Source organism: Lates calcarifer, linkage group LG21 (assembly GCF_001640805.2).
Source record: "Lates calcarifer isolate ASB-BC8 linkage group LG21, TLL_Latcal_v3, whole genome shotgun sequence".
Lineage (NCBI taxonomy): Eukaryota > Metazoa > Chordata > Actinopteri > Centropomidae > Lates > Lates calcarifer.
This window is the reverse complement of record NC_066853.1, coordinates 12103447-12227429: the sequence shown is the minus strand read 5'-3', so window position 1 is coordinate 12227429 and position 123983 is coordinate 12103447. Positions and strand designations below refer to the sequence as shown.

The 123983-nt window shown below is 41.1% G+C and overlaps 7 protein-coding genes and 1 long non-coding RNA gene across 13 annotated transcripts in view; 5 read left to right on the top strand and 3 right to left on the bottom strand.

Moving 5' to 3' along the window:
• The first annotated feature begins 2769 nt into the window (after window positions 1-2769).
• Window positions 2770-14532, top strand: slc1a5 (solute carrier family 1 member 5). The gene is given in 9 exon segments (XM_018702065.2): window positions 2770-5201; window positions 5203-5552; window positions 9857-9899; window positions 10037-10105; window positions 10232-10398; window positions 10557-10790; window positions 10974-11168; window positions 11343-11477; window positions 11607-14532. Coding segments are annotated over 9 exon segments (1614 nt in total). The 5' UTR covers window positions 2770-5012; the 3' UTR covers window positions 11839-14532.
• Window positions 13900-18543, bottom strand: fkrp (fukutin related protein). The gene is given in 4 exon segments (XM_018702066.2): window positions 13900-16402; window positions 16404-17099; window positions 17101-17856; window positions 18151-18543. Coding segments are annotated over 3 exon segments (1599 nt in total). The 5' UTR covers window positions 17734-17856; window positions 18151-18543; the 3' UTR covers window positions 13900-16132.
• Window positions 18544-19274: 731 nt separating this feature from the next.
• Window positions 19275-36224, top strand: strn4 (striatin, calmodulin binding protein 4). The gene is made up of 18 exons (XM_018702079.2): window positions 19275-19767; window positions 26811-26914; window positions 27094-27170; window positions 27290-27368; window positions 27525-27710; window positions 28603-28780; window positions 28874-29030; window positions 29617-29712; window positions 30081-30199; window positions 30302-30477; window positions 30643-30690; window positions 30779-30900; window positions 30993-31160; window positions 31253-31393; window positions 31504-31602; window positions 31718-31804; window positions 32167-32355; window positions 32940-36224. The coding sequence occupies exons 1-17, from the start codon at window positions 19450-19452 to the stop codon at window positions 32334-32336; spliced, it is 2325 nt and encodes a 774-aa protein (XP_018557595.1). The 5' UTR covers window positions 19275-19449; the 3' UTR covers window positions 32337-32355; window positions 32940-36224.
• A 2029-nt stretch (window positions 36225-38253) lies between these two features.
• Window positions 38254-71587, top strand: prkd2 (protein kinase D2). Of its 2 annotated transcripts, XM_018702077.2 has the most exons (19): window positions 38254-39325; window positions 60827-60965; window positions 61360-61491; window positions 61668-61867; window positions 62978-63161; window positions 63259-63330; window positions 63520-63537; window positions 63699-63858; window positions 63966-64077; window positions 64850-64927; window positions 65030-65348; window positions 65712-65764; window positions 65855-65927; window positions 66407-66513; window positions 67539-67700; window positions 67999-68097; window positions 68329-68596; window positions 69050-69135; window positions 69884-71587. In XM_018702077.2, the coding sequence occupies exons 1-19, from the start codon at window positions 39002-39004 to the stop codon at window positions 70106-70108; spliced, it is 2811 nt and encodes a 936-aa protein (XP_018557593.1). In that variant the 5' UTR covers window positions 38254-39001; the 3' UTR covers window positions 70109-71587. The 2 variants fall into 2 exon arrangements, with proteins under 2 accessions (XP_018557593.1, XP_018557594.1); XM_018702078.2 differs by lacking the exon at window positions 63520-63537.
• A 5911-nt stretch (window positions 71588-77498) lies between these two features.
• On the top strand, window positions 77499-82554 carry gpr184 (G protein-coupled receptor 184). Of its 2 annotated transcripts, XM_018702085.2 has the most exons (3): window positions 77499-77833; window positions 80904-81756; window positions 82233-82554. In XM_018702085.2, the coding sequence occupies exons 2-3, from the start codon at window positions 80946-80948 to the stop codon at window positions 82235-82237; spliced, it is 816 nt and encodes a 271-aa protein (XP_018557601.1). In that variant the 5' UTR covers window positions 77499-77833; window positions 80904-80945; the 3' UTR covers window positions 82238-82554. The 2 variants fall into 2 exon arrangements, with proteins under 2 accessions (XP_018557601.1, XP_018557600.1); XM_018702084.2 differs by having other exon boundaries at window positions 80904-82554.
• A 4053-nt stretch (window positions 82555-86607) lies between these two features.
• On the bottom strand, window positions 86608-90408 carry si:dkey-202l22.3 (7 transmembrane receptor domain-containing protein). The gene is made up of 3 exons (XM_018702081.2): window positions 89800-90408; window positions 89059-89456; window positions 86608-88357 (listed from the first exon to the last, which is right to left on the bottom strand). Exons 1-3 carry the CDS (start codon window positions 90296-90298, stop codon window positions 88130-88132), a joined length of 1125 nt encoding a protein of 374 aa, XP_018557597.2. The 5' UTR covers window positions 90299-90408; the 3' UTR covers window positions 86608-88129.
• A 15387-nt stretch (window positions 90409-105795) lies between these two features.
• si:dkey-202l22.6 (interferon-induced very large GTPase 1) lies at window positions 105796-113973 on the bottom strand. The gene is given in 5 exon segments (XM_051078952.1): window positions 105796-106375; window positions 106497-107104; window positions 107106-111406; window positions 112294-112427; window positions 113884-113973. Coding segments are annotated over 4 exon segments (5094 nt in total). The 5' UTR covers window positions 112337-112427; window positions 113884-113973; the 3' UTR covers window positions 105796-106233.
• Window positions 113974-120256: 6283 nt separating this feature from the next.
• LOC127143753 (uncharacterized) overlaps window positions 120257-123983 on the top strand; it is a 21387-nt gene continuing 17660 nt past the window's right edge. For 2 of the 4 annotated variants that reach the window (XR_007815368.1, XR_007815367.1), the window contains exons 1-3: window positions 120257-120499; window positions 121800-121863; window positions 122464-122542. This is a non-coding gene — a long non-coding RNA (uncharacterized LOC127143753). The remainder of the gene's footprint in view (window positions 120500-121799; window positions 121864-122463; window positions 122543-123983) is intronic. The other 2 variants (XR_007815365.1, XR_007815369.1) reach the window with 2 other exon arrangements.

The window sequence follows — 123983 nt, the reverse complement described above, 5'->3', positions numbered from 1 at the left end:
TACAAGAGGTGAACAGATGCTCTAAAAATTTATTTGCAATATTGCTGCAGGCATTCAACTTCAGCTATTAAATAAGTAAATCATTAAAATCTGAAGTGGTGCATCAGGACATAATCTGGTCCCAAATTACACATTTAGGCATTTGTGCTCTGTAGAAGGAAGGTATAACTGTAATAATAACAATTTGTCCCCTTGCTGTAAGGGTTAAAGAGAAGAGTTTGATCAGACCCTTAACTAAAGGTTATTTGAGTTCCAGCCTTAGACAGGATGCTCCTGTTCAGCACTAAAGCTTTGGGACCATATTAGCGAACATGCTAATGGGTTGTAAACTTAAAAGCTTGGCTGCTGACAGTTAGAAGCCTGAAACAGTTCAAATAAGGTGAGGGGATAAGACATAGCAGGACAGGAGTTGTTTAGGATTCCCCACACATACTGTGGGTCACTAAGACATTGTAGATATGCAGGATCTTTATGTTTTTATGGTAAAATTGATAAAATGAATCTTTTTGTTCATACCATAGAAATGTGTCTTCTTCTGACAACCACTGACAGCAACCAACCAGGGCATGAAAATATTATTTACACTACAATATAACAGCATAATTATCTAGAATAACGCATAATATGAGCAAAATGAAAACATACTCTTAAAAACAAAATTTGAAGAAAAATGTGTTAATCTCATTGCTGATCACTCTGCATGTCTAGAGAAATGCACTTTACATAGTTCTTGTTGGCAAAAAAAATCCTAAATGGTGAGTAGCACATGAATGTTGAAAGAAAAAGGAGAACAAGTAATTGAGATGATGAAATTATTTACATTCAGATTAGAAGTCCATCTACACATAAAGTCGGTTTTGTAATCAAAGGCAGGCTGTAACAGACACAGGAGGATGGTCGTAGGCATGCCATGTGAGTCTGATTACACAGTGTAAATCTGTAAATAATTTCAGGAGGCTCCTCCTGGTCATATTAAGCTCTACAAGCTCAGACAGGGTTTAGGGGCCTTCCTGTCACTGCTAGGCTACAGGAACAACAGTGGTGTTGAATCTAGACGTGCTGTGGGAAATTCAAGACATTAAAAGTGAAAAATTAGGAATATACATTTTGGTCATTGCGCTTTTAAAATACAATACATTGTTTTAGGGCAGGGTTATAACAAGAGTTAAGTCTGTAGCCATGTTAGAAGCTCTGTGAGGCTGTAGTTAGCATAATGCTATGCTAACAGGCTTGCTACGACAATGCTAACATGATGTTTGATAGGAATAATATTTACCATGTCAACCATCAGTTATAAACACAGCACTGAGTACAGTTTAGGATCTCAGTTTATTTCATGTAGTAATTGTGGCAATATTTTACTCAAAGTCACAATTGTCATTATGTAAATTGTCAAATGCTTTGGTGGTAGAAAAAGAATCTGAGGATCATCCCCTTGGGATCATGAATGCATGTGCAAAATTTCAAGGCAATCCATACAATAGTTGCTGAGATATTTCAGGACCAAAGGGCAATCCCTAGAGCCATGCCTGACTAGTATGGCTAGAAATGAACTCCAACATGAGATGAGAGAGCTCTGTGATTCTACACAGCTGAATGTGTGTGTATAGCTGTGTGTTTGCACAGCAGCACCTCAACTTATCTAAATGCAACAAACAAAGAGTTGCTTAAATTGGTGTAATAGACAAGTTTCACATACATTTAGTACTTGCCAAATAGTTTCAAATTTCTGTCTGCATCTTTATTTATACTTGATTTAGTGATCTTGTCATTCCTAAACCTTCAAAAAAAAATCTCTTGAAACATGTGATTCTTGGAATTTGCCCCCTCTGGATTTCAAAAAAAGAGATACTGATAGATTCAGCCTCTTTTTAAACCTCTTCCCTACATTCCTTTTAGATTAACCGTAGGTCATGTTTTTTCATTATGACTCAGCATCTTTCTTGCATACCATGATTATGAAATGCCTCGCCCCCTATAGGCAAAAAAAGAAAAAAGAAAATAGCCTGCCAGTGAAAGCCTTTTTGTACTGCAGTTTGATACTGCTGCACAACAACAGTAGAAACAAAATAGAGTTAATGGATTGAGTTACTGGATTGGTGCATTAAGATGGGGTATTAAGTTTCTCCTCTGTCTCCACCTTTCTAATTTCTTTATAGTCAGTCTCCCTGCGTCTTATCTGTTGTTCTCACGATACCTGAGACCACAAAGTTTTGTTGTCTGACATGTTCTTTTTTTTTCCATGTCCCAATTTGAGAGGTCACGTGATGGACCTATCTCCTTCCCTGCTTGTGCTTCATGCCTTTTTTCAGGTATATCGCCAAGCAGTAACCTCACCATTCACTGCAGATCAAAACTGAGCACCTTTGGCTTTGCAATCAACATTACAACAGCAAAAAAAATTGGGGGAAATGTGATATTTGAACCAGTCTTACCTTTGCATAGTCATTAGCTTGCTTGATATACATTTATGCCTGTTTTGCTTCTCATAACAACCCTTATTTTTATTTCATGACCTGAACTGTTTTATGTTATTATGTTTGCTGTACTGAACCAGCATTTGCCTGATATGAGTTATGTCATAACACGAGTCTACAGCCACACCAGCAGCTCTTGGAGGCTGTACCGAGATATTTTCTTTGAGCTAAATGCTTACGGCAAATGGTGATGTTTACAACATAACAGGTTTGATGTTTACCATGTTCAGCACCTTGGTTTAGTATATTAGCATGTTAACATTTGCTAAGTACGGCTACTGGACAAACTGAAATTTTGACCAGATGGTGGTGCTAGATGAAACCAAATGTACCAAATGACAGTGTCAGTGACCAGTGATGAGGTCATGACAGACCATTCAATAGTTGTTGAGACATTTCACTTGAAGCAAAAAATATGAATTTAATGCTGTGTTTGTCAGTGTTTCACCAAAGTCTGTATGATTCATCATCTGGGAACCATGAATACTTATAAGTACCTCTTACCTATATTGGTGTTTCTGTTACTGTGTTCATAAGCTGTGGACAAAATTGACAATTAGACATGGTAAAACTAGAGAATATCCAAACCAAAAACCTCTTACTTTGGCAATGTATGCATTTAGAATACCAGTCAAATTTTGATGTATTCAATAACAGCGGAAAATCTAATCTCCACAACATGTGCATTGTATGTGTGCAGTGTGTGTTTTTATAGATGGGGCCTGCTCTAGAAAAACTCTCTCTGCTCTCCTGCGCCGGCGGGTTTAGCTATTGAAGTTGTCCTTTCTCACAGAGTAATGCACTATTTCACAGAATCACAGTGATTCCTCCAATCATTCACACAGTCAGAGGGAACAAAGAATGAGCTTGAGATAACAAACAAAGCACTGAGAGGACAGCTTCCTACCAGCCTGAGTTCTGGTCCTGTGGGCATTCATTGGTGTTAAAGGTGCCTTTCCCACAAATTTCTACCAGTGGGACCCTGCTTTAAAAGGACTTGGATTGTTGTTTGAGTGTAAGCTAACCCCGGGCTTTCCTGGACCCCTACACACAAATTCTAAGCTATCTAACTGTAGGCCTCAGTATCTCAGACAATAAGAGTCTGTCTCTTTTTACAGTTTGATTCACATTTTGCCAAAAACCGCAGGGTTGTGGCCAGGAAAAGGACATATCAAGAACATTTAAAATGATCTATGCGACTGTTTTCATCTCAAACTTTCATTCTTACTTGTCACTTTCTTTCCTATGCTTGTTTTTCACCACCACTCCCTCCTGAAATGTTTCAAAATGGAATGTCACTCTCTCTGAAAATAGTAAGACACAGCACAGTTGAAAGAAGGCCTGCTCCTCCTCAGCAATTATTTTATGTCGTTCAAATATACCAGATGTTAGATTAATGTTATTGCTGTGCTTGCGGCTCCACGTGCATTACCCTTTGATGTTACAACTGCAACAGTGATGGTTTTCTTTGTTGAGTTGGTACTTCAGAGGAGAGCAAATAAACAGAGGAGGGAGGTTGCATCAAAGTCTGGTGGTAGTCTTCACAGCTGTATAGGCAAACCCTCGACCTCTGCTCCTCAGCTAATGCAGCTCAGTTTAACCGCTGCGCTGATATAAGGTAGTGATCTGGGGCAATACTGGTGTCAGCATCCTAGTAGAGCTGTATCATTTTGAATACACCATGCCTTTGTTAGTTTAAAACTGTAGATTTGTTACTCAAATTGAATTTCTTATGATGACAGTCAGTAATTTTCAAGTCATTTCCTTCAGTTCATCAGTTTTCTAAATTCGTGTTCCTGATTTGCATATTACCGCTTTACATGCAGTTGTGGTTTTCACCACATGATGCAACACTTGTCATTAATTTCAAGAGACTATAAAAATGGACTGTAAGACACCAAAAATACCACTGTGGTGGTAAACCAACATTTGTCAGATAAGAACACCACTTTTTACACGGAAAATGAGATGTGTTGTTGTTACATGTAATGTTGTACATTTTCTTTGCAAAGAAAAGGATTTCCTTCCTAAGGCACAAGTTTTGTACACCCAACCGGTACAAGTCAACACGGACCAACCCAGTGAAAAGGAATAGCCTGAAAATCTTAATATAATGAACAACATAGGACATAACATAGGCCAAATCTTTTATTTTTGGTTATATTCCTCTTCATATAAGGTTCAACACAGACAATAATAATAATTCAGGTTTGTACCAAACATCATCAGACAATCTCTTTATAAATTAATCCAACTTAAATACAACTTAAGAAACTCCGTTAACAGTATCTTGTGTTTTACTGGTGGTTTTAATGAATGTAATGGAACATGCTTTACAACGCTTCCTACGTCACACATAGGGCGGGGCGTGTTTTCCGTAGATAACTAGACTGAAGCATCTCACGCTACAGAGAAGGAAGCCGGCAGTTTTTCCTTTACAATCGGGAGGTTTGAGCCACTACGGTGACAGGAACTTTTAGAGCAAGTTATTTACACTCTTCGGAGAAGTTTCAGGGTAGGTTTGAACGTCGAACAATGGCTGAGAAGATAGACATGAGGGAAGGGAAGCCGTCCAACGGCGAGACGCACCTCGACGAGCAGCTGGCCAACGGGCTGAACAGCCCGGCGAAGAGCGGTCAGGAGCCGCTGGCTCAGCGGGTCAAGAGGATAGTGTTGGCCAACTTGCTGGTGATTCTCACCGTGGCCGGGGTTATCGTTGGTGTTTTTCATCGGACTTGGTGTGCGCAACGTGGCGCTGACCCGGACCCAGGTCATCTACATAGGTTTCCCCGGTGAAATTCTCATCAGACTCCTGAAGATGATCATCATCCCGCTGGTGGTCTGCAGTCTGGTGTCCGGTGCGGCCAGCATCGACCCTAAAGCCCTGGGCAAACTCGGAGGCTGGGCTATGCTCTTCTTCCTCGTCACCACCTTGATCGCCTCGTCCATCGGGGTCATCATGGCCTTCATCGTAACCCCTGGTGCGGTGACAATCGGGAAACCCAAGGTGTCGGGCTTGGACGACGACGTGCCTGCCCCTAAAGAAGTGATAGACTCCTTCCTAGATTTGATCAGGTGAGTAAAACCCACCAGACTCACCTGCTGAGCCTACATAGTCTTCATGAGTATAATGTGTAAACACGTATGACTAGTTGTTTAGTAGTGGCCTCTCGTGGGCACAAGATAAGCGAGGTGCCAGACTTTGAGCTAATCACACAGTAGCTGTTTAAACGTTACATTTGAAGACACGAGGCTCTCTTTATCCTATACCTGAACAATTAACTTGGTTTCAAGAGCTAAAAAAAGGGAAATACACATCAGTGTTAACTACAGGAGCGACACGTGGAGTTTAAATCTCCCGGAGGGCTATATTGCTGTAACGACAACATGTCGTTGCATCAGCCCACAGGTTTAGTTAGTTCCCTGCGTCAGAGTTGTCGCGGACTTTTCACTGAGGCGACCACCACTGTGCTTTTTATAGTGACCCTTTCAGAATCACCAAATGCTAATATCACTTAGTTTTAATTCACATTTTGTCTTTAAAATATAGTCACATGGTCTCACACACGTGCGTGAAACTGTCTTGCAGGGGCAGCCCCGTTTGTAAAAATAAGAACGGCGCCTCTCTTCTAATTTTACTCCGGAGGAAACGATGTGTGGTAGTTTTTTCGTGGTATTTCATTTGCAGGAAACTGATGATTAATCTTGTGAGGCAGTCTAACGTTTTTTGTTAAGACCATTATTTTAACTAAGTTAATGTAAAATGAAATGTGGTCGAACATATGCGTGATGCCAGGGGCTGACTCAGATCCCAGATCCCTTTGCCTTGCAGCCTTAAACTTGCTGACCTTTCGTGCACTTGGAAGTCACAGGGTATCCATTCTTCACCACGCTGCTCTAAACTTGTCCCTCTTCTTTTTTTTTTTTTTTTTTTGGTCAACGTGTCACATTCATGGGGCATTCATGCCACCTCATCTGCTCAGGAAGACAGGGAAGTTTGAACCATGTTCAAACAGTTGAGTCAGAGACTGAAATATGTTAAAATCCTCTGACACACTGTCCAGTTTGTTTTAAGAAACATGTTACACAACAGGTTGTGTGAGGTACATGTATTCCTTTTTTACACCTGAACTGTTCCACAAGTGACTGTTAGAGAGGATGCTGATTGCAACACTGCTTATCTGAGCCAACACTAATTCAATAGATTAGTGGAATAAAAAGTGTATTGAGCCTCACGCTTTTGTCCACACTGTTACACACTGCGACCTGCACGGTTCAGGGATGTTTCCCTCCACAGAAACTAAAAACTGGACTGTATTTAGTATAAACAAGTAGCCTTTGAGCTTACTAATAATATCTAATGTAATCTGTACCACAGTCCATGCTCATCTTATATGGTCTGCTTGAAAAAGTACACTTACTTCTTGCCTTGAGAACACATATTGTGCAATATCTGTTTTTAACACGTTTTTGACCAGAGTGCACAGACCAACACGGAGAGATATGATTTCAAACTTGCCTTCATGTCTCACAGTAACATGTATTTGAGCACATCCTGTCTTCAAAACCAAACTAACCAGACAGAATTGCGCAATATTCTTTTGAACTGCTCTCCATGAATTATAGAGTTGTGTACTGTGTATAAAAGCCAGAATTTTCCGCCCCTCTTGTCTTTCCTCCTCCTTGGGCAGTGGGATCTCACCCAGGAAACAGCTCCTAAAAACATTTCATGCTGCCCAGAACCAGATTAGACTCACAAGGGTAACAGGGCAAAACATCTCCAATCACACATTAACATTGTTAGCCTGATATCTATCAGAGGCCCTTACTACGGCCACAAGCACACAATGGTCTGGTTTACAAAACTCATGAGGTGTTTAACATTCTGTCAGACTCTCATCATGTTTAATGGCTGGGGTGAAAGAAAGGATCTCATAATAAACACCTTTTATCAAAGAGCGAGATTACCTCTAGAATCAATGCAACAGTCCAGTTTACTGTTAACTGATGACCCTGAATGCAGCATCTCACTCACCAGATATATCTAGCTGCCTGCTGCTTGAAGGAAAAAAAAAGTAATGTTTATCCCGTGCAGGACACATGCCGCCACTACAGGATCCCACACCATACGCATTATCTTAACAGGACAGCAGGAAAAACCTGTGCTGCTCATTAGAGTGAGCCCTCTCTGCTGGTGTCCTGGTCAGCTCTGACAACAAAAGACACTGTGGGAGTTTGACTGAAGAGCTGTTCATCAAAGCGTAAAAAAATGGCCTGGTCATTGTTCACAGACACACGCTGTGGGTCTGTTTAACACTCATGTGTCATAGTATTTATACACACACACACACTCATAGAAAAAGACCATGTCAGCTCATGGATACATGTGGATAGGTTTATGTCTGACTGGGGCCACTCGTACACATCCACGCTGACATGTCCTATCTCATGTCTTTTGTTTGTTTTCCCACTTAAAACCAAACAGTCCGTGTTCGCAGGTCACAGCTATCAGTTGGTTCTAGCGTCACCTGTGGATTTATTGACTGCCGGTATGTACAGTATTTGCTATTACCTACAGCAAATACTAATTCTCTTAGAAGAGGTTTACATATTGCCACATACTTGTGGTACTGGACAGCTAGGAAGACAAGCATTTTGTCCTTTTTATTTATTTTTTTCATTTTGATCTATTTTTGTCCACCATTTGTCCATTCATCTGCCCCATCAAGCATGTAGAATCATTGTTTGCTTGTTAGGAAACTAAACATTTACTATTCCATGTTGGCCTGCAAGAGGCGTTCCCCCTCTTGTTGCCAGATCCGGGAGGTATACCAAGACGCTGGGCAGACGTCAGAGCAGTTAGCCTTCAACAATAAGCAGTCCCGTTATAAAAGAAACACACCCACCTAATGGTGTGTATCTGTACTGTGTGTACCAGTTGTTGTCATACCATAGTTAATTGGCTAAAAAAAAAATCTCATTAGTCAGTCTGTACAGAATACGACACCCTCTGTCTAGGGAAAGGAAAAACATAATATAATCACATACTGGAGCACTGAAAGTACCTTATTTCTTTCAAAGGTACATGGTGTTAGTGTTAACTAACGTGGTGTGTTTTTGGGAACGCTTCCTGTGAAAAATAAAAATAGGACCGGAGGAAGTAAAACTTTCTACTACCTAAATGCCAGGAATGAAGCTGTCACAACAAAAAACCACAGGAAGTGTTAGTGGATGTATTCAGGTTGCACTGCACCTCTGTATTATCAATTCTATGTAAATTTAAAGAGGGCGGAAATGCACAGTGCAGGGTTTTGGTAAGCTGGCCCTGTTAAACATCGAGGCTTCAGACACCTAAATATATTTAGGTAATGGCTTAGGACTCGACAGATATCAGAGGCCTGTGTCATGTGGCATCACAGAGCTGTCAGAGGAGGAGTGGTAGTATGTAAATTACATTATGTACAAACACATTTGAATATTTAAAGTATTGGCTTGAAAGCCCGACAGCCTTTTTGTCTTTTTGTTTCGGCTCTTTGCAGTGTAACCAGAAGTCAGACTGCATTCCAGTTTCATGCTGGTGCACGCTGCTCTGTCACACAGTCACATGATGTCTAATCCTGATGCACTATGGTTCCAATGAATGGAAATGAATGGTTAGAAAGAGCTTGTTAAGTTAATGCTCCATTAATCTAAATCCATTACAGACAGCTGAGTACAGGGTTATCAGGGACAAATGTTTCATGAGTTCTTAGGAGATTTAATATGAAGTTAGACCTACAGTATGTACCAACTTGCATGTACTTGTTAGCAGAGAATAAGGCCACAGTAATTAGAAATGGCTGCACAGTGGAAAAAGGGGATTAATAGTTAAATTCTCTCAGCTATTTCCACATGATCAGCCTTGTGATTCTGAACCATCAACTGATGTCCAAGCGTCATAGCTGCTGTCTCTGCAGGCACACTGGAGATAGAGCTCTGTAAAATAGAAGTAACTGATGTTTTTAAAAAATGAGTCATAATATGATGCATATTTATTTTTTAGTTTATTTAAACTCCACTGTGTGGGGCGTTAACAGCTAAGAGTTCATCAGAAACCATTATGAGCTCAAAGGAGGCCAGTTTATGGTGTCTTTGCCTTGTAGTAGATGTGTCCTTGCTCTGTGTACCCATTCATATTAGATGTCAGGGTTGTTTTTACGCAGTTGGAGGAAAGAAAACAAACAAAGCACAAGAGCTTGTATTATGTTCTGCTACTCAGCTCCTACACATGTAATTTCTCTCCTTCCAATTACAACAATGTCTTTCGTTGAATTTTGCCAAGGCATCTGGTAAGCATTGAGCAAAGGAATTGAAAGTATTGTTTATTTTTCTCTTCACAGAAACATCTTTCCTTCCAACCTGGTGTCGGCTGCTTTTCAATCAGTGAGTATTGGATCTTGATTTTATATATCTATATATATTTGAAACATAATTATGGTTTAAAATTGTTTAAAGGAAATATTTATCTAAGTTGACTCTGTTTAATAAACTAACTCTGCATAACTTTCTTTCCCATCCAGTATGCAACCAGCTACAAACTGGTTACAAAGAATGGCTCAGATGGAAACTCCAGCATCACAGTGGAGAAGGTGAGCAAAGTGAATGGACACCCATCACAAATACACCACATAAGGCTCTATCTTCTGTCCCTGTAATGAAGACAACTGTAGATCTATGTGTCCTCCTTTTTCATACGCATGTTTGTGTGTCTATAGGTTCCGTTTGGAACAGACCAGGATGGCATGAATATTCTTGGCCTGGTGGTGTTTGCTATTGTTTTTGGCGTGGCTTTAAGAAAGCTGGGGGATGAAGGAGAGATCCTCATCAAGTTCTTCAACTCCTTCAACGAGGCCACCATGGTGCTGGTCTCCTGGATCATGTGGTAAGGAAGACCTACATGTTTCGGGATTAGGAGAGATCAGAATAAAATCAGTCTGAAGCCTTTTGTTAGATATGTTTGATCTTTGACTATGCCATGTTCCAGACCCATTATCTTAAGTATTGTACTCTCTCTTGTCTACACTTCTTGTTTCTCCTCAGGTATGCCCCTCTTGGTATCATGTTCCTTGTAGCTGGCAAGATCGTTGAGATGGAGGACGTTGGCACACTGTTTGCCAGTCTGGGAAAATACATAGCCTGCTGTTTAATTGGCCATGCCATCCATGGCATTCTTGTGCTGCCTGCCATCTACTTCGTCATCACAAGGAAGAACCCATACAAGTTCCTATGGGGTATATTTACAGCTCTGGCGACGGCCTTTGGAACAAGCTCCAGGTAACAAACTCATGTTTAGTTCTGTGCCTGTCTAGCACACATACACACACCTGTTTGCTGTCTCTGGTTGTTAAGTATCAAGTACTGAGGTCCTCCTGTTCTAACGCACACACACACTTTCCCCTCCCTATAAACACACTTTTCACCTCATACACTCACACAATTCTTGTTGTTGTTTTTTAGCTCTGCCACTCTGCCCCTGATGATGAAGTGTGTGGAGGAAAATAATGGCGTATCCAAGCACATCAGCCGTTTTATCCTGCCCATCGGAGCAACGGTTAACATGGATGGAGCTGCTCTCTTCCAGTGTGTGGCTGCAGTTTTCATCGCTCAGCTGAATAACACTCCTCTTAACTTCATCCAAGTGATTACCATCCTGTAAGTTTTACATCCACAGTTACACAACTGGACCAAACAATATGTCAATTTGCATAGTTACTTCACATATTAGGCAACTGATTACAAATAAAGTCGGTGTACATTGGTAATACAATTTATTTGTTCTGCTCTATTGGAGTCTTACTTTGTCATCCTCTCTCCGATTTGTGTTAGTGTGACAGCCACAGCATCCAGTGTTGGAGCAGCAGGTATACCTGCCGGTGGTGTGTTGACCTTAGCTATCATCCTGGAGGCAATAGGACTGCCCACCAATGACATCTCTCTCATCCTGGCTGTTGACTGGCTTGTGTGAGTACACAACGTTTTGTATTAGAACAGGACAGTTGTAAGTCACTATGCACATAATGCCTAAATTACTAAATTCTGAGGCAGTTTGTTAAATATCATAATAATAAACTCCACTCTGTCTTCCCTTAGTGACCGTACCTGCACAGTGCTGAACGTAGAGGGTGATGCCTTCGGAGCCGGGCTCTTGCAGCACTTCGTGGACCGCTCATCCAAACAAGACGAAGGAGCTGAGCTGAGCGAGGTCAGGCTGGGGGGCAGCTCATCAGCCGCCGAGCCCGAGCACTCGCCGCTCATCGAGAAGCGAGGCGGGAGGGACAGTGGGAAGGCGGCTTTGTCGGGAGAAAAGGAGTCTGTTATGTAAAGCAGTTTCTGACATTATCAAAAGTCCCCTGACCTATTTGACACTCCTGCAAGCTGAAGCCTGAGGTTCAAACCTCCTTTTCCGTTTCCTTTTTTCTGCCCTGAAGAAAAGAGGAGAGAGGATGGTCCTGCACACGACAGTGCAAAGAAAAGCTCTCTGTCCTCAATACATTTCTAAGCAAAAAAAAGTCTTAGGGGGTAATATGGGTATATTATCTTAGGTGCATATTATGCACAGTGACATGTTTTTTTTTTCTTTGAGGGACAGTATTTTAAGCTAGTATTTTAAATTAGGCCAGCAGCTGTGTTGCATTTGGTCCACCTCGTATTTTAAAGTCAGAATTTTATCATGTGTATCTACTAATCAACCAGGTGTTTGCCAGTCATGAGTAAATGTATCATGTGACCAGTATGCATTGCCACTGTGATGAGACTGGACCAGTGACCCCCTGCAAGCTGTATAACGTAACATCAAACCTAATGTTACGAATAGAAGAAATGTTACATCCATTTATGAAGTTGAAATGGAATTCACATGGATGCATTTACCTGTTGGTCTCATGGTACTGCCTTGTCACATCTCATTTACTCATGCATCACTAAACATGCATTTAGCAGACTACTAGTATTCATTACTGTGTTCACTACTAGTAACTTCCTGGTGGAAAACATGGAGATTTCTAACTTTAAAAGTTGATGAGGAACACTGCTCAGCTTGCTGCAGCCAGTCTAAATTAGCAGGACAGTCACATATTTACTATCTGGAATCTATAACATGTCGCCTCCTTTTTTGTGTATCATTATATGCTTGAAATATAACATACACTGTTTGTGTATTTTGTTATACATGATTATGGCCACTTTCATGGATATCTAATGTATTTAAAGTATGTTTTATATAGGATCTATAAATGAAGTGTAGAACACTAGTTTAACTATATTCCCAGTAGCCTGCAAGAATATGGCTGTGATAATGTATTACAAAATGCACAAACATTGGTTTTTTAGTAGTTTTTAGTGGGGGTCAAAGGCATCTTAGCATCTTATTGTGTCTTTGGTTACTTCAGGCCAGTGGCTCTCTTGCATACAATGCCTATTTCATGGTGAGAAAAAGCAATACACATGTAAAACCTCTTCTCAAGACTATATTTATACTCCAAAGCACACCAAATGAAATAATGCTCAATAATGACCTAAAGCTGAATGAAGGAACTTTTTCCTGAGGACTCATAACATGTCAACAGGTATGGACGTACACACAGATTAACCTCCTGAGCATTTCTGCCTCTTTAGACGGACATCAGTTCTATGGGAGGCAACGTAACCTCAGGTTTATCTTATGCTTGAAGACTGTCCTTCAGCTGCTACTCAATACCCTGAGACCAAAAATCACATTGACTCGGTAAACAGGAAGGAGGCTGTTGAATTCCTGATGACATTGAATGACATTTCATGGGAGATTTTTTTTATTTTATTTTATTTTGTTTTTAATTATGGGCCACATTTTACTTATGCTGTAGCTCTGTGCAGGTCCTAGCATCTTTACAATGGCTTTTAAGCACAGTGTGTGACAAGAAGGACTGGTGACTGGTGTTGTAAAAAGTGTGGCTACATGTGGAGTGTGCAGTAACAAAATCCTTTTCACTACAAGAGTGTCTCTGCATTGTCAGAATAGCAGCAGTGGGTTGTCGGTTATTTCTGACTGTTGAGGCCTGAACACCTAAAGGACTAAAGTGACAGGGTACGCATGTCTCAGCTTAAACCTATTTATGTTTTGGCTGTAAGGGCCATTAACATGGAATACTAGACATATGTGTATTGGGCCTCGTTACGTGTATGATAGTTATTTGTTATAATTCATATTTATTTCTCTAATCAAAATCCAAAGAACTTTTTTAGCCAGTGTTTTAACATGTTAGTAACTCCAAAATGGCTTTTTGTCAGTCTCATGTCTTCAATAACTGATTGGTGGTTATTTTTTGTTTTTTTCTTCTTCTTCTTCTTGGTCTTATTTTCAACTTGTGGGTACGAGTCTAGACTGTGTGTTTCTTCCATTTGGTGATTTGTTTTTTTTTTTCTTTTGCAGCTTGGTGGGGGGGCATTAAGGAAATTTAGCAGTGATGAGTTGTATTGGTTGTACCCCAGAGTGATACTGTTTATTTTCAAATGAATAACTGTAAACTTGCACTATTCAATGTTTATCTCTTCCATCCATATCATCTGTAACTGTTAAAAACTCTACCAAATGACAGGGGCATATGCTACTAATGTTACATACAAAGTTTATGAAAAATATCTTCTCAGTGGACATTTTTATCAGCTTTATATTGTACTAGTTTTGCAGTATTGTTCATAATTCTAATCTATGAAATAACTGCAGGCCTGAGGCATCATTTTTTCTAAAGTCTTATATGTCATATTAACATGTCAACATTAAGCATTGCCTCAAAATGGCTAGTGCTCCAGCTTCTACTTTATGCTGTTTTAGTGCAGGGTTGTAAAGATGTTATCATTCCTTTATGACATATTTCACCAGATGGATGTCTCTGATTTGATGGTAGCGTTGTGTGAATGTTCATGGTAGTTTTTATGATTTTATTATAGCGGGGCTATGTTTTAAAGAAATGTCCCAGTTACAATCTGAATGTAATGCCCGCAAGTTTTAAACAATAAAGGCCTTTTTCTTTTTTTATTATGTGGTTGTGCACTTTGCCTCTTTGTTACAACCTCTCCAGTGTGTTTTAAACGTACTCACTGCCTAGTAGCAAACACTGCATTCAGCGAATCAAAGAGCACGTGTGAGAACTCCATAGCTCTGTTACAGTAAGTCACCTCCAGTTGCCACATTGCAATAGAATACAAGAAGGGAGGCGTTTCTAAAATGCGCTGTGATCCTTTATGTTTGTGATTCCAAAAATAACCATGCACAGCCTCTCAGTGGTATTGATGTGAATCTAATTATAAGGCTTCATATGAACAATGTTTTTGGTAGGTAAGAATGTAAACACACCTCGAGGAATATAGTATCTAAGGTAGGATAATGACGATGAACCAGTCTGTGACAAGCAGGCATGCTGCATTCCTGTTACGTGATATTCCTGTTTGTCCTGTCATAAAATCCTCCACCCCCTGGGCTCCTGCCATATGGCTGAGCAACCCCTTTAAGAGGGGTGTATGCAACATGGAGCAGAGGCTACAGTGTGCCATCTAGTGTTCAAGAAAAACTGCTGCAACTATTCTACATTTTCTGTTTATACAGAGGATTTTTTTCAACAGTCATCAAAATGAATAAAATCAAGGCATGAAACTGTTCAAATTCTTTTATTTTATCAGTATGTGAAATGGAGTGACACCTCAATACATCACACACAAGTAACAACACTACAGGAATCTTCTGGTACCCTCAGGAGCTGGTGTGCTTTGTCTCTCTTAAAATGTTTTCTTTGAATAAACTACTGAATTGAAATTTAATTTCAGTCAATAACGGGTGCTCAGTAGTAATTATTGAGTAAAGATTTAATATTCATTTACAAATTCAGTCAAATTCAGTTTTATGTTTATAACCGAATACTAAGGCCTGACGGAGCAACATATCATCTTCACCATATGCAAACAATAATAGAATGTATTTTGTTTGACCACACAGGAAGTTACTCACCACACTATAGTTGTCACGTACCAAACAGCATCTATAAATACATAACATTCATTCATTTATTGTGCAAAACTGAAAAAAACCAGTGCAAAACAATGCAACACTGTCAAGAAATGTATAAAACTGTAACAAAGCCACTTATTTAACACAAATAATTTTGTTCATTACCTTAAATCCTGCTTAAGATAATGCAAACTGAAACTTTTGAACAAGACACTAAAATCAATTTAATTCAAAAGTATTTATCATCTTTACAGCAGTGGTATTTATACTTCACTGTACAACACATATAGATGTAGTACATCATGTAGCAAAACCAGTCTCTCTTTAAGGTATGCCTGATGTCAATGCAGTAGTGTATGGGTTTACATTTTTTCAGGCATCGATGCCCTTTGCAAACAGAGTCTCACCACCCACAAAGAATTAAAAGGCAGTCCAACATTAGACTTCACATCTCAATACTGATAATAGGGAGAAAATTGGACTGGATGTGTGATTATACTGTTTTCTGCTGATGTAGTGAACAGCAAATGCAGTCATTTTGGCACTTCCATTAGTCTCCAGAAATCATATTTTATGTTGTCTTTAAAATAAAATTAAGTTGAGTTTCCCGATTCGACATTATCGAGTTTATCATCTCTCATAATTTGCTTCTCTCCAGCCTCTTTTTTGAAGGGTTGGGGTACTGGGGGTTCTCAATCACACCCTCTCCAAACTTGAGCTCCAAGAAGCCTCGGTGGTTGTTGGGGCCATAGGCTGTGATGCCAGCGAAGGGCATGGGCACCAGAGGTTGCAGGAAGTGCTCAGGGAACTCCACGTCTTGTTTGTGCTCTGTCCACGTGTCCTTCGTCATGACGCCATTGCGCGGATAGAACGGCCACAGGTCAACGTGCAGGTGGTTGGCTTCGCTGATACTGCACTCTGTAGAAGTCTCCTTCCACTGCGCGCTCCCAGACGTAGCCGTTAGCATCCACAAGAGAGCCCGAGTCCAGGTTCTTTAGGTGATCGCAGTTGGGGACATCCTCCAGGTAGATGCCCAGGTCCACGTCGTAATCCCATGGGATGATGTCTTGATGGCGGACAGCGCCAAGCAGAGTCCCTCCCTCCAGCCAGTAGCGCACGCCAGAGCTCTCCAGGATGTTGATAACGTACTTAGTGGTTTCCCTGAGTGCTCGCAGGCAGCAGGGAGGTGTCCAGCGATCCAGATAGAGGTAGTCCGGAGTGTCATCCTGCACAGTACCAAAGCAGCGAGGTGTCTCTTTACTGCAGCCGTACCACTGTTCCTTCCCATCAGGCAGCATGAGGCGCTTGAGACCAAAGCTCCTCATGAGCTTCCCAGTGGCCTCCTTCAGTCGAGTGTCGGCTTTCCACTGGTTGTGAGCGGAGCTGAAGAGGGGCCGGTGGTTTGCGGAGAAACAGGGGCTCTCCAGCAGCTTGACCTTCCAGCCTCTCAAGGACGTCTGGATGAAGAGCGAGGAGAAGAGCGGCCGCCCCAGAGGGACAGAGAGGTTAAAAAGATCCTCGGTGCGAATAAGGACAATGGCATCTCCTTGCAAAGCCGTACACACGCTCCCGCTGCTCCCAGACGCAGCCGGCGAGTAGGTGGCCCGTCCACTCTCTGAGGTTCACCCGCAGGTGGAGACACTGCACAGCGGATCGAGCCAGCACGGGCGCTGCTACCAGCCTCACAGGCCCACCGCCCTCACCTTCCAACTCCCTGATCAGCCTCTCAATGGCCCGAGGTTGCTCCAGCTCCACCCCATCAGGCACCAGCAGGACAAACTCTGTCTGGATGTGGAACTCTGGCCTGTGAGCTTGCGGAGGCTGGTCCGGGCTGGGGGAGAGCACTAGAAGCCGAGCCCCTTCTGGAAGCAGCAGGGGAGGGTAAGGAGGCATGTCAGCAACAGCCAGGAAGGGAAGCTCGGGTCTCTGGCGGAGGAAGGAATTAGCCACGTCCCCAACGTAATTCTCAAAGTTTTCAAACTCCCGGAGAAGAACAGTCACACGTGGGCCGCGGCCGTGCCCCTCCACTCCGACCACTCCAGGCTCACCTCCAGCTCCTGCAAGTATCCCTAGGCCTCCCCCGAGACCAGAGGCTGGTAGGGCAGCCCTCCTTGTACCCCTACCAAGTTCCTTCCGCTTTTCCATCATCTGCTGTTGGGCCCGGGACACATAGTAGAGAATGAGGAGGTTGAGGATGATGGCGCCAGTTAACAGGCCCTGGCAGAAACTGATACGCATGGCAACGAATGTTTACCTTCCAGTTTCTGTCAGGGTAAAAATGTAAGTTTCAATCAAGAAATCCAGTAGTGGCTCTTAGGTCCCCATTACTGTACTTGTAGAGCAATGAGAGTTGAAGACAATCTGTAACAGACAGAAAAAAATACTAATGCAGCAATAGTGTTTTGTTTTATATCCACAAGATTATATGTACATAACAACTTTATGAAGATGATTGAACTGTGTAATACAATTTTAAGCCATTTTAAAATGACACACAGGACTGTTGAGACTGCTGTGATTTCATTTAGCAAGCCATAATCAGCTATTTGAATTATAAAAGTAGGACAACCATAGCTCCATGTAAGTGTTCCTTTTATAAATAAGACATAGCTAGCTGCATTACTAATCAATAAAACTAGGCTGGCAACCACTGACCTTATTGTGGATGTATCCGATTCATTCTTGATAAACAATCATTTGCAGGACGCAATCCATCATATCATGCATTTGTCATGTTACTAGAAGCTTTAGCGACGTTTAGCCCGATACTGTACTGTACTGTACTGTATCTGGTCTTCATGGTGGTCTATCTCAGCCTGCTCTGGTAGCATAGGAGCAAACCTGGATCACTCGGTGGCAATAAGCACAGATATGAATCTGCGTTATAAGCTCATATGTTTGCAGATGTGCCAAAAATCGAGCGTTCAATTTTTCGAGAAGAAGCTCCACAACTTAGTGCACACTCACACAAATCGCATCAAACACACAAGCTGAGCGAAGGACTGTGCGAATTTACCATTCGGCTATCATGCTTACCATCTGTGTTGCACGTAGCAACAACAGAATAACACTAAGACTTCCGTCTCGAATCCTTCAGAATAAAAGCTCTATTTAAAAAACGAGAAAAAATAAAACAAATAGAAGACACAGATTTAGATCTCATATAACTATTATATATTATTTATTACTTTTATTGTGTCAGATTGATTGATGATTACATCTGAATCTTATTTATTATTATTTACTATTTTATTTATTATTTAAGTGTAGATGTACATCAAAACTGTGATTTGTGAGTTCTGTATGTGAAGGATCCAGTCATCCAGCCATACAGAACGACCTGTGTTGTGGATATTTTCAATCAAAGTTCACACCGGAACCAAAGTTGTGGATAACTTTGGCTACCTTCACTGTTCCCAAACATCCCCCCCGCTCACAAAATGGCAGGAAATGAACTCCCTTAGCGACATATTCAGTGTGTATTACAAAAAACATGGCCCTTTATTTGTCACCCACGCCGGGCATTTCCAACAGCGAACACAAGGAGGAGGAAACAGATCCGGGATATACAAAATAAAAGTCGCAAACAAAGTTCTTACGTCTGTTTTGCATGATAGACATTCGGTTGCCTCATTTTGATGTTACTAAAGTAAATGTTTGTAAGTAAACGTGTGTGTAAAATGTCGCTCACCGATGACCAAACAGGACACGACGCTGCAAATATGTAGCTTAATCGGATTTTATCTTGAAAAATTGAAAGCGGAAGTGTAGTATTTTACCAACTGAATAGTAATTTTGCTCCGTGCGTGTGAGAAAAGGAAGAAAGGAGGGTAGCTTATAGTGAAGTGCTGCTGGGTTGGAAGAAGGGTACGGGGTAGTGTTTTTTTATTATTATTGTTCGTACACTCCGCCCGTTTCCACCTCCTTATCCTGGCGAAAGGTTGAACGGTTAAAATGGAGGCGGACAGATCCGGCGGTGGACCAAACCCGAACTCCGGAGGCGGCGGCAGCAGCAGCGGAGCGGGGCGCAACCCAAACGGGCCCAAAGCAGCACCGGGCCAGGCGTCATCAGCTGCGGCGACCGGGGCGATGGCAGCAGCAGCGGCCGCAGCGGCGGCGGCCGGGGCCATGCCCGGATCGTCGCAGCAACGGGAGCCGCAGGACGGGGACTCGGGTATGACGCTTCCTGGGATCCTGCACTTCATCCAGTACGAGTGGGGACGCTTCCAGGCCGAAAAATACCGCTGGGAGGCAGAGAGAGACGAACTCAGGGTAAATTTGTTTATCATTAAAGCCTGCGTCTGTAACATTAACGCCGAATATAGGCCAGAGCGGATATTGCAGGAGCTCCTATAGTGTTGCTTTGTGACAGTACACATGCTCCCACAATCAGTCAGTTTCAGGATGACAAAATGCTAACGGGCTAACATTGCACCTTATCATATTGTGTTGACCTGGGTGTATTATTACTAGACAGTAAATGAAAGCGTAGGGACTCCCAGTGACTTCCAGTTGATGCTCACCGACAACCAAACAGCCACCAGAAGGCTTTAAACATGAAATAAAAACTCTTTTCAGAAAGCATTAATCTGAGCCTTTTGGGTTACAGTCTACTCACAATGATATACAAACCACGAAATTAGGATATGACAGAGGTTTATGTCAGCCTACAAAAGCAAGCAAGCTATCATGGTAATAAAACAGACAAGTAAATGGAGTTAAGGTGTGGCTACCTTGCAGTGATATTTATGCAGGTACACACATCAAAGACATGTCTGGGCCAGACGGGAATTCAAGATGGTCTGTATTTTGGCATTTATGTGGAAACATTGTTTGTAAGTAGACAATTATCAGGTTTTCATACCCCACAGGGACAGATCTCAAGTGATCTCTAGTTGTGCTGTTCTGGTTAAAAGACAATGACAGTGTCACACAGCTGTGAGCGCCCTGTTGTAACCACTGCTTTTGAGAATGATAGTTATTGAGAGATGCCAAAGTGGTGTCCTTACTCAAGGAAACACCTCAGTGAAATGAGTAGTGGTTTGAGGGTATTGCTTCTTTATTCACTAAGCAACTGGCACAGTGAGAGAAAGTGCTCAGGGTGACCTTAGAACATAGGCTTCCGCTCACTCCGTGCACATCGGACTGCTGGCAGTTTTCACACTAACTCGCATTGTAAAAACCACTTCAGTTTATGTTCCTTGTGGCATAATGTTTACAGATAGTGGTCTGTAGTAAATAGTTTGTCTGTGTACCCGGTGGCATTGAAAGGAAGTCAACATTTTGAATTGGGGCCTGTCACGCAGATGAATGAATCAGCATTGAACATGACTGTAATGTAGTTGCATTTTTAGGTATTATCAATACTTTTTTGTTGTCGGCCAAGTATCATCCCATCTACAGCAAAAGTGACTAGTATTACATATAAATACTGACTTAAAATTAAAAAAATATATATATATATAAAATCACCTGCCACTTACAAACACATATGTATGTGTTGTCTGCCCTTAGGTTAGAGAAGCGTGCTTGTTTTCCTAAAGGTCATAAGTTTAAATCTGTGAAATTGCTAGAAAAATCTTTGTGAATGTGTGAGTCAGTGCCATAGAAATGCCCGTGAGCAAGGCATACATCCCCTAATGGCTCCAGTTATTCAGAGGCCAGCGGCAGAAGACAGAGGTTGTACTATGCAACTGTTGTATATTCATGTGTGTAACTGTGTGAGGCAGAGCATTGCTGGGAAGGATTGTGCCTACTCATCAAATTGTTCCAGGATTAAGAAAGGTTAGGAAAACACACACACATACAAAAATGTTTTTTGCTCTGTGTTTGGAGTGAAGAATTGTTCACCTTTTTTCATTCCTAAGCCTGTATGTGGTCTTCCTTCTATAACCACAGTTTGCTAGCAGTGAGGATGAACAATCCTCTGGAGTTCATGTGCTTGACAAAACCACAGAAAAGGGCATATCATTGCCTCTCCTCTGTCACTCCGCTTCCCACTTTGCCCCCAACTCAAACCTATGTAGTTATAAATAGGATCCTGATAAAATATGGATGAACCATAACAAACCGGCTGTGCTCGCTGCTTTTACAGGCGCGTGTGGGGAAGAGTAGGAATGGAAGTCAGAAGCAGGCCATCGCTGTGTCCAACATGCCATTAGTGCTTGTTATGAAACTTTGTTTACGTGTGCGCATTTTCTGCACATGGTCTGGTTTCACGGGTACAATTAGCACTGTGTCCTGTGCTGAGAGAAAGAGAGAGGATCACTGGAGTGCCAGGCTGAAAAATTGACCTAGCTTACATTTTAACACCCACAGGCCACAAGCCTCTGGCTTTTGTTGCCAGCATGCTCGCAGGGCTCTCAACATGCCAGTTAGCAAGCCCCCCTGGCCACGGTTTGTACACTTAGCAACATACTGTGCATATGTCCATAGCATAGTCTGCTTACTTGTCGCTTATGCGTGACATTTTTTTCTTTTATGGCATTCACACGGCTAGTGAGGAAGCTCAGGGCAAAATCCAACAGCAGCAGAACTATCCCTAAACTCTGACAGACATTAACACGATCTTCTAACAAATATGTGACTCTATGTGTGGTGGTGTGAATGTCTGTGTCTGTAGCATAGCGTGCCTCTGTGAGACTGTAACACATGTGCCGTCTGTGAGTGTGTTTTTGGTGTGAAAGGCCACCTGTGGTGCTGTGTCTCCAGTGACAGGCCAGGAATTAAAGCCCTCCCCGCTCTGGGCCAGGTGGGACGTCCCAGCACGACCATGACTGTAATGTAGCATGGGGGGGACAGGTGGCAGCGGCCCTGTCCCTCTGTCCTTCAGACACCAAAGACGCTTTTTCCTGTGTATATCAAATCACACTACTGCTGCACTGTGACTGAACGAGCTTGTAGTAATTAACTGGTTATAATGATCCTCATAGTTTAATAGACAGTCAGACTGTGCTGTACACATCGAACCAAGTCACTGCACTTATTCTACAAGGGAAAGGGCAGACCTTTACCTGTCCCTATTTGCATTTTGCTCATTTTGAGCAATTTCATTTTATTAACCGTGTCAAGTAATTGTGTAGAATAGATTACTGGTGACCCAGATGACATCACTTCCTGGTGAGTGTGGCCCAGGCGGCCCCTGGGTACACATCTCTAATTAATAGCTCTGCGCTCACAGTCATGACACACATATGACATCCATATGTACTGCATTGTTACAGTGTGTGCCTCCCACCCACACACACTTGCAGCACTTACATTATTTATTAATATTAGCTTAGTATTTTGCCTTTTGTTTCTTTCTCTGTATATCTGTATTTCTCTTTGCACTGTTGCATTTCTCAATTTCTTTCCCAGGTCTTCCACTGAAATCTTAGGAATACCATGATTTGAAACACAGTCATGACATGCAGTAATTTCTGCTTCCAAATGATTATCAAACATCTCCTAGTTAAACTCAGGCAGCAAGCCCAACTTTTTAGGATGTCATTCTGCAGCTTAGTACCACACACACACACACAGACACACAGACACACACACACACACTATGCACTCTAATGCACACTGTCCCAGAAAAGTTCATTGCTCTACTTGTTGGCTCATGGATTCTCTCATGGGGGATGATGGGATGAGAAGATGGAGGGTGGCCAGTGGAGGAGGAAAGCTGCCCTTGACCCTGTTCCAGAGCTAGTAGAGAGGGACTGATAGAATAGACTAAATGTGTCAGCTCTCCATGCTACAGCGAACTTGGAAAAGGTCAGTGGCAGTAGGTCACATGGAGGAAAACCCACCCACAGGAAAGAGAGATCAGATGGCACGGCAGGTTCGCTCGCAACAAGGTTCCTTTGTACTTTCGGCTTTGTTAGTTTACCAACATAATACAAAGAAAATAACCACGCTGTCAAACAGAGCAGGGCTATATCAAATGATACACAAAAGACTTCTTCTGATATTTTACTTGAGTATAACTTTCTCAATAGATACTGTCATGTCTGTTGACCTGCTGCTCCACAACTGTCTGTGATTGAAGTGTCTTGATAAGAACACTTTTATTAGCTGATGAATGGGCTGCCTTGTCTCACCTCTGTTGGCCTGGGTCCCTAACACAGTGAAAACAAGCAATCTGAACAAGGCAAAGGGCAGAATAACAAGACCAATGACAGCTTTAAATGATACAAAAGTGAAATCTCGATTTATCGCTTTAGTCTGATGAAACAGTCATTATTTTACCTACAAGATGATACACTGAAAACTGTATTTGCGCTTATTCCTAAGACAGCCAATACATGCTGTGGTAAATCGATCCATTCTTAACATCATATCTTACCCACTGAGTGCTGTTACACCACCACTGTCAAAGAGAAATACTGTAGAATGGAAGAGCAGAAGTAAAACAAGGTCAGAGCCAAAGAATGAGTTGATTGCAACAGATAAAGAATGACATATAGCAATAAACCCTCTGACGCATTAATCCCTCTGTTTTGACTACCTTTATGTATCAGGAAAAAGTAGTTCTTACAGCGTACATTGTTAGAGTCATGTGATTATTTGGGTGTATGTGTACATATACAGCCTTGTCTTTATCTTGGCCAACAAAGCACTGTCAGGGATTTGAGGTTTTGGGCACCAGTGGGAACCTGTCCTTCTAGGAGCACAGCATGACACTCGCGCACAGGGGTGTGATGGTTATCTGTGTGCGATGGTTATCTCTCTCTGTGTGTGTGTGTGTGTGTAAGCAGGTTGTAGCTCGTCTGTGTGGGATTAGGAGTAGAAGCGCATGCCCTGCCCCTTAAGAGTGAAGTAGACACATTCCACCTAGAGCTGGAAATTACGAGGCACTTTGCTGATGCGAATGAATTCGTTTTGGACTGAGTTTGTTTGTTAGTTAGTCTTTTAAGATACGCGACTCCATCACTGCTCACAAATTAAGCCTACATAAGAACCATTTACAAGCAATTACCTATCTGCAGCAAGTTGTCATAGTCTTTTAGTAGGTTGGTTTTTAAGCAGGACTGTGTATCAAGGCTGAGCTGACAATGTTACTGATGTGGACACTGATGATTCTGTTTAAAGATGTGTTTGTTTGTGTACAGAAGACCTCATATTCCACTCTGCCCCGGTCTTGAATTTGACTGATTTTATCCTAAGTTGATGGCCTCTACTTGACCCACAGCACACCACAGTATCAGAGCAGCTGAAATGTTTAAAGGGACGTTTCGGTCATTATTGTAGATACAAGCTTGAATCTTACCCTTACAGATGGAGACAAATATATTTTTTTAAAACTTTGAAAATGTTATTTTAATGTGAGCTTGGATTTCTTCAGTTTTTGTAACTTCACTCCATCTGTTTTCAGCCATTTATAGTACACAGTATACCATGTACATGCTGTTTTCTGATATCTGAACCTCCCACACTATGACACTACACAGCTAGCACAACAGCCGAGCTCTGCTTGGCTTTTATTTTAACATGTTAACTTTTCTGTCTGAATATGTCAGACTGTGAGGCATACAAATACAGTATTGCATCTGCCATTACTAAACACAACAACTGCACAATTACTACTTGGGGCAGCTGGAAATACTCAGCTAACTAGCTGCTGTTGGAGCTAACTCTGTGATAGCTGTTTTTACCAACCACATAACCACAGCAAATGATATATTATTACATAGCAGTTTACATAAGGCTAAGCATGTTTTTTGTGTTTTGTATCCTCTTAGCTTGTTAAATGAATGCATTCCTTCTTGTCAGTGCTCTGTACACATGAACTCATTTAATTCATTTGTTATTTTACTTGTTTTAATGGCCCTAGATATTTAGCAAGAATTGGACTGCACGTCTTAGGTTAGGGAAAGTATAAACCACATAAACTTAGATGTACATATCTCACAGCCTCTTAGATCATGCCTGCAGTGCTGACATCCTGTCTTTGACAGTTATCTCCAAAATTCTGAGATAAGCATATAAAATCACGTTGCATTAATCAGGATTACTCAGCAGCAGCAGCGGTAGTAGTACAGTTTGCTCGGCAGATTATCCTGTGTTCCACTAGCCCTCCCAGCCGGTTACATGACTGTGAGTGTGTGTGTGTGTGTGTGTGTGTGTGTGTGTGTGTGTGTGTGTGTGTGTGTGTGTGTGTGTGTGTACACGTCTGTGTGTGTGCGCGTGTACTTTCCTGGGTGATTGACTACCCTCTCAAGTAGACTGAGTGCCTGCCCCATGAGATAGTGTTTTTAGACTGTGCTAGTTTTACAGAACTACGTATGCGCGTGGGAGCAGACTCATGGACTCGGACAGGGGCGCACAGAGGAGAAATGGACTGTAAAACAAGCAGCATTAATGCTCCAGCACCCCTTGGCACAGAGAGAGGGAAAGAGAGAGACAGAGTGAAAATACAAAACTGTTGTGCCTGCTATCACCTGCATGCAAATCATGAGAGAAGAAACAGGGTTAGGCCTTTTTAGCCTACTTGAAACTGATTTTTTTTATTTTTTTTTTACTACTGGGGTATTATTCTCCACCAACCAACAGAGGGCAGGATGTTTGCTGCCTGGTGTGAATCAGTTTTGCTCAAAAAGCCCACTATGAAGCATTACCTGGAGAAAAACACAGCATGCTTGAAACAAAAAATCCTTCTGACTGACTCAAATTGCTCTTTCACTTTTTTGTCAAGCCTCATTATAACATAGTTTACCCAAGGCAAAACCTGTCTAAGCATGGTCTTGACCGGTCATCTGTCATTATCACCTTTTCTTCTTCTCACAAAGTCTGTTAATTGTTTGACAAATGGCAAAAATGGGCAGTGAACATCTCTTTCCTCAAGGTAAGAGTTTTATCAGCTCAGTGAGGAAGGAAACCAATGTAAAATGAGAGAGGAAGCACACAAAGGAAGGATGTGTCTTAAAAGAGGGTATTTGAATTTGGCCGGTTTGAGTCTTGTTTTTCTTCTTCTGCAGATGCGCAGTGAGGCCTCGGTTAGGAGAAGTTAAAAATAAGAGCTCTGTTCCACACAACCCTCTACTTACTCCTCTGGGTTCTCAGAAGTCATGTTTGCTATGCTCGTCACATCAAACTATTTTCCTTCACACTCGCGGCCCCTCCTTGTGATTTCTGCTGATATCAAATGCTTTACTATCAAGCTTTAATTGAGCCAGTACATGCTGTTTTATCCAATTCACCTCAGTTATGGTTATGAGTCATAGCATCAATCTGAACTGATTTTTTTATTTTTTTTATTTATGCTTATGTGTGTGGTTGTGGCATCTGTGTAACCTTTGTGTTCCTTACCATCCTGTGTCTGTGTGTTTCAGGCTCAGGTGGCGTTCCTACAGGGGGAGAGGAAAGGGCAGGAGAATATGAAACAGGACCTGGTGAGGCGGATCAAAATGCTAGAGTACGCCCTCAAACAGGAAAGGTACGACAACTGTCAGGAAACTCCCTCCTTCTGCTCCTGTCTCCTTACATCTATTGTCCATTCAACCTGCTACCCCAATGGTTTGCATGCCTCAGGCATAGTCATTTGATAGTGAAAGATTACTTTCTTGTTATTTGCCTTAAAATGCCGCCCTCATGTGGTCTTTTGTGGGGTTGCAGGGCTAAGCATCAGAAGCTGAAGACAGGAAACGACCAGAGTCCCGGAGACAAGAAACCAGAGACTGAGGCAGACCAACGTACGTTTTCATCTACTGCTGTTGCTTCTCTCTCTCTGCTAAAACTCAGAGTTTCTCCTTTTCTCTTCTCTTCTCATGCCCTGCTGTTGCATCACTATTGACCAATCTATTTTCTGTAGTTCCCAATGGGCCGGCTGAGTCAGACTCTGAGCCAGCCAATCAGATGTCCTGGAAGGAAGGACGTCAGCTACTACGCAAGTAAGACCTCTCTGTCATCTGCTTCTTTTATCTCAGTACCAAACTAATGTGCTCCATCAGTACTTTGTGGCTGGCTCTGAACTTGTGCTCTAGACTAGAGGGATTCATTTACAGTATGAGTATGGGTGTATATTTATGCGTTCTTTTTCCTGCAAGATATCTGGAGGAAGTGGGTTACTCAGACACCATCCTGGACATGCGGTCTAAGCGTGTGCGCTCCCTGCTCGGGCGAAGCAGCCCCGAGGCTAACGGGCCCCCACCGAGCGAAACCTGCCCTGAGCCTGAGCCCCGGGCAGGTGGAGAGTCGTTGTTGGTCAGACAGATAGAAGAACAGATCAAGAGGTGAGGCTGTGGAAGAGGACACTCTCTCTCTCTTTCTCTTTCTCTGCTGTTACTCCACAGATAAAAATGTGAATAGTGATGACACAGACAACAACCACAGTGAAAGATCATGATGTGTCGCATGACGTATCAAATAATAATTGCAGTTGTTGTCAATTGGGAAAAATTCTGTGAACAAATATCAACACCTTCACTCTTGTGCCACCTTTTGTAAGACGAGGTCTAATTCACTCATAATGGCAGTCTTATCTTTTCACACACATGACCTTGAAATGTCACCGTATACAGATCCACATTCAAGCATTACACAGAGTGGGTTCTCCTGTTAAGGACATGAATAAACCTTCTAACAGTCAACTTTCTGACAAAGACCACTTACACAAAGCAGAGCAGAGTTTGACCTCGTCTTTACCGTGTTTTTAATTTGAAAATCTTTGTTATTGGTGAACGGTATGTCATTGTTAATATTGGTACCTTAGAATATAGAAATACGTTTATCAGACAGGAAATGTGCAGGCGACTAAAGTCTAAAGTAACAGATCTATTCAGGCAGCACAGAAAATATATACACCTGTCAGACACGTACATATGTTGCCATGTTAAAGTGAAATCTGGGAGTAGGAGTGCTTTAACTGAGGATCGTTTGATGAAAACTCCAAGTAGGAAAGTTTTCAATATCTGCACCTATAAAACTCGTAGTTGCTGCATTTGTAAAACCTGCTCATAAAACAAGCTGTGCTGTAATGACAGCTGCTGTGGAGAAGCCTTTAATAAAATGGTGTTATGCACTATAACTGAGGTCATCCACAGTAAAGTATTATCCTAAATAATCTTTTTATGCTTTCAATTTAAAATGGAGGGGAGACAGTATAAAGTATGCCTCTGTCTGTAGGAATGCGGGCAAGGAAAGCTCTAAGGAACGTCTGGGTGGCTCCGTGCTGGATAAGATCCCCTTCCTGCACGGCTGCGAGGATGATGATGAAGACGACAGCGATGAAGAAGACGACTTCCAAGGCATGGCTACTGACTGCATCGATGGACCGCGCAAGAACAAAAAGTCACGTGTAAAGGTGAAGATCGGTGATGAGAAATGAAAATTAGGGGGAACTAAAAGAAACTTATCATATAATTAACTGTTTTCTCTGTTCCGCTTTCATGTCCAGATGGGTTCGGAGCCCATGACCACAGACCTGGACCCAGAGGATGAGGAAGACGAAGACGACTCAGAAGACGCCCTCGGAGAATTTGACTTCCTGGGCTCGGGGGAGGATGGGGAGGGGGCGGGAGAGGCCCGGATCTCGGGGGACGGACGGGAGCTAGGTACGCTGTTGCCATAGCAACATCATCAACACCAGCACTGCCAGAATCACTGCCACCAGTGTATTTGTCTTTTTTGCCCCCTACCTCCTTCCCTCCCTTCCTCCCTATCCCCTCTGCTCACCTTTTTTATCTTTTACTTCTCATTGTGTCTTGGCATCTCTTCTTGTCAATAAAACCAGCCTCTTTTCCCAACCACCTGTCTCTCTGTCCTGTTTCACGAACTATCAGTCTGTGACTCTTCAGAGCTGTGTAGCTGTCATCTCTGTCTGTAGATGTATTTTCTGTGGCCCGGGGTCATTTCAAAGGTTACCACGCATGCTGCCTTCTCTTTTTCTATGTCCACATTTCATTCTTTGAGTCATATTTGCACTGCAGCCCCGTGCTTTTATTGATCTCATCCTCTCACAAAAAGAAACTGCTAAATTGTATGAGTGTATGTCATGTATTTAAAGAGTGAAGTCTATTTTTTTGCCTCCCGTCTACATTCATCTGTCTCTCATCTGTCCGTCTATTGGCCTCTCCGTCCTTCCTCCACCTCTCTGCATGACTGGATGTTTTGTGTCTCTCTCCTCTTGCCCGGGTTCAGAGAACCGCAGGAACAAGTTACAAGGCATGATGTCGGACTTCCCCCCTAAACCTACCCCACCCCCTTCCGTATCGGGACAGGCTCGCTCCGGTGAAGGTAAGACTTCCCCCACCAAGTATGCCCCATAGAATACCATAGACTGTCATGCCCCGTGCCCTGTGTCCCACGCGCATGATTGTTGCTTAGGCGTGCAACCTTAAATTTAGATGCTGTCTTGTCTCAGTTTTGTTGAATTTCAAAGCCTGTGTAGGGGTACACTTACAAAGTTGCTCCTACTCCTATAAATATTTCCTCTGGTACACAGTGTGGGAGTGAGGGAACAGGATGAATGGAGTCTTGCCACTGAGATCTAAGATTCATTGCTATATTTTACAGGCCCTATATTATACAGTCTGTATATATAGGGACATGACGTTTTGTCAAGATGCAGTAGTAACTTGTGCGTTTCCGCCTCCAACCTGCAGGTGGCGCCCTGGGTTTCTCCTCTGATGTCTTCATCATGGATGCCGTTGGAGGAGGGGACATGAACCTTGGTGAACTGGCTGATCTCACCGTCGCAAATGACAACGATCTCTCCATGGATGTAATTGCAACTTTTGCCCTGGTTACTACACAGGATGTACTCCAGCCTGCACATGCACACTCGAAAATATGTGAATGTTTACCCTCTTTTTAAATGTGTCAGATGCAGGATAACAGAGAGGAGTTTAAGAAGACATGGAACCCCCGTTTCACACTACGCAGCCACTTTGATGCAATACGCGCTTTGACCTTTCACCCCAGCCAAGCGGTGCTGCTCACGGCCTCTGAGGATGGAACACTAAAACTGTGGAACCTCAACAAGGCCATGCATTCTAAAAAGTAAGAACCCTCAGATCCCACAGGGAGTTCTAGTGAAGAAAATGGGGAACAGGGATTTAATTTATATAGCACCTTTTGCTGTTTACATATAACATGCAGTGATAGTAAATGTAAACTCAAACACACAGCAGAGAGATAAATTAAAATCTCTGTGTCCCTCCACAGGAATGCAGCTTTGGATGTTGAACCCATCTACACGTTTAGAGCGCACAGGTGAGTCGAGACAGAAATACAAATTCACACCATGTGTACAAACTTCTCAGAGAAGCAGTGAAACTGATGCCTCTCTGTTTTTGTCTAGTGGAGCTGTTCTGTCACTGACCATGGGCGAGGATGGAGAATCCTGCTACAGCGGAGGTCTAGATGGAACCGTCAGGTGTTGGAAGATGCCTGACCTCAATGTGGATCCTTATGATAACTATGGTCAGTCATTCCCAACTGAGTATTTAGCAATCACCAAGTAATAATAATGCCCTTAAGTGTTTTCTTTTTAACGTATGTGTTTGTCTATCCAGATCCTGGCATTGAGAGCAGCGTACTGGCCGGCCACGAGGACAGCGTCTGGGGTCTGACCTACTCGGCAGTTCACCATCGTCTTGCCTCATGCTCGGCTGACGGCACCATTCGCATCTGGGACCCTCAGAACTCGGCCCCCTGCCTGTCTGTCTTCAATAAGGAGAGAGGTAGACATCTGTGCTGAGTGTGTTGATTTTCTTTATGCTTCAATACTTTGTTAATGCTACACAACTTTGTCTCTTCTCCTGTCTTTTCCCAGAGCATGGAACACCCACCTCAGTGGCCTTTGTGGCCACCGACCCTAACCAGGTGGTGGTGTCATTTGACGGTGGTGAGACACTGCTCTACGACCTCAACACGGAGCAGAGTGTCACTGCGTTAGAGACACAGACCAAGGATGGTAAGTTCTGAATGCAATACCCAATCTGTTTCCACCACAAGAGTTATCACTCATTAATGAATAGATCAAACAGATGAGATTAAAATGGAGGTGTTCGTCTTCTTTTGCAGGCAGTGAACTGATCAATCGAGTGGTCAGTCACCCATCTGAGCCCATCTCCATCACTGCACACGAGAACCGCACCATCCGCTTCTTAGACAATAAGACAGGTATCCACAGGAGGTGTTTGAGTCCTGTCTGTCCTCTGTTCATTTCCACTGCAGACTTAAGTTTTTTCTGAAATATGAATTAATCTAAATAAACTCGCCTTGTGTGTTCATACAGGTAAAGTTGTCCACTCAATGGTGGCTCACCTGGACGCCGTCACCTGTCTTACAACAGACCCTAAAGGCACTTACCTCATCTCTGGCAGTGAGTACCATTCAGCCTTACTGTGTCCTGGTGTAGCTGAACATCTGACGATCAATGTCATTTTCAGAATACTGTAAATAATGATCTCATCCCCATTCCTCTGCACACTGTAAACAACTGTTTTCTTATAACACCATCATACCCAGAGATTTTATTGCCAACAGTTTTAATACTGAGCCCATTCTGTGTACAAGTGTTTTTCAGGAATGAATTTTGAGGTAATATCAATGTAAAAAAAAAGAGAGATAAAGACAGTACAAAGAAACTTGTAAAACATTTTTTTGTACTCAGCAGTGATCTATGTTGCCCCTGTTTCCACCTGCTCTCTCTGCCCCCCCACCCCCCCGCACTCCGCCCCACAGGCCACGACTGCTCGGTGCGCCTGTGGATGCTGGACAACAGGACGTGCGTGCAGGAGATCACAGCCCACAGGAAGAAGCACGACGAGGCCATTCATGACGTGGCCTTCCACTCTTCTCAGCCCTTCATCGCCAGCGCTGGCGCAGATGCACTTGCCAAGATCTTCGTCTGACAGCACTGTCGTCATTCTGGTGAGACTGGCGGAGGGGAGACACCGTGGAGGAGTGCGAGACGGGGGGGGCAGAGGGTGGGAGTTTACTGATTCTGAGAACGCACATTTGGTGCGATGTAGACCAGTGTGAGCTCTTTTACAAGTCCATTAAGATTAAAAGATTAAGAGATTAAGTTGTAGAACTCTTCAACTTTCAACACGTATTAATCTTAAAGGGGCACTCTGCAAATTTTAGCCATTAAGATCAGTTTATTAGTCATGGTTAGTACTGCTCAGCCTGTAAAACGACTGTTAACCTGGGGTAACCCAGTGGCCAAATGTTTAGGGCCTACTCTCTTCCCTTGCCTCTTCACTGCCATCTGTCTGTATAATGTCTTCTGTGGTTCAAAGGTTATTTTCCTTCAAACCTTTGACGGAAAAGGTCATTTAAATTGTTTTAATGTGACCCCTTCTATCCTGATGGATTTTTACAACTCTAAATTATGAAATCAGAGATGTTTTAATTACATGGGACCTAATAGCTTTTGCCTTTATGTCAGTGTCACGTGCAATTCTGAAAGTCTGTTGGTCTAACTTTGTTGATCTTTTTCTTCCTGCCTTTAGAGTCCTACAACCATAACTGGGCCAAAAGAGACTGAAGACTACAGTGGACAAATTTCACTTGCTTACACACACACACACATACACACACACACACTTGTCCTGCACCCCACTGGCTGGGTCATCGCCACAGGACGTCACCTCCCCCTCGATTCCTCACTGTTCTCTGATGCCTCAGTGACTTCTTATAATACTACTCACACTGCTTTTTTAAGACTTTTAAGATCCCGGCTGCTCCGTTTTCAAATAATCATATCTGGAGTAACTCTTTTTCTACACTACAATATTCTGTTCTGCATTTTTATTTTTCTTTCAGTCTGCCAACGGTTATTACAAAGGACCGTGTGTGTGTGCGTGTTTGTGCGCTTAAACTGCTGACACACTACTCACATTTCACAGAGAACCACAGAGGAAACACTCACACTGCATAGCACGCGCAACGCACAAATGCACTGTCGCATTTCATTTGAGAGCATTTTTTTAAATAGTTGAAAAATTGCTTGTTTCTAACATAACGTATGTAGGCATGGTTTTAAAACTGTTCCCAGTGTCAGCAGAAAAACACCTGACCAACCTCTGCATTGGGAATCAATGTATTACATTCCAAAGACTCCAGAGGCAGAGTGTGTGTGAGTGTGTGTGTGTGTGTGGTGACGGATTTGGGGTTGGAGAATGTTTAACTTAGTTGTGTGTGTGTGTGTGTATGAGTGTGAGTGAAGTAAGGAGGCACTAGACCGTCGCTAACCAGTGTTGAACAGATAGCTTTAATTTCACCTTTATCGCCAAGACACCAAGTCTCATCATATGTTTGAGTATTACAGCGTCCCCATGATTCTGCCTCTACTAATGTGTGTGTGTGTGTGTGTGTGTGTGTGTGTGTGTGTGTGTGTGTGAGAGTGAGATCAACCGTCACTCTGCTGTACAAGATAAATGAACATATTTACATGATCATGGTCCATTTCTACAGATGTACAGTTTGGACTTGACTCTGCAGCCTGATGCTGTCACACCATATTAACCAGCTAAAGATGGATAGCAGTTAAACTCTACAGACCACAGGGGTGTGAGGCCAGTTTGTATGCTCCCAACAAATGACGCTGACTGTGTCATTTGGTGCTTTTTACTGTACAGACAAGTGTGTGTGCGCGCGTGTTTGTATACGCACTAGTTAAATCGTGGTGCTATGAGAAACCTTGTCAGTCTTGAGTCAGAATCAGGGACCAGTTTTTGTGTGTTTGTGTGTTGTGTGTGTGTGTGTGTGTGTGTGTGTGTGTGTGTGTGTGAAAAAGCGAGACTGCGTTTCTCACTCATCGGGCTATAGGTGTACATGTAGGAGTGAAACAACTTTTTCAGTGACATTTCATTGTTGAATCATTTCATTTGACTGTGGTCGCATTTCAGAATTAAGTCACTGTCGGTGTTTCGCATCAGAGAGATGTGAATGATGTCAGCATTGGTGGGTTCAGGCCCTGAGGAGGAGCTGATGATGATTATATTACAGCGAGGACCACATGGACTTGAAATCATTATTGTCTTTTTAATTTCACCCTGAAGTTGGCGTCGGTTTGTGGGCGTGTATTTATTCAGGCTTTTTTCGGGGGGGTGGGGGGGCCCTCACCTTCAGTCGTGTGTTGAGGTTCCCTCTACTTGTTTGACGTGCATCAGTTGCACAGTAGCACATTACCCAGAGGGCTAATGATGTGAAGCTGGTCTCCTCTTTCTGAAGAGGCATGCTGGGAGAAATAGCTCCATGGGGAGAAGAAAAAGAAGAAATTCCCACTTTTGAATTCAACTGCTTTTTTCAGAAAGATTAAGAAAAAAGTATTGATTTAAGATAGTGTAGGTGTGAGTAACATGATTCAGCACCGAATCCACCTTGCTGATGTGTTAAGACTTGGAAAATAACCAGAGAAGGTTTGGATTAAGAGGGAACATTGTTCCTTTGAGACACCTTGCATCTATCTCTACCTGTGTCCTGGGTTTATACTGATAACTGTTGGACACATGTTTGCTTTAGGTAAAAGTTGCCCCCCCCCAACAGCTGACCTTACTTCAAATTACTTGACTGGTAATGTTATCTATTACCTCAAGAAGACTGATAAAATCTGGTGTTAAATCAGCTGTCAAAGGGGGACAACGCTCCACCTCTTCAAGATTACAGGGTCACATTAGGGATCAGACGTCAGTAGTAGCCTAGAGGTAAGCACTCCTCTCCTAATCACTGGGGACACTACCATTTGTAGTTCAGATGTTTTGTTTTGTTTTTCTCAAACAGGGTGGGGGACTGTTGTCTGAAATGAGACAAGATGTTATTTCGCTGTATATCTTTTTTTTTTTCGATATGAATCTGTCAGAGTACAACCAGGTGCAACTACATTATTGTACTGCTGCTGGGCCTGATGTCCTGTTCTCACACTTAGTCACTATGTGGTTTGGTTCCACTTTGCACTACATCTAATAGTGGATGCTGTTGCCTAGGAGTAGTTTATAGACAGACAGCGTGCAGAGATAATGTATGCAGGTATTTCTAATACAATCTGGAGTACATACTACAAGGATTGAACCTGCTGTGGCTCACAGTTTTTTGTTTTTGTTTTGTTTTGTTCTGTTTTGTCCTGATAGCGAGAGTAACTGGTGGTTTCTTTTCACTTTGAGCGTCTGGGTCCCCTCTCTGAAAACAAAGACAAATCAGTATGACACATCAAAAAAGAAAAAAGAAATCGAAACAGAGGTTGTAAATGATGACTAGAGATGCCATTACGTGCTGTAAATGTCCATCATTTCCTTGTTTTCTTTCTTGCATTTCTTTTCTTTGATTATGAATATGATTATTAAGATGTAAGAATACTGTAGTATCATAAGTGAATCATTCTTCCTTGCTAGGCATAGAACTTGCTTGTGATTGATAATGGCAATGTATAACTTGTAAAAAAGCAAAATGATTAAAAAACATGAAAAATGAAGAAAATAAGTAAAAAAAAAAAAAAAAAATCTGTTACCAGTCAGAGGCCAAGGTAAAGGACTCTCATTTCTTTGTGTTTTTATTTTTTTATTAGCAATTTATCACTGTGTGATATTTTGTACATCATATTAAGCTGTATTCAAACAATTTCCTCTAACTACAAGGGATAAGAGACCTGCTTTTTATTAATTTTGTTTTATTATATATTTTTGAACTGCATTCTAGCTTGTATCAAATGACTTTCTCTTTTTGTTTACGGGTCCCCTGTTGTATGTCATTAAGGAAGAAAAAACAAAAAATGAAGATTTTGTACAGTGAATTGAGAACTCTGTTTTGTGTCATCTTTCTTGCCTCCTGTAGGGATAACAAACTTGCAAAAACAGCTGGAAAGATGGAAATACCTACCCTGACAAGATATAGAGAACCCGTCCTTTGTCTTTTTTTTTGTCTGGCTCATGGCTTCAGGCCCTGTGTCAACCACCAAACTAATAAAACATCACAATCTAACTTACATAACCCACCAGCCTCAGTTGTCCTGCCCCAAGGCTGACGGTGCACTTAATTCATGGGTTTTTCCTCCCACTAAAAATAACCACAGCATCATAAAAACTTCAGATTAAAATTGAATGTATTTTCAGCACATGGATGAGTAAAAATTTTAAAACCTTGAAGATCATCATCGCAGAACTGTTAAAGGGGTATTACACCTATTTTGTATTGCCCGTCCATAAAGAGGCAGATTGAAAGGGAGAATGGTACATTTTCAGTACACCCTCTGTGCCTGAAAATAGCCAATATTTTTAGAATTAAAAAGCCCCCAGTTTGTAAGGCAGGCATTTAAAAGCCACTCATTTTCCTCAGACTTTAAAATACTTCTCCATAGCAACAGATAACATTAAACAACTTATATCTTAACTCAAAGTCCACTTCCTAGATTTTTCAGAGCCATGAAAACCAAATCCAGTTGTCTTCCTTCAAGGGATGGAATAGGCTCAAAGAATCACACTCATCACCATACAGCTGGTTTCAAAGGCGGAATTATACTCCCTATGATGAAACTAATATGCAAACTTTGGAAAAGTTTGTAGTGCTCATTTGATTACAGTTCTCCAAATTCGATCTGAGAAACTGAAACCAGAAAATAAAATCTTTAACAGTCTGGTTTCGTTTTTAGAGAGCACATCTTTCATTTGCTCCACCTTGGCTCAGATGTTATGTCGAGAATTACTTTATCCAACCTGCCGCCTTCTGCCGTGCTGCCCTGATGCTGACTGTGCTAAAAAAAGTCTTATATTTCAGCCTATATACATGAGCAAGTATGTGATATGTATGTTTTATACTGTATTTTGGTACATCTTGGCTGTAAATGTTGACATTTTTGTTTTGTCCTTACTGGAACATACCTCCATATGATCCTGCTGCACCTGATTGTTATGTTCATTTTACCTGTGGTCACATGTCCATTTCAATTATGAGATCAAATCTCCAGGTAAAATGGCAACAAAGCAGCCCTTTGGGTCCATCGCTTCTAAATCCAACTGGTGTAAACATTGCCCTCTTGTGGTGAAAAGTAGAATCCAGCAATCATTGTTTGCAGCTGTTGAGTTACTGAAGTCTCTTGTCCCATCACTATTACAACTGAGTGCAGCTGCCTGTGGTTAATTTGTTTTAATGAATTCATAACTGTGAGATTGCTTCACTGAGAGAATCATAATATAACAGCTGTGGGAAGAAGATTAGCTGAAGAGGATGAACTTAATGTGGTTAGTGAGTTTCAATATTACCATCTAGGGAGGTTTTCATGACCAAAGTCACTATTTTTATTTGCATGCTTTCTCTGTAAGACAAGATTAGTGGTGCAGTGGTCACAGTTGTGCTGTTGACTGTGGTAAACAAGCCTGATCTCAAAGTCTGTTGTAAATCCTGGTGTATGCAAAGCACTAGTACCTTGCCACAGAAGTATCCCATTTTACTGAAACCTTCTGTCAATTTTGCATGAAAACAACTCTAATGCAAAAGGTGTCTCAAGTTCAAAATAAGGCAGGAAATGCACTTTCACAGAGGGACAGAAAGAGGCTAAACCAGTGAGAAGAAAGATGAGGAAGAGATGGGAGGGTTTTGGAGTGTAGAGCTGCCCCCCCTCCCTCAGGCAATGTAAGAGGATCTTTGCTGGCCCTGACTCAGGGAGGGAGCAAACAAGATGAATAACCCCAAACCAAGGAAGGGAGTGAGAAAGAGGAAAGGGAGGAGGGGGAAGCCTTGGGAGTAGGGAGTGAAAGGGCGGGACTTTCTGAGAATCTATTGGTTTCATGTCGTGTCAGTCATTTCACTTCCTCCTTGGCTGTGGCAAGATCATAGAAGAGAGGGCAGGAGGGAGGGGGAGAGGGAGGTACCCTCAGACAGATCTCTCTCTCTCTCTCTCTGCTTTTTCACAAAAAACACTGAACTGGGGCTGAAACTGAAACAGGGCAAGACTCGTAAAAGGAGTGCAGTCTCTTGCTCTCCTTCTTTCTCACAGTTTCCTGTTTAAGGAGGCCATTTTGTAACTTAGCCGGGGGCAAGAGCACAACAAAGTTTGGCATTGTTTTTGTTTTTTCTCTCCCACGGCCGGGAGTTTCACAATCAACTTTGGACTTTCTCCTCTGCAGAGCAACTTCTTTCAGGACAAGGGAGGCGAAGGCGGGAAGAAGGTGGAGGAGGAAAAGCAGCAGGAGGGTGGGTTTCTCCCTCAGTGTACCTTTCTTTCAGGCGTCTCTCACACACACCGCTCATGCTTGTCATGCCTGGACAATAAAAGAAGTCTGACGACGAGAGAGTGCGGCAGAAGTGGCAGAAAGGAGGAAAAAAAACACTGCTTCCTGGATAAGGATTTCTTCCTTGATCCACTGGGAGGGGGGTGGACACAAGACACAGAGGAACCGGGACTCTCTGCTCAGTGTGTGTATGTGTGAGTGTGTCCATGTTTCAGTGTGTGTACCCCTCTCCCCTCCACTGAGACAGTTTGAATGAGTGTGGGTTTTCTGAGAACTCTAGACTGCACCTGGGCGTGTGTTTGCAAGTGTGTATGCTGAGAGCCTCAGGCGGCCAGCGGACAGGACTTTGAATGGCTAACGCTAGCCCTTGTATGCCCTCAGGGGCCATGGCCCAGGTCTTCTTTCCCCCTGGTGGCTCCTCGCCACCAGGCTCAACTGTGATGCAGCAGACCTCCATATCCATGCCCTCCATGCCCGCTCAGGGGAGTTTTCCTGTGATGGATCTGGCACTAGGGCAGGGTCCAGGTGGGGCCGTGATGCCCTCTCTGCCTCCCACCCCAGCGGGGGTGTCCTTCATCATCCAGATTGGCCTGACCAGAGAATCTGTCCTGATGCCCCAAACTGCTGACCTGGCCTACGTTAAACAAATCGCCTGCTCCATTGTCGACACCAAGGTAAGAATAGTGTGAGTGTAGGTGCTTGTGTGTGTAAACTGGGGAACTGGGCATATGCTGTCTCCAGGTGGAAAGCTGTTTATGTGCAAGGCCCCTCATGGCACACTTTCATATCTGTTTTAAAGCTGTTTCCCAGATGACCAGCTTAAGTTGCACACTCACTTTTCTCTTTCACTCTTTTAGTGTCTCCCACAAAAACCTTTGTTTACGCTCCACTCTTCAAATGAAAGGGTTTCAACATGCGTGCAGACAAAGTGTTTGAACTGAGAGCTGTGACAGCCTCTGAGGAAATGTACAAGATGTCACATTTTTGCTCAGCTCTAATTATAGCAATTAGCATTTCTCCCTCTCACAGTTGGGGGAGAACACTGAGTTCAATTAGGCTTTGTTATGCCACATCTAGCACAGCGGACTGGCTGAAAGATGTTTGATTGGGCTTAGAGATTCAGACCTGGCCACAGGCAATTTCTTCCAGCTGTTCACCCATAAGCAACACGTGCGCTACATATGAAACAACAGAGGAAATGCAGGTCAGGAATTCCAGTGCTTTACATGAAATTTTACTTTATTTCATTTAACCATGGTAAGAAAGAAAGCAAGCGTGTCTCAGCATGAAGTTAAACAGATTCACTTGTCGAGGAAAACCTTCACTTTCTTTTTCCTCGAGTTGTGAAGCCAGTTGTTGACTAGATGTGGTGTGATCAGCTTTTCAAATATAATGTATATGTTGAATGCTTTTCTCTGTCAGAAGTAAAAGTCCTCAATGCCCGTGACCTTACTGACTTTATGTCAAAAGTCCCTTTCACTTCTCCTCAACACAACTTCAGAGGTTTTGCATTTCATGCCAAAAGAACACATTAAGCCAAATTTAGTCCCTTTGCTGTACGCTTCATTGATTTTTTTCTTTTCTCTCGTTTTCAGCACTCACTTATCACTTTTAAGGTATATGTTTGTATTGCCCAGGATTTCAAAGGCCTTTAAAGGCCATAAAGAGGGCCTAGAACTGGGCCTATTTTAGTTTGGCTGTGCGAACATTCTAAATATGCCTCGGATTTCATTTCGAGTGCATCATATTGTTTTCGGACAAGTCTTCTACAGCTCATACTTTTGTTTTGTCTACAGTCACAATGTGTTGCTGTTTCCCCACAGCAGCATTACATTTTTGACTGCTCAGAATGTTACCTCTGTATTTAAAAAGTGGCATTTAGCATTTTAACTTAATCGGATAATGATCACAAGTGATTTTTAAATATTAGAATAATTTCCAAAAATGAACACTAGGATGGCGCTGGTTTCCAGCACAAACATCTGAGTAAAACACATATGAGAAAAATGGCTTCAAACTATTTTACCTTCTTTATTAAACTGAAAGATAAAATAAACATGTGCAGGGTTGGGTAGGGAGTAGAAGTAGTGACATCCTCTTTGTAATAGGAAGCTACGAGTGTTATGGGAAATATGGTCTTTATTTGAGAACTGCCAGCGCAAATTAATTTGGCTATATAAGGCCACCGAACTTACACAATGATGATTTTAGCCTATAAGCACATATAGTATAAAACACAGAAAATAACTTAATCCTACATTCAGGTGGTAGTTTGAGAAGGCCATGTGTTTTTATGTGCCAATTAGGCTGGCAGGTGATTAGATTAGCAGATTTCCACAGCCTGCTCAGAGCAGCTTTGTAAAACTCTTCACAACCGCAAATCTTCCAGGAAATACTGGTAGCTCTCTCCAACCAGCTTACCCACTCCACTAATCTGTTTTTGCGCACAACAGTGTTTGTTTTCTCCCTTCATGTGAGTGGTTCTCTGTCATGCACTTAAAAAATAAATGAATTCAGCAGTTCTGTGCATCTGATGCTGGATGGCCACAGCATATATATTTGATGCACTGTCCAGCGCTGAGGCTTGGATCAGTGACTGTACTGTGGCACACGTCCAACTGTGTTTCCATATGATGAGAACAGATATAGAACAAGTTAGATGTGTTGCTTTTCCCTCATCAAACTCTAAACAGCAACCTCATATCTCTGTCTGTTCAGTTCACTTGTGGCTTCATCGTTACTGTTCCTCTTTTTTGTGTTTTTTTTTTTTCTACAAACTAAAACTATACATCTCCAGTGTAATGTAGGATAGGTTGTCATTGAGAGTCTTGACACAGTCTTGACAGTTGGAGCCTTACAAAAAAACACTGCAAAATGTCCAGATAAAGATTAAGACAGACCTTTATCAGTCGAGCCCTGTGACTCTACAGCTCTTGCAGCTGCTTCACAGTGAAAACCTCCCACCTCAGAGCAGCCAATCACTTCCCTTGTTAAAAAAACCCTCTTGAGTTGCTTCATTGCTGTATAAATCAAGTGCACAGTTTCATATTTTTTTAGTATATTAAAATCACATGGGACCAGAGCACTGTTAATTTTTAAGAAATCATTCAGCAAGGAGACACTGCTGCCTGAGTGCTTTTTGTAGGTCAGCACAATTAACCTGCGAGGGCCAAGATGGAAAAATAGTGAAGCTCTAATCCATGACTAAGGACAGCATTTTGTGTGTCACCTGACCTTGACTTTAATACAATTACTGACGAGCAGGATGTACAAACCATATATGGCATTGGTCAGCTGGAGTATTTCGACTGAATTATAAAGCTCAGGATGATGCAGTGCTATGTGGGCAGTATTTTCTGAGTAACTGCAGCTTGTTGGTCAGCATAACCAAGGGTGGAATGATGGGAGAACTGCATTAGAAATAAAAAACTTTCTCCATTCTTGCACCATTCTCATGCATTTTCCCTCTGTTGTGTGTATGCGTGCATGGATTTCTGGCTAACTCCGCGCTAGTGGAGACATATTGCTGTCAGGAAGGGAGTCAGATGCAAGGCAGGAAGCAGATAGGTGGGAGTCAAGAAAAATAATGACAATCTTACACTGCAGTAAGGTCACACTTAGGATTAATAAACAACCTAGGCTGTATTACGACCGAGTATCATGGACATGATTCCTCTGTGCTTCTTACATGCTTCTACCATCTCGACTTAAGTTTTTCTCTATTGTTAGACAGGGAAAGGAATGTTGATTCCACAGCAGAATTTTAAATATACATTGGGTACCAGTTTGTGGTTCCTGCTTGACAGCATTTAATTTAGAAAACCTTGTCAGCATAGAAAAGGTCCAGAATGCTTTAAGAGATCCTGAATACGCAAGGATGAATTCTGGATATGTTGCATAGAACAACTGGAATATCAGATGAACAAAGAACATGTGTTATGGGTTGAATTATTTCAAAGGAAACAGAATGTTAAGGGGATAATTGATCATTTGAACGTAGATAAAGTGATTTAACCAATAAGCCACCGGTGTGTTTAAGCATTAACCTTGATAGTTTGAAGTTATTATTTGCCTTATTTGCATCTGGTTTGTCTCTTAGCAATTGATTAGGTCTATTGTAAAATAACTGCACCACAGATTACACACAGATTACAGTCTTTCTGCATAGAGCTTGCATGCTGTCCCTGGGCTTCCTTTGGGTGCTCTAGTTTGCAGTGACTGAGTCTCTGGCCCACCACTCCTAAATGATAATAATGGGTCAAACGCAGACTATGAATTTCCCCACAGGGATTAATTAAAGTAGTTTAGATGTGTTGTATCTTTTTTCTTTTGTTCAAAATTGATGCAATCCCTTGCAACATACAGTTCAGAGGTGTTTCTGTTGAGTGAGGTCCAGTGGGAAAAGGCAGTTGTGTGCAGAGCCATCCTGACTTTTACTGTTCACTTTTCAGAACCTGATCTTTTTCAAGCCTGGTTAGAACAGTCACACACACACACACCCACACACTTTCAGAAAACCCCCAAAATCCCCTTAACACAAAACTCCCTCCCTGCTCGGAGCTACAGCTTTAGGTAGAGGTTTGGACAATAGACAGCTTGTCCTGGATTGGACAACTGAGTGTGACATGAGTTGGACCGTGTGTACACGCATGAATGCCTACATTGGTGTGTTTAGAGGGGTAGTGAAGGCAGTTTTGGTACCCCGCACCCCCGCCCACGGTCATCTCTCCTATCCCAGAAAGGGTGAGTCACCGGCTCTGTTTATTCACAGGCTCCCTCCTTGTGTTCCATTGACACGTTTTTCCGTTCACTTCTCTGTAGAGGAGCACACTCTCTCCTGGCTTCAGCTTCCAAGCCCAAGTTAATGGCCATCCAACAGCTTCTTGTCTATTAGTCTCCTGAGCATTAACCCCAGTCTCACAAGTCAGAAATCCAAGTCCACTGTCAAGACACAAGCAGTATCTGGACTCCACACTTCCCACACCTTTCTAAAGCCTAGCTTGGCTCTGTACCTGGCAGTCGTGCTAGCCAAAATCCCATTTAGCTGGCCTGTCTCCACTTAGCCCACCCCCACCCCCTCCTCCCCCTGATGGAACAAGAACTAATAGTTTGGCCTGGAAACAGGGCCATGTCTCCAATCAACCATGATGCATTTCTGATGTATTCGCTCTTGTGTTGGATGGGCCTCACTGACCCCCTCTTTTTCCCTTTGTTATTATTTCCTTTCCTCACATTAGCTCCTTGTTCACCCCCATCTATAGTGTTCACTTTTTGTACCTGTTTTTTCAACCTTGGAATTTGTTTGTGGAAATTCTAACTTTGAGAATATGTGACTCCTCTCCTCTCCTCTGCAATGATGTCTGCTTCCTCTCACTGTCCTCAGGAGAACAACTTCCTGCTCTTCCTCATCTCATGCCTTTCCCTCCTCTGCAGATCCCGTACTTCCTCTCCTTATCCACTCATCTCCGGTTCCTCCTGCCTGCCTTATCGCCAACTTCCTCTCACCTCTCCTTTGCCTCCTCGCATCCCATCTCCTGTTCGTCCACTTCCCTCTCTTCTGCGCTCCTCCAACCTGCTGCCACTTCCTTTCCTGCCAGCGTCACCCTTTCTTTACATTGTCTAAACTCTTGAACACACTTAAAGTGAGTGAATAAATATGGGGAAATTCACACTCTAGCCTGGTCGAACAAGACGGGACGTATACTTTCTAGGAAGCAATGAGTCAACAATCCTATACTCCCACTTGTCAAGTGGTTACCTCAGCTAGAATGATTCATGCTTTCCAGTGGATATTAGACTAGTGACAAGATAAATTGAGGCACACAGGGAGCTGCAGAACAGCACAGTTAACATACTTCACGGTCAGGTCTGGCTTTGTATTCCAGCTACTTTTCCAAAAGGTGTGTCAACTGATCAGTTTCTGTTCTATCAACACCAGCAGCTTGTTGTGTTTCGTCATTAATGAGATGCACGACAATGTGGGTTGACATCAGTGGGTGTGTTGCAGAGTGTGTGCGGGTATGTCAGCGTGTGAACACAAGTGAGAACCTGTTGAGTCCCATCAGTGTCGGCTGTGGTCACATTACTGGATTGTTGAACACATCTGCAGACTAATCTGTGATGAGTTATGATACACATTCAACAAGCAGTGAGCTGTGTCGACTCCAGCAGTGGATACACAGGAGCACCCGGTGCTGAGCATTCGGTCTTTCATAAAAGATGTCAGGTCAGCGTGCTGGAAGAGGCCAGTTAGCCCTGTAACATTATCAACTTACGCCTAAAATTTGGTTTATTTCTGCATCTTGACAGAAGCTTTTTGATTAAACTGTTGTAAATACATAGAAATGAGGACAGAAGTTTATTTTTTGTTCTTTCAGTAGGTGGATAAAAACACAAAGAAATATTAGCATGCGCATGCACACGCACGCAGCTGTGACGGAGAGCCCCTGCCCTGGCCATTGTTTCCACCTCCGTTGTGGAAGGGGCTGTTTCTTTATCTCTCTCCCTGGAGAAGCAGTTTGGCCCTGGGAATGGGATCATACACACCACCTCCTGTTTACCTCACTCTCTTGCACATGTATTCTACACAAACGAACACACACACACACACATACACACATACTTACTGTACAGTACTTACTGTAAAGTAAGTACTGTGTACAGTTGAAGGCCCAATGTGAGAGACAGATTTGTATTGTCTGTATGAAAACACAGCAGTTCCGTGCTCAGCGTCGCTGCAGGTGAGGATGCTGACTTAATTTTGACCGACGGCTACACTTTGATCCACTGAACTGATCTAATGTCATGGGGGATATTGTCTCGCTGCTTGGATTATTAAAAAGCCTCCTGTATGTGTCAGAGCGACCAGGCAAATACATCTCGCTTATCAGCCCCAAACCTTTTGTTGGTCAATGAATAAATGCCAGTCAATTAGCAAGACACTGGCAGGTGGACGTGCAAGTGAAAGAACAAACCACACCTTTATCAGGTCGCATGATATTTGAAGACTGAGTGAAGATAACACAGCCTCTGACCAACCAAAGCTGATTTAACCTATCACTCCAAACTTTGCACCGAACCTATAATTATTTTATCTGATAAAACACTACTTCTGTAAAGGAAATTGTGGTTATTTTCAAGAGGGTAGATCCACTGCAACATGTATCAGTTCTGCTTCCCAAACATCTCTCTCTCTCTCAGCGCGTGTGTGTGTGTGTGTGTGTGTGTGTGTCTCTTTCTCTCCCTTGATTTGCATGGTAGCGGAACAGCTTTGCATGACTGACTGTGCCTGGTGTCTCCTGGCTGCTGGTGGTGTGCGACAGGGGAGCTTAGTCTGTGCAAGGACATTTGATTATTCAAAGCACACGCTGCTGCTGCTGCCCCGGGGTCCAGTGACAGGATGTTTATCGGGGGAGAGAAAGAGAGGTGGGATGATAGATGGAGATCTGAAGTGTTTGAATCTTGAGCCGTGGCTGAGACTGTGGCCCTGAAAGAACATAAAGGGATAGGATACAGTGCACCAAAAGATCAAATCTGTTGCACTGCTTTGCGCATTAGAGGATAATTCCAGTTTATTGTTGCCATGGACAGATTACTGCACAGATCCAGGGGCCCGAAGGGGTCAGGGAGCTGTCGACATTTCTTGTTTGGAAGGCAGTCAAATGACTATAAGGACACGAAAACCAACCAAACCAAACTACCTGAAAGATATTCAAAGCAAATACAATGAGACACAAAATGGCCCTAAAGAGACAGAAAATGATAACAAAGAAATGTAAAACTACCAAAGAAGACACAAAACTACCACAGAGACACAGAAAATAACCAAAACAAGGGGGCAGCTGTGCTCAGGGCCCCTTTGTCTTGGAGTCCATTCATGATTGTTGTTGGATCTGATGTTTATCGATTTGGTCATTTTTATCGGTTATAATATAAAACTTACTCATCAGCTTGGTTTCTGAAATCTAGGAATATTAGAAGAACCCTGATGCAGTAAGACAGGAACAGTCAGATGATTACATGAATTTTAATGAAATCTGCTTTCTCCCAAACTTACTTGGAAGATAAAGAGAAAAATTATTACCCAAACTGACCACCCACTGCCTTTGGCTTTGACCCACTGTACTCACTGTAGTTGTGAGAATGTAAATTGTTCCTGTACTCTGTGAGATGATTGTGGACATTTTGGGTGAACTCACTTTCAATTTTACCAGCAAGGCAGCCTATCTGATCACCTGAAAGCTTGTGGCCCCTGTCCCATCTGACTTCAATATTTTTGTAGAGCGCAGTGTTTTCACAGCCAGTAGAAATGATGTCCAAAACGAGACCCAAGTTCTAATTAAGTGGAATTATCCTTTACGGCCAAACAGATTCTTGCTTCACGTGCCCATTTCAGCCTCTCAGACCCCTGCATTCCTTCTCTTGTTCTTAGCAAAGGAGACCTTATGATACTAATCCAGCGATTAGCATCAATGAAAATGGTTTTGTGCCGTAATCCAATTGAGAACCACAGAGCAGAGCTGAGCGGGACTTGGCGACATGTAGCCATGTGGCGAGCTCGTACCAGCCGGCTAGAGAGAATTTCTTGTTATGTCACAGAAAGGCAAGTATTTAAGCATGCACAACCTTACAGAAAAATGGGGAGAGCTACGTCGCTACAGGGCATGAAAGTATTTGCTGTTGTAATATCAAGTGTTAGACTGTGTGTTAGAGAGGGTGCTCTTGTGAAGAGAGCAGACAATGGGGTCAGTGTGAGGGTTGACAGGGTGTGTTAGGTTGGTCTGGGGCACAAGTGCAGTGTGTGTGTTTAGTGTGGCCCAGACATGTCGTGAGGTGCGTGCACACACACACGTGTGTGTGTGTGTGTGTGTGTGTGTGTGTGTCTGCATGCAGGGGATGTTCAGTCATGAGGGGAAATGGGCAAAACTGCAGTCTTACCTCAGTAGATAAACACATGACATCAATATTGAAGGCTGCTCAGTGGAAGAGCCAAGTGGAAAAATAATGTGTGGCCATCGGTTAGGCCTTTGAGTATAACAGAAGTGCACACTTATCTATGTTACTTTATTTTATTCTGAAAATTACATAAGTGATCATATAAGTAAATCAAGCAACACGTATGATAACCACTTTGATAAAACAACAGAATGATCATAGGAAACTGAATTATATTATCATGCAGATGTGGTTGCAGTTACTGACAACATGCTGGCTTCTGCACGTCTGTATTCAAATAATATTTGTGCAGAGCAAAACAGATTTAAGAAATCATCACAGTTAAGTAGATTTTTAGCCAGAACCTGGGTTTGTTAAGAGTTGAAGCAATTTCAGCTCACAATGTAACCACAGCTTTGTCATATACATGGAGTTCAGCATGTAGCCTCCACTGTTTTGTCCCTCCCTCTCTTTAAATTTGGATCTAAAGCCATGCCACTCATAGGAGAAAGGAGAGAAGTGAAACAGGGAAGAAACAGCATGTGGAGAGAAGAGGGACAGGCAGAAAGGAGGAGGGGATGACTCAGAGCACAGTTATGTGTCTATTGTGGCCCTCGGCGTGCGGCTTTATGTGTTTGTGTGTTCATAACACTTAGCACATGGAGAATGTGCAAACACTCTTCCTGGTGTGTGTGAGTATGGTTTTTCTTTATGGTCACTCTGGAAAACTCCTCCAGGTCAACTGATAGCCAGAGAAATAGTAGCTTTGATAGTTACAAATAGGGGTGGAGAGAGAACAGAGGATCAGAGAGGTATCCACTGTTGTTTTGAGTCCATCTTAAGTCCATTAAAGTTTGTAAAACAAAATAACCTTACCTCAGGATACTGAAGCACCTGTGTTTATTGTAGGAATTTCTCAGATTATATCATTATAACTTATTTTATTTGTTTATTGTTTGTTTATTGTTTTTGCCATTCCATTTGTTCTGACTCATTGTAGGGACTTTTTCTGATGTCAGCAGAGGCATATGTTTCAAGAGTGACTGGATTGTCACAGTGTAGTTCATGAGCAGTCATGCAGTTAGTTATAATGTCCTGCTTTCCTCATATTTCAACGCGCATGTCGGTTACGTGGAAACAATTTATTAACTGAGCTACAGTCAAGAGACCAGTCAAGAGAGTCTATGTTTCGTTTACGACCCCGTCACAAAGAAATCTCACCTCTTTAACTGTCATAGAAGGGTTCATTGTTTCAATACGTTTCCCTCTGCCTGTTATGTGCATGATGTTACTATTTAAAAACACAAAAATCAGGATGGACGATTTTCTGCTTTATCTTGGTGGTAAAGTTGTAAAACTGATAAAGAGAACACGTAATGGAGGAGGATGATGGAAATTATGACGATGAGGGACCAGCTTTCGCTTCTTCTTCTTTTATATCCTGTATTGTAGGTACACCATGACTTACTGTATTTCTCTACCAGCAAAACCCCACACAGAAGACAACACAAATTAACCATGTAAATAATATACAGTGCGTGCCACTGCATTTAAAGGAGTGATAAAATTCTTAGAGGAGTTAGAGGTACAGTCTTCTGATTTTGTTGATATTTGGATAGAAACATACATAATATTGTTTCAGGAACTGTGCATTTAGCAGCGATGCTTCAGTTTTTCCAAACATGAGTAAACAGTGTCTGCTCAAACTTCCACTGACTCTTGACTGCATACAGTATCTCAGCATGCTAGGGTTACAGTGCTGCAAACATACCAGTGATTCTGAAACCTTGTTATGACAAAACACGCTAAAAATTTGGCTTCATCTCGCTTTAATTTCAGAATTAAATTGTTGTTTTACATAAATGTTTTTTAACCTAATGCAACAAAATGATTGAATAGACAGTCTTGCTGTTGAACTTGTCTGATTTTGTTGCTCATTTTGTTTCCATTCATCTTTATTTTCTCCTTTACCAATCACTCAGAGTTGCCTTCTCCTCTCATACGAAGGCCTGTTTTGTGTTTCCCCATCTTGTTGTGAATCAGTGAGTTGTTTGTTGCGCACAGAATGGACTGAATCCAAGGCTCCTATCGTCTTACCTGCCCAGAACCAAGCCAAGGAAAGACAGAGAGGAGGAGGATGGTGGAGGGTTGATGGAGACAGGAGCTGCTACCCAACAAAGGCTGGTTCAGAACAGCAGTGCGTGTCTCCTTTATCCCCAGACCCCTCTCTCATGCCTGGTCACGGCTCTCATATTACCTCCTCCTTCTCCTTGATGCTTGGAGCAGAATGAGATGCTTTGTCCCTGCGCTTCTGCTTGAGACTAAGCTTTTTCCACTTACTGACTACACACACGCACAGACACACACACACACACATTTATTGAACCACTGTACATGGGTTCTTTGCATCTGTCTTTTCTGTGAACTTTGCCCAATTCCGCCAACTTGCACTTGGTTTCTCTCTGTCTTTTTGCTGTCGTGCACTCTGAACTCCCTGTCAAATGTGCGTGCAGTCATGTATACATTTGTCTTTGCTTGACCTCCACGCTGTCTTTGACCAGTTCTTTTTATGCATGCTGGACTCAAAGGTTGCTTGTGGTGTCGCATTTACCACGTGATTGCTTCAATATAGTGGGTGCACGTGTGTATATGTGTGTCGATTAAATCCAGGCTGTTCACATTTCTTTGCGTCACGCTTGTGTGCTGCATGCATGGACTAGCATCCATGAGCACACAAGCATGCATACTTAGTAGGTATGCATGGGTGCTGTACTTTTTTTTTTTTTGCACTTTGTTTATATATATATGTGTGTGTGTGTGTTTGAAACCAGGATTTACATTCCTCCCTTCAGTCTCTCTGGTTTAAACAGTTATTTCTGGTATGTAGAAACTAGCAGGTCAGGACTGCAAACCTGATTATGTCTCTGCTCTCCACAATGACACACACACACACGCACACACAGAACAGAAAACATGAGTCAGGGGAAAACTAAAAGGCAAAGTATACAGTAGTCTTACCTATTATGAGCAAGGGACTATTACACCAGCCAAATGCAACATGCAAAAACAAGTCCAGGTGCCCTTGATTCAACTCTTCTTGGATAACCATGACCTGGATGAATCTGCTTCTGGAAGAGTCGCAGACCAGCTTGCTATCTGCGCTCTACTGTCACTGGTGAATTTTTGCTGTTTTCGGCTTGGTATGGCATTTTGCAGGACTCCCAAAATGCACGACCCTTTTTATTGGTTGAAAATTGAAAAAATTGAATTGAATCGATTGAAAATTAATGCAATAAATGGGCATTTTGCCAATCAGCAATAACTGGTTACCATAAGGGCAGAAAGACGCAAAAACAAATTCACAGCAACAATGTCTGATGTACTATGGGCATATCAGATTCTTATGGCTAGTGTGTCTAAGCATCCACTGAAACAAAGAAATGCTGTCCTCCCACAGGACTCTGCGGTTTTTGTTTGTAGGGCAATGTAGGGTGTTTGCAAGGTAATTTCTCGTGGTTTCTTTGACCATTTTTCAAAACTTAGTTTCTCTGCCATTTTGTGCTGCAATGGTAGCAAGCAACGTGTATAGAATATAACATCCTTGGTTTCTATATGAGATGAGTCATTAGGCTTTAACCATTCAAGAGTGACTGACAGCTGCATGGAGCTGCATTTGTTTTTTTCTGAGAACTCCCAGCCTCACCTGTCATGTCCAGCCACCGTATAATGTTTCAACAGGAAGCACATCGGATCCAGGAAGAAAGAAGCTTTTGCATTTGGCCTTTAATGTCTCCTTGCAAAGATCACGATCATGCTAAATGGACTGTCATTATTTCCATTGATAAACTACATCCTGCTGCACAAGCTCTCAACTAGCTCTGAACCTCTTACCACAGGTGGACGTAGTCACACAGGAACTTTCTCTCCTGTGTGGTTATTTGTGTGTGTGTGTGTGTGTTTATACCTGGCACATACAGGAAGGCTCTCAACATCCACCTCTCTGCTGCGGCATGAGGGCCGCTGCTTGTGGAAAGGCCTGTTGACAAAGTCAGATAATCAAAACTATCATGTGACTGAATACGTTATAATATGTGCGACATCATGAAAGCATGGCAAACTGCGCTACGTCATGTGGCTTTTCAGTCGTCCTTCCTTGTGTGCACACTTTCTTTGTTGATTCATCCTCATCTTGTCTGCCTCCTTTGTGCCTGCCAAGCCCAGCGCTCAGCCGACGTCACGGGTATTACTTAATTCCTCATCCTCGTGGCACAGACCTGTCACTCAACTCCTGCGATTTGCTGCGTGACGTGTGCGACAACAGCCCGCGTTCACGCGCTGTTTTCTTAAAACCAGCATGGTCTGGGCAGGCATGTCGTCTGCTCCATCTCTCCGTCAGCGTGTGACCTCACCGGGGATAAAAATAGGCGGTAGGGGCAGTAACGCGTTTGTTCTGTCGCTAACGTTGTCAGCACAAAAGGGAAAAAATTCCTGCGTTGCGCCAAGTTGTTGTCAGGAGCTAATGAGGGCAGATCGTTGACGTCTTTACATGCCCGTTACCACGGCAACCCCTCATTAAACACCTCATCACTCTCAGAGAGGTGGGGTGGTTCTCCACGAGTCCCGTGCCTGACATGTTAACAAGGATCGAGGCAGTTGTGGTCCCACAATTAGGCTTTGTGTGTCTCGAGGAGAAGGATGGTTGATGCAAATACAAAAGCATAGATACACACACAACACCCCCCCCCCCCCCCATCATGATCCTCCAGAATACGTGCGCGTGAGAGCGTGTGTCAGTACACGCACACACGTGGGCAGGAGGGTGTATGATTTGTTACACAGTGAGACGTGGATGTTTAAACAATGTCTGTTGTTTGAAGGGATGCAGCGTGTTTCCCCTTGACTATAAAACGACTCGATCGGGTTCCTGTTGTGATAACCAGCCTCTGTTGCAGAAACACATCCGCGTGGAGGACCATGTAAGGCTGTAAGAGGTCACTTTGTTTATAGAGCGCGGGTGTGTGTCACACACACACCACACACAGAGCACATCTTGTATTTTATCCACGCGGATTCTCAGTTGTGAATCATGTGTTGTCATCGTGTGGGGTTTGGCCCGATTGATTCTTTAAAGCTGCAGCATCTCTGCAAGGGACCGCGCTGTGTAAACACAAATCCAGCTCCTGTCGCTCTGTAACATCTCAGTCCTCCACCCTTTCTTTACTGCACTATTTAAAAAAAAACTAAGCAACAACTGCAAAGAACCGTTTAAAGCGGTTTAAGTATCATTTTTATTCCATTACATTCTTACATACTACTGCTTGCATCAAGGACATGAAAACTGACAATGAATCTGTCCAATATGTGACACTTCAGCTGTGCTGCCAGTGCCTTTTTGAAACTACTCTGTCAAGACGTGATAACTTCTTTACATATCATAATAAGAAAGTTCAGTGTTGAAAATCTCATGGGATGTCCCGATGAACTGGTTGGATGGCTGTTAAATATTATAATAGCCAACATTATTAATATTAATCTCATAAATAGCTGCTACTGCATTGTTTGGACATGATATCCTCATTGCATTTTCTGTTACTGTGGTAACTCTTGCATTCAACATGTCTCTAATCTTCCTCCTGAGACCCACATTTCATGCCTATTTTACACCTTTGAAGCAGTATAAACCTCATGCTCTCATGGTTACAGTTTCCTGTGTTGTGGACGTGACTGATAAAATTAATGCTTACACTATTACTGATACTAAACATTAAACTACAAAAATACCTGCTACTGGTGCTACTAATGGCACTACTACTGCTAAACAATTATGTTATATGGTGTAATGAGTAGTGCTGATAAAGAGCTCAAATAACATGTCTACAACACACATGTCTATGAACTCGCAAATCCTTCCCTTGTGAGTTCATGGGCATTGTGGAGTTTCCCTTTATGTGGTTAGGAATATGTCAACACGTTTATGTTGAAGAAACCACCACCAACAGACACTTATAGCTAATAGAGAAGTTGGTAGGGTTCAAGTTACATCTTGAGTATTTTGCTGTGCTTTATGTGAATTCTTATCTTTACAGGGTGTTAAAGTTGATTCCATTTTTGCCATTTTGCCTTAAACTGAAGTAAACACAGGGGATAAATAGCTCCCACTTAAGCAAATACCATCCACGAGGCTGCATAAACACTGTTCATTAACAAAAAACAATGTATGTACAGGCCTGATCTCGGCTGGTTCGTTGATGAGTGACTGCGTAAATTTGTTGAATGTCTATAAACTGCAGAGCTATTGTTAGATGGCACTGAAGCTGTTGCGTAAATCTGATAATGAGTTTGTGTGCGTGTGCCTGAGTCGTGCGCGCCTGTGTGTTTGTGTGGCTTGGTGGTCGAAGGTAGCTCATGCTGCGCTGCTGGAGGGGAAGTGATGGGGAGGATGAAAAGCAGAAGCAAGCAGCTTTCTCAGCAGGACATAAAAGTCTTTGTGTTCTTCACACATGCAACGTCTTTATAAAAAGAGGGTCTATTTTTAGCGCTGCTTTACAGCCGTTTGACAAGCCTTCAGGGTTGAAATGAGACCTGACTTGACTGGACATCAGTGCTGTGGCCTTGCTTTGATGAGGTGATGCTAACCTGTTGTTGAAGTGTTGAGAAAAACTCTGCGTGCCCCTGCTGTTGTTCCTCCTCTTGCATGTCCTCTCAGTTAAATTTCTTACATTTGTCTTGATTATCTTTTGAACAAATGAAATCAGCAATCATTCTTTTTTTTTCTCAGAATACATCAACATGAAATACTTCTATAATGGGCGTATGGTAGCGCAAACATAAAGCTAACTGGAAGGGGAAGGAGGCATTAGGTCATTGTTTCATATTCTAAAGGTTCCAGTTTGTCTGCACTTGTTGCTCCTCGGGCAAAAGATCTCAGTCGTTATCTCACGTGTTCGTGACTTGCATCATATGACCGGGGGCCTGTGGTGGTCGACGAGGAAAGTAACAAACCAACAGAATAAGAGCACAGAGGAGAGGAAATCGCAGCCAGCTCTGTGGCATCAAATGTGTCAGTCAGTGTTTTGAATACAATGTTTCTGAGCTCAAATTTCTCTCACAAAAGCCGTGTTCCATGACATCACACTGATAGGATGAGAAAGGCATTTTTGTGTGTAGAGTGCACACACGAAATGATATCACTTGTTTTGTTTGTTGTCAAGCATATAGATCCTTTTGTGTGAGTGTGTGTTTTTAATAAAGACTTTACTAAGTAATCTGGGTAAAGCTGTTTACCCTCGTTGACAGTGGCAACAGAACATAGAGAAAGTAACACTTGTCATTGTTTAGTGTGACGATGTAGCGCTGCATCTGGTTAATTTAGTATGGTGGTTCACTTCTTCAGTCAACAATATCTTTGGTCCTTATGAACAAAACAAGCTGTGCATCAAAGTTTGGTTGTGTTTCCTTTATAGTAAGAGTATCTAAATGGTAATCTGTGTTAATTGTTGTATTGTAATGATGCTGTTAAACCAAAAGTAAAATGAAAATGCAACAAAAACCTCAGAGATTTGAATGATTAGTTAGATTCCTGTTCTGTAATGAGGCATCATATTTGACACTTTCATAATCCTAATAACATGCATTTTGTAGCAGAATTTTTCTAGTTGAATCTAAATTCTGCTCACTGTGCAATATATATAATCCATCATAAAATAAATCTTGACTGCAACTATTCACATCAAGTAGTTCTTCATTTTCAAATAGTTGTAGTTATTCTGAAAAAGAAAATGTATAATATATGCCAAGCTGCAACTATTTATTGTTTTATGATTGATGAACGCGCCGATCAGTTTCAATCAAATGTTGTGAAAAATGTCCATTACAGTTTCCTAGAGCCAGAGAGTGATATCTTCAAATTGCTTGTTTTGGCACTATGCTTAAAATATGACTGAAATAACAAATCAAAAATGTCAATATATGTTCCAAATAATTCTTTTTTGATTGACTAACCACTTGATCAACTAGTCATTGCAGCTCTAAATACATCCATGTATAACACTAATAGGAGACTATAAAAGGCACACACAATAAATTGAAGTAGAACATAAAGGCACTTGACTGAAATCGTTCATTAGGACAAAGAAATGGACTCTGATCTTTCTCTTATTGTGCTGTGTATTCCTGTGTTCTTTACTTGGTCTGCTTCCATGGAAAATCCTTTCATCATGTCCAGAACAGAGCCCAGCATCGAGCCTTTGAATAAAGTAGGTTAGTCAAGTCATTAGTGAGCACGCGCTGCTGGCCGGCCTCAACGTTGCATCAGCTTGTGAGCAATGGAGCGGACCACATTGAGGACAGTGGTAGTGGATGGTTAAGCTCAGAAAAAATGAGCGAATGCTTTTCTATATGCATCCTTCTCTTGTTTCTATTCAGTGTGTCTCAAAAAAATAAGAGACGAAATAAGAATAAGAAAAGAAAAACAAGAGTGGATGATAAGGAAAGCTGGAAAACCCAGAGGAAAAGTTGGGAGATGCTGATAAACACAGCACCAAAGAGGGTAATAAGAGCGATGGGAAACAGGGGGAGGGGTTGGGGCAAAGAAAGACTTGTCCATAATTCATTTTCTCTCATAATGGCTTCATTGGCCCAAAGAGCTGCAGGAATAGCACAGGCGGCACAGGGCAACCTGATCCCTGGTAACCCAAAGAAAGCAGTTAGAGACGCAGCCCTGTCTCCAGGCAAACCACACTACACTATACTACAGTGCATATGATAATACAGCCAGCTCTTTGTCTGCAGACTGTACTCACACACATGCACACACAAAGTCTTTTGGAACAATACTCCACCCTCACAGCCAGTATACAGTGTACACACAAACATATAGATATGATTACGCAATTACAAGACAGAGAATGTAATTTTTCACCATGCTGACACACAGACAAAAGTAATGTGTGGCTTTTGTGCTCTTTCCACCCTGTACTTTCACTCAAAACTGGAACAGTGGGGGAAGAAATGAAGAAAATGGTAATTTTCTCAGAGGGAACTGTGGTTTTTGGGGAGTTGGGATATTGTGCAGAGGAGGCGTAAAGACTTGTGGTCCACACAGACGTGGCAGCTGCAGTTGTGGTCGGTGCATTGTGTATATTTTGGACAGTAGGCGCGGGATAATGGGACTCGCCTTGCTTCTTGGGTAAGAAAGAAGTGAGCAGCAACAGAAAACAGCGTGGGGTGAGTAGTAGAGAGACTGGCATCAAAAAGCGCTGCGGGGTTAACAAATGACTTAGACTGAGGGTTGTCTGTGGATTTGGGCAGAGCTGGGAGGCTCCTCTGATCTGGGCTCTGTGGGTGTTTGTAATTACAAGTGGCAGCAGTTGGTCTTATTTGTGGCGATCCCAGGTACTGATGCATTACGTGTTATTACATGATTCACTCCTGTCAGAGAATTTGTGGGTTTTTAAGTCTGGAGTTGGGAAATTTTGGAGCCTCTTCTTATTAGTGTCTAACGACCCAAAGCCAATACCATTTGTAGATGTCTGTTCGGGTTAAAAGGGTCTGTAAATTACAAACAAACAAACAGATTTTCTCCCTAACTGCTAGTGTTATATAGACATGCAGATAGTTTTGGTGTTATCTAGCTAGCTTTTCAGATATCCATCTATGAGCCTCCTCCCCCAGTGCAATGGAAATGATTGGAATTTCTTTCGTGTTGCTCACAGCACTGAGAAAATTGCAAAAATTCAACATTAGCATCTCTTTCCAGAAACAGTGTCCCTTTCACTCTAAATAATCCACAGACCTCACTGAATTGGTTTCACTGGGACTACTACCAAAGAAACAGTCCCTGTGAAAACTGTTGACAGCGTGTTTTATGGATTACTGAGAGGAATGGGTTTGAGATTTCAGAAAGACATGAAGTTGCTGAATTGTTAGAATTCTTGATCACCACTAATGAAGCGAAGCCTCCGAGCCAGTTCAGGCAGAACAACTCGTGTTGCCACCACACTTGCATGGAAATCTCTCAGTCCAACACATATCTAACACACCCTTTTAATTAGGGCAGTGTGCTGCATGCCGCGCTACCACTTACCTGAAAGTTATGCCATTGCTTGCTGCTGCTGTTGCATCTCAGAAGTCCAACCTCCATCTGGAATCCACCCAAGTCACAGCCTACAGGCCAAACATGAATGTTTCATATATTAACATTCACACACAATCTGTTCCACACTAGTAGGCTGGCTGAAATGAAACTCCTTTCATAAAGCCATGGTCACTCAAGGGCGGCTTCGGCCTCTGAGGGATTGGTCACCTCGTCACTGCGAGGAACCTGTGGTCACTCACAGTCAAAGCTCTTGTCCCCGCCATGGTGGAATGAATTTCCCATTGTCAGTGACAGTTGTTGTGAATCCTCTGGTCTTCACTCAAAACAATAAGCCCACAGAGAGTTATCACCAACTCTGCAGTTCCCCTCAATTCTAATTTTGCTGAGCTTTACAAGGTTTTTCAGCTCCTTGTTTTGGTTTTATGGCCCACGTCTTTGGGTTCAGTCTCACAGCTCTCATCAGCATTGTTTTCCAGTGCAGCAGGCAGTTGTTTTCAGTGTCAGAAAATCCCTGCACTCCACCTGTCCAACACTGAGTGAAGTATTTAGTAGGTAAAGAAGTTGGTGGAGAACAAAACAGAGATGTAAGGAGAGTGAATACTGTTGGGCTTACATTCATCAGGTGGTTACAAACAAAACCAGTGCTGCTCTGTGCTGCTGATGAAATTCACCACATCAGCTTTATAGGTAATTAATGTGTCAGAGTTGTGTTTACAGCTGGATTTTCTCCCAGTTATTGCAAGTTTAATGGTTGCTCTGTTAGCTGTCACATTGGCTTCAGAAAAATTATGTGCTTTTAGAGGAAAGTTACCACTATTTTTCCACTAATTCAAGTTTCTCTCCATCCCTCTTAACCTTCTATTTAATTCTGTCATCTTCTACTGTGACTAATCTGGCTTCTGTTCTTTCCTGAGCAGCAGGTGTGCTAAACAAACAGAGGCATCATTTAAATGGTGGCACGACATTGATTTGCTCAAACATCTTTACCACTGTCAGAGTTTGTATTCCTGCCCCTTTTGTTTTAGTCCCTATGCCTGTGGCTTATGCTATCATAAAGGGTGTAATGGTTGTCGGATAGCTTAAGGATTTTCTGCAAATTAAAAAAAAAAAAAAAAAAGGCCACCGTGTGCTTTTTGTGTCTTGTTGTTGACTGTGTGGTCAGTAGCAGTAGCCCGCTGTTGGGGCGTGGTGGACTCACTGTGTAGCTTGGCAGCAGTACAAGCCAGGCCTGGATTTCAGATGTGGTGATGTGGAGTGCCTGTTGGGAAACTGAGAGCGGGACTGTGTGTTTGTGCGTGTGCATGTGTGTGTGTTTAGGAGAAAAGAAGGGAAATGGGGGAAAGAGAGGGTGTGTGTGTTGCTGTTTGTAAGGAGGGTGTGTCTGTTGGTAAGTGAGGAGGAGGTGTATGTGTGTCATTGTGTCGTTCCAAGGTGGAGACCAGGGTTCCCCTTCCTGTAAGTTGCTAGAGCCCGGCCAGATGGTGAATCTTGACTCCAGCATGGGAAAAACAACATCAACAGCAAGAGAGATGGGGAGGATTGTGTGTGTGTGTGTGTGTGTGTGTGTGTGTGTGTGTGAGAGAGAGAGAGAGTGAGACCAGGGGGTTTCTGTTCAAACTTAAACTTTAATCCTTTTCTTCTCACTTCTTCCGCTCTCATCTGCTGGTGTCTCATATGTTCTCACCAAAAGACAAATTAATTTTAAAGCTGTGTACTGGTGGTGTCCTGTGTGGTGTGGCCACTGAAGTGAACCAGACACTATTAACTATTCAGGAGAGCAGGGTTTCCCTATGACAGCCTCCTTCGCTCTGCTGACTCCTGACTGACACTCTCATCTCTCATATCTCTGGAAGAGCTTCTGGAAACACCTGTGTGTGTTTATCTGTATGGGTGTGCGTGTGTGTACTTGTATATGACTGATAGGAAGATAGGATAAAGTTTCTCCTTTTGTCTTGCTTTCCACATTGACCGAGTTGCTTGACTTGTGGAATTCGGCCAAAGTTTCTTGTCCTCACAACTAGTGTGTGTGTGTGTGTGTGTGTGTGTGTGTGTGTGTGTGTTGACTACTAAATATTCCAGGCACTTTGCACAGCAGGGCATAGAATTAGTTAAGGACATAACAGTAATGTCATATGTTTGAGAACATTATGTATAGACATTGCTGTGTTGTACCTGTGCATGTAGCTATAACACAGGAATGTCTATACATCTTGTACTGAATGAGTTAACTGTCTAAAGAGCTGTTGTTACTGTCAAGGAAAATGGCAGAGCAGTGACTGTTTGGGATATTAGTTGTAAAGGATCAGCCTTTTAGTGAGCACTTTCTCCCACCTTGAACATACTGAGGGACTGCTGAGTTTACACAGTATTTGTCAGTAGGCGGGTTCCTCAGTGAAAAACAGTAGAGGACATTTTCTCAATACAAAACTTCCTGTTTGTAAAGAACATTTAGGAAAGTTGGGTTGTTATATATACATTTTGCATGCTCATGTGTGATAAGTTTTTTTTTTTTTAATATCTTATGAAACATGTAAAACACTTTCTATGGTAACTACATACTATTTAGAAATATATAGTCAATCAAACAAATATAAAATCTATACTTTATAAATAGTCCTTCTGCATGTGAGCCTAATATTTAGTTCTTCAAGGACGAAAGTTAATTTCTAAACACCGTACAAGCAATGTTACAATTTGATAATTCAATTAAAATCATTTTTCAATACTTTGTGAATTTATTAGCTTTTCAGTCATGATTTGAATTGACAGGACAAAAAGAGAAAACATCTCCTCAACATCCTAGCCTTAAATATGCTGGTGTGTGCTTGTGTGTGTGTGTGTGTGTGTCCGTTCCAATTCATCAGCTTGGCTTGTTTTCTGCCGTTACAGACGGTTGCTTCTGTTTATGTATTCACTTTTGGTTTTATCTGAACCTGAAGCTTTTTCTGTCACTAAGAGAAGCTCAGTGAGCTGTTGATTTGATTCGAAGCCTGATAGGCAACACACATGCACTCATAAATGACCATTTAAGCCTTTGTTGTTGATAGAAATGCAATACCAGTCTTTCATCTACCAGCCGTTCTGGTAGATGTTGAAATGTCAACATTAATCAAAATTTCTGTTATGTTTTCTTTGTGTGTTCTAGTTCCCAGAGTGCGGCTTCTATGGCATTTATGACAAGATTCTGCTGTTCAAACATGACACATCCACCAACAACATCTTGCAACTGGTTAAAGCTGCTGGTGACATTCAGGAGGGAGATCTGGTGGAGGTGGTGCTGTCTGGTAAGTAGTTCTTCTTTTCTTTTCTCTTCACTTTTAATATGGCTATTGTGTGCCACTAATGCACAAGATAGCCATAGTAAAATCTACTGTAAATTACCTTCCTTCCTCTTTCCTCTGTGATCTCTCTTTCATTACTGTTGTTACTCTGCAACACCACTCTTGAAATCAGCCCTTATCTGCTTATTTTACTACAGGTAATATCTTTCAGAGGCCTAATCTGTTCTTTCATTGTTTCAAACTGTAATGCTCCCGCTGCCAGGAAGACACCTCATTGATTTTTCCATCCTATTTCCATCTTATCCATCCAATCATTCTTCATTCTGTAACATTAAAGTAGTGTGATCGTATCTTGAAACCCACTGTAACCACACTCTGTCCCTCTTATCTGTTTTAGCGGCGGCCACATTTGAAGATTTCCAGATTCGCCCCCACGCTCTCAATGTGCACTCATACAGGGCCCCGGCCTTCTGTGATCACTGTGGAGAGATGCTGTTTGGACTGGTCAGACAAGGGCTCAAGTGTGACGGTGAGAGAAACAGGGAGATGAAGTGTGAAAAAGAAAACTCACTTTGATGTGGTCTGCATATTTCTCTGTCAAATGAAGTGTAAAACTCACCAAATATGCTCCATTTTCCCCTCTCTCTTGCTCTGTTGTTTGGCCGCTGTGCCTGCCTGTTCTTTGATCCATGCCGCCCCCTGCAGGATGTGGACTGAACTACCACAAGCGCTGTGCATTCAGCATCCCGAACAACTGCAGTGGAGCTCGCAAACGGCGTCTATCCACCACCTCCCTGAGCAGCAGCCAGTCCCTGCGTCTCTCCACCACTGAGTCGGTGTACAGTGTAGGGACGGTCTCCACCTGCACAGAAGATGCTGCTCTCATCCGCTCACACACACAAATGGTACTGAATTAATTCATGCACACAGTATACTGGTCAGTTGTAGACTATTAAAATGAGGAAGGCCTCCATGGGCAACATTTATTTGACCATATGAAACAGCTTTGTGAATTGGGTGAATCCACTTTAACTCAGTTTAGCCTCTGACACACTTGGCAGTGAAAGTTTTTACTAAAAAAAATCAACACTAACCTTCCAGAAACAATGTCGCAGGATAATCCACAGACCTTCCTGCTTGGACCATGGGCAGAGCTTTTGAGCAGCAAATAAAGCCAAAACTACATTCATGACTGCAATCCACTGGAAGTTGTATGAAGACATTGGAATTTATATTTAAAATAAACTAATTAGTCCATTACAAAGGAGAAACTGTAGGGAAGCCATTTAGTGAGGGAGAAACCATAAGCTTCAAGAGACTGTAATCAATATTTTTTATAATAATGGATCAAACAATGGATCAAATTAAAAGTGTTTTCAAAAGTGAAAACAACCTGACAGTGTGAAAGGAGTCACTCGTAGTGGTGAAGCTCCTGAGAATTATGACCTGAAAATGCAGCTCCCATTGACTCTGGCGCCTCATAGTGAGTTTCAGCTCATTGTTCAGCTGCCCACAACTTCAGTGTTTTGGTTCCTTCTCACAGCTCTCTGCAACCTGCTCAGCACCAAACAGCAGACAGACAGAGTTAGCAATTAGCTGGTTAACATAGTGGAGCATTTATTAGCCTAATAGCCAGATATTGCCATCAGGAGTCAGTAGAGACCAAAACTGAGCTGAAAGAGAGTGAACATTGGACTTATACATGACTTCAAATAAATGCTAAAGTTACTGGATGTATGAATAAGCAACTCTTTGCTAACAACGTCACTGTATCAGCTTAAAAGGTGATGATACTTTATGTCAATGTTGTGTTCATAACTTGTTTCCACTGCCCCCAAGTGGCCAGAAAAAGAGAAAAAATCACTTGCTGCAGATTTATTGACGGGAGATTTCTAAGTTTGTAATCAGTTGGGTATTTATTTACTTCATTGTCAAAGGTAGATAATAGTATTATTTAATTTACTCACACACAATCAGCTTCACTGATAACCTCTATGTCTTCTCTATTCTGCCAGCCACGGACCCCCAGTGACGCCCGGCGCTTCTACACAGGTCGACCGGTTCATCTGGACAAGATCCTGATGAGCAAAGTGAAGGTGCCCCACACGTTCGCTGTCCACTCGTACACGCGGCCAACGGTGTGCCAGTACTGCAAGAGGCTTCTTCGAGGACTGTTCAGGCAGGGCTTACAGTGCAAAGGTGAGCAGCCCACAGACAAACAGGGAGACTCATCTCTAGTCATCTAACCAGATTACACAGAATCTGATCAAAATTAATTGTGTTTTGTTCCATCCAGACTGTAAGTTCAATTGCCATAAACGCTGTGCATACAAGGTTCCAAATGACTGCCTTGGGGAGACTATTGGAGGTAAGAGAAAATTTAAATCATTTCATTTGTTTATGTCTCTTTTAACCCTGCATGGATTTCATAAAAGTATTAATTTTGCATCTGCATGCTTCCATTGTCAGAACTAGGTTACTTTAATAACCATACATGATATAACACATTATCTAACAAGACTGAAACTCACTGGCACTAATGTTTTTATCTCCTCAGAAAACAGAAGTAACTGTGGTAAGTATCATCATTGTGCTCAGTATTCATGCTAAGCTGTACTCTGCATTTATAGCTTACTAGTGTTTATAGACATAGCAAGTACTGGTATTTTTTTCACAGCATTTGAAACACATCATAACTTTAAATCAATCCCCTCTCTCCTTCTCCTCCTGCTCCAGACATGTTGAGTCCTAGTGTGGACCCTGAGGTTCCCATGGACTACACCAGTGAGTACGACAACTCAGACAAATCTTCAATGGATGACTCAGACGAGGCCTGCAGCATCCCCGGGTCCTTTTCTCCTGACAACAACCAGGACGGAACCAGTGGAGATCAGAGGTATGAGGAAACAACGCAAACATCTGGAGAACAACTACAAACAAACTCCTAAAGGACTGCTGTAGGAATGCCACATACTCAAATGCACTTTTTTTTTCTCCTTTTAGTGTTTACATCCCATTAATGAGGGTGGTACAGTCGGTGAGACAGACAACTCGCCGATCCAGTACGGCCATCAAAGAGGGATGGATGGTTCACTACAGCAATAAGGACACACTGGTAAAAAATCTTATCCATAATTCTCATGCCACCTAAGTTTTTTTTTTGTTGTTGTAGGAGGTGAATGTTCAGGTTTAATTGAATTTCCTTTAGATTTATGAACTCACTTTCTTTTCTACAATTTATTGCAACAAGTTTGTTTTGTTTACTTTCCACCCACTCAAGAGCAATAAAGGACCTTGTAGTCATCAGTCTGTTTTCTCTGTCCACCAGCTCTTCTCGTAACAGTTTCAACCTTGATCATTTGGTCTCTGCTTTTACGGCCTTTATTGCTTCTTTTTTCTTTTCTATTTGTGCATGTTTTTCAGCTTGCATGTGTGTCTATATATATGGGGAAAAAAAAGAGTAGTTGAAGATTGATGATGTGACTGACTCTCCCTGAGAACATAATAGCACTCAGCAGCTGTCTGGTGAATTCAAGCTAAAAGCCCATTTTCCACCTTTTCTTTCTCTAGCTTCAGTATTTAACCTCAAATAAACTTTTCTGCTCCAGTAGCCTTTTTCGTGCTTGTTTTTCCTCCGTAGCTGCACTAACGCTCTTTTTCCTTCTTTCACTTTTGTCTCTTTTCTCTTTCTCTTTGCTTGCACCTTCTCACCTTGTAGCTCACACTCCTGCTCGTCCTTCTTCTCATCTGGCCGCTCGTCTCTTCCTCTGGACGTCACCTCCAAACTTGAAATGCAGCCATTTTGACCCCTTGAATTTTACCCCCAATCTATGCCCCTACATCCCTAACTGACCCAACTCACCCTCACCTACTCCAACCCCTAACAGAGAAAGAGGCACTACTGGCGTCTGGACTGTAAGTGCATCATCCTTTTCCAGAACAACACCTCCAACAAATACTACAAGGTAAGAATAGTTTACTCCATGACAAGCTATGATCTCAAGTCATTTATTATAAGAAGCGTGCAACCTCTCTAATTGCTCCACTATTGGTCCATCCTCTTGTAGGAGATCCCTCTGTCTGAGATTCTGGGGGTGCGCCCTGCTGGCGACTTCACTTTAGTCCCCCAAGGCACAAATCCTCACTGCTTCGAGCTCATCACAGGCACTATGTGCTACTTCGTAGGGGAGGACCCAAACACCCTCCCCTCTGTGTCGCCCAGCAACCCCCAGACTGTCCCTCAGACCCCTCCCTCACCTACCCAAGTGGCGCCCAATAGCGGTATAGGGCGTGAAGTGGCCAAGGCGTGGGAGAGCGCCATTCGCCAGGCCCTCATGCCCGTCATCTTTCAGGACGCACCACCGGCTGAGGGGAACACAACTCATAGTAGGTTGAGAACAGGCAAAATGTAGGTGGTGCATTTTTGGTGACATTATATTTACCAAGAGAATTATGGATGTTCACATCAGCTTAATATGCCAAAAAAAGAGAGTGTGCTGTTGCATCACCTAACAACAAAGTGATCAAGTAACAAAGGACCAAATGTGAAAAATCTGTTTTGCAACTCTAGCTGCCTAACAGGACGAGTTTGTTCTTTATTTAACCTGATGACTAGTTCACAAGTTTCATATGTCAACCTGAGGTCAGGCAAAGTTAGAGAACAGGTAAAGACAGGTAAAAATCACCATACAATACACATCAGATATCAGTTAGTAAATACACAATTTACAACTCTTTTTTTGTTTTTAGGACAAGCCTCTATCAGCATATCAGTGTCCAACAGTCAGATCCAAGAGAACGTGGTATGACCTTTTTTTTTTTAATCAATTTCCTACTGTCTTTAATAGAATATATCCACTGAGATGATGATTGTATGTAATACATTCCTACAGGATATTGGTACAGTGTACCAGATTTTTGCTGATGAAGTGCTGGGATCTGGGCAGTTTGGAGTAGTGTATGGAGGTATGTAGATCTATGTCCAGTGATGTTGCTGATTGACTATACTGATGCACGTGTGATGCTTGTGTGCCAGGCAGAAGATGTGTTTTTAAAGGGGAATTCCATCAATTTACAGTACACCAGACTGATACTGTGTACTGGTCCTCGTGACTTCTACTGCATATGTTTGGTGTGTGGTAAATTCCCTGACTACAAGTTTGAAAATAAAATCTGCTACCAGTATAACAACACCTGAATCTCTGGTTTAACTATTGTCAGTAAGGTCGCATTATTGGTAATGTAGGCACCAGGTCTGAAGGTTTTAAAAGTTCTGGGGCATCAATTTGGATCCTTTCTTTTTTCCATCATGTGTCATAAGAGTTATCGGTGCAGTACTATTTTAAGTACATGTCAAACTCTCGATAACAGGGCCTAATGTATGTCCACATATAAGGTTCAATTCACAAGCACATCTCTTACTAACACTATTTTTGTTTCAATAGGAAAGCACAGGAAGACAGGGAGGGACGTAGCGGTCAAAGTCATTGACAAGCTTCGCTTTCCCACCAAGCAGGAGAGCCAGCTGAGGAATGAGGTGGCCATACTGCAGGTAAACACACTCGTAGATTTCACTGCAGCTGCAAATGAGAATCATCTCTACGTACATACTAATGCTCACACAGTGTTTTGCTGTATTTTGGATAGTGGTGTTATGAATTACATGAAAAGTGCTGTCTTCCTTTACAATGCTGGCGTCCATAGTGACATTGATAATGTCTGTACTGACTCAGCTGGACTGTGAGTCTCAATAATTTTCCAAAAATCCCCGCATAACTCATTTCTAAGGAAGTACATTAAACAAAAAGTTCTCTCTGTGGTTACTTCAGGAACAGATGGTTCAGTGTCTGAATGTGGACCATTTTTGAAAAGGATTACAGTATAAAAGCCCCCAGAAAATCAATCTGGGACACATGAGTCCAGGCTGTGTGGTATTTATGATATTTGCATTAAATGTTCCAGCTGATACAACGTAATAATTCAATTACCTTTGGGAGCACTTTCTAAACCAATTTCAGTACTTTATATTTACATAAAGCATTGCTGTAGAAAGAGGGGTAATTCCAAATTCAGATCTATTTCTCACACTTCAAAAGCCAGGAGGACTGTGAACAAAACTACATATAAACAACAACTTATTTGGTTAACATACTGTTAACCACATACATCAACAATAATACTGTTAATACTGTTGTCTATACAGTTAAGATTAAACAGAACAGAAAGTATGGGAGTACATGTTACATGCAGGGTACATTTAAGCACCAGCAGATGGTGACAGAGATACAGTGGTCTGTTTAGTTACTGTATAAACATGTTTACAACTCTGTTATTAGAGGACCCAATTTCCCCTTCATCTCTACAGTTTCAAGTGAAACACATTTTTAGAGGTGATGCCCCTCTGAATCATATTAATAAGAACCTTTTGAGCTATTTTTGGAGCATAGCCGTTTTCCGTTTTCCGTTCCCCTTGCCACGTTTCACATTTCTCTTCTGTGGTTTTCTGTTATACGCTGAAACTGTCTGTCTCGGTCTCTCTTTCCCCTCTCTCCTCCTCCTCTCTCATCGCTCCCCCAGAGTTTACGTCACCTGGGCATTGTGAATCTGGAGTGTATGTTCGAGACCCCAGAGAAAGTGTTTGTGGTGATGGAGAAACTACATGGTGACATGCTGGAGATGATCCTCTCCAGTGAGAAAGGCAGATTGCCTGAGAGGCTCACTAAGTTCCTCATCACACAGGTTTGTATGCTGTCGAGCAAAGAAGGGATTTGCCGTGTGTACAGTGTGTGTGGTACAGCGTATACCACGATGCTGAAAGCGTACCTGTTGTTGTTATACATGTGAAACACAGCTGACAATGACATCCTGATGCTGCAATGTCTTGTTGCACACTTTGTGTGGTGTGCTGATCAGGCCATCATTGTTTCTATTTAATGTATTGTAACTCATTCAACCGTTTATATGTGGCTTTATACTTACGTTTGACTGACCCATATCCTGTTTGTGTGGTTGTGGGTGTGCGTATGCATTTGTGCAGATACTTGCAGCACTGAGACATCTGCACTTTAAAAACATCGTTCACTGTGATCTGAAACCAGAGAACGTGCTGCTTGCCTCTGCCGATCCCTTCCCACAGGTACAGACACGGACAAACATACACATACACACACTGAAAGTCATTCCCACATGCAGCAGTTATGGTTTTCATATTCTGAAAATAGCAATTTGAAGAACTCAAAGTGCAATCCCTCAGACATGCTTTCTATTCTATCTATTTCAGAATTCCCCTTTTTGTTATCAATACTTGTACCCCCCAAAAAGCTACCTGACTTATTCCATACTTTTTCTCACGATTTCTTTCACTCAGGTGAAATTGTGTGACTTTGGCTTTGCCCGTATTATTGGTGAGAAGTCTTTTCGCCGCTCTGTGGTTGGGACCCCGGCCTACCTGGCCCCTGAGGTTCTGCTCAACCAGGGCTATAACCGCTCGTTGGACATGTGGTCAGTCGGCGTCATTATGTATGTGAGCCTAAGTGGGACTTTTCCGTTTAATGAGGATGAAGACATCAACGACCAGATCCACAATGCAGCCTTCATGTACCCTCCCAACCCCTGGAAACAGATCTCCAGTGATGGTAAACACAGAGAGCGAGGGATGACAGGAGACTTAGAGAAAGAGATAGTTTGTGTTCTAAACCAGCTTAGACAAAAAACAAAAGGTGGGATTTACTGCAGGACTGTTGTAATAGACTGCACTGGTGTTATCTATAGTAGGTGTACCTGATAAGTGGATGACTGATGATGTAGGTTAACCAGAACCATCAAAGCGTTACAAACCATTACACACAAATACTTTTTATATTTCACAATAGATTTTGAAGTAATGCCTTTGATCTGTCATAACGCGCTTAGTACTGACATTGCATAATCTGCATCACGATGATTCAGTCAAACATGGCTCCTGTTCACTGTATTGTATTTTTACCACAACTATATGCAAGAACAGAATCGTTCAGGTGCAGCTAGCATGTTCATGCATGACTTTATGCTCTTTTTAATGTAAATTGACAATTTATACCTGATTCCAGCAATCGACTTGATCAACAACCTGCTGCAAGTTAAGATGAGGAAACGCTATAGCGTGGACAAGAGTCTCAGCCATGCGTACTTACAGGTAGTGTACAGCAACTACTACACACACTGAAGCATACACAGTTTAATACAGCAATGTATGAAAAAAGAACATGATTTAAAGTCTGCTTAACACTATTTTATCACACTGCCAGTACAGTCATGAATCCCTAATAATAATAATCCCTAAAGTCCAGGAAGCAGCATCTTTTCCTGGAGACTGCGATATTTCACAAGAACTTCACCTTTTTTCTTCTGCAAATCCCTCAATAAAATATATGCCCATTAAAAGCCATTAATGGCAAATATGAACAAGAGGACTCCGCACTCATAAACAAGCAGAAAGCGGCTGCTCAAGGCTGATATTTTGGAACTTTATAGAACTGTAGACAATGGATTAGCCATGAAAATGAATTCTTAAATGTCTCTTTCAAAACAAAATGCTCAGCAGTGGAAAAACAGACAGATTTCTTTATAGGTTCAAAACAGTTCACTGCTGTTGTTGTTGCTTTTGTTCTCTTGAATGTCCATGGTTAATTAAATTCAATGTCACAGCAGCGCTAACTTGGATGAAAGTTTAATTTTTAATTTGCTCAGAAACAGGTTGTTTGTGTGTGTGTGTTTGTGTGTGCGCGCGCGTGTCCTTGCATTCACACACACACAAACAACCTGAAGTGATTACTGGATGTTGCGCTATAAACCCATAAAAGCCCCTTTAACTTTGATCTAATTTCAAGGCTCCTAAAACTGAAATTTCATCCCTGCGTGTATTCCCGTATCTCATTTCTCAGGACTATCAGACGTGGCTGGACCTGCGGGAACTGGAAAGTAAACTCGGCGAGCGTTACATCACGCATGAGAGTGATGACAGCCGCTGGCAAATGTTCGCCCGTGAACACACTCTGCCTTACCCCGCTCACCTTGTGCCTCCCCCTCCTGCGCTGGGCTCTGATGACGAGGAGGGCGGGGAGGACGCAGATGTGCAAGGCCTCACTGAGAGGGTCAGCATCCTCTGACAGATGACTCAAGGTCATTTAGGAAGGAGGAAAGAAGGGAGAGGGAGGAATGAGAAGGTCAACCTGGTGTCTGAAAGAGACACGAAGTTGCAAACAATCACCTGGTTCTAGTGAAAGTAGTGTCCAGCTGTTTAGATTTTCACAGCACGACATCTGCAGTGTGCCAGCACTCACTTCTACAGCAAGAAATCCAATTTCTCGCCTCCAGACAGAGGTCATTAAATTTTTCTTCTAATCATTTACCTCTGCCGTGAAGGGTCCTCTTTCATCTTTTTAAATGTTCAACTAAACTTTGAACATGATGAAAACTGCTTGACTCTCTTTCACATCCTTTGTGCAGCTGACCAAGGGAGTCTTGGCAGATAAAAGTGGAGTCAAACTTTAAATCATAATTTACCCCTCAGAAAAAATCACAACCCCAGCATGTTTCTCTCTTTTGCCCCAAAATGCTTTAAGGTGAAGTAGGGAATAGCTTTCTGCCAGAAGCAATCAAGATAAGAATTGGGTGTAGGTGTGGTTTTCACTGTATTTCTGTAAACAAGTAGGAGTTTATATTTAAAATATAACCGCCTCCCATTTAAAAATGAAGAAAGAAGAAACATTATAATGCATTTAATTGGACTGACTGGAATTACAGGCCCTTTTATGTCTTCAAAACAGGTTTAATCTCTTTTCAGTGACAAAACACTTCCTCTGTGCTGGTAACAACTAATGCGCAGGCATGGCATCAAAGCCCATTTGTATTCACAAATGCATTCCCATAAATTCATGTCCTGTAGTGAAAGCTGAAAAGTATTGATCTGGCGACAGCAAATCCTCCAGTAATTACTGCTAGAGTTTCGAACCACAATAGACTCTTAGAAAATGTATGCGATTAAAGATGGCATTGCGGTTTTAAATGAACTTCAGCGTCAGGGCTGCTTATTACCTGCCATGAACAGACAGTTTTTAAAGTGTTGCGTAAGATGTCTCTACTTGTAGCTGACACATTATACAACATTAGCCCGGGTAGCTGTTCCTGAATGGCAAAAATTGCCTCCATTGTGTTGAATCACCCACTTTCACCCATGTCTGAAATAAAGCAGTTGAGTATTTAAATGGTGAATAACACGTCCTCAGATGTCTGTATATAGGACTCACATAATGTTTGTGATGAGAAGATAGGTGGTCATCTATTTTTAGCAAGAGTAGACCTCTCCCTGTGATTTGAGTGCGTGGATGGACAGCTTGGGTTACTAAACTAGATTTTGCAGAGCGTATGTAGTTCAATTATTGACTACCTGTCATGTCAATATGTTGCATGTTTCTGTGAAGTAGAATTATTCAGATACAATATAAAACATACTGTAGTTATGATGGTCTATTATATACATGTGTAACCTGAACTTTATGTAGTTGTCAAATATGTGTAGACTGTGTAAAACATGTTTGAAGGATGATCCTAGCCTTTGTAACAGATAATACAAACCTTGAACAATATTCTTTTTGTCTTGGAAGTTTTATTTATTGTGTCGTTCATCTGTGCGTAGCTGTTCCCTAGAAATTGTATTGTCCATCTTTCTCAAGAGAAAACTCACACAGATCTCAGCAGGCGTGTATATGCGATGATGATCACCTACTAAAATGCCTGTCAGTCACATACACGCTTTTTGCTTTTTCTCAGTAATATATTTAAGATGCAAGGACCATTACCATCACTCAGGTTTCCTATGGCAGCAAAGACATGCTTTGAATAACAAAAGAATAAGTGCCACTTGCGCAGCAGCAATAAATTACTTTGGCAAACTCTTATTTTTTTCCTTCTCTGAAGAACAGCAGATTATCCCAGATACACCGACTGTAATTTATGCCTAAATGAACTGACACTAGGGGTGATACAGAATTTCAAGGATGCGCTCATGTGGATGCATGCGACACAGTCTCAATATATGATGGATTTATGCATTAATGTAAACACATACACAAAAAAAATACTCACAGCTGTCAGAGGACAAAGGTAGTTTTTAACATATTACACCTCACAGACTGAGTGGCACTCAAGAGGATCCTGTGGCTATAGAGGCGAAGAGAGTGAATTGTTTTCCATTCTGTGATGAGCACACTCCAGCCAGCTACTCTGGTGAGAGTGCACCCTTGTTCCTCCTACACCACATCCATCATCATTGCCAAACGATGCCAAATGATACACTCTTTTTCTCTTTCTGTCTCCTTTTATTTCTTTCGAGGGTGGGCAGGTTTGTCGCCATCCCATCAGCAACACTTCTCCACGCTACTGTCTTTGCACTGACAAATGGCAATGGAGACCTTTCACTTAGTAAGCAAACGAGACAGAGTCAAACCTCAGACAGAGAGACTTGTACCTGGCACCAGCACTTAGGTCTCTGTTTAGCTTTATCCAAATATGGCAAAAAGAAATGGTCAACTAATTCTCCAGGAGAGGAGGATGACTGGACAAAGCTCCCCACAGAAAGCAGCGATGCACCCTGTCTGGTCTGAATGATGCTTTCGACTTTTGTGGATGGCTTCAGTTTTTAACTGAATGACCACAATTGATGCAACAGTTGCAATATATATATATAAGATATTATAAACATTAAAGACAAAAAAGATTCACCTGACAAATTAGAGCAGCAAAGCCCAATCTGTGATCAGACTGAATTGCCATTTCGTTCCACTTGTGTCCGCCCTGTCTTGGATTGTCAGCAGGTGATCTGGCATTGTTGTAGACAAACAAGAAGTGTATAAAACTCTCAGTGTGCAGTGATATGAGATTGGAGCCACGTGAAGTGAGGCAAAAGGTGACAGTCCAGGATCGTGGGATAGATTAATTAATATGTTTGATGATACATGATGCTTAAAAATCTATCCATGTGTAAAGTAACTTGCAGTCACTCTCTAAATATGATCTATAGTACATATTCAGAAATAAGTTGATTGTAATGTTACTTAATGTTACTTAGAGTTTCTGCTAAGTGAACCAAAACTGAGAACATACTGTGCATGCTTACAATCCTGGGCAATATATCACCCTGAACCTGCCCAGAGCTCAGTGGTCTGTTTGTGTTCAGTTAAGAGCTGGCATCCTGCCTTTGGCTGTGGAAACTGGATGCTTCCATCTTGTCCCAGAGGAGGATAGAAAGTGTCTGAAAATGAAATGCATTTTCTATTCTCCTACTGTCCTTTTTATTGTGATCTTCAAGTTAAATGTTTCTTGAAAATGTCTGCTGGGCATCCCAGTCTGCTTGATATATGACAGATGAATGTAGATTACAGCACAAGTTCACACACGAGACATGTGACATAGCTAAAAAAAAATTTTTTAAATGCTTGTCGTCAAAGTATGAGAGCGTTGTCTACTTCATTTGTTTGGTTTCTATCTGGTATAATGTTTGTAACATACTATACAGTATCACATATTGGCTTCCTTTATTTTTGTTTTCTCTTGCTTTAGAAGGTAATGTAAGTATTATCTTGTAAGCCCTTGTAGAGCACTGGGGGCTTGAACCTAAATAACCCTCCAGCATAAATAAACATGTTGGTTGTTGGTTAGTTTAGTTTATGGAAAGTATCATTTAAGGTTAGAGGACTGCTGTCATCATGGTAAAAGATGTGGTTAAGGCGATTGAAAGAACACGTTAACTTTCAGATTCACAGGGGAAGCAAACAGTGGTCTCCTGTGTGAACGTTCTGTATTCTCTTGGCTCATCATAACACCCTGACCTCCGTCTCCTATTGTGGACTTTATCACTCCAAGTCACTTGACTTCCTTCTTCACTTCCATCATAATTTACTCTAATTACTGTGTAGGCTAGAGGTCACCTAACAGGAAAACTATGGGTTGTAATAAGTGCTCACACAGTCTTTATGAGATGACAGTCTCCAAACAGGAGTTAAGAGCACATTTGTTGGAGACTATTCAGGAGTGGAATAATACACATTTGTATTTCTCGCAGCTCACTGAAAGGTGTGCTGACTCAAAATAAACTGCAGTGGCCATGTTCATGTTAATGAAGGAGCATAGCACCCAATGCTCAACAATGTGTTTTTGAGTTTTTGGACAACAGTGTAACTCAATGACTGAATGAGGAACAAACTATATCAGAGTTTGGCTACACAGATAATACTTCTTAGTAGGATCAGTTTATTGTTGGTTTTGGTTGACAATAAGAAAAATAGTATCACCAGATTATCTTGTAAATGAAAGTGCTTGGAGTTGAAATGTTAACTTTGACGTTTTATTGATTTAGTGCAGCTTCTCGACAGAAAGAGCTTTTGATTACTTTTTTCCGTAGCCAGTATTTTGTCATCTAAACCTCTGAGACCTCCCAGTGCTCATTTCTTGTCAGCTTCAGTGCCGTTTATACACACACACGTACCCACACACACACACACACACACACACACACACACACAACGCTAAGCCAATTGATTTTTGCCAGCAGGGTTTGGGGTTGTTGAGAACATATCTGTATTAATAAAGTCCGTGCTAAAAATGATATTTTCATCTAACTTCAATTGGTTGTGTGCTCAAGAGGTTATTATCCAAGTGTTCTTATCATATAGCTGAACTTTCATCAGAGAGAGCAGGCCGTATGTTATCTGAGGCGCAAGTACTCTTGTAACAAATAAAGCTAACAGCCATGAGTTACAGTTATATGTCGCCCTGAATTACCATTTAGAGTAAAACCACTAAGATCTACAGTGCTCTATGAATTTGTCTGTTGTTTTATGTAATATGTTCTTATGTTGCATGTGTTATGAAACAGGATTAATTAAACTGTTGACAATGTTGACAGGAAATAACTCTTTGATTCCCCAAAAGTAGATAAAATGCTCCTGGGTTTTTACTCATTATCGGGGGGACTCAGTAATCCTGTTTCCTGAGATAACCATCAACTGAAAGGCAGTCAGTAACAAAACAAAAACCTCCCGAGCTCCGAAGGATGTTTAGTTTGTAATTGTGTAACATGATCACAAAATTCTGAATGCACTCTCCTCATCAGCTGTTGTGACTGCCGAGCCAATGACCTGCAGTTTGACCACTAAGTACATTAAGAGGCTATGCCAGCTGCTGAGTTTGCCCTTGCACTGTGGCATAATACACTTTAAAAGGAAATAACTCAACTGTGTCCAACAATTTGCAAAAATGACAGAAAATTACTGAGCAATTCCGGTTGTTAGGCCGATGCAAAACCAAAAGGTACACCAGAACTTGTTTTGCAGCTTGTTGTAGTCTGTTTTTGCAAAAATTAAACTCTTATGAAAAGTCTGTACATGGTGTAAAGTACTTCTGGTATTTGTGGCGAGTCTCTTGTTAGCTGGTCCTGTTTCTAATAGCGCTCTGTGGTTTCAAAGTAGCATGACTGCAAAACGTCATTTCTCACAAATATGTAAATATGTATGTACGACACTGTGTTTCAACGTGTAGTGGGAAAGGAGGCGAAGTGCTCAATGAGTTCAGCATTCAGGGTATTAAATGAGGAAAGTGCTTCTAGAAGATTAACTGAAATACACGTTGCCTTGTTCTCTTTTGGTTTTTAAACGTCACCTTCATTCTCAGGAAGGAAAAAAAAAAGAGAACGTGTGAGAGGCAACTTTCACAGGTTCATGTCATGAGAACATTAGCTCACTTCACCTCTCTTGAATTTAGAGCTACCACTAAATTTCTACCAACAAATTACACTGTTAAACCCTGTCATGTGAGGGGGGCTTTTTTTAAAAGAGGAAGGTGTGGCAACCTACCAGAATGTGAGACCACAGACCACAACTGACTGCAGTTTTGCTATTGATTTGAAAGCATACAACATTACAATGCAAGGCATGGCTAATAAGGCAGTGTTTTTTTTTTTTATATTGTTGGATTATAGATTTAAATGGTTGTATAAAAGGTTGTAATTGTTATGCATTATTGTGTACAACAGAACAAGTATAATATAAGCTCTAGAAGCAGAAGCAAAAGTACTTTACAATGAGAAACACGCAATGTAGGCTTTGCTCAGAATATTGCAAACTTTTCACTGTACTGTATCTTCATCTTCCTACAGTGCCTCTGCTTCCTGTTCCTAGTCATACTTATGATGTCATTTCCAGTTGAGGATGTCTCCCTTGAGGTTTGAGCACACAAACTACACTGTAACCATGCAATAATTTATTTCAAAGAAAGCACTATAAAGGCTGCAAGTTTGGAAAATACCTACTTGATTCGACCAGTACAGGCTGCTGGAACCTCTTGCATAAAAGAGGTTTCTACAAGTTGCTCCAGGGTTGAGCTCACACCTATTAAGGTGTTCCTTAAAAGAATTCGCCCTCTGATTCATACTGTTTCCAGACAGTTGGAGTGGATTTAATACATCTCATAAAGTTCTGCAGACATCTTTGATTATCACGCACTCTGAACACTAAAACTGTTAGATAAGCATACATCCAGGTACCCACAAATATATATAACAACATCCTGCTTTTGCATTTTTATTAGATTCATCACGAATATGATAGAGCCACAATGTGAAACAGTCACTTGGCTTCTATGGACTGAGAAAGAAAAGGTGATTGATGAGGGGCAGTGGAGCTTAGAAAGCCCCTTTTAGATTACTTAACTGGCAACAAATAGTTGGCATTTCCTCTTTCTAATCTTCCTCTTCCCCTCTCGCTGCTATTTGTGAAACTGACCTCAGGTATGCATTCCTGCTCATAGGAAAATGCACAGCATTCACATCTGGTGTAAATGTTTACTCAACACATTAGCAGATAGGCTGCAGGCATCCATCACAGGTCCTTTTCATAAACATAAGCACGAGCCTCAGATACCGTGATGACGCAGGGTTGTTCTGGTTAAAACACTGTCTCTGAAAACCACATGGTTCATACCACACAGTTCATGCCTGGCACAGAGATGAAAATTGGTCACACCTCTCCTCTTAACCTCCCCTGCATTTAGCAGTGAAGTGATTTGAGCGCTTCAGTTTTCGTGCACAGAGTCATACTGAAAGGTGATAAACGCTAACTCTGCGTCTAAGGAATTTAGGTGGAGGGAGAAAGATGGTGAAGAGAGGGGACTTTCAAATAAGTGAAAATGGCCTCACTATCATTTACATTTACACTTGTAATCATAGGACATAACTTATAAAGGTACTAAAGTAAAATAGGGAAATTAAAGCTTGTGGTATGTGACTTAACGAAGCTGTCTGGCCACAGAATTTCCACTTCCTTTAAGTACAGACCTCATTTTTGTGTCTCTATCTCTCTGTCTCTCAGAGATCAGAGGTCTTCACATCTGCATCATACACTATCTGTTCTATCACAGTCTAGTGTTTTTCCCCACCCCTGAAGTCTACTTCCTCTGTGCACGTGTGCAAAGCCAAACCTCCCTCCTCCTACATGTGTCTTCCCCTTTTTGTACTTCGTCTCACCCCTTCTCCACGCTCCCTGCTGACATTTCAACTCTGGCTGTCAACGGCAAATCATCTCAACCAGAGCGGAGAAAAGCTCCTGCACTGTGTAGTTATTGTATTGGCTGATGATTATCTAGAGTAGTAATCATTTGAGAGCACCATGTGGTACTGTAGTGGCTTGGCTGCGTGTCAGCAGCTGTGAAGCGCGTCCTCTGGCCCTCCTGGACTGAACCCTGCTCCAAATTTGAAACAGCCCTGGAATGTGGCTGAGACTCTTCACCCAGTGGACAACTTTCTTTCACAATCAAGACACACCTCTTAGCAAAAACAACAGGTGAGATAATCCTTGATCACAGTTCTGAATGTAAAATGTCTGGAAATTATACCAGGACTTTTGACACTTTTCACCATCACTTAAGTGACAGTGAAAAGGTTAAAAATCTGAGACATTTCTTTTCTTTAAATGTTTTGCAAGCAGGTTGTTAGAGGTAATAACTTATTTTTGAAACCTCATTTTCCTTGCTAGTTTTCTCGTTTTCTTCTTCTTCCCCTGGTGGACTGCTGTCAAGGGAAAGATGGCATGCTTGAGGCTGTGTGAGTCAGAAAAAATAATTAGGGCTAGAAATGTTGATTCTCTGCAGGATTAAATGTTTTCTGCGGCTCTCCCAGCGGTGGTCACCACAACAGGAGATTGTATAGTGTAGCAGCAGAGAAACTGCTTGACAAGAATAGTTGAAATTCAGAATATACAGAGCAGGTGGACTATGACACTTTTGAAATGCTGCCTTGGAATTAGGGAGGGAAACTGTAAAACATATTTCATATTCTGTTTGGAAAAGGAGGTTTGGCAAGCAGCACATTCTTCCTCTTAGGGAAAAAAGGCTGAGGTTTTGCTCTTGTAAAGCCTCACTGGTGATGTCTGTGTAATAGCAACTAGGCTTAGTTCAGCTCATGATATTAACAAATGCATAGTTGACTCAGAAGAGTGGGTGCAAGGACAGACTGAGACTTGGACCAGATGTGTAAAATAGGCCTGCATTGGATCTGGGTGACAAAACATAACAGTTTACGTGTGAAAAATGCACGAGAAGCTGAAAACCTGTAGACTAGTGGAAAAAGAAAGGAAGCAAGAAGTAAACAGAACAAAGCTTTTACAGTTCTGCCCTATTGTCAGTAAGAGGGGAAGACCAACGTGTGGTTAGTCATAGCAGTCAGACTGATGAGTAAACAGCTGCCTATGAATAATTTTAGAAAAGGTAGATTCATGGGCAAAACTTCCCGTTACCACAATCATTGAAGTTTCCAAACCCAGACCGTTCAAAAAATTTTATGAATAATCCATTAAATCAAACCCATTACCACACACACACACACACAAAGACACACACTCATGCAGTCGCACATTATCATTCACTGAAGACGGTCTGACTCTAAATGGCTTCTCCATTATTGAGTTTGGACAGGACAGCCTATCTCTGTCCAGACGATAATGGCATTAGATGCTTCCTGAGCCACCAGGGCAGAGCCTGAGTGATAGAACAAAATGTAGAGAGCAAACAAACATCGATGCCACAGAGATACAGAACCAAGGTTTATTTCCTGTTGCTGAAATCTCAGTGAGATAGAGAGATGGGATGAAATCTATATATAAAAACCTTTTCTTTTCTTTTTTTTTTAAAATCACAGTAAAGAAAATGCTCTTCAAACGCAAGTAGAGGAGATATATGAAAAGTCTTTTTTCAGCTGAGCAAATTACTTGAAACACTTACTGGTTTCAACTTCACTGGGTGGAGACAGTAAAAACAGACTGTTTATCACCTGGTACTCTTTACAGACAATACACCGGAAATAGCAGTTTCTCAGAACATAAGTCTCTATCACACATCTGTAACAGACACATTGATGTCATTAAAAGTGAAAAGTAGAAAAGAAATAATGAAACTTTGCAAGTCATATTACTCAACATAATGTTGTTCCGTCAGTAAGTATAAGTGTGAATGTTGTTTACAGGAACGTTTCATAATCTGTGTCCTCATTCACACCTGTACATATTAGGATCTCAAATTGGAGTGCACATGATGTTCAGCAAGATGTCACACCATGGGATTATCTATGTTTACTCAGTCTGTCTTTCAGGGGTCTCTGGGTACGTCCAACGTGCCTAAGAGCACCTGAAGAATGGTTTCTTTACTGTGATCAGTTTTTTAATCTTCACACGTATCTTCCTAGATTCACGGAAATCGCACTAGGCCTTGTCTTCTGACTTAAAAAAAAAAAAGCCTTTGAGGACTCTTAAGGTCACTTTACAGAAAAATAGCGACCATATATTGTCTTTGTAGGAAATGATTGGGGATTTCATCAGTTCTCATTTTCTGGTGACATTCAGCAGTGCTGGCGGTGTTTTTGGCCTCTCTGTATCATTTCAGCACCAGAACATTTTGAACAGGAAGCAACACAGACTAATATCTGGGATGTGCCCGCCTAACAGGCAGGAATCACACCCACAGCTCAGCGACAGACCGGGTCCGGCTGTGCATCTACAGTGTAAATCAGGAAGGGAATTAATTGATTAATTCGTATAGTTCAGGGAGTTCACATTACTCATTCTGTGTAAATGTCTCTGGGAGGGATGCTTGAGCAACCCAGTTCTGCTGATGACTGTTATATCAGACATTAAACTGGACCAACACTCTGTACATTTAAATGAACTGGCTGAGTCTGACTTTGGGTTGTTTTGTTCTCACAGAATCACTATTTGTTATTACTCAGACAAATTGGACTTAAGTTGTATGAAGTGCTGATCACAGTAAAATGCAAATGCTCACTTGGCCAGGTCAGTTGGTGCTGCCCCTGCCTGCCACTGAGATTTAGACCACACAGGGCAACAAGTGCAGCAATTTATAGACAATTTAACAAAAAAGCTAAATTTAACATGAAATAAAGTGATTGGCTTGAGGGGTTGGGAGTGGAGGGTTTCTACATCTAATTCATCTGATATGATGCGTTAGTTCCTTAATGCTTTCAGTTTCCATAAAACCAGGACATTTATGAAGAAATGCATGATATGTTTTCTCCACACAGAGCAGTTGAGGCAATAAGGAGGGACTTTTGGCAATCTCACTTTCTATTAGAACTGTGGGTGCAAGCTGTTATCATCAGGGAGCATGACTAAGCCTGTATCCTCGCTAGTGGGGGGAAACTTCAAGCCAGACTGCTTCACATTCAGAGGCATCAGGGAACTACCACAAGATTTTCTCTCCTGAGGTCACCGATCCATGAAATAGGATGAGGGGATACAAGATGTCCACTCTCTACTTTGAATTTTAAGGCATTGTAGGTGTAAGCTCATGTTGCCTGTGTCACTTTTACTCAATCAAACTGACTAACATTTTTCCTGCTTGCAGGTGAATTTCTAACCAGGGAAGTGACAGAAAACTGAAGGAACAATGAACGTTTCAGTCACACCGACGACAACCACAAACGCAACATGTGTTACAATCGAGAAGAGCGCCATCAGCGACCTCCTGATGTCTGTTTACATCCTGGTTTTTATTATTGGTTTGACCTTCAATGTACTGACTCTGGGCCCCATATGGCAACAAATGCGGCGACAAAACATTTTGGGCATCTTCCTGCTCAACCTGTCCTTCTCTGACATACTTTTCATCTTCACCATGCCCCTTTGGATCAATTATTACAACCAGGACCACAAATGGAAGTTAGGTGTTACCTCCTGCAGTGTAGCAGGCTTCTTCTACTACTCCAACATGTACATCAGCATCTTCCTCCTCTGCTGTATCTCAGTGGACCGCTGCCTGGTGGTCACGTACCCGCTCCGCTCCAAGACCCACCGTACGTCAAGGTACGCCTGGGTCCAGTGTGCCACTGTTTATATCGTAGTGGTGGTGCTGCATGTCTTGGTGCTGGTCAATGACAACCTGACAGACGCCCACGATGGGGAGAACAGCAACGACCGGTGTTATGAGACGTACCCCATGCAGCGGCCTGTCGCCTTGTTTAACCTGATCAGGGTGGGTGTCGGCTTCCTGCTGCCCCTGCTGGTGTTGGCGTTGAGCTATTGGAGAGTGCTGGCCACCGTGGGCCAGAGTCCCGGCCTGAGCACCCAGGCCAAGAGGAAGGTCCGGCTGCTGTCCTTCGGGGTGATTGGGATCTTCTCATTTTGCTTTGCACCATATCACATTCTCCTGCTCGCTCGCTCGCTAGTCTTCTATCTCAGCGAGAACACTTCTCCCGAAGGTAGTTATTGCAAATTTGAAGAAACAATGCACTTCTATTTCTCGTGCACGCTGGCGCTGTCCAGTCTGAACAGTGTGGTGGACCCCGTGCTGTATGTGCTGGTCAGTAACGGGGTCTGGGAGGAGTTGAAAATGTGCTGGAAGAGGGCTGGCAGGTCACAGACTGAGGACTGTGCTCTGACTTCATACAACAGAGCAAAGTTAAATAATAATTTAATATGAAACTAAGCTGTAGGTGTGTGGACAAGAGCATCTGTATATTCTATGCATGCATGTGTGTGCATGTGCATACATGTACGTGATTATACATAATACTGCTTAAAGTCATGTCTGCATCTCCAGTGTTAGCACATATGTAGCAGGATCATGTAGCCAGCATCCCATAATCAACCCTCCACGTATAGAATCAGATATCCTTTGAGAGAACCAGATTGCCATCTTTATCTATTTATTTTTTCTCCATCATATCCTGGACAGTGTAGAGGAGGAGGATGAATAACATGCATCTCAGAGCTCTGTAATTGGATTGTAGTCCCGGGTCCTGCTCTCCCAAGAGTTCTTCAGCTGCAGCCACTTCTGGTTTGTGGATGGACACCAACAGAGTTGAAGAGCCCTTATGTTTTCCCTCCAATCCATACAAGGATGCTGTGACTGTGATTGTGTGACCCTGGTATAGCTAAAAGTGCATTAACCACAAAGCATGCCATGAAAAGAATTTATTAGCATGACCATGTGTCCTCGGTGTCTGACTGAAATGTGTCTAATGTAAAAACCAAATAAACCAGTGGTTTCGACCAGCCGCTTCGCTTTTAGGCTTGTTTAAGCAACGCAGAACATATGAGGTCATTGGTTTTACAGTTGGCATTTTAAACATCTCCACAGAGAGAGAAGGGCTTGGGGAATGATAAGCCCCATACATCTAAGCACTTAGCCATCACTGCACATAAAGGTAATTATAAAACCAGAGATTTGCCAAGTAGGCAAAGGCTGCAATCAGGAGACCTGTGTGTGTGTGTGTGTGTGTGTGTGTGTGTGTGTGTGGGAGACAGGTAACAAATGAGAGAAAGAGAAAAGAGAGAGAGCTTGTGCCTGCGAATCGACAACATTAAGACTTCTTTGTTTTATACTTTGTCCATTATTCATGCAGTAGCTCCCTCATGCATCAGTGGAGCACTTTGTAGTGTGCATCGATACATCACCAGCTGAGCACTTGGCATATAAGCAGTGCGTACCCTGAGGTTGTTGAAGTTTGTACATGCAGTTCCCTCTCTTTAAAAGCCTATAGTGCTGACTTCTGGGTCTGCAGATGGTACACAGCAGTCCCGTCTCCTGAAAATGTTAGTCATTCACTTCATTTTAGTGGATATTAGTGGAGACGAGATTGCTGGCTGGGTTATGTTCACCGGTGAAATATATTGTCAGTGAAAATTTCGGTGACATTTTATGACTTTGTTGATACTTTCATTAAAATGTTCCCTTAATACATTGATTTTTTTTTTTTTTTAAGAGATCAGGTTGCTGTTCTTGCTTAGTCTTTAATACTTAAGCTGGTGATATTCTATGTTTTTCTTCTTGTCAACAAATCCCACAAAAAGATAAATACACCATCTGCTGCTGGAAATACTCACAAAAACATCATATGAGTTCATCCCCAGCTGAAAATGGTCCCTATGACAAATGCAACATTTACTCCTTTTTGAGTAATGTTGCTAAAAACTACAGTGCCAATTTACATGATGAAATGACTTTGCCTTTTTAAATGAAGGTACTGTATATTTGTGACCAAAAGAAATTTATATTTCCAGTAGTGACAAATGGGTTCCAGACAGTTCAGGGACATTTTATTGAGAGGTGGACTAATGCATTGTTGGTTTTGGTCCTCTCATGGGATTTGTTGACAGAGAGGAAAATACAGAATAATGCCAGCCTTTTGAGGTAAGCCACATCTGGCAATGTTTCATCTGCCCTATCAGATAGATAGATGGGTGGAGAGAGAGAGAGAGAGAGAAGGAGAGAGAGAGATGGAAAAAAAACTCATATTCATGTGAATTGATGAAAGGTTCCCCAAAGATGTTTTTCTCTTATTATTATTTTACCTCAATTCTCCTACCAGTCAAAGCTTGAGGCAATCTGAAGAAGCTACTTGAAAAAATGATTTGACACCATATTTGCGAAATGCAGTCAAGTTTAAAGAAATTACCCGAAGCTGCAGTCCATCATCTGGTGGCATTAGGCCTAATGTATTACAGATCCATTTTCTCTAGATTCAGCTTTTAATGAGCGAAGTCAGGCTGTAGCCAGACTCCATGTGAAATCAATATGGTTTCATTGATTAGCTGTTCTGATTCATAGCCTCATAATGCAGGGCTGGTCTAAATGCATTATATAGACAAGCTATTCTTAGACTGGGTTATTTTAGTACTGAGTTGAGTATTGTGACACATACAAAACAGTACTCAATAGAAAATAATTTCCTCTACCATAATGAGCAATCACTGCTAATCAGTTAATATTTCTATTGGACTGGTGCTCTCCTGCTGCTCTTTGTGTTATTAAGTATGTCTTTAATGAAACAGCAAGTCTTAATGAGCAAACTCAATTTGTCCAAGACTCAATGCATTTCTGAACCACAAAACCCAAAGTGGCTTATCATTAGATTTGGAATTTCATTAGCAACACAATAGGCCGGATATTTAATTTTCACTATTTACTGTAACTAACAAAAGTACAATAAGAGAAGGGTTTCTAAGTTGGTTAGGTACCTTGGTAAAAATCTATCTACTGCAATCCAATACAACAGTTTAGACATTCATTCTACCTTTACAAAGATGATAATGTTCAGTCTTGACTGACTTTATGCAGCAGAGCTATTGTTCTTGCATTAGATTATATAGTTGTACCTAAAGGGGCCAGGGAGTGTATACTTTGTTTGCACCGCCCATCTGAATGGACTAGCACCCCTATATATATATATATATATATATATATATATATATATATATATACATATATTTTTTGCATTTTTCTATTCATGTCACCTCAGAAACATGAATTCAGTCTGTCATTTAGGACATGTAAAAAGTAACGTAGTTCAAAAGTTACAAAATAAAGGCACAGACATTTTAATTCACAGACATGAACTAACAACTAACTTTTTTTACACTTGCCTTAAAATAATGCTTATAATGACTTTTGTTTGTGGTTTTCACATCCTCTTTTTGGCATCACTGTGCTTGCACACTCATGCAACAGACACAGCCACAATATTCTTCTTAATAGTCTTTCCTTTGAGTCAACTAACACGCATTTAGAAACAGGAAAAATGAACAATAACCAGTATACTGGTGTCAGTTTTTTAGGGCAACTATCAGTACCAGTTATATTTATCCAAACTTTATTCTTCTTTTTGTTCGTTTTGAAAGTGTTTGAAAGGATTAACATAAGGATCAATATCTGCACTGTTTTAACAATACCCAACTTCCATTCATGGTGGTAATCTTATGGTTTAGTCTACTCAACTTAACTGCCTGCAGGATATTTTCAATATTGTTATTTACATTTAACACTTCACCCCATTAACTTCACTGTGACAGCTTGCCACAGCCCATTATTTAAGGTGATTTAATGTGAAATCTGTCTGTCGGCCTGAGGGACAAACACTTCTAAAATAAGGAGCTTAGTGTGTTTATATAAACAGGTCTAGAATCCACCCATCCCTTGTGTCAGCTGCAACATTAAAGTTTGCATATTACATATTACCATGTATTGTAATATGAAGCAGATGAATTGGTGCAGCTCTATAGCCTTATCCAAACAACTGAAGTGGCCATGAGAAATCTTCAAATATCCCATTTTTAGAATTCAAAAATGGCAAAGTATCATCTCTACATCTTGAGCATCGTGTTTTTTCCCCCTGTTCGTATTCAGTCTTTATTGTGTTTTTTAAGTGCTCTTTGCATTCATGACAAGCTGGTATTAACAAGATTTTTGACAGCTTAGTATGAAGGCATCATCTGCTTGTTACTGTTAGAGGCAGAAGAATAATACTGTTAGATTGGACAGATTGGACTGTTAGATTACACCCACAGTGTAATAACTTGTCTTTGATTACACTGCACAAGATGTTTGCTCTTTGTTCATTTTGTCATCTATATTCTGTAGTTTTGGAGATGGCTGAAACAAATCTACTGCAACTGACACACAAATTTCATGTCATCATTCAGTGTTTTGACTTGCTGTGCCCGTATAATTACAAGACTGCAGTTTGTGGTGAGCCATTCCTTTATTAACAGGCAGCACTGTACAACTACAATATACTCTTACATTGAAATGACAGCCTCTGTCCAACTCATGAAAAATAGTGCAAATGATGGTTTTACCATGGAGAAAAGAGTCCATGCAGCAATCAGGATGTGGCAATGTTTGAGTCAAAATGTGATGACAGGGGTGAGTTTGTTCGCTCGTGTTATCGTCATAGTCAAATCTGATCCAGTTACACCTACAAAGTTGTAGCCGAGTGTTAAACTCTTATAAGATGATAAATAAGATAATGATAACTGATGATAAATAATCATAAATAAGATGATTTTTCTCCAACTCAAACTCTGATTGCTGTTTGTTTAGCCATTAATATTTAATGTCATGCAGAAATAGTAGGGGCTATAACAATGACCTGTGCCTTGCTTTAGGGGACTGGACGAAGGTGAAAATCACATTTTAAAACAACTGTCCTCCCAAAACTATAACTCTGACAAACAGAATGAGCACTGAGACAAAAATCATTTCACATCAAACATTATTGGATAGAGCTGAATGCAGTCTCAAGGTTCACTCAGAGAGACCAACCAGCAACAGAGAGCAAAGTAATCTCATTGTTAAACAGTGACTGTTGGCATTGGTAGCATTAGCTGGGAAGGTGGGGCTTATTAGCTTTCACCAAAGCTACACTTGATATTTTAGCCGCTGCCAGTAGACTGACTGAACAAATGGCATTTTTGAATGGACTCATTTGGTTTGCTAATGGACAATCTGCCCTGTACTATGATACTTCTATTGTGCGTAATGCATTGTTACAACCCTTCCAGTTAATAGCAGAAAAAACATATCCTTTTTTATTATCGGCAGCAATAATAATGACAACTGTAGCTCTCTGACTCTGTAAGTGAACAGAATTAATGCCGCTTAAATGTAATTTAGATCACATTAGCCAGCTCTTTTAACAGGAGTCAAAAAATTGACTTGATACCCCAGCTTTGACAAACAAAGAAAGCATTAATCATACTTGATGGAAACGCAACAGGAGTGGCATCAGCTCAGTGATGCTTATGGGTGACTTTACCGTTCATGCTCTGAATATTAAGTTGATCATTGTGCCAATCTTGTTTTCCAGACAGAGCCAAGGCAATGAGACTTTGTTCATCAGGTAACACTGTTGTGAATGTGGCACTGATTAAATTTTACGAATAGGGGTGTGAAGGTGTCGCATAAGCTTCAGATTTCATCTCCCGCTGCTGTATATATTGATCTTTTCAACCCACATCCACACAAACTGTGAACCCCTACATCTGTACGCACAAACACAAAGTTATTTATCTACAAAGTTGAACTGCGTAGCCAAATCATAGAGACACAACATGATGACACTAAAAATAGCAGGCAATGTGTATTCCAACACAACAAATCTAAAATAATGTGGGAGATGTAATTCAAGAGAGACATAATTGATATTAAGAATAAGATTTTGAAGCACAGATATTCAGTACCAGCAGAAAAATGAAACAATCACATTGAGTATTTTGCACATGTCCTCTTCTTGGTCTGTAATCCAAGGCTGCTGAGAAGAGTTCATTGCTCGGTCAGCTCCCCTGAAGTCAAGCGCTTACTGTTCAAGTATAACCAGACCCTGTAACAAGTGTAACCACCCCTTGTCTCAGCCTCAAGCATGAGTCTGCTACAAAGCCCCTCTGCCTAAGGGTCTGTTTATGCCCCTGCTGGTCTTTTTAAAGCTGCAGGATCTGCTTAGTGTCACTGCCAGCAGCTCGGCCGTCCAAGAAAAACACTGGGATCTGAATAGATGGCTTAATCTTCCTCATCACAATATTAAACTGCAGACTGGATCTGCACCTTTGCCTGTTTGTCATAAGTTACCATATTTAGCACTGCCTCTGGTGACACTGTACAAGTGAGGACCAAATGTCTTTAAGTCACAAAATGCTGGAAAATTGTGGAGAAACTGGTATAGATGTATGTTCTGGGGCTGTGATATTTTCATTAACAACGGTGTTAGGAGTTCAGGTGTTAGCATGTAAATAAAGATGGTGGTCTGATGTCAAGAGCTAATAAAACAGCTGTATTGTTGCAGGCATAGTTGGAAATCAGCTCCTGGATGTTGCTCTCTCCACCATGGCCCTCTGACGACTGCGACAAGGACAGAGGTAGCCCTTCAGGTGCATGCGCACCTTGCTGTGCAATGAGGCATAGATGAAGGGGTTGTAACACGCAGAGCTCATAGCTACTAAATGGCAGCAGACTTGTATGACGTTTATGTAGCGCTTCCCTATGATGTGGAAGTCTGGGTCCAGGTCCACCAACAGGTTCAGCACCTACACAGTGACATGGAAATACTTGTAACTGCACTGAATCCACAATGAATTCTAATAATACAAAAATACATCAAGTACAGGATTTATAAAATGTAGGTTGAATGTTAATACTAAAATACTAATACTAAAATTACTCCATGAAACGACTTTAAAATCTCATAGTCAAGGCCCATTTCACCAAATCTACAATATGCAGGCTACAATTTATAACATTAGAAATTTTTCCTCTTGCTCATTTTGGCATGTTTCACTAAACACAACAAATGCCATACCTTACGACAAGGAAACCCATGCATGGCTATGCAAAAGCCTTGCAGTAAAAATATATTTTAACAATGTAGGATATATTATACAGTTTATATATAGCCTTTTGCATGGCTCATTGTGGAGGTAATGTTGGTTTTGTGGACACAATTACCCAATGATGAGCTTCAGTGGCTAATGATGTGTAAAATCTAATCATCTCATGGACAGTTAAAGCTTCACTCTTTTATTACTTCACTGCTGTCAAGTTTCTGATTTGCTAAAATATTACTATGAATGAATGTAAACTTGATCTTCCTCCTAAGTCTCTGCCAAAGCAAGATCATCCTCAAATCCTTCTGAACTGAACAGTTTAGGAACAAGAGAGATGGATTTTCCAGCTAAGAATGGCTCACAATTTGGCTTCGATTTTGGATCTAACAGAGTCTTAGACTCACCTGAAGAGGCAGCCAACACAGAGCGAAGGCCAGCACTGAGGCCACCAGCAGAGAGAAGGTCTTCTTCCTCCTTTGGCCCCAGCGCTGCTGGCTGTTCGATGGCTCCCCAGGGATTGAATAGCGTTTCAGGCTGACAGTGATAGCACAGTAGGACACACTGACTGACAGCAGTGGGACCATATAGGATGTTATAAGACTGAAGCAGGAATAGATGAGCCGCAGATTGCCGCTATTTGGCCAGAATTCCTCACACACTACCAAGTCGACACCAGTCGGTCGCAGGTCCAGGTAACGTGTGTAGAGAGACGGGGGCGCAGCCAGGGCCAAGGATAAAAGCCAGACACCCAGAGTCACTGCACCACAGCCCCACACAGAGATCCTCCTCCGTATTGGGTGAGCTGAGACAGAAAGGAAAAAAATACAGACCTAGTATAAATAAAGCCACTATGTATAGACGTGGGATTAAAATATTGTTTAAGTTAATCAGAGGGCACAAGGTTTAGAAAAATGAAGTAACCCTGGTGAAAACCGGTGTAGCCCTTTCACCTCAGTGTCACCAGGTTGGATCTGAGAGGGGAGCTTTACTACAGTGTCTTTTCTGATATCAGCACCACATGGTGCCCACGAAACACATTTTCAGATCCTTCACATAGTGGATTTAAAGATGCCCTCAAACCTTTTTGCCTTAACACAAATATAAAAGTGATCCCTAATCACTAAAAATAATGATAGGTCTCTTACCTACGACAACATAGCGGTCCACAGCAATAGCAGTGAGTGAAAGCACTGAAGCAAACACTGTGGCACACTGCAGCAAAGGGACCAGGTGGCATAGGGGCCTCCCAAAAGCCCAGCCATGGCTGTCAAAGGCATAAGACACAGTCAGTGGAACGCAGCTCAAACACATCAGCAGGTCTCCTGCTGCTAAGTTACCGATGAAAAAGTTGGTGGCATTGTGGAGTTTCTTGTCAGCCAAGATGCAAGCCAACAGGAAAGAGTTCCCAACACCAGCCACGACCACTACTAGGCAGTAGAGAGGTAGGAAGAGAGGTTTGAAACGAAGGAGGAGCTCCATGCCTATGAACATGTCCAGGGGGTCACTGTGGTTGAGTCCTTGGCTTCTGCCGCCTTCTAGTTTTTCTTGTCCTGTTTCATGGCTGGTGTTACCTGACGCACTGAAATCCTCATCCATGAAGATATCCATGTCTCCGCAGACCAACCTAAAAATAAGGGAGTGCATTATCAATAATAAATCATGAGTAGTCTACAACAGTAATCATCAAGTAATCAACCTCACATTTGGGATTCAATCAATATGTGTACCCTGCACACGTTCTTTAGGGAATTGACCAAACCATATAGTGTCAGTGACTTTTCCTTAGATGTCAGTGACACTTTGACCGGTCACTGTTCACAATTATGTTGCCAATTATATTCCAATTGATTTTTCAGTGACACAGAAAATAAATGAGGTTATTGTTTCTCACTTTGAAGATAAAAGCAGCCAACATGTTCACCACAACATTTTATATGGGGACTGTTTGTTTATTCGAAAGCTTTTTTTTTAATGTAAATTCTCTATGCTGTAAATAACAGAAATAATCCACCTCCACTGAAATGGTGCAGCAACAAAAATGGGACTGACTGATGTTTCTCATTCTCTGGTCAGATAAAACCAGAAGTGACTGAATGACCACTGGCCCTTTAAAAGTTCACCGGAAAAACGAGCTACAGTGCGGTGGCTAACAATTTAAAATTTGGGCGAGGAAATTTCATTGGCGTGAGCGCAAAAAGGTCAGTGGGTCTCTTCTCCGATACTTTAAAAGTCGTACGTTGTCATGCGGCCGTTTACTTAGCTGTGGGCGACAAGCTGAACTTGGGGTTTTTAGCCTATATATGTCTACATTTTGACAAATTGCCACCGTTAAGAGCTAATTAGCCATTAGCAGTTCCTGTTTGCAGCGTACAGCGTGGACGTACAGATTGGATTACTTTGATACTGAGGAATTCGTGGACTTTTATTCGTGATGGACAGCGGAGTTGGTGATATCCACGGGAACTGTAAGTCTCACTGAATGTCAAAATATGAATGTTGGGTTCAGATTAAACTGAGTAATTTCTCCGAGAAGCAGCAGCGCATTAATTGTTTTTAAGCACAGGTGGTTCTGGGGGCCCTGCAGCTGTTGTATGAATCAGTGCAGTAAATATACCAGAAAGGTATGATAGGCTGCTTTGATCGACAACCCATCATAAAACTGCTCTGACAGTGAGTGATTATCATCTGACATGAACGAGGGAGAATGTTTCACTTGATCCTCCCAAGAATTTCATAGAACCATATTTCTTATTTCACATCTTGGTGCTGGTGCAGTGACCTGCTTTCTTTTGCCTTGTGTCAAGATATTGGATCTCATCTGCTTTTTACTGAAAGGAGGTGAATGAAACACACAGCAGACTTTGTGTGTGAGAAAATGAGTTGGAATTTGAGAATAAATGACTTCTCATGATTGTTTTGAAGGTTCACTGACTTGTTCAGAGAGTGATCTATAATAATGGATGCTTTTTTTTTTTGCGGGCCAGTGCCTTGTGATGTTTCATGGATTATGCACCCTGGTGCCTTGTCCTCCAAATAGCTGTTAGAGTTCACATCAGTGCAGCTTGTGGATACAAGGCAGGAGCCCACAGCCATAAAACTATCATGAAGAGGGGAAATCGCCATTGGTCAACTCTATAACTTAAACTGTTAGCGCACTCTTTTTCTCAGAACTTTAAACAATAGAAATCTCATTCCATAATTGTAATTTTACTTTACCGCAGATTAATCAAGAGCACAGAAAACTACAGATATCTCAAGCTGCCAGAAACGCTTTCAAAGATGTTTGATGGAAGATTTGAGGATAGTTGACGGAGGTTCATATTTCAAATTATTAATACAGCTTTAATCTTGAATTGGTGATTTTCAAAACATAAAAGCCACCTTGATGCAGAGAGAGATGTGATGACACAATCACACAGGCTACGTTGTGTCAGCATTTGACAACTCTGACTTCCATTAAAGCTCTCTGACTCAAAGGAGTAGTAGTTGCTGGCTCTAACAAAACTCATCATCTTAGCTTTTGAAAAAAAAAAAATAAATTCTTTGCTCAAATTCTACCAGCCAGTGTATTAGTAGATACATTTATCTTAGAAGATGGACCGAAAACCACACACACAGGAACATGTTTCAAATTTTCAGAAATCCAGTTAACAGCAGTCCAATATGAGAAAGCCCACTGTGTTAGAGAACTGGGTGAAAACAGTGCGTAACATGTGGCTTGTTGGCTTATGGACATTCACTTAGTTTCCAGGAACCCTAAATGTGCTTTAATGTTTCTTCTCTTCTGGTATAGTCCCTTTTCTTTCTCTATCTATACTGCTATATCTTTGTTAGCCCTAGTAGAGTGGGATTTCTTCTACATCCACCACCTGCAGACTACATTTGCATGCAGGTGGGCTGGACTAGCTGTTCTCCATCACTGTGTGGCCTTTTAACTTTGGCAGTTTATACTGAAAACACTAAGCTACCTCCGTGCTCTGAGTAAATCACTGCCTGCACTACAAATGATTTTCTGATGTCTGTGAATCTTTTTGTTAATGTCAACTTCTCTTTCTTTTGAAAAAAAAAAAAAAAAAATAATAATAAAAATAAACCCTGACCTTTCTCTGCAGAGTAGTGTTTCCCATACATAGAATTTATTCTGGTGGCCAAATAGATTAGTTTCTCACCTATAGGATTTTTTTCCCTTTTTAAAGGTCTGTGTGAAAATGCAGTTGAAAGAACCTATTGATTGTAATGTCTATCAAGATTGTGCAGTTGTTTGGATTTGAAAATTCAGAAATAAGCCCATGAATGCGTTGCTGTGTTGCAGCCAGCTCTTTACTATCAGATGTTGCTGCTTTCCACCAGCACATGAACAACCTGCCTACCCCTTAACCTACGGGTTGATCAGCCCAAAGTTCATTATCTGCTGGACACAGATTGTTTTCTGGTGTCTGTAAATTGGTCTGCAATAATTTTCAATGAGGACTAGATGTGGCATTGAATGCTTAAAGTGGTATTCCAAACTGAGGCAGTGAATTTAAAAACTCTGGAAGTGTGACTTATATTGGTCAGGGCAGAGGTAGATTATGCTGCTGAAATGGTTTGATAAGTTTCTGTCGATTCTTTGTTTCTTTATTTTACTCATTTTCACCTAAACTGCTCTCTCGTACTGTGGTCTGTGAAGAAGAGAACTACCAGTGTTTCCATCCACCTTTGTGATAAAGCCAACAATAAAAAAACTCCACATGCTCTACTTTTGATCTTTTGTGCCCTTGTCTGGGGTACCCTGAACTATAGACAGGGCATCACTCATCTACCTGTTGTTTAAAGAAAACCAGACTAAAAGCTACATACCCAGTTGCAGTTTTTTAGTTTGCTGAGTGCAGTGTCTTCCGGGGGGCCTGCCATGCCAGGCAGGACATGGCTTTTATACAATAGCAGAAACACAGCGTCAGCCTCCTTTCTGTGTTTTGAATAAGGAAACATCCGAGGGGGGGGGCGGCACAACATGGTTGTTGTATTTTGTTTCCCTCAGTAACAACTGCCTAAATATTTATGAGTCATCCATTTTGCTGGTTATTCAAGGAAAGCAACAACTTAAATTGTTTTGTTTGGTTTGTTTTGAAAGTCTTTGTATTCTCCCTGACCAAACTCCTGATGGAAAATCATCTGGTAGCTGATTGCAGTGCTGCTCGTCTGATAGCATATGACTGAAGTCTTTTTTTTAAGGTTGCTACATGTTAGTATAAACAGAAGAGCTCACATTTGAACACAGAATATAAGCACCAGAGTAGAGTACTGAAATTCAGCATTCAGTATACGTCTTAGTCTTTTTAAAAAAATGTTTTTGATGTGTTTCATCAGCCATTTCATCATCAAGATTAATGTATTTTAATTTCATATTTCCAATGACATGGACATCTGATGCAGTATTTAACAACCTGTTTTGTCCACAGTGGAAAGAAGCTCAACTTTAATGGTAATTTAATTATTTTGAGCCAGAGACCAAGGTTTTAGCTTAACCACTCAAGAGAAATTAAGGCTGTGCTGTGTGCTCAGACAAACCTTGAGGCAAACATTAGAGGCGGTGTGATTCTATACAAAGTCAATGGAAAATTGCAATTAGGCACAGAGTCACCCGGGGCAGCACAGATTGTGTACATGAAGTTGTAGCACAGTATTAGTTTTGTAAATGGTGAAATTATAAACCAAGTATTGGACAAATTGAAATTTTGACATGATGATGCACCAGATGAAAGGTTAAGTGATCACCAAAATGATACAGTTCATGAGGAGCATGAATGTCTGAATCAGGTTTCATTATAATCCACCCAATAGTTGTTGAGCCATTGCACCCATATCCACAAAATTATGGACAAAAAGTCAGGAGGTCACTAAAGTCCATAGGATTTATCCTCTGTGGGGACTTTGTAAACATTGCAAACATATCTGTCTAGGAGTTGTTCAGATATTTCAGCCAGAATCAAGTGATGGACCAAAACTGAAACTGACTGACTGAATGACTAAAAACTGAATAAATAAGTGTAGAGACATAGCCAGTGCAGATGCTTGTTGTGCAGGATGGGTCACAGAATCGTTTGATGGGTATGAAAGTAATGTGAATCACTTGCTGTGACCCACCAGGTCTCAACTCAATTGAACACCAGTAGGAGGTTTTAGACGGTGCATGCGTCTGGATCAGGTTGTATCATTTTTTTTTTTTTCTGTTTCCACCGTGCAAATAACAAAATATAAAAGTCAACAAACTAGCTAAAAGAGAGCATGATTTTTATCAATGGGAGAGTCATGGCTGACAATCTTGTGAGCTTAATTATTTCTAAAAGCACGGTTATGATCCCAATTAGACTCTGTTTAAACCCATAGAAGAGCTGCTGCAGAATGCCAAGTTTGTCGAAACTGAGACACAATTATAAATTGCAGAATAATAGTTTTTTAATAAAGTCTGGGTCGAGAAAGGTAGTGACCGTACAGCTGAGATTCTCCATCCCATCACTGCGTGAAAAAGTGATTTGGATGGTTGATAGTTGACAAAATCTTTAGCAGATGGGTCCACTGCAGTGATTCAATATGTGTAGCACATTGGTGGAGTCAGTTTGAAGGGCATTTTACAAAATGTTCTGTGTCCTTTTCAAAACCTGTTAGTACCCATTACTTGCTCAGCAGCACTCTCCACTTTAGATTCAGCTTCCTTTAGTGGCAGACAGGACTGTGTCCTTTAATTTCTAATTTGTCATTCACATGTCCATAATCATTAGCAGCAGGAATATGTTTTCTGATCTCATGTGGTCTCACGCTGTCTACCTTATCTGACAGATTGGAGGAAACCCACCCTTGCCTAGTAACGCTGTTACCATGGCCTTTGTGAAAACCATCCAGACCCTGCAGCTAATTTGTGAGGCATGATGAGAATTGAGAACCCTCAAAATGCAAAACAGGAAAAACGACTCCAAACGACTCTCTCTCTCACCCTGTTTTATCTGCTCTCTCTTCCTGTGTTTCTTTACAATTCTTTCTTGCTTGTTCATCATCATTCTGAGGCTGCTGAGGCATCCAGAGAAAGCAAGGGGCAGAGGTTGGACAAATGTGAAACACAAATGAGGTCAAAGTTGATTATGTGCAATTCCGATGAGGTGACTTAATGGTGTCCCTCATTATTTGAGTTGGGAACATAGGAGGCCTGCTCCTGTTGATTTGCATTTTTGCCTCACAAAATGTACAGTGGATTTAGTATTGATACAACAGTAGAAAAAATAGTAGTCACTCTGCAGTAACATCTCCACAGCAGATGTTTCGTATAAATTGTGGTGCTGTGAAAGTCTGAACCAGACACTGGGTGATTTTTAGGTGTTTTAAAGTGAAATTTCACAGCGAGACTGTTTCTCCTAGTCTGCAGGGCTAATGATCATCTGCTGGCTAAATGTTATTATCTCCTGCTGACCCTTTCATTAAGAGAGGTCAAAGCCTCTCTAATAGCATCGGCTCTGCCAAGGAACAACTTGCCACAATTCAAGATGTGCAAACACATGTACATGTTTTAACAAGCGCAGGGAAGAGAAAAATCGGCACTTAAGGTTTTAAGGTCAGCTGTGTTAGGTTGAAGGCCAGTTAGCAGAATTCATCAGCCCACAAAGCGGTCAAGAACTTTTTTGTGCTTGTTTATGCTGCAGGGTATGAGTGTGCATTCATGTATTAAATTACAGATAGAAACAAATTCTTCTGTACTTTCTAGACTAGTTTTCATAGCCATATTAATGCAAGAAGCAGTTTTATCATTTTCCTCAAGTCTGTGTTCTTATTTGTCTTCAGGGCTTGAGCCTTTAAATGCAGTGCTGTTCATCTTTCAACTCTGCAATTCAGGCGGCGCACCACTCCCCTTTGGCATTCATTTATACACACAGATGCTTAGTGCCACAGATGCCACAAAATTGACAATTTTTTCCTTGATTTTTGTATTGAAATTACATCCCTTGTAGTAAATGGGCAATCTGGACAATGATGCTTTGGGCAGGGTACATGAACAACAAACAACAACAAAATTTATTTCACTGTTTTAAACTTAGTCTAAACATAAGAGGCAGGAGCTTGCAAAATGACTCTCGTATTCTGCTGCATGTCTTTTAGACTTAGAAAAAATTGTAAATGTCAGTGATGTAAAGTGTAAGTCTTTGTGAATGTGCTGCCCAGATACATTTGGAAACACAGGAGAGTCTGCACTGTGTGTTATTTGCCGTGTTATTTGTGTGTATTTAGCGTCTTTTCTGTCAAGATTCCCCACAAAATCTTTAATATGAATTATCCTAAAAAGTCTTTGTTACAAAATGTGTAATTATATGCTTTGTAAGTGAAAAAATGTCTTACATGATTATAAACACATGATTATAAAGTAGCACATCATATTTCTAATACAAATGTACATATAATACATGTACATTGTACACACATGAAATTATAGGGCACATATGGGACTAAAGTAGCTCACAGGCTACAGTAGAGTATGGATGTATATAATTTGTAGGAAAGTGTCTGTAACCATATGGTTTAAGACAGAAAACACAGCTGTGTCGTATTTCCACACATAAGCAAATGATCACACATTATACGTCACATGTAATTCCTATATATAGCATGTAATTGCCGGCTTTCAGGGCTGATCAGACTTATGCACCTGTGGTTTGGTCGCAGATGCGTTGGTGCTCTGCTGTTGGGCTAATGCTCCTTTGAAAACCCGCGTCTCAAAGTGCTGATTGCCAGACCTCTTTCAAAGCCGGCAAGTGCTCCTAATTGGTATTCATCCAAAACTGGGCCACTGTTACGGTAGCGTTTGTAACTGTGATCAACTTATTTCAAAATTAAGGTAAATTTTTTATCAGGCATTATGTTATTTTGTCAAGCCCCTGTATGTTGATTATAAAATATTGCTTGTATGAATTAGTTCTTGTGAATCAGCAACCTGAAACAGTAATTGATTTCAAATAAAAATTCCAATTAAATAATTAAATTGTGCTTCTTAATTGAGAAAGGAAAACAAATATATAGTGCAAACATTTGTGGGAGAAGGATGGTAATAATGGCAATTTTGTATGTTTGTCCATAGTTGAGTGAATCTGTAAATGTCAGTGCATGCAGTGAATTAGCAGATAGATTTAATATCTTACCTGTGCAGATATTGGAGATACTGAGAAAATCCCTGTGTAGTGTCTCTTCAGTTCAGCAAATGCGCTTATTTTCTTCTCCTTTTCTGTGCCGCCTTTTTTCTTCACTCCTTTTCCTTCTAGTTACAGATCTTAAATCTCTGATTAGAAATGCTTTCCTGCAGCTTTTACAGAAGCCCACAGTGATACGAGGAGTCGGCAGAGAGACGGTGTTGTCTCTCTCAGCCCTGAGTGAGATTGCCACAGGGAGGGAGAAAGAAAAGGGACCCACGTAACCCCTCTCCCTCAATACCTCATAAGCTGTGCCTCCTCCCACCTGTTCTCCTTAATTTTGTCTGCATCCACACACATTCGTGCCTCTTATGTATACACAAAAACAGGCACTCTTGCATGTATCCCTCACTACATGCTGTGAACATCTGTGCATCAACCTGTTATTTGCCATGGGGAAAGTGGGCTTTGCTGTGTGAAAGCCTTGGTTTCTTATGAATTTTCCCACAGAAATTAGGGAAAAAATGAGTAACCATGTGAAAAAGGAACATAATCATATTTATTGTTTTGTCTCCAGGGTAAGGAGGAAGGTGAAAATGTCCAGTTATTGCAGTAGAAAAGAAAAAATTTGCATGTCCAGACAGGCTAGGCACATACAGATGAGGAAGATGTCTGCTTAAAATCACTGGCTTTGTCTGCATTATTTACCAAATAATAACAAATTTCTAATTGCCCCCTCTTTCTTTATGTCAAATCATTTGTAAACACAAAATCCACAAGCATAGCTTAGAAAAAATAATACATACATATGAGGCAGTACATGACATTGCAAGCCGTGCACAGTTTATCTTTGTACTGCCCTTTGTAATGTAATGCCCTCTGAGAGGAGCCCCTGCTGACACATTGACAGTTGCTACAATCAAAGTAGCATCAAATAATGTTCAGACAGTTTTTCTCCTCAGCTATTTCTACATCTCCCTCTCTCTCTGTCTCTCTGGTAAAGGTGGCTCCTTCACACCATTGTTGAACATGAGTTGAGGATCTGACACTCCACAGGTTCTTTCCATCCATTTTCCATGACATCAGTTGATGTCAATACAAGACAGACCACTCAATAGAATGTATTATCCTGACAAACCCATGAGAGCTGTGAGCAAAAAAAAAAAAAGCAGAGTAAAAAGAGGTAAAAAGGGGGAAAGCTGTAGATATAGATCTCTATATTTCAGAGGAATTCTGCGCTGCAGGTCTTTTTTATAAGAGGCTGAAAGAAAACTGAATGTTTGATTGGTTTGTCTAGCCACTGTGGAAAGTTTGCAAAGAAAAGGGAACTGAAAAGGCAGAGGCATTCATAAGAATTTCAGCACAGGTCTCAAAGATAAACGGCAAAATAAACATACAACATCAAAAGTGCATAAATACAGGTTCAGTTGTGTGGCGAGCACCAGAGGGTCTTAAACCAACTACAATTTTTGTCTTTACCAACCTTTGTTAGATGTTTGATATATGTGTTTATGCCTTATGTTCTAAAATAATGCTTGCCTCCACTTAACAGAATAATAATCATGGTTGCTGATGTATGAGTAGGCTTTTAGCATTCAGGCACTGCAGCATAAGTCGACATTTGTTTAACCTTGTTACCGGTGTATCACAGCTAATTGGTTGAGAGTGTGTGCATGGAAGTGTTTGTGTGTGTGTGTGTGTGTGCGCGTGCGTGCGCGTGCGTGCAGTGAACTTTCCATATCTTTATAATGATTTTGGCTTTGGGTCATCTACACTTTTATCATGAAAATGTGTGTCTGCAATAGTTTGAGAAGGTGTTCTGGACAGAAGTAGATAACACAGCAGCAGAACACTCACAGCAGCTATAAATCAGTGCTGCATCGTTCACGTTTTTCAATTTCATTCAAACCTACAGTGGTAGTATTTTGAGGCACTATCTGTTCAGAAGTACATTATATAAAATGTATTAAAAAAAGTATTCAGTTTGTAGGAAAGTGACCATTGTAATTCATTGTTGATGAATTGTTATTGCATTATTAGATTGTTAATACTGATCTATGGGATCAGATCCAGATCATGTGAAGTGATTAATGGGGCATAAAAAGCCTTTCTGTAAGTATTATATAATTGTACTGCCCTGGGCCTCAAATAGTTATTTAAATGAATACAGAGAAGTTTTGAGGGGAAATATGGAGACATCTGAAATGTGACAATATAGTGTGGTAAAAAGTACAATACAGTATATCCCTCTGACGTGGTATAAAGTGGCAAAAAATGGAAGTGTGTAAATATTGTTTATGTTGTTGCACTTGTGAAACAGAAGCTGCTTATTCTTATTTTCTACATTTAAAGTTACAGTTAAATCACAAAACCACGTTATTTTCACATTATGTAGAATTTTTGATTATGATTCCAACTGAACTCTGATATTTTGAGGGTGTAGCAGTGGCAGCATGTCTGCTTCGCTAAATGTCAGTCTGTCTGATTTTGATTCAGTGTGGCCCTTAAGGACACCTTTTAATAACACAGTCATGGTAGATTAGCTTGGCTTCACATCCCATCTTCACTCTGACTTCTGTTCATGCCTATGTACATTCATATGTACATGAACCACCCTCTAGGAAGGGAATGCTATAGAGGTGGAAGCAGGGAAGGAGATGAGGCACAAAGAACTGAGGTTACCACGTTAAGGGGATTACTGGTTGAAGTGAAAGCAGTAGAATGGTACTTTTAGTGTGTGGAAACAGTGTGGTAACTTTATTGATTTTTAGCAAGAAACATGAAAAAGATGTAGTGCTCGAAGTAAGGACAGGACAGAGTAAGTATTCAGGAGGATTAATTGCAAATTATAAGACAATAACCACAAGCAAGAAAGAGAGGACAACAAATAGAGGGATGTTTAAAAGCTGTCTCTACTTTTGGTTACAAGTGAGTTTCACATAAAACTATATTCTACATTATTTTTATTTTGATTATTTCAATCAAGGGATGTGAAAATTCATAGTTTATCTTCCTTATCCTCTCACATTAGACATGATCACACACGTCAGCCTTATTCAAGATGTTCTTTTCTCAGGAAAACCACAACGATGACGCAAAATGGCTGATTCATGAATGCTACAGTGTTTCACTGCTCGTGAAAAGTATGGCAGCAAATATTACAACACAGCAGGACAAACATGGCTCTGTGCCACACCTGAAATAATAAACAGCTTTATAGGTCCTTTCAGGATGAATTGCAGTTCAGTCTAGAGAGTGGACATGCTTTTAGTAGTACCACTTTCGGTTCAAACACCAGCAACTTCTGTAGGTGAGACCTTCGCAAATATTTCAAAAGAAGCAGACATAGTGGAACTAGCACTTTCACAAATTCCAGTTCCACAGAATTGTAAAATTTTTACTGGAAGTTGAATTTCTCCATTTACCAACTTTCTTGATATGCACATTAAACATGTTTGTGAATAACTGCCAGCGTATTTTCACATTTCACCTATCAATGTTGTTTGGCTTTGCCAAATGGGATTTTTTTCTCCTGTGATTATATTCTCTGATAGCTTGTCAACTATAGATTAAACATGTTAGTGCTGGAGCCAACTTGGGCTTAGAATTGTGCTTTCAGATGCCTCTATTAGTTCAGGCACTATTTGCTGATGTTTGTCTGGTATGACAGTGGCTGGCTTGGAGATCCCTGATTTACAGGACACATGGCCTCTACAAAGTAACCTCTTATCATATTGTTGAAAGTTTTCTGTCATTTTCCAATTTAGAATAATCTGACATTGCAGATATTTTATCTTCTTCCTGACCTTTTAAATGTATGTCTTGCTGCTAGGAATTGTGTAAAGTGCCCATGTTTGACACAGGCTGTATCACAGCTGGTCTACATGGAGCTCTGTGAGGGTTATTTTTTCAAATCTATTTGGGGACACAGGAGCACTGCCCAGTTTTCTCCATATATTAGTGACTCATAGTGCCACATGCTGCACTACCTGACAATCTATTTGTGTTCTTATTAAAGCAGTTACATTATATCTTGTTAATAAGTACAGAATCATGTAAATGTTTCTGTATATTTTTGCCCATTTACTATGAAATATGTTTTTCAATTAGTTTTTCTTCTACCTTTCTGGCAGCTGTTGGTTTCCATTCATTTAATTTTGATATGAAAATAAACTGGCAGCTACTTATAACTAACTGTATTCTCAGGGTGGTAGACACTGTTGCGTAATCAGTCAGTCTGTTCACTCCCACTCACCAGACTAAAAAGGTTAAAGCTGTGTGTCACAGGCAGCGTGTTGTGACAGTTGTTGGCTGGCTATTTGTGACAGAATCAGGGGTGAAAATCTGTCCCAGCTATGAACACCTTAAAAGAAACTGGGCCTGATATCGATGTCACTTATGAACCAATTTGAGGTGTCAGTGTGAGAGACTACAGTGCTGCAGAGTTCTGCCACATTATCTTTCTAAAGTATTGACAAATACGGCAAAACAGATCCAACATCTTTCACAAACAGAACTCTAGAGGAGGCATTGATCGTCCTAACCTGTATAGTTTAAAAAGCACTGATACACTGTTTAGCTTTTTTGTTGAGAAAAAAAAAAGATGATGAACAACAATAGTTTTTAACCGTTTGGTCAGCAGTTAAAATCATAAATGAAAAGCAAATCATCTATGCAAGTGTTATCATTCCCATTTTCTTCACTCTTGTAATGAATAACTCTGCACGTCATTACAGACTGTCACATTAGCAACAAATGACAGATTAGATTGATAAAAGCTGATTTGTTGTCCATGGTATACACATAGTGTACACTCTGTGAACCAGTAGAACAGTCAGATGAGTCAGGGGAACTGCCAGCAATGCATAAACATCAGTATTCACTGCATAGATGAAGATTTGTATCTGTATGTCATGGTGACCATTTATAGATTAAAAATAAGAATAGGTTCGCCTTGCAAAGCTTTGCTGCTTTGACTGTCATTGCTGATGCATACATGCCCAGAAACAAAACAGGGTGTTGAAATTCAAGTGAATTTTCAAGACGTTAAACTCTTGATATTTCCTGTGCTTTTTAACTTGCTCTATTATTTTTATGTCAGTTTTGTTAAGTTGGTAGTTCAAGCTGTCAAATGGATTGCCATGAAGTTTGGCATTGGTAATTATAGGATGAATCTTAGCTGATCTCCTGACATTTCCTTTAGCAACTGTGGCAGATCAGAGTTTTCACTTATCCTGTGAAATATCTCAATATCTCTCAGATGGATTGGCAGATTTTTTTTTGACGTTCATGGTCCCCAGATGCCATCAAGAGGTTCACATTTGTGGTTTGATGGAAATGTCTGGACATATATAGGTTGGATTGCCATCAGAATTGGTACACAGAATATCTGTCATAAATCAGATTTTCTGGGGTTTTTTTGTGTGAAATGTTACCTCTTAAAAATAAATTGTCTTTGAAGTGAGAAAAAAAAACAACCAAAACTTAATGCCAACCTTTCCAAAAGAATGAGGAGTTGCATGCAACGTAGTGCTGATCTGGGGTTATTACTGCTTTTTTAAAAACATGTTCTTTCAATTTTTGAAATATAGGAGCATTATTCTCAGATGCTTAGTAAGGGGTATTTCATGCACTCCATCTGTTGGAGATTCACATCACCTCTTGTTGAACTCCTACATGGTTTTTGTTTACAGATTTTGCACACAGCTTTGTTCCATTTATTTTAAAAAGCATTTTGCCTCACAGTTGACCTGTTAGCTGCCATTTAGCTCAAAATTGAAAACTGACCGATAGTGTTGCAGCTGAAGATTATTGTAATAATGGCATTTCAAGCCCAGACTTTACTTCTTAATTATGACAGTTGTGTGGTTGCAAGACTGGGGCTTAATATAGAATATTATTGTCATTTATATCGTTACCGCAATAAATACCAAAAAATATCATGAAAAAATTTTAGCTCTATATTGCCAATCCCTACTGGACTACTCTTAGCTGCATCCTGTGCCAAGAGGACGTCAGCAGCAATGACTACCCTCTCAGCTGACAGATATTTATTCCTTTATCCTTATGGACCACGATAGATGTGACAAATCTTTTAGGAAATATTTATAGTGTTGTTTGGCTTTTTCTGGTTTTATACAGGAAACATATAGAGCAGTGGGCTTAATCGATCTGTCAGGTGTGGTTGAAAAAACGTATTCTCATGCTGGTCTGTAAATCTCCTCCCCGCTGCGTGTAAAGCTTTGGTTTTTCCATCTGGCTGCACGGCAGATTGGGTCATACTGTGATTATTCATTGAAACAGACACAATTGGAGAGCAAGGGGTAAAAATAAACCCCAAAAACATGATGGAAAATTTGTCAAATTTGTTAAATAATAGACTAAATAATATGTATGAAAAAGGAGTCTAAATTATGATGCCAGGCCAGATGAAAACAGTAAGCAACTTTTGTTGTCCTCCGACAACAGAAAGCACGGGGGAAAAGTTAACAAAAATAAGAAAACAGAAATTAAGGTTACGGTTAGGGAATAATAAAAATGAATTATAGTTCTGCTTGGATTCATGTAATTCACATAGGATTAATTCTGTATTAACAGGAGAGAATTAGAGGATGGAAGATGATTATTAAAGTTGTACTGGACAGCTCAAAATATATGGAACTTGTTATTTATTCAAAATACTTTTGCATAGAGTAGCATGTAGACATATTCTGACCTTTACCATGAAATATAGAGGCCCTTTATTACAAAATACTGAGTAGAAGTGACTCAGGGCATCTAACATTTCTAATAAAACCTAATTTTAGTTCTCTAGTGTGATGTGAGACCTGCTGCTGATTGTTTAAATCTCAGTGGCCAGGCTTTACAAAAATGTGAATATGACCACTCCCTGTGCATTTAACAGAACTGTTTAAATATTTTACAATTTTCAAATCACTTCATGGCCTGGCATCAAGCCCAACTAGTAAGCTTTTAAACCTTCACAAGCCTTCACATATAGCCTGAGAGCCTTGTGGTCACATGGTTGTACAGAATCCAGGCTAAAGACCAGAGGTGACCTCTGCTGTCAGGCTGTGACCTGTCTAAAGAGATCTGTGGAGTTACTGTAAGTCACTGTCACTGTCACTGTCATTGCCTTTTCTGTAAATACTGTATCTTCCAAAAGGACAGTTATATCAGGAATAATATATATTTGCATATATTTATTTTAGTGTTTGGACATGTAAACAGATCACACTAACTATTAAATTTGTGTCAAAGTAATACAGCAAATACAGCATTAGATACTGTACATAGTTTTAAAAAAAACAACCTGATGAAACAACATAAAATTCAGTAACTGCAGGCTGAAGCCACAGTTTTAAGCACTCATTGTATAAAACGCCATCTGCAAGTGGTATAGCTGGACAGATAAACAGGCGAATGGATAGATGAATGAATGGATTAATACAGTAGTCAGGAATAGCAGGTCAAGTTCAGCATACAGATACAAACCAATGATCCCTGTTCTTACATCTCAGCACTGAGCTATCAGAGATTTCTCCATCCTACATTGCCCTCTTGTGGATCTCACCGTTTGAATTTTATCTCAACTTCATTCAGTCTTCTTCATTTCATTAGATGATTCTGTCTATGCGCGTATAAGAAGAAGTGGGTTGATGTGACAAAGTGATACAGAGACATAATTTTTGTAAATTTTGCATGCTTCTACACGAGATGACATGCTCCAAGAAGGTTTGATGATGATATTGTGGCAGAAACTGAGAATCTGTGGGATGCACATGATCTCATGTTGTGCAATTTCTGAGTTAGTGCCCTAACCTATAACGCCATAATGTTCTAAGTTTTGTAGGCAAGAGAGACAGATTTTAAATTCAGAATGTAATATTTGACAAGACACCTAAATCTTATTGGTATAAAATGTGGGGCTAATTTTGTGTGACAGTGTGTGTTCAAATGAAACAAAGAAGGAATAAAAACATTGCAAAGTAGTTTTCTGTTTTTTGTCATTTTAATACCTTCACTTATTTTCTTAGAATGTATGTTTCACTAAAATATTGTAACATCCTTCACATAAAAAAGTAGTGTCATAACATGTTTTTGGTTAACAATTTCTATTTTTATATCCCAGGTCTTTTCACATTGTTTTCTCAGATCAGGAAGAGGTGGGGTGAAGCATTTTAAAAACATTTTTACAAAAGGACACTGTATTATTAAGAGTGATTTTAAAAAATAAAAAAAGAAAAGGCAAATAACAAAATCAAGTCAGTTATCATTATCATTACCTTGAAAGAATAATTCATATGATTTATTCTCTGTCCATCATCACCATTATCATCACCATCACTGGGTAATTGTTCAACTTGTACACCAAGATCAAACCTGAACAGTAAAATGTAAGGTATTATGAAGAACAAGGCAGTCCTTATATTAGCACTGTCTAGTGAGGAAGGCCTCCTTCAGACTGCGTAATGCCTCATCCTCAGTGATCATCTTCCACTCCTCGGGAATCTGTGCTGGCTCCTTCTTACATTCCTTTGCAAACTTCTCATTGAACCTTGCCAATACATACCTGCAAATGAAAGAATATTTAACTAATTTCATACAAATATACAAATATGCATACAGTATATACAGATTATGTAACATTTTACCATTCAGTCTGCTTATATTCAAACCTAAATAAGCCTTACCTCCAGTAAGCACTAGGTGTCTGGCTGTTTTGGTCCTCAGGAGTGATGTGTGTATCCCGAACCTGCCCTGGGTTACCTTGGATCATGTTTTCAGGGCAGCCATTATAGGAGAAAGAACATGAGTCATAAGGCACCATGCCTTTGGGCCTGTGGAGCAGAGACCTGTGAACCTTATGACCCTTTTCCTCCACCTCACAGGGGGCCCTGCAGAGAGGACATTGCTCGTCACAACCTCTCACTTTGTTGAAGAGGGAGTGTTGGGGTGGAACTGGAAAGCAATTAAGAAGATGGGTGATATCCACACTTTGGGAGAAATCCTGGGCAAGATTCAACCGCATTGCAGCCAGTAACTCCATTAAACATGTCACAAAACGATCCCATTCTGTGGTGATACTGAAAAGAGGTCCATCCAGAGGGGCCCTGGTGACATTCACATCTCCATCTCTCTCTAAAGTGAGGCACACTCTCTCCAGCAGTGGCTTTGTATCACTCAGCACTCCACTGGTACCTTCTGCTGTTTCGCTCACGGCTGCTGCAATCTTTCCTACAATTTCTCCAAGTCTCTGTTGCCTCCATTTATCCAGGTAGGTTAATTGAGAGATGTGAGCCGACCACTGTCTCCTGAATCTTTCTCAGTCTGAAGCTGTCAAAGGAAAGCAAGTATTCCAGGAAAGTCTCAAAGCAGTCCTCCTTTATTAGCTCCTCTAGCAAGCTTTGGTGGAAGGCGTTCGGGGACTGATACTGCTGTTCTGTAGCTTGGATCTCTTCTACGATACGCATCCCGAGTGGTCTATAGATATAGTCCAACAATGTAGGTTTGATCACCATGGAGGTGAAAGCTTGGGCCACCCTCTGACATTGGTCTCTCTTTCTGAACTGGTAGATAAACTCTGCCAAGTACATACTCTTTGCTGCAGTGATACATATCAAAAGCTCTCTATCCTTGGCATAGCGGTCATGTAGTTTTTGGAAGTCTTTGCATGCAGAGCTACAGAGATATACTTTAAGATCCACTTCAAAAGCCGATCTGATTTCCATAGATTTTTCTTTCAGAGCTTTTTCAACATTTCCTAACAGTTCTGTAATGTAGCTGTCAGAGAAATCTGCTGGTGAGCTAGATTTATCTGCTACAAACTGATTGTATTCTTCAATCACGCTGCATGCTACCTGATGAGCCTCTATTCTCTGTAGTCTGTTGTTGTCCTCAAACATGTGCTTTAATCTGCTGCGGTATCCAAAGTGCTCATCATAGACTTGGAAGCTAGATGTCTGGTTTTGGCTGATTTCGTCAATCTTTTTCATGTGTTTCTGCAGACCACGGCTAATCAGATTCTGTCTCAGAATATCTGTCACTCTTGCAGTTATATCATCTGTCTCTGAAGGCCTGAAGTCAAAGTTCAATAATGTCTTACTCCACACACCTTCAAACTCCTCTTCTAGTTCAGCATCTTGAAGGAGAACTTTGGATGACTTGCTGTTCTCTACTAGTGCATGTAGTTTGGACTCTTGTTCTTTTTTCAGTAAGGTCTCAAATTTTTCCAGTTGTGTGGAAGAACAATGGCTCTCGTTGACTGTGTCCAACCTTTGCATGATCTCCTCAGTTATTTGCTCCTGGAGGTCACCCATATTGCTCATTAGGATTGGCTTGAGTGTCTCAGTGCTCTCTTTGAAAGGGTCATCTTTCATCAAATAGGCCTCTATGTTTGACCTGATTTTGTCCACCTCTGTTTTGACCACCTCTCTGGCTTCATCCTTCAACTCACTCAGGAGGTCATTTTGGGTTGCAGCATCTAAAGCCTTTTCCTTTGTGGCGATGATTTTCTCTGTTGCCTGCAGGAGCCAGCTTTCCATGTGCTTCTGAGAAATCTCCTCCCACTGGGAAAGCTCTGTGCACAACAAAGAGAATGCTAAAGCTATGTCAGTATTTTGCAGACCAACTGAGAATGATTCTGCTTTCACTGCATTCCAAATAGCACACAAACAGACCATAAATTCTGGCAGACCTGTGGGTGCGGTCTTAGCTGCACATTTCTCCAATGCTCCAAGCAGGTTTTTCTTAAGCTTTAATACAGTCTTACTATACTGTGTATCAACTGGTTCAGAGATGGATGTATTAGTCCAAGGCCCTCTGATACAGGTGATACAGCTTGTGGTCTTTGTATATTGTTTATCAGCATTGTTAGTTCCTCTGTCCCCAGTCTCAGTCTGAAGTATCTCAGAAACACGCTTTAACTGTGAGGCTTGTAATATGCTGTTTATTTCTTCATCCTGGACCAGGATTTGGCAGTTGGGCATGGAGCCACATTCTTTGATGCGTAGGAGAGCATTGACTATGACAGTGAAGTCTTTTTCAAACTCTGAACTTGCATTTGAAGAGATATTTTGCATTAAAACATCGCTCAGTCCTATTGCAACAGTGGCCATCTCATTGTCATGGATCTGGGTATTTCTTTTGTTGTCTTGAGAGATTGAGCAAAGACCTTCAACATCAATTAACAACAGAAAATCACACTCCATGTCCTTTCTAACAGTATCAGGGAGACAGAGGGCAACCATATACACCCCTCTAGTGGATCTTTTCCTTCCTTCAGGGAATTTTACCCCAAATAATGCTGAAAGAACATCAGCATTCCTTGCATGATGTACTCCAAGGTTTGTTAGCACCCGAATCCTGCATTGTTCTGGAGGTAGACGCCGTTTGAGCTCTGCAAAGACACAGCCCAGCCAGCGCATGGGAATGTTTGAGGCATCTCCATCCATAAGTTCAAGTGGAATCCCATAGAGAAGCAGGTCTGCAGCTAAGCTGGGAAGACGTAGCACATTGTGGCTCCCACTGCCAGGGCTGACGTGTGTTAGCTCAAAAATTAGGCCCATCTCACGTAAAAAGTGCTCAAGCCCCAGCAAGGATGGATCAGGTTCAAAAGGCTGTGAACACCAGGCTACCTGAGGTTCAAAGGAAACATCTGGGCACATTTGTTGTTGGGCAGAGGAAGTTGACTCTGAAGTGGCTGGTGTCGGTTCTGGTTCATTTTGCTGTGTGACTTGGCAGCTCAAGGTTCCGTTGTCTCCAGTCTCCAAGACTGGATTTGAAATTTGTTCCTCAAGACTGACTTTGGTTTCAGTTATTTCTTCTTGGATCTCTTTTTCATTTGACATTGTATACAACTGCTGCTCTATAACTGGATCATCTGTCAGCTCAAGATTTTTTTGTTCTGACTGTGGTTCTAGGCCTTCGCCAGTAGACTTGTGCAAAGTATGCTCCAGCTCTTGCACAATGTCAGACTGTAGGTCAGAAACTTGCAGTTCAGCATGTTCAGGCAGATCTTCAGTTTCCTCCTCATCAAATGAATCTGTGCAGAAACTATCACTATTCTCTAGGTCATCATTGGCTCCATTTTCAAGCTCACCAGAATGTTCAGGCATGCTACCTTCAGTTTGCTTCTGCTGAAGTCTCAACTTCATCCAACTTAGGAAGTAAGTCCTCTCAAGTTTATCTGTTGTGAAAAGCGCATCTGTGAAAATTTTCATTGCTGGGGTCATTTTGTAGCTGCTCAACTCAACCAAGATATCTTTAGCTTCTTTTTGCAGTTGTGGGTTGACTTCTTTTCCGTCTTTTCTCTGTTTACTCTCCTCCTTTTCTATTTCAGCCAGTTTGCACCACAAAGACCCCTGCAAAGGAAGCTGTTTCTCTCTGAATTGAGTAGACCCCTCATCTAAACCTTTCAGAACTTCCTCCACTATGGCCATTGCCTTTTTACAGACCGTCCCTTCATCCACGTTAAGGCCTAACTCCACTGCTAATTTTGCTGCTGTCTCCAGTGTAATGGGTTTCAGTTGATTTGGCAACAGATCTTTCAGGGTGTCAAACAGCCTATTAGCCAGTTCCTCCTCACTCAAAGCTTTCCCTTGCAGCACTGACCCTTTGGGTAGGCCGATGTCTTCTTCAAGGTTTGTACTAACAAACCCCACAACACTGTTCTCATTTTTGTCAGTGTCTGAAACATCAATCAATATGAGCTTGCTTGTCATATCTTTGCAAGAAGCAAGAAGTTGTTTTTCTTTCTCTCGAAGATTCCCACAGAAAACAATCACAACTGAAGACGCTTGACATAGAAGGGTGAGGCATTTCTCATGTGTGCTAGCATCACCACGTAGGTTAGAGATGACCACAGGGACGGAGAAATTATCTCTGGCAGTGTCTCCAGTGGGTACATACCATCCAGTCTCTACCAGGCCATTGGAGAGTCTCCGGGGCAGCTGTCCTCCATCCATCCCCCTGTGGAGAAATGTTTCATTGCAAGATTTTAGTCTGCTTATAATGTGGTTGAGCACCTGTGACTTGGAGATGCCACAGTGACCAAGCTTCACACAAGAAACCATCGGCATGTATGTACTTGCCAAATCCCCCTCCTGGAAGTTCCTGTTTTTATCCAGAAAATGAGATGGCCATTTGCTCACAACACCTCTGAGAGGCCAAAGAAGGAAGCGACTGGCTTCCTCTGGATCTATGCTTGGTAGTACCAGGGGCACAGCGAACTGGCATTGCATCATGCGCACAGCCATCTCCTGCTGAAGGAAGGTGTTGGCAGACATAAAGACCGCTGTAACTAGATCAAGGGGGTTGATGGCATACTGGCTTTCTTCACCAAAACCATTGATCATCTCCTCAGGTGATTTGTTCACAGCATCACATTGATGAGATTTGCAGCAAGTACTTCGAGCATTGGGGCTTAGTAGCCAAAGGCGTTGGAGGAAAGCATTTGGCAGATCTTTGAGCTCTAGAGGAGTTTGGTTCTCCAGAGTCCAAGTGCTGATGTCCAACATAGATGCTGGGTCTAGTGGTGCAGTCCTGAAGGCCTCCAGGCCCAGCTTATGTAGAACCTCTGTCTGGGCATTGTCTTTTGGAGGTTCTGGTTTAAAAACAAGACAATCAGCTATGGATTAGCTATATTTTTCAATCTTGTGTGTTGATATAGATTTATCCTGAAAAATTAAATATAAATATAAATATTCAAAAATTTCTACTGAGTACTTATCGATTGTTTGCACTTTAGGTAGTTTTCAGCTGTTCAGACGTATTTTAAGAATAAAGAGGCATTACTTTTTAAATAACAAGAAGAAAATGTGTTAATACTTAATGCAAACATGCAAACAAAACAGCAGTGTTTCCCTGGCACAGACCATCCTGTGGTGCCATTACCATCATAATTTACACTTGCTGTTGCCAACCCAACTATAATTAATGAGTAAACACATTAAAACATTTAGTAACACTGCTTTTATCCAAGTACATCCCTCCTGGCCTGCAGGTTTTAACTAATTTTGTTTCATGTTTTGCTTAATTTCTGCTTCAGCAGCAGTATCTCTGCAAAGTGCCACTGATTTGTCTGAGGAACTTCTCACTTGATAATCAAAGCAGGGTAAAACCGATACATTAAGATACTGAGGCTAAATATTCTGCTCTTTAAAGTGAAGTCAGATTTCTCAAATAATTATAGCTGGGTTTATTAAGGTGTTTGAATTCACTATTAACACAGCTTAAGAATAAAATAATTGTATGTTTGCCATTTAGGTAGGTGTTTTTATCGGTTAATCTTATCTGTTAATCTTTTAAACAGTTTCATGATTGATAGACATTAAGACATCTACAGTTTCTTTACAAACAGCAGTCCCTTGTTCATTTTCAAAATATCAATATAATATCTACAGCATTTTCAGACAAGTTGAAACATTTCTTCCCAAATGAAATAGATTTCTATGATGCCACAACAAAATAAAACAAAAATAAGAAACATACTTTTTTTCTTGCTGCTCAGCCTCTTAGGAAGCTTAACTGACATGATGAATCCAGTGTCCCTTGTCTCAGTATTAAATGAGTTTTTCTTCTCTGGTCAGCCACATCACTTGTAGTATAGAGTATTGACTGGAGCCCTGTGATTAAAATTTGTTATTATACATTACCAGCACATGAAAAGTAGCACAACACTTTCAAGAGTACCTACAAGTTTTTTGGCCCTAAAACCACTAATACCACATGTTGAAAATATGCTGTCGTCTGCTATCTCAGGGGACTGTTCATTGTGGAAAGTACAGAGAAGGCTGTACTTTTTTTTTTTTTCTCTGAAATGCTTAACTGAAGCAAGACTCTCCTCCCTGTTTCATTTTGCTTTTCACAACAAGAAAACTTCACCCATAACAGCCTGAACATAATATGCTGATATAATGGCTTCTCCTCAGTTCAGGAGACTGTCAGAAAGATAAAGCATCACACTGATAGTTCAGCAATAAAGTGACTGTCCTTTAGTTTTACCACTTCACAGCTCAAAGCTCACAGATTTTTAGATTTGTTCTGAGTTTGGCTTCTTTCCAGTTGTGAGCAAGGCCCATGCCTCATTGCTTAAAAGCTGGAATGTTACTAATATGTGGCTAGAAGTAGTTAGAAATAAGGATGGTGAAAGTGAGGAGGAAGCTAATGTCATTTAGTAGAGTAGTACAAAACACACGTCTAGTATGATTGTTTATTTACTTAATTTTGCTAAGCCTTCACTTTAAGAGTAGCAATACTGCAATATGTAAAAATACTCAAGGTATAGATAAACTAAAGGTACAGAAATAGTATCTGTAAAATGTAAGTTAAAGTATCTAAAGTCAAGAAGTGACTGTGCAGTAAAAATTCCCTTAGATTGTTGTATTATTATATATGATGATATTAGACTGTTAATACTGATGCAACAAAGTGTAATTAGCATTTTACTTTTGTAGTGGGTCATGGTGGAGCTAGTTTTAACTACTTTATGTACACTTATGTAGTCTAGCTCTGATAGCTCTGAGTGGGTGTGAGATGATTAACGGGAAACAAGAAGTAGCTCTAATAAGCATAACTATATTCATCTTTTGGGCTTCACTGCAAAATTTTAACTTTCTGGAAAATTATACCCAAGTAATAAAATGTTAGATGATAAGGATATTAATAATAAGGTAAATGTGATAGATTAACACTAGGTGGGCAGCAATAAATAGCCAGAGTAATAGTTGATAGATTAGTTAGTTAAGTAATTAAGTAATCACTGATTATCAGTTTTGTGAGTTCATCAGGAAGTAATTATTACATGCTTGTTCAGTCTAGCAAGGTTATTCTGAGTTAGGAACTTGTTAGCTGTTTTGTTACTGTATCTTTTGCTTTTTGCTTCCCTGAATCTGCCATCTTCAACCCTGCTCAAATATACAGTAGTGTTAGTAGTAGTAGTAGTCTCCTCATAAAATAAGCATGCTGTTTCATGTATAATCTCTCAAATAAGACACACATTAATGCCAATATTTCATCATCCTTGTGATAGTGCCCATGTTCCTTTTGAATATTTTCTCTCTAAAATCATAATGTTCTTACCGATTTCTCCTCATACAGTTGCTGGGTAAAAGAAAACAAGTATCCTTTACATGTTATCTGTAACCAGGTGGCTTTGTCTCTCTGTCTTTTATATCTGTCTGTCATGTGGTAAGACACATTCCTGTACTTTTATCTGATCCCACAAGCACAAAACGAACATTATCAGCACACACCAGGAAACATGTAGGCAAGAGACAAATAACATTGGTGATTATGTAAAAATTCTTTAGATGACAGACTTGATACTCAGACATGATAACAGCAGGCAGTGCCAGCTACTCACAGTGCAATGTTACTGGTGAAATGCATTCAAAAGCATTAACATTGGTCCACAAGGGTCAGAGCAGAGGCTCCAGACAATGACGCACACAAACCCATAGTCATATGTGATCTCCCAGATACAGGTTTATCTAAATACTGAGCTAGATGGTTGATTCATGATTCATAGAAAGCCTGTTCCTGCGATAACGTGGAGTTCTTTTTCCTAGACACTTGTGTGACGTTTTACTCTGGCCTTCCTAACTAAGATGTCCTACTTCATTACTTTAGAGCAGGTTCAGATGGATCTCCGGATAGAGAGCCACCCAAATGAGATAGAAGAATTCAAGTAAATGAGAGCACTTGATACTAGATGCAACATCCTGTGCTTCATCCTGTACTATTTCCATTTTATTAAAAAGCTTGCTTTGAAACCAGCTGTTAAACACAAACACATAAATCATGTGCATACAGTGATTACAAATGCAGAGGACTTTCTCGATTTACCTAAACATATAGGATGAATGTTTGTATTCTCAGTTAAGAAAGACTAACTTGAAATGTTGGTTTTTAAATTTGTAAATGCAGGTGGAAGCAAACCTGATGCAATCCCTCCCTCACCGTTCTCCCCTCCTTTTATGGATCAACATTTTCCCCACATTAGTGGGGAAAGGCCTACCAGACTGACAGGCATTGTTCATAACTACAAGATGGCAGAGGAGATTAGTAGTTTGTCTTGTTAATAATGACTATAGTTTAATGCATTTATTTAATCAGACATATACTCTTTACATCTAAAAAGACCATCTTGTTCTTTTAATTTATCTGCTTTACACTTATCTAATTTTATATGTTGGTACTTTTGAATAAGGGAAGATTTATTTTAAAAAATGTAACTAACAGCTGGATTCTTTGTTAAGAAATTACTTGCTAAAGCTTAAAACCATTAATTCTTAGCACTAGTAAATTATTATCAACATCCTAAACTTGATAAGTTACAACTTATAACACTTCATAAAGGGTGCCCCAATAGAAAGTACTGCTGTTATGTTAAATGTCAGCCTGTGTGAAACCTTCTCATTGATTCATATAGGCTTGCACAATCAACATGCAAGACATTTGCACTATATGGAGGATAAAATTATATGCAAAGTAAATTATAAATAAGGTGTATTCTATTTTTTTTTTAATCCTACATGTGTGAATAAAACCTGATCTGCCCAGGCTGCTGGAGAGGTGGAAGCACACCTGAGGGATAAATGTTGTGCCGTGGAAAAGATTACTGTGTCTCTATTTCTGTCCTGCAAAGCTCTTTAGCAGTCTTACCCTCGTGTGTCAGAGACTGCGAGAGTGAAGTGTCTGTGTGCGCGTGTGTGCACAATTGTGTAAGTGTGTGCTTGTGTGTACATGAGAGACCTATGTGAGTCGACATACTTGACACTGTGTGTTCAGTTGTCCTTCCCCTGAGCAACACTTCATTGCATTCCTGATTGCTGTTCCTCTGTGGACTAACCTTTCCTTCAGCAGTACTGAAGAAAGCAATTGAAAACCGGGGAGAACATTAAGGATTGATAGAGACACTAAAGAAACAGTGGTCAAGATGTTGATCACCATGCTAACAGCCATGTACATGATGGTCAGAGTCGTAGAAACGGTAAGATGATTATAAGGATAGATGAAACTAAAATAAGAGGTATATTTATTATTTTGGGAAATTAAATTTAACAGTTATTTAGTGTGTTATTCTTTGCATTACAGCCTTTATATTTGTTATAAAGAATTCTTAATATTGAAATAAATACACTGGTGGGTGAAGTGCTCCATGTTTTTGCTGTAACCTTGACATTGCAGTTTCCTTGTCCGTGTCAGATACAAATCAACTTTACATGGACAGCATCTAAATGTCCATATAAATGTGATCAGGATGATGTTAAAGCAGGTTGTCAGAGTCAAATAATGAAGCAGGCTTATATTGACAACATCCAAGTATAACTGTAAACTAAACTTTTAATCTGCAGCATTCCTTTCTCTTATTCCTCTCTGCTTATTATGTGACATCTGATGCTTACCTCTCTAAAAAACTGTTTATCGGTTCAGCAGTGAAATGTCATGTGTCACCCAAAACTTCTCAGGCTGAACTGTCCTGAAAATGTAATTTTAAAAAATGTCTGTTTACATCCATTTGATAAGGGAACCTGACATGAGGGAGAGAGGTATTCAAAGAGAAGGAAGACCTCACACCTACAGTGATGAGGTTGCTTATGTTTCACCATCCAACACACACACATTCTACTTTTCTCTTACAGATAGGGGTACGGTTTGCACGGCAACAGGACCCTCTACCTTACATGGTGTCCCAGCCTTTGCCTTGGCAGGTTCACTCGGTGTCGCACAGTCGGAGGAGCAGCAAAGCAGATGAGGTTAGTTATAACGAGATCTGTACCTCAGTATAATTGCGGTCACACGTTGTCATGGTGACGCCCCAAAGCAATCGATTCCTTACAGCTAATACAACGCACATTCATTCTGTGACTCAATCGCTGTAGCCACTTCCTCTCTTCATGGCTCCACTAGGGTCTTCTCTTTTTTGTTTTTTTTTTGTCTTCGGATTTCCCCTGCTAGTACAGTTGGAATTTTTACTCATAAATTAGCATTTCTAATCTTCTTTTATCTAGCGGTCAGTGAAGGCACATGGAAAGTTCAGCAGTCAAGCCTGACTCAGCATGTGGGCATATGTGTAAGCTGGTCACATGTTCTACACTTACTTATGGTGTCTCAGAGGAGGACTGCAAAGGTAAAGCAGAGGAATATGACTTTTGGTGCCTCTGAACTCAAACAGCACCAGTCAAATAATACAATATAAGAAAATAAAGTCAAGGTTTGCTCCAGACTCAAACAATGACCTTTTGGCCCTCACTGAATCAATATCAGCGAATCGATAAATCCTTGTCCAGAGATCAACTTCATAGTTATTCTATTCCTCAGCCTTTCACTATGGATTCCTGAATAAAGAGACACATTTCAGTCCAGTCCAAAGTGCACACCTCTGATGTGCTACACATAAAAACTGTAGTTCACCTGTCTTATGAATTTTTTGTACCTTTTCAATGGATTGAGATAACTGGTTTTAACGTTTATAAAGATGAAGCTGGCAAATAAACAGACAAAAAGAGACAAAAAGCTAAAAAGAGTGTACATTAACCTTGGTGGTTAACTGAGGCTACAGGTACTGAGATATGAAGGTGACAGAGCAGCTAACAAAGAAGCGAAGCATGTAAATAGGAAGAATACAAAACAGATAAAGATGCAAAGGTTAAGAAAGATGTTTTGTATCTTAGACTAGCCACTGACCACAGTTTAAAATCACCCCAACTCCTCCAGTAAAAGGAGAAAGTAGACCTCATTGATGAGGTTATGGAGCTTGTGCGTGGGACTGAACGTGGGCGCACAGCCAAACTGACGCATAAACAGGCTAAGCTTGTTCAGTCCTCAGCCTGTGGTTTCCCTGCCTCTGCTCTGCTTGAGCTGTAATCCCAATCAAGGGGATTTGTGTTTGAGGTCATTATTCTAACCGTAGATAGAAAGGACACACACTGGTGCCGTCACAAATGTACAGTACATTACACACATTCCTTGAGCATGGCACATTTTGTACAGTTGAGTAGAAGAATTCAACAAAAGTGCCTGTGTGGTTATCTTTTTGCATGTGTGTAATTTTTGTTAGTGGTATGTGAACACTATGTCTGCTAAGTTCCAGATAAGATTGTAGCACTGATAATCATCAGACCTCACTGGTATCTGATGCTTGTGCAGTCTTCACTACTGATTTTACACTTTTTTTTTTCTCCCCTGTGCGTCAGTGTGTGTATCAGTTTGAATGCATCTTTTAACACAGTTATTCTGCTTCATTTACAGTTTGATGGCTATAGGAGGAACAGCATAGGCGTGTATAGAAAGAGTAAGTAATACTGCCAATTAACTTAAATGCTGGCTATTTTTCTGCCATAATAGTTGTCATCTTAAAGTTACCACTAGGGTTTGATTCAAATAAAGTGTCAAATCCTATTGACTCAAACTTTAATCAGAAAAATAGCCCGCCTTAATCAAGGCTAATATGTAAATCATGTGTTTGAACTCAATCATTGCTACAGACTATGTCTCCATGGCAATTGCCTCTGCCTCTTTGGCTATCCCCTGTGTCCTGTCGTGCTCAGACTCCAATGCCAGCAATGGGACGTGCACCACTCCCAGTGTTCCTCCGCTCAGCCCAGTCGAAGTTGAGAAGGCCGCTGCTACCATCCAGACCCATTTCAGGAAGTTCCAACAGAAGAAACACAAGAACGGCAAGTAGATGGACAAAGAGGGACGGAGGTGCAGGTCCAGTAAGCTTGAGAGACAACAAGATGCAGGTGGGACGTATGTTGATTCACCAAAGGACAGATGAACTCTGTGATGACATACATAAATGCATATGTATGCACATATGCAAATGTAAATACATTCAAACACTTAGTTAAGCTCCTGGATTAGTGACACAGTATAAACAGTGACATACAGTAATACCCTACATCTACAGCTGCTTGTAATACCTGATTTTAAATTCTATGTGAAAAATATGTATAAATATACTCTATACATCTGAATGAATGTCAGTTTTGATGTGCTGTGAGGATGGAGGGACTGAGTGTGTGAGCGACTGTGAGTATGCTATGATTTATATATGGCCGTTGTTTTTGAGTATATAAATATGGAAAAATAATAATGAAATAATTTGTAAACATTGTGAATCCTTTAAAAACAAACATGTAAAAATTTTACAAACCTATTTCAATAAACTCCTCTGTCGGCCTGTATTGTGTTTCATTGTAGCATGTTGCCCTCTAGTGTTTTGATCAGGTTAGGAGTCTGCAGTGGCCCTGAACGTCAAACCACAACAACATTTCACAAAACACAAATATATTTCTGGTCAGATAAAAGGTGGGACAGCACCCGACAGAACCTTCATCAATAGGTGCATTCGAGATCGGCTTCAGCTGTCTTTGCCTGACTTGATGATCAACGTGAACTGCTGGTGACTGCAGGGGTTGAGTAAAAGAAAACTACAGGCACTTCTTGCCCCTCCCCTCCACGACAAAATTGACAGTTGAAACTGAAAACTAGTGACAGAAAAATATTTAAAATGTTCAGTGTATCATCTAGCTTTTTTGGGATTGTTTCTACCTCAGGGTTTGGGACCCCATTTCTGTGAGGGGGTGTGACAGTCCTCCTGCCTGAGTGGGGCCTGCTGTGTGTGTGTGTGTGTGTGTGTCAGGGCTGGTTCTAGGCAGGCATATATGAAGGGGCAATCAGAAATGTGAAGGAAGCATCATTGGTACACATCATGCTACAGCAGTAATTTTCTGGGGGAGTATTTTTGCCAATGACAGTACTGAGCTTCTGCTGGAATAGCTCTTTAAAAGTAAAACTGAATAAATGACTCGAAGCCGAGCCTTCATTTTCACACAGTATATTTTGATTTTGTGGTTTAGCTTATTTTTAAAATAATATATTAGCCTTGTAAGGATTTACTGATATGACACTGGTCGCGGTGATGAAGCGGGACCTGCAGTACCTCCACCTGAAGTTCCCGGGGATGCTGATCATCTTTTCCTCCGTTGCTCACAGGCGCCAGTGAGAGACCGTTAAATAAATAGAGTAAAAGTATATTTGAGACCCTTAAACCCAATAAAGCTGTTGTAACTAACTACAGTATCCATATATGTTACAAGAGCATGCTCATTAGCTTGGCTATTACAAATAACATGTGGCACACTGTCAGAAAACAGTCACAAATAAAGGAGTTGAACCTTCAGATTTTGTGCACTGATGATGCGTCTGGCGCATGGCTGTACGCCAGATCTCAGACCTCTATTTGTCTTTACGATGGATGTATTTTAAGACCAATCAGAGACGGTTGCTAGGCGGACCAGATTCGTCCGGCCAATCAGTGTTTTTCTGCCAATGTTAGATGACGTATGTCGTCATTGTCTCCGGCGTGGCTCGTCATTGGCTATGAGCTTCTGGGAGGAGCGTAGAGAGGCGGAGAAATGAAGCCTGAAAACAGATTTAAACCAAGTCTAAAGCATTGCCTCTGTTTGTCAGTACTGCGAGAAAACGTAGGTACCGAAGAGGTCAGGAAGCTAAAACAAACTCTGGAGCTGCTTTTTGTCGTTAATGAAGAAGTCTGGATGCTAAAATAAACTCTGGAGCTGCTTTTTTGTCGTTAATGAAGAAGTCTGGATGCTAAAATAAACTCTGGAGCTGCTTTTTTGTCCAACACGTGCTGAGAGTGGACGCTGAACACACCTACGGTGCGAAGGTAAGGCAGTTAGCGGCTAGCGTTAGCATTAGTGTTATAATAATCTGTCTTTTATATCGCATGGGTAAGAGTATGTTTGTTTGTATTTCTGTGCTTGAGGCGTCCCTGACATGAGTTGTGAACCCCCAACGCGGATGGATTATAGCAGAGCATTTCTAATTGTTTTCACCTTACTGACATTTTGCGTCTTTTTGTTATTTTGTGTTGCATTGTGGTCATTTTAACTCAGTTTATGGTGGTTTAGCATGTCCTTGTCACCTTGTGTTTGTGGCTATTTGTGGTCATTTTATATCATCATGCGTCCTCTACCTGGCGGTTTTACACCCGGGTGTTAGCATTAGCGTTAGTGGCGAGCGCTAGCATTGAGTGTTAGCATTAGCCTTATCTTTTATGATGCATTTGAGGCTTTTCCCTTTGGCGTCGTTTTTCTTTGCGTGGGCTAAAGTGTGTTTGTGATTCTGTGACTAAAGCGTTCCTGACACGAGTTGTGGAGGGTGGTAACTGTTAAGTAGTCAGTTTGTCTGTTTAAAACTTTGCTTGCATCTCTTTACCATAACTCTGCAGACATTTTACTGCTTCTCTGTGATGATGTGCTCCAGCTTGGTCAATTTAAGTCAGTTTATGGTGGATTATCATGTCGATGTGATCATTTTGTCTATTTGTGGTAGTATTGCATTGTCTCTAGCTGGCTGTTTTACACCAACTGGTAGCTTTACATGCTATTGTGTCTTTATAGTTTTGTTTCTTTTCCAGGTCATTTAACGTTTCTTTGTGGTCATTTTGTGTTTCAGTGTGGCAGCATCTCATTGTGATCACTTTGCTTTTGCATTTTTGATCGTTTTTTGAGTCTGTCGTTTTATATGTCTTTGTAGCTTTATGGTAGTAATCTGCCCATAACCATCCATTGATCCCTTGTTATTACAAATTTGGTTGTGGTGACTTGAGACTTTGAGCTCAGTTTGTGTTAAATACAAGCTTGAAAACTAGATTTTTGTGCTCCTCCTCAAGTTTTAAGCCTCTAAACCTAAAGTTTTTAGAGTAGATCACAATGTATGAGCTGAGATTACTGTTAGAAATTATTATAAAACTATTTTAAAAATTGCTTTTCTCTCTGAGATGCTAAAGTCATAGTCTATTAACATAATTAATTTATTCACCTCAAAACTCAATGTGTCATTGTCAAGGTTCTAGTGTTTAGTTTTCAGTGCTGTATTCTTCTACACTGTTCAAGTTTTGGAGGTGAACTATTCTTTATTAATGAGGTTATTTGTTTTTCAAATGTTTTACTTGTGTTTTCCAGGTTTACTTGCTCAGCTGCTGCAGCCTGGACAGAAACACCACTTCTCCCCTCACAATCCAAACAGGTATGTGTCCTAAAGATTTACCCAGTCTGAAGAAAAATGTTGATGAGCTGAATTATTAATGTTAACAACAGTGTTACTGTTCAAATTATTTCACAAGTTGAGTATTGAATGTAATAATAACTGATTAATGTCTATAAATTGTCAGAAAATAGTAGTAGTTATAATAATAATAAAAAAAAACTGAAAATAATTGTCAGTTAATTTTCTGCCTGTGGACTGAAGTATAATTAAAAAGTTTAAACCCTGCTTTCAAAAATGTACTAAATGAAATTTTCATTATGCATTTCATAGGAATATACATTATTCCTCCAGTGATTAGTCGATTAATATAGAAATTTAAGATTTAAGATTTTAGTTACATTTTCCTAAATATTTATTGTTTTTGTCCCTAAAGATGTGATGCTTTTTCTTGTCATATGTGACAATACACAGCCCATTTTCTGAGACACTCCTCTAATGTTTGGAAAATATTCTGCAGCTGTAATGTTGAATTTCTCTTTATTCTTTCTTTTATCTGTGTTTTGGGGTTAAACTGATGATGAGGAATAGGTAGTAGTGTATTGATCATTTTCCTTTGTATATTTCTCTTATTTCCTCCAGGTGTCACCACTTTGTCCACGATCGCAGAGAGTCTTCGTACAGTGAAGTAGTTCTTTGAAACCAGGACTGAGGCCTCCAGGTAATTCAACAGGTTTACATCAACTGTCAAACACAGAGCACTGACATTAAGTTATAGATGTTCCGTGATTGATCTGAAGTCTGGATGGTTTGATTTGTGATTTAAGTTTATTTACATAGTTTGTGAACGTATAGCTCAAAGAAAATTAAGACTTTAAACATCAGCTCTCGCTCTTCGTCTCTCTCTCTCTCCATCTCTCTCTTCCTTTCTCTCCCTCCCTTTCCTTTGCTCCTTCTCCCTCTCTCTCTGTCTCGCAGTCTCTCTCACTCTCTCCTGGCTCGTTCTCTTTGTGTTCCCTCTCTCTCTTTCTCTCCCTCTCTCGATTTCGATTTTTTATTTAGTTGGCTTTATTGGCATGACGTTTTTCTCTCTCTCCTTTCTGTCTCTCACTCTCCCTCGCTCTCTTAAGCCTGCTACACACTGAAAGATTGTTAAAATCTTACCCAATGAAGAAAATGCGAGAGACCACACACACGACGACAATTTCAGATTTCAGAGATTTGTTCTTATAGTGTGTGATGTGCAACGTGAAGACCAACACTGCACACCACACACTAACAGATTCACCACCAACAATCAGAGTCTGGACTTTCAGAACTCCAAATCTCACAACTGCTCACTGCCTGATTGGTTATTGTTCTGTTCCATGTGACATTCCACAGAGTGCGTGCTTAGCTTTCCTCTGTGCCCCCCAAACATAACAGGATTTCTGATCGCAAATATTGAACAAGTTTAATATTTACAGAGTCAGCTCCAATCGTCTTTGGAGCAGATATTCAATTCAGTTTTATTTATATAGCACCGAATAACAACAGAAGTTATCTCAAGGCACTTTTCATATAGAGCAAGTCTAGACCATACTCTTCACACACCTCACACCACAGGAAAATCTGGCAAGATAATCTTTAGAACCAACCAATAATTGGGCCTTTACTTACTTTGATCGAGAGGGGGGATTTGGGCCAATAGTTGGCCTGATTATCTTTTGGTGTGTACCCCACTTTACTATTTCTCTCTAACTGTCTGTCTCTTTCTCCCTCTGTCTTTCTCATTAGTACAGTAAATCATGAATATGTGAACAACGTATTCATTTCAGTGTCACACTAGAAACACTGTCATTTTGCTTCATTTTGGTTTCTATCAGTCAAATTTAGTTTAACTGACTTTGGAGGAAAAAAACATTGACTTCCACTGCTGTTGTGAATATCTGGAGCTGATGGAGTCAGTACTCCAGTCAGAGCAGCTTCTCCTGTCTTTGTGTATAATGCAGATTTAACCCTTGGACTAGTTCTGATTAGTCCAGAACCAGTTAGTCCACACACTGGTTTCTTTGTAGTCTTTTACTTCTCTATCTTTTAACAGTTTGAAGTTTGATACTCAGAAACTCTCTGTGCCTTTATTTTGATGTGTTAAAAGTCACATATTTATATTAAAGTTTGTT

What these genes read in the sequence shown, in the direction of transcription:
- prkd2 (XM_018702077.2), top strand. Translation starts at nt 39,002, where the DNA reads ATGGCTAACGCTAGCCCTTGTATGCCCTCAGGGGCCATGGCCCAGGTC. An exon ending in GGTGGAGGTGGTGCTGTCTG is followed by an intron (nt 60,966 to 61,359) that starts GTAAGTAGTTCT and finishes TATCTGTTTTAG; the next exon opens with CGGCGGCCACATTTGAAGAT. An exon ending in ATGAGGTGGCCATACTGCAG is followed by an intron (nt 66,514 to 67,538) that starts GTAAACACACTC and finishes TCGCTCCCCCAG; the next exon opens with AGTTTACGTCACCTGGGCAT.
- si:dkey-202l22.3 (XM_018702081.2), bottom strand. Translation starts at nt 90,298, where the DNA reads ATGCACTCCCTTATTTTTAGGTTGGTCTGCGGAGACATGGATATCTTC. An exon ending in GGACCGCTATGTTGTCGTAG is followed by an intron (nt 89,457 to 89,799) that starts GTAAGAGACCTA and finishes TTTCTGTCTCAG; the next exon opens with CTCACCCAATACGGAGGAGG. An exon ending in TGTGTTGGCTGCCTCTTCAG is followed by an intron (nt 88,358 to 89,058) that starts GTGAGTCTAAGA and finishes GTCACTGTGTAG; the next exon opens with GTGCTGAACCTGTTGGTGGA.
- strn4 (XM_018702079.2), top strand. Translation starts at nt 19,450, where the DNA reads ATGGAGGCGGACAGATCCGGCGGTGGACCAAACCCGAACTCCGGAGGC. An exon ending in CAGAGAGAGACGAACTCAGG is followed by an intron (nt 19,768 to 26,810) that starts GTAAATTTGTTT and finishes TGTGTGTTTCAG; the next exon opens with GCTCAGGTGGCGTTCCTACA. An exon ending in CACTTACCTCATCTCTGGCA is followed by an intron (nt 31,805 to 32,166) that starts GTGAGTACCATT and finishes TCCGCCCCACAG; the next exon opens with GCCACGACTGCTCGGTGCGC.
- gpr184 (XM_018702084.2), top strand. Translation starts at nt 80,946, where the DNA reads ATGAACGTTTCAGTCACACCGACGACAACCACAAACGCAACATGTGTT.